Here is a 144,179-nt window from a genome sequence, read left to right on the forward strand (position 1 = left end):
CAGCTCTTCAGCACTCAGTAACTAATTCTCATTAGAAAAAAAAATGTTAGCTGGTCACAATTTTATTCTCTAATGGAGTTGTGCTGCATCTCAATACATTCTTGGATAAACAAAGAAAACGAGATAAAAAAGATGAGTAGAAATAGACACCCTATAAAAACTACTTGTAAAGTATTTTAAGTCTGGAAAATATCTGTGGCATTACACAGGCTACTGCTGATGCGAAGAAAAAACTGCTATTTAACCACTTCATGAATATGAACAATGCACTTGTTCCCAGCCATTTAGAATGATTTGACATTCCAAATGTTTGTAAAAATTGGGTAATAAAAGAATTAAGTCAATACCCTTAAGTACAATAAATAATGGTGTTTATTATGGTCGGGGCTGACCACGAGCGTTTGTTCCATATCTGCTTGGGACATTTGCAAAACCAGTTCTGAATCCTTGAGCTGCTCCCATTCCTGGTATTCCAAGTCCTTGATTGAGTACACTGCTGTAGGGTGCAGATCCATGATTAAAGCCCAATCCATAGGGCTTTGTCTGAGTGTTTAAAAGGATGACTGGACTCACATTTTTGCCTGGTGTGTTAAAAGAAAATTCTGGTGGTGGGCTGCTGGGCTTAGCTGGAGTGGATGTAACAGGGTTCAAATTATCAGCAGCTTTCAAAGATGGCATTGGAATAATGTGATGATCCGAAAGGTTCAGAATATTGTTTGCAATAGGCACAGATGATAAGGTAGGTCTGATCCAGTCATCTTTGAAAATCTGAACAGTCAAGGTAGAGACCAATGTGTATAATCTGTTAGTGACATGGGCAAGTACCATTTGTTCATTCGCATCTCTCCGAATTCGGACATGGACTGATCCGGCCTAGGAAGTGATAAAAACAAGTTGGCTGTTAATTGTTACTCCAGTCAAGATTCCCCACATGCATTTAAGAAGAGGTAAGTTATTCTGCAGAGAATTATCCAACGACCTTTTGCAGTGGAGACTACTGACTAAATTAAGAACATTATTACAGGACACATTTTGATCTTTCCTAATGTGTTGCTCTCTTATGAACATATCAAGATCATCATTCAGGAAAAGTGAGTCTTAGAACCAAACTATGCAATACAACATGTGATGGGAGGAAAGGCAACAGCTGGGGGGGAAAATGGCTCAAAAGAAGAACAAGGCGCAGACAGACCTCATACGCCAAATTTAGGCATAAGTGGCAGAAGAGTAAACTGAAAGCTATTTTTACATCAGAAAATGAGAACTACTGCCTTCTTCGTTGTTTCAGGAAGGGTAGCATACTGGAAGAAATCAGTAAAGAAATATTCTAAGAGTCTTCGTTTTCCAGCTGTCACAACATACCTACATCAACGTAGGAGTAACCAAGTTCTGGGTGACCATCCTGTATCACAAAAAACACCCCTTCATTTCTTTCAGCTTACAGAATTATTGGTACATAACTTTAGATATTTTGTTCTACCTTCTCCCCTAGCAATGCTGAAAACATATGATTCTACTGTCTACTGTAGACCTTTGGTGCATTAAGGGTTACAGTTTTCTTCTCTCTTCCTAGACAATTTTCACTAACACACCATTTTGAAAAACATCTTTTCTATTGTTTTTGATTCCCTTCATTGCCAAAACACAAGAGAAATCCTACAGTTGCAAAAATGCATTCTTTAAGCCAGAACTGCAGTATACATTAGTAACATTAACCAGTAACAAAGCTTTAAAAATTTAAAGGACAGGGGAAGAGAAGTTTTGCAATAAAGCACAAGAACTGAGTACTGACTCCATCAAAATTTTTTATAATTAATATTTCAGAAGAAATATCTTATTTAAATTTTAAAAATTAAAATAGTATCTGACAACTTTTTTTTAAAGGTTAGAAAAATAAAGACATAACTTACCAAAGTGCCAAAACCTAATGTCCAGAAATGTTCATTTCGAACTTCCAACACTCCATCCAAAGTTGAAACCTAATTTTACATAAACATTTCACACAAGTATGAAAATAAATCAGAAGTTTCAAATCTCTTTAGAAATGTACTTTTATACATAACTGAATAACAAATAATTTTCAGTAGTGAAATAAAAGCTCCATACACAGAACAGATGGTATGTGTTAATGTCACTAATGCTTATCTACTGCACTTTTGCTACCCTTAAACATCCAAATCCATCAAAAAAGGTTTAAGGAACTTATTTCAAGTAACTCTTGCAGCCAAATTGGAGTATGTTCTCAACTTGATATGCTGTAATTCAACAGCTGCGTGTACTCCTTTTCCTCCTTCAACTCACATTTTTAAACCACTTCAATGGTAGCTCAAATTTAAATAAAAACAACCTGCACTACTTAAACAGATTTGTTCCAGATACCTAAATGATGCTATTCATCTTGGAAAGCAAGATTCCTATTTTCTACATGCAGATAAAAAAAAAAAAAAATTAAAAATAATTTAAACGAACTTCTTCGACTACTCAGAAAATTCTTCACATTCCTAAATGCTTATTAGCTGTGCACACTGTATGCTATGTATTATACATTGACTTACCTCCCTAAGAAGTTTATCTAACTGGCCAATCACATGAGGTGGGGTTGTCTTCAAAAAGAAGAGGAAAAGAAAAGACAAAAGATATAATAAAGATTAACTGGCCCTGTTTAAGTAAGAGAGCCTTTAAGTCTGGTCTACCCACACAGGAGACCAATGGCACTTTCATTAAATTCTTACGACTTTGTGATGCATATTTGCACTACCCTTAACATTCTTCTAGCACATCACAAATTCCCATTGGAACACTTCCTATTTGCAAGCTTAAAACAGATCTTAAGGGATTCTTTTTTTAATGAGGACTTTTAACAAAACCGAAAACACAAAATCTGTTGATTTGTGACGCTGCCTTACCTGGAGTAGTACTTTCCCACTGTAGACACTCATGGGATACATGGTACCAAATGTCATCAAAGCAATTGCTATAGCAGAGGCTGTGTCCACAGCAAAATAATTGCTAGGGAGAAAGAGCAATTTTAAAGAAACACTGGTTATTTACATATTTGAAAGGCAGAAGAACTTTTGATTCTTTTTTCATTCTTTTAAATTATATACACTTACAGAATTTTACACAAACTAATCTCATTTGAACTCATTCATCTTGGAGAACAGACCGATGCATTTGTAGAGTTGCAAAGCTATTCATACAACATGAAGCTCTAGATGAGATCATTCCTTTCATGTAAAAAATGTATTTTGAGATAGACTGGATACAAAAAGAGTTACTGTTTTAAAACAACAACTATACATACTTGATTTCGATGAGCATATATGTAATGCAAAGAGCCAGAGCTCCAGCAATATCAATCAAGACAAAAGGGTTCATCCGTGGCAGAAAGATGCTACTCAATCCTGGGATGATTCCACAAATACTGCAACAAAACAGAAAAAACAGCTGTCAGCCAGCTCTTCATCATTACTTCGAAACACCAAAACTACAACCACAATTACCATTTGACTTCTAACATATGCTGCTGCCATAGCATAGGATGAGTACTGTAAAGGCCCCACTAATTCTGCTCAAAGGCTGCTGTCAGCAAAAATTACTCAAGTATTTTTTTCAGGTAACACAGGTCTACAATACAGCTGTATCAGCTGTATGCAACACAAGTACTTTATGGGTTCAATGTTGGTATTACATAGATATATGTAGTGAGGGATTTGCATATCACCAGTCTTCAATCCATCTGCCACCTTGGTGTGCAAAAGTGTCCCAAAGCCAAAGCTAATTAATTCATGAAGTCTGAAAGGAGGAAGAAGACCAGCTACATAAGAGGAGACCAAAAAAATGCATGAGGGAATGCTGGGAAAATTATTTATTTATAGCTATCTCCTGTCAAGAGAAGTTTGTGTGTTTCCCAGTGAACACAAGTGCATGTCATGTCCTGGAAAATTGAAAGGCAAAGACAACACGAAATGTTTTGTTGCTATGGTTAAAGCCAACCTATGTTTAGACATCATGTGCTGGCCTGCTCCTGTAAGAATTTTAATCAACATAATTATATACAGGTGCAGGTATTTTTTAATCAGCACTGCTTCACATAACACATCTGAAATAGCTGTATCCATACTAATTCTTTTTTTTTTTTTTTTTGTATTATATACACTGTATACAGATTATCTCAAAACCCAGTAGAAATTATATTACTCTTGATTTGGGACCTCCTCAAGTTATCCATCAGTGTCCTTGCCCATAACACTGTGTTTCCACACTGACAAAAGGAAAACTGTGCTACTGTCTGTGATTGGTATGCACCTTTTTTTTTTTCTTTACACTAAAACTTGGGCAACCTAATTATTAGTCTTCCAAAAATATTTTGCAGATTTTGGTTCTGATGATGTAACATCTTATACCCACACAAAATCAATTCTTCTATTATCAAGTCAGCATTCTCTGCTTTCCTTAGCTGTAAAAAGATCACAAGACGCAGAAACAGATGGGCTTTGAAGCATACTTAACATGTTTTACAACTTGGTTTAAGAAGAAGAACTTGGTTCTTCTTTCGATATTGACAGATACTTGGAAGAACATGTATGGATTAAAATAAACTTTCCTGACATCTGACAAAACTATTTGCAAACAGTGTTATCTTGTATTCAGATATCCAATACAAGCAAGACAGTTAGCAGACAAGATGAACGAGCAACACTGCTCATAGCCCTGAAAGACACAGACTTTCCAGTTTCCTGCTGGACAGGTGAGGAATTTCCATAGCTATGGTTCAGTGAGTAACCTGTTTCATATATGACATTTAAACTCAACCATCTGAAACATTTGTCCAGCCCACAGATAAACATATGTAATAAACATAAATTATTACAAAATATATCACTCAGTAATGCATGTTGCAAAATGCAGTTCAAGTATGTACAGGATAATGCTAGTTTTCCTGTTCTCATCCAAAGAGAATTACACATAATCCATTTAACACATACACTCAAAAGAAAAGATACCCAGGAAGACGTATTTCTGTTAGATTGTTGTATCTGGGAACTATGGGAGACAGTGTTTGCTCCGGAGTTCATACAGGAGACCTACAGTAGGTACAGCTATTCTAAAAGTTCTAATACAAGTTTATGCCTCAATACCCCTCCAAATTGTTATTATACACACAAAACCAACATTGCCTTCCAGAAGCTAATGATTCTGAAAAACAATTTAAAGCTTTACCTTCTACTAAGATCTGCAACATGCTCCTGAAGCCAACTTGTGCTGGCAGCTGCAAAAAAAAGAAGGTAATAAAGTTACCACAATTTTAAGTACCATTTTAAAGTTACTACATTTTAAAGTCAACATAAGTTTTATTTTAAGGGAAGAATCCAATAAATACACTGTGAGTAAATATATCTCAACAGATACCCTGGCACTTGAAAAAAGCCCAAAGTCTGTCTTTTCCAGGCAGCAAGTACAACATCCACTCTCATAATAATCTGATTAAAGACAAATATAATTGGAGGTTATAACCATTATCTTTTATATAATGGATAATATATAACTATGGACAATTTACAGGACAATTATAACAGGACAATTTACTATTGCGGGAATGACTGCAAACCTACTTCACAATGAAAAAGGCAAAAGAGCTTTTAAAAAGAACTATTGCATTAACTTATTTTTAATCCATTAATACATCCATAAAATGTCTTGAAAGTTCTGCTATCTGTCACATGATCTTCACTGGTTGAATTCAAAAGATTGAAAATAAAAGATACTGCAGCATTAAAATGGTACTTGATTTATCATATTAATGACTACATACTACTCAGAGCCTTATAAGCAAACTGGAGTTGAAAATCAGATGGCAATTCTACTGCACAAAGTTACATTAACAGAGGTAACAGTAATATATACCCACTATTGTTATTGTTACCCACTCTTATTAAGAAAATTACCAGACAAGTTATACGTTGATAAAAATAGGAACGTTAACATCTTTTTCTCAATTCTTGTTATAGTCTAATTTATCACATACCTTCAGAGACATAAGCAAAAGGCTTATTCTTAATGGAAAGCATTGTAAATAAGTTGAAAAAGAGAGCCACGAAAGTACCAACCAGCAGTCGTCCCCTAGGGAGGGGAAAAAAGGTGTCTTAATTTCCTATCATCACAGAACATGTAATCAAGTAACTGTAACTACCAATAACAGTATCAAAATACTTTGCTTGGTTTCATTCACTGAGGCTGAAAACAAGCAGGATAAACTTGTGTAATACTTAATAACCAACAGTGTATTATCATTGTAAGGGTTATACAAGATCACTTAACTTCGTACATTATTGTTATCACATAATGCTCATAATGTTGAGTAACAGCTCTTAACTGACTGCACATATGCACACACATATGTACCTGCCCTTTGAAAATATAAATACATTGTCCCTTCAGCAGCACAGCTAAGAAGCTTAGCTTTCTATGGAATTATGCCATACACTCCCAGCCTTCTTCTACAACTACTTCCACATACATTCCAGGTCCCGTTCTTCTGCCCCATAAAACCTTCTCTTCCCTTCCCCATGTTCTTTATAGTCTTCACCATCTCTGCAACACTTTCAGTTTGCTTATGACCACAGCATCCTTCCCCCCCACACACCAGGCCTTCCTAGAGGCCGCAAGAAACAAAAGGAACTGATCTAGGAAAAGCAGCAATATATAGTTAAATCACTATTTGAGAGAGCATGAGCATTAAATTTCAATTGTACCTTGAAAAGAACTGTTTGCAGTATAGCTTGCACATCATTTGAAACAAATGCCAAGGCACCAAAAGCAATTTGGTACTGGAAGTACTTGCATAACTAATATATGTTAGATTAAGAACTAGAAACACAAAAGGACAAGAACACATTTTACATGCCAAAATCATTTCTTACGTGTGTATCTCAGGCTGTTCCAGAAACCGCTCCGCACTACAAAAATAATTGAACATTTGAGTTATATTCATACAGTAAAGCCTTGATACCTGAAGATTATTTTTACAGTTCTGTAGAATTAGCTGCCATTCATAAACAAAAACTGATAGATACAGTGCTGCAAAAAAATGGATTGCTTAAGAAAACAACAACTTTTATAAGCAATGAAAGCATTTAACACTGAATCGAAGGAGATGTAATTTAGATATCCCAAATATTTCCAAACTGTGCCACATATGCGCTAGCTACCATGAATACTGCCTACATGATAAAAATATGCTTGTAAATGAACATGAAAAAAGATACTGCTTCTGGCACCACCACCAGTGTTGGCAAACACAACAAACTAAGTCTGAAATTCCTGACTTACAGCCTCACACTAAGCAAGGTCAAATAAAGTAGACATTGGATACTGTGGTGGAGATATAGATCTTTTTTCACCCACCAGTGAGTTAACAAATGAGCTTCAGCTGTAACAGAAAAACCTGCTAAGTTTGTGGAATTTCCTAAGACTGATGTTGGAAAACTTGGAGGTTTTGACAGAGGTTCATTCATTCCAGTGTACTGTCAGTTCAATACACTGACCTTATAGTATGAAGTTGCTAAGTTGTTAACATAGCCCTTTATACAGAAAATAGAGCCATTGAATAGAAAGAGGGAAGATACACTGCCCCAGTTTTAAATTCCAGATGTTAGTTAACAAAAGCCTCTTCATCTTTAAAAACTAAAATAATGTTTTAGGCTAACCTCTCAAAATACAAATGCTTCATGCATAGATGGTATGGCAAATTAATACTTGAGCAAATTTTGAGGGAGTGAAGAAGTTGATGCTTTAAACATTCAGATCCTTGATATATTATGGAGCTGCTTTGACTTCCAAAAATAAGAGAAGAAAAAAAAAAATCAAGATGCATAAGGAAATGCATTAATTACCCAACTTTTTGGAAAAAATATTCTTCAAACCATTAAATCTTTTCCTAGAGAGCTTTTTAAGTACGTTTATCAATTCCCATCTTTACATCTAAAGCCAACATGTAGTGTAATAAATGCAAGCAAGCAGTAAGGTTTAGCAATACTTTTTTTTTTAAATCTTAAGTTTTTTCTAAAGTATCTCTCTACATACAGCACTTGTAGAATGCATGTGCTTTTGGTTGATCTAGATGATATCCTCATATGTTAAAAAATTAAAGAAAACCGTATATAACCCTACCTTTCTTTCAGTATAAAAAGAGCACCAAGCTGTGCCAGAACTGTAGATGCAAATACAGCTAGAACTTCAAACCTTTCAAACCTGAAATTTGAGAATTAAGTTTAGAAACACTGAACATTGAACAACGCATCAAAAAGAATCTTTTCTGTGCAAGAACCAGCAGAATACACCTACTCTTTCCAGTTCCTTCAACAGCAGACAGATGGGAAGAAACTGGAAGTTTTATGGAATAGGCATTATTTTCAGTTTCTTTTAACATTCCATTCATCAGAGACACCTTAAAATTAAGCATTTCTTAGTTCTTCTTCCTGTCCACCCCCTCCTCTGTAACTGTTCTTTACAATATGTCTTGGCCCTCCTCATTTTTAGGCTCTTTCACATAGAGATTATTACTGATGGCTGTTCAGGGATCCAGGCAATGAAATATTGTATTATCAAACACTATATCTTGTTATTAGTACTTACCCAAATGAATAGACTGGGCTGGGTTTCTTCATCATTACCCAGTAGCTTATTAGACATGTTACCAAACTGAAAAGAGAGGGAGAATTAGACTATGATAAATAACTGCACCCTTTACCAACTGCATGATCTACAAATACACACTTGAGCCACCAGAACTCAAACAAACGAATACAACCACATCTTATGCTGAACTCAAACTCCATCACTGTCACAGTGATGTTCTAAATACTCCTCATGTGCTTTTTGAACTTGCCTAGAAATGCTGTAACCTGAGAAAGGCCATTTAAATGAGAAGGAAGCTGATAAGTAAGACAGAAGAGTGAAAGAAAAAGCAAAGAAATCTCTCCATTAAAGTGTTCCTTTAGAGATATACCATGAACTAGATTTAGGATTCTAGAATAAGTCTCAGGCCCAAGTATTGCCTTTCTTTCACACAGTGTAATTTCTCTACATATATGGCCAAAACAGATTTACTTTCTTTGGCTGTGTTCACCTACACAGGCTCTTATCTAGCTGGCCATTCACTGACAGCCACAGGTCTCTCTTGCTATCTTCTGTCCAAATTTTTCTCTCATATTGAACATCTAGAATTCCAAGTATTTTGGAATCTCCATGGTAGTAGTCAGAATGTTTCAAGGATGAGTATAGTTTTCTTTGCCTATTTTTCCTCTATTGAACCCTTTGAACAATTTTTTCAATTGGAATCCACATGGATTCAGTGCCATCTGTGCTTTCATGCACTCCTTTTGTAATTAACAATGTTAAATCACACTGGATCAAGAAATCATCCCTACAACTGATGAACAATCACATCCTCACAACTGGATTGTCAGCTGTGTAGAATAAAAGTAAAAGCAAAGGAAGTAATACTGTTCATATACAAAACAGTAAATTCATATACTCAGTAAGACTATTATATACCACCTGGAAAATGACAAAAAGAAAGGAAGCAGAAACTGATTTTTGCAGCAGAATTACTGAGCATTGTTCTCCCTTATAGCAAATCAAAACTCTTGAAAGAGATTGCTGTGAGTTAGAATAATCTTCTAGTCTAACCCCTAATTAACCTACAATATGAGTGCCAGGGGTGTTCTACCTTCTCCTAAAACTGAAAAAGAAAAAAAAAATCTATACAAATAGGAAATACCACATCAACACTTTCCTCAATTTCCCCAAGGTGAAAAAGGTATTTTGAGTCAAGACAACAAAAACTCAGTAGATACAAAATTCTAAGAGAAATATGAGATTCATTAAAGTCAAATCACAATTCTAATAGTCACAGATCAATTCTTTTTTGTGCCTATACCAACAAGTCATTTTTGTTTCTGCATGTTTGCTGATGTTATTTATAAATGTTTTACAGTAAGTCAGGTAAGTTATGGTACGTAGTGGACATATTATAACTCAGAAAGCTGATCCATACCTTTTATAAGATAGTGAGATAGCAAGGAAAATAATGTAGGCTAATATTTTTTAAATATATGCATTTTACCTCCCAACCAGTGCAACCATTCTGTATCTGAGATAAGAACTGAATATATTTCATGTCTGTATTATCAATATTACCAAAAGCATTCAGAACTATCATACTAAAAGTTGTTTTAATATAATTTTGTTAGGAAACAAGAAAAATACTGAAAATATCTAATGAGCTTATGTGCAGAGTGCTTGGTATCCAGCTTACGAAATAGAATTACATGCTTCTGGTTTCCTGATATTAAAACTGAGGGTTACTTCACAATCAGTGACTATGGCATTAGGAAAATGTTCTGAGAGAGCAACCAGACAACAGTTTTATGCTATATTGTTTTATGTTGTCACGCATCTGCACAGAGAAATCCATGACTGAACTGATCAGTTACTAGTCATTCTCAATATAGCTATGGTGGGTTTTACCATCTATTTATTGTGTGCAATTTTATACTCATTTAAACTATATTTAAACCAGTTACTGTTTCTATCCTGATGATTTAAGTTACAGGTCTTTGAACCTGTAAGTAAATTTTAAATGCATAGAAATATACCGACAAAATAAACAGCAAGACAAAATGGGAAAAAAACTCACCTGAAAAGATCAAAGATTGTCAAATATGTGTAAGCAGTTAAAGCTGTAAAGAAAAGTAAATATTAAAACTTAATATTTAATTTTTTAATGCAAAACTCACTTGTATTCTAAGCCCCTTTTGTGCAGCTCTTTTCAATCTTCTACCTACACAAACTGCCTCTGCTGATAGAACAAGTCTCTGTGAATATTCTAAAGACACCAATGTATTTAACATCATAAGCAGGTTGATTAAGGCAATCCTAGTTCAACTAAAGCATGTAATAAAGCCCAGATACAAAAAGTATCACATTTGTGACTAAGCTGTGACTAGGAATTTAAGTACTTAAAAGTCAGGAGATCTTTCAGAGACACATCACTTCCCAAAGCTAGAGATCTCTCATGTGCATTATTGCAGTGAAAAGTAGGTTGAACAGAATTTTTTTTGCATCTCTAACCTATCCTGAAACTGCAAGAAAACCTGCATAAAAAATTAAAAACTAAAAAAGCATTCTATTCTCAGTACAGATGATGGGAAGCACATCAAAGCCCCTATCCAAAAGCAGAAGGCATACAAAACTGCATTGGGTCTGGCTGATCTGTAGTTCATTTCCCCACAGCAGCCCTCACAGTGCTGTGCTTTGCCGTGGCAACTACACAGGTGTTGTACCACTCCAGGGTTTTGGCTACTGCTGAGTATTCCTTGGAATCAAAGAAGTCTTAAGCCTTTTGCCACGCTACAAACATCCTCATTCAACTCCAAGTGAGGGTCTCTGTATCAGTCACTGGTTCCACTTATACAAGGAACAGGTTTGAGGACTAGTAACTCAAAAGTCTACTGGTTTTCAGTCTTAAAGATGAAGAAGCTACTGCAGAAAGCAAATGACCAGCAGGACTGAAAAACTGTGCAAACTTTGAAGGACTTTCACCCATCCAAACTTGTCTGTGAAAAATGCTTCTAAGCTGACTGTGGCAAAGCAAAAGGAAGCACTTTCTGAACCTAACCTCTAGCTCCATTAAGTGCTGGACTTGGCTTTTTCAGTCAGCTGGAACTTCACAAGCTAAGAAACACACGGTAGTTTGTTGTAGTTTCAGTACATGAGAGCCACCTACCTATGCTGTTTGTAGAGCTGCACCACATGAGCAGGAGGCCAATACATATTAAATTTATAGCACCAAACAGTAAAATCTTCCAGGACTGTTGATGAGAATAAATATGTTCTTTACACCTCCCAAAATTTACAAGACAAAAATATATCAATCTGGTCTTAAAAAACAATATTGCAGTATTTGGTCATGCAAACAGATCTTGCTTCTCCTCCCTCCCAAAAATTCACCACTCATTTCAGAACAACAAGCCCTTATTCTATTTTAAACTTTACAGATTATTTTAGAACTCATTTATGAATGCCACCATGCTTAAAATACCTTTTTGGTCTAAAAAAAAACCCACCCATCTATAATATTTGCATTTTATTACAGCACACAGCACCTGACTTCTGAAGACCAACTTGTGCAATCTTGTATTAGTGGGTTCCTTTTTTGTGCTGAAACTTTGGTCCCAAAAACATCTGCAAATACTCAGTTTACAGTTCTACTGAACCCATCATTTACAAGTATAATTCTGGAGAACACTAATTGACAGGAACAATGCACAGGAAGGAATATAGCTGCAGAGATAGATTTTTATTTTAAGCACAGCTAGAAAAATCCAAAGAAAAATTTTCACAATATACTTAATACTGTATTTTAACTTATCCCAGTTAATGTATTTTTATTATGATGATGATTTTTTTTTAAGCAATACTTACCCTTCTGTCTGCTGCAACCAACCTAAATTCATGTGTTAACTTTCCAACCAGTGATCTCTGTGATTTGCGGAACAGGTGTATTGTCCCCTTAAAAAAAAAAATAGTTTCATTAAAAACTTTACTTAAACCATAATTTAAATTAGCATAAAGGAAATCTTCATCTATGAACTATTTTCATAATTATATCAAAGACTCAGGTGAATTTTTTGTTAATTAGAAATACCACATAAACTTTAAACTCAGTATTTTGGTAACCATTTCACATGGTTATTATATTAGAAAATGACAAATTACTTAGAATCAAGCTTCATTTAAACATAATCCAGAACTCAGGTTTACTGGAAAAGATACTAAAGTATCATTTAAAGAATGGGTTTTAACTTTTATTTAGATGAAACTACTCCAGACAGTTTGAAAACACAAATATATTTGTTTATCAAAGCACACTTCCCACCCAAAGGCAATGGATTCCTTAAACAGGAAAACATTGTTCACAGATTATAAAGGAGAGCCCACCACAGAAGTAAAAACAATGCTGGTGATGTGGTGGCCACAGGGCCAGTAACAAAACGAGACATACCAACAATGTTGGCTCTGACTTAACCTAAATGCACCCAGTAGCTGTGGTCAGTGCAGGTGCTCCCTCCCCTACCTTACAGAGACCTGCAGATGAGCTCTGTCCTGGTGTGGAGATGGGAGAGAGGGGCATGGTGCTCCTGGAAGAGTGACAGGGAGCAGACTACCAGAGAAATTCATCCACCATGCCACCTGGCTCCCCTTCCCCAGAGGGTCCAAGCTTCTAGCTGGTCGTCCTCCCTCCTGCTCTTCCCACAAAGAAGTAAACTTTCCACATGAAAAGCCCTTCTGATTTGCAACAGTAACTTGTGAACTTGTAATGATGGTCTGTCATCTGCAGCATTTGGGGGCTGGATTAAGTAAGGCTTGATTTTAAGCTATCACACCTTAGCTGCCAGCAGAAGGCAAAAAGACGTACTAATGGGCTCTTCACCAAAATAAATTCAATTAACTTTCAGACATTTTGTCAACACAGCTGCATTTCATATTATCTGAGAAATACAAGTGTGCCATGAATTAAAATTTAAGCACTACTACAGATCCCAAGTTTCACTCTTCTGGGACAAAACATTGGCATTTACTCTCTTCTTTACTAGCTAATCATTATATGATTGTTTTAATCTTTAACAGACACATGCAGGATGCCAGAACACCTTGGAAAGCTTTTCTAACAGGCAGTGGACTGCCAGCTTATGAAAGCTGCTGTTACAGAATCACAAAGAAATATAGACTGTCCTGAGTTGGAAAGGACCCACAAAGACCATAGAAGTCCAACTCCCAGCCCTGCACAGGACAGCCCAAGAGTCACACCATGTACCTGAGAACATTGTCCAAGTGCTCCTTGAGCTCTGTCAGGCTGGTGCTGTGACTCTTTCCCTGGGGAGCCTGTTCCAGTGCCCAACCACCCTCTGGGTGAAGAACCTGCTCCTAATATCCGCCCTAAACCTCCCCTGGCACAACTTCAGGCCATTCTCTCTGGCCCTGTCACTGGTAACCAGAGAGCAGAGATCAGTGCCTGCCCCTCTTCTTCCCCTCACAAGGAAGTTGTGACTGCAATGAGGTCTGCCCTCAGTCTCCTCTCCTCCAGGCTGAACAGACCAGGTGCCCTCAGCCGCTTCTCATACGTCTTCTCCTCCAGACTCTTCGTATCTTCGTAGCCCTCCGTGTCGCCTGTACACCCACCGCTTTCCCACACTGCTGGCACGGTGTCCATCGCCCAGCCGCACCGTGCCACACCTCCTTGTTTACAAAGGATGCCGTGCATCAGAGCTGTGTATTCCGTGCCACAGGGGACCTCGTGCAAACTCACGCAGGCCACAGCCCACCCCTGGAAGCAAGCTCCAACTCAGCACGTGTTGCACCTTGCCATTAAAGCGTCCCTAGATCCTACAGTTCTGCCGAGAGCTCAGTGCTGGGCACGGCGGCTGCCCCACACCTCAGCCCCTGAGGGTCCCCGTGTGGAGGAGCTAAAAGCGCTGTACAAGACGCGTTTCTGCAGCGAGCGGCGCTGTCTGCGCCAACAGGTGACAGCACCTGTTATCGATACCGATGTCACTTTAGCGGGGCTCAGCCTGAAAAGGGAACATTTCGCCGCCCAGATGAACACGCACACACGGCGGTCGCTCCCAAAAGATCTTTGGGAAGCGAGCCTCAGAGTGACAGCCCCGACACCGGGGAGCAAGGGCACTATAACCTGTTTGTCCTGAGGCGAGTCCCAGCTCCCTGATGTGCCGCTGAAGGAGAACTTCGAGGCTCAGACGGCAGCCCGACGACCTCGTTCGAGACGCACCTCCAGCACAGGAGCCCCCCACGGCCCCGGCTCCCACCCGGGCCCTGCCCGCGGTGCCGGCCGCCCGCGGCCCCGACAGCCCCCGGTGACCGCGCTCGAGGGGAGGGCGGAAAGCTCCGAGGAGGAAACAGCGCACGGGCAGCGGCGCCCCGCGCTCCCCCGGGCCCGCTAAGGGCCGCACCAGCCCGGATGCCCCGCGGCGCCGCTGCCCCGGCCGGGGAACGGGCACTTCCAGCAGCCTCCTCACCCCGTATTCCACGTACGACTTCCCTTCCTCCTTCCCTGCTTGCCCCCAGCAAGGGCCACTCACCATATTACTCCCCGCAGCGGAAGAGACGGCGCCATGCGAGGCCGGAAGGGGCGGGAGAGGTTCCTGTCGCCGAGGCAACGAGCGGGCCCGGCGGGACACGTGGCGGAAGCGGCGCCCGCCGGGAGCTGGCTGCGGCTCTGTGCCGCTCCCGCGGGATGTGCGGCACAGCCCGCCCGCCCTTCGTTCCCCCCCAGCCGGTGGCACGCTGAGCTGGCGGCCCGCTTTAGGACGGGAGGGTCTTGTCTGCCGCCCCACCGCGCCGTTTGTCTGCTCGCTGCCTGCGAGAATCCAAGGAAAGGGCTCCGACGGGTGGTCACCATCACAGTATCAGAATCCAACCTATGACCAAACACCACCATGTCAACTAGAACATAGCACTGAGTGCCACGTCCAGTCTTTCCTTAAAAACCTCCAGGGATGGTGACTCCACCACCCCCCCGGGCAGCCCATTCCAATGTCTAACTACCCCTTCTGTGAAGAAATTCTTCCTACTATTCAACCTAAACCTCCCATGGCACAGCTTAGGACTGTCGTAGTCCTAGGCCTGTCATAGTCTGTCACGATGCTCCACTACAGCAATTCTACAAGGATGGGTTTGCTTCCAGTACGAGCATTCCTCCGTACAGGAATGCACCGGAGTTCGCGTTGCCGTCCCCACCGCCAGCCCTCGCCCTGCCGCGGTGCTCGGCATAAAGGGCACTCAGGACACAGCCTTCAAAAGGCATTTCTTTTCTCTAGCAAAACCCTCAAAGGACAGCAGCTCTCCAAACTACAGGGTTTATGTTGAAAATTAATCACTTTGTTGTGTGCTGAGATTCTTAGAGCTGCTCCCGTTGCTCCGAATATGATAAGCATTGGAAGCATTACAGTCCAGAGGAGGGATCTGCACGCAATCTAACCTCATCCCAGAGTCTGCTGCTATCCAAAGCAGACTTGGAGAGAGGATTCTGCTAGAGATTACTGCTACTGAGGCTCTGGAACACCGGGACACGAGGGCTGCGGGGTGACAGCAATCCCCTGGTGTGGGTGGCCAGCAGATCGCTTCACTGTGCCCAGAAGTTCCTGTCAGAAGGAATGTGTACGGCAGGACCACCTGCGTGGAAAGTACAACGAAGTACAGAACAGAAGTCATCTTGGAAGCTCGGACAGCTCTCTCTTAAGAAAAATTGTGTTGCAAAGCACCTGCATGGGATTTAATGTACCAAAAGATTTAGTCACAAGACAGCTTATTTATTACTTATTATTATTTGCAAAGTAAGTGGAAAAGAGGAATCAAAATTGAAGTGAGATATGTTATTAAGACAGATTATTGTGCATAGAAAGATACTTGAAGCAACCTTCTGTAACACTGTCTTATCTTTGTTCTTTTATGAGTCTATTCAGTTCTCCAGTACCCATAGTTAAACTGGTTAAAAATGTTATTTGCATCTCGCCTGTTCTGTAAAACATACCAAAACACTTACCTGACTGTGAGAGAGAGGCCTGTACATCAAATTAAACCAGGAACAAGCCAGTCTTTAATCTGCTTCCCAGTTAAGTGTGCTTCACAGACAAGTTTTAAGTGTGTATTGTCTCCTGTTCCTGTACATTTGCAGAGCATGTGATTTTATTATTGATAAAAAAAGATAAAACAATTTTTATTTTCCAGATTTTTTGTGTATTTTTGTCCTTAGAGGACACAGTATCATTAATTAAGAATATCTAGCAGACTGATCAGGTAATTTTATTCCATAGATATATTTAATGTCTCAGGCCTCATTCTAAGCTCTTGGCTGTAATCAGTAAATTTTTTTCCAGTGTATGGAAGAAGTTTTGGAAACTATTTGCAGAAAATAGATCTGCACTTTATAGAATCTGGATGACAGGCAAGAGAATTCAAACTGCAGCTGCTGCCTCCATTCAAATTTAACTAGGAAATCAGACCTCGGGTGAATCACTGTATAATTTGCTCCACAAAGTTGTTTGGTTACTTCATTATTGACATAGTATCAGGCTTTTTGATTATTTGATGTCACAGGGTATTTCTTCCCAGAAGAGGCCAATAGTTAGTTATTAGTAACTGCACTTGTAAAAGTGTCTTCACAGAAGACAAGTTCTACAATAGCACAGCTGGTACTAGCATTCTGCACATAACAAAACTAACAGTCTTCAAGGATGTCTTACAACTGAGGCAAATTTGAGGCCTTTTAGAAATTGCTAAAATGAGATTTGAAAGTAACAGAAGTTACAGACTTCGACAGAACATATTGTTCTTACAGCATATACTTGCCAAGAAAGTGGAATTTTCAAAACTATGTGGTAAAAACAACACACTTTGTTCAATAGGTTGTTTGTAGGATGATATTCTGAAAAAAAAGGTGGTTTTTTTTAATATAGCTACAACACAGCACCTGGAATAATCCCATAAGTGTTGAGAGATGGATTTTAGTTAAACTATATTTTTTTGCCTTCACTACTACACGTATTTTCTGTTTTATCATGACACACTGAATAAAAAATTACTTAGAGAAAGTTGCGTAACTGTCTTTTCCAGAGCCATTTGAACCCTTGTAGGAAACACGCTGGATTTCACAAGTTCACGACATATTTGGAAATTTGCAGAAAGATGGCAGGATTGGAAACAAACAAAAAAACCCAACAAAAATCCAAACAAAATTCCCCACAAACAAACAAACAAACCAACTTTACTTTTTTCTCACTTTTCTCTGGCTATATTAGAGCACTAAAATACAGAAATAAATAGATTTCCATCTGAGATATGCCTGCATATAACACTAGGCATGCAGTCTTGTCTCCCCCCTTGGCTGGAATGGGAAGAATTTAATGAGTCCAAGACACTTCAGGATATGCTGCCAAAACCAAAATAGCTGTAGATTTCAAAATAGCGAATGGTGGGATATTTTTTTCATGCTCTTCCTTCTTCACTAATTTTAATTTATTTGATTATCCCCCTCTGCAAGAATAAAATATTTGAATGTCTGTAACCTATACACAAAATTACCAACAGAAATTATTTTAGTGGTTCAAAATCTACCTCCAAGCAGTAGTATTTCAGCCAAAGAGAGACACCTTGGCAGACAACAATGATGTATTTCTATCCTAAGGAATCACTCCTTGACAGAAGCAGGAATAGCTCATATGCTTCAGTCCAAAATCTTGGGGTTTTCTCCTCATTGCTGTATTGATTTTTATCTGGTTGGTTTTAGCAGTGATTGATATGATGATGTGTGGAAGGCAGTGGTCATGGCTCCTTTTTGAGAGACCCCTAGTGCTGCCAGATATGTAATATTAAAATGATCCTTTAAAAAAAAAGTTTGATTAATCTTATCTTCAGGATGCAACTGTAGGAACAGAACACCCCAGTAGTTGTAAGCAGTACAGATGCAGCCTCAAGACAAAGAAATTACAAATGGTAAGGAGATGGAGATAAGTAAAGAACTTAGATTGTTAACTCAGAATTAACAGCAGCACTCTCCCCCAAGCAAAAGAAAAGGTGCCATTTTGAAGCCAAGGAAATTGGCTCCAAATTTTTCAGGACTTCACCATGACCACCAGAACTAGTTAAGTGAAACCTCCTGGTTTTCACCATGATCTAGCAAGACTAGGATAAGCACACACTTTCAGTTTAAGCACATTTATTTAGGAAGTAGCACTTCTGTTTACATTAGTTTTAAGAACTTGAGTTATGTTCTTTAGAAACTGATTTATTTACATATTTATTGTTCCATCATCTGGTATACAACACCTGATGTTTTTAAATTTTTTTTAAACCAGCAGCAATTTAATAGGCTTCAAGTTTAATGAAAAGGCTTTTCGTTTTGGACATTTTATCTGATAAACAGACAAGAAAACAGTAAGAACAGGACAAACAAAACATTTTATTGTGAGCTAAAGCTATGTGACTGCTTGTCATGCTTTTTTACATTGCTTATTAGTAAAATGGTGTTTAACATTTCAGAAAACATTATTAAAAGAACAATGAAACAAAAGTGCTTCAAAACAACAAAATACAAAAATTAATCCCATCCCAGACTGGAGTTGCCCAATATATTTTATGGGGGTGGGGTATGGTGTTTTGTCTCCACCTTTGGTTTTCATTACTTTAATAGATTTCTGAAAAATACTGACTAGCCCTTCACATGACTAAAAATTTGAATCATGTGGCAAAAACAGTTTCTGTACTTCCAGTCCCTTTGACAGGTGTGCGACTATTAGATAAAAGTACTTTTCTTCCCCACTTCTAATGGGAGAAAACCCTGCGGAACTGAGAGGCCACACCCCCACATCTTTGACAAATAGGCCTGTGTTAACCAACTACAAAGAACGCTGACCTTTTATCCTCAAAGCCACTTCTCTGAAGAAAGGATTTTAAGAAGTTTATCTTATGAAGGCAAGGAAAGTCTTACAGCAAAACAAGGTTCATCACCATAGTTTCCAGAAGTAATGTCAAGCATTTTCACATCAAAACATCAGACTCTGAAGAATCTGCAGTGTTGAGCCAGTATATTGAATCCACTGAAGGAGCGTGTACCTTGCCAATTATTGCTGAACTCAGGAGGTAGTTATTGACAAGGTAAGAAGTTTCCACTCTAAGACAGTTAACAATTTACACAAGAAGCAGGAAAAACAGAATACACATTTCCCCATATTTTACAAGATGATTTTGTATTTGCAGGAAGTGACAGCTTAACTTCCTCATCCTGTGGCATTATAATTACCCTAACTAAAAGAAAAAATACTGAAAATTATAATTCAATAAAAAAATTCTAAAAGAAAATAGCTCATCAATTGGTCATCTCTTAGGATGTCTGCAGATCATCCTAAGCATGAAAATTCACACAGGTCAGTAAAATATTCAACACTAAATAGCAGCTCAAGAGAAACTAATGTAAAACTGCCTCTAATTAGCACAAGGGCTGAAATAACTAGTTGCATTCACTACCTGCTTGCTACTCTTCATTTCGATTTCTGGTAGAAACCCCAACAACTTAAAGCATCACAAAAGCTTGAGGCTGCCAGAGAGAAGGAATGAAAATCTCGTCAGATACAGTAGCACTGGCCACCTCCCAAAGCTGCCACATGCAGAAGCATCACGAAAGCGCTGGAAAAGCTAGAGAAGCACGTCCTAGGCACAACTATGCATTATCCATGTCTTGGCTAGGAAAGCACTATGAAAATCTAGGGCACGAAGTCTCACCATAGGTGATTAAGGAAACCCTAAGGAGAACACTGCTTTCCAGTTGCAGAACAGATGTCTCAGTTCAATTTGCCAGCATATCTCACTTCAGTATTCCCAGTACAAAGTACTTAAATTTCACAAGAGGGACTTCACAGCACTGCCAAGCAGTGCTAAAACCCAGTTGTTTAGAATAGAAAAAAATACTATTTATTCTACACCAGAAGGTAAGGTTAATTGAGTAATATGTATAAAAACTGTCATTTTAAAAACATTTGAGAGAATGTAACAGTAAAACCAGCAATAGCCTCTAATTAGTGCAGTGACAACATTCCTTCTCAGTTTAGAGATCCCATTCTTACTAATTTTAAAGTGTTATTATCACATTTGTTATCTACATAAAGTTGCAGGGCCATATTCAACAGAACTGTATTAGCGACTGGCTTTGAGTCAGTAAGACATCTCAGGGGCACAATGCCTATTTCTAATACACTAAACTCTGTAAAGTCTAAGAAATTAACAGGACAGAGAAACTTACTTGTGCATAAATACCCTAGTTTAAGGCTTATCTTTTATATTCTGTGTTGGTGTTGTCTTAGCATATGCAGAGAACCTGCACAGGTTTGCTGTAGTCTACAGAAAAGTCAACATTAGTAAAGGGAACATCATAACACGTAACAAATTCTCATTTTAAGGAGAAAGAGCAATCTACCTCCTGTTATACCACCCTCCTGTTATACCACCAAAAGTAAGAGCCTGCTGCCTGCAAAGACATTGTTCATCCAGTATGTTGAAAGACAAAAAGTGTGGCTCCTGCTTAAAAAAAAGGAGGAACCTGCTTAATAAAAACAGAAAGATATATGAAAAAGGTTGTTAGAAAAACACAAGGGGTTTGGGTTGGTTTTATTTTCTCCCTCCAGTAACTTCTACACTTGAAAACCAGCAAAACACACTTGCAGAGAGCCAGACAAGCTGCTTACTAATCATGTCAAAAAAGTGGGTCAAGTCACCCATTCACTAGTGGTGAGCAGATTCACATAAAAAAGGGGGGAGGGGGGGAAGAAAAGAAAAAAGAAAAGAAAAAGAAAGGAAAAAACCAGTTCAGAGAGCTAATGAAATGGCAGTCTTTGCAAAGGTTAAAAGCACTGTCCTGTTTATCTTGATTCAAAACATTGTATTAGAACATAACTTGATTTTATGGAAAATATAGTTGTAAAGTTCTATATAAGTACTATAGACTTGGGAAATACAGGTAATTTGAGGTTGTTGGGAGTTTTTTGAGCAGGGGGAGGGGAGGGTTTGGTAGTTTTTTTCCACTGTTGTGGTTGTTTTTCCCCAGATCTGCTCTTGTACACAGTTAATCCAGCACAGAGATGGAATCACTGGGACTGGGACTTAGTACATGTAAAATGAGAAGATGCAAGAGAATGCCTTAAAGGGAACAGAATTATTCATAAAAGACACTATTCAGAAAATAGCATAAGACATTTAAAGGAGATCTATGAACTGAACAGCACCTGGCCATGGGCTAATAATCCAGCAGCTGTGGGGCAAAATTATGTTGCAGAACAAAATTTTCTTCTTTTTACTGTGTTCCAGCACTAATTTATAAGGCTGTCGTTCATCCATTAAGCAGAAAACAATCAGGCATAACAGAAGACCAAAAGACAGCTGTACCAATCACAGACTCTCTTGACCTGAACTGGTTGTACAAACAAGGGAAAGGGCTGGTCCCTTTTCTTTCTGTGTAGCAGCTGGTGATTCTGACTCTCTGTGATGCATACGGGGGCTACTGTAGCAGATGGGGACTTCTATCTCAACATTTCAGGTACCTATCTCCATGCCAATGACTATGTATTTGAAATAAGTAACTAGTATATTCCTTAAAATTAAGTGGACAAAACCAAAGAGTTTTATAACAATCATTTAGGAACACTCAAAACCAGAAGCATTATCGTCAAAGTTCTCATTTGCCAAGGATCTCGAGGAAAGTTTACCAAAGCTTTATGAATAAAACCAAGACCCTTTCTTAGCTGTAGCTACTTGGCAGATGCTAATACAACAGTAATAGTCATGCTTAGCACTATGAAGAATATTACAAATATGGATCAAGTCAGCCAGGAATCTCCAACAAGAGAGATGGTCTACTGAAGGCAGAACTAAGGCAAAGCAAGACATGAGATTTAAGAATCTGAAATCCTTTAGCATTTCTCCAGAAAAGTGAATCAGGGGAACCAAAGTCACATGTTTCATTTACATAAGACATACATTTGAGAGAGTCCTACCCTTAGAAGGCTACAAGTGGTTTGGTTAGACTATTTCAAAAGGCATACTAGTGGAACACAATCTTCTCTTATTTGATTGCTTTTAATCTTAAGATCAGTTAAAAGCATCTCTAGTTGAAAAAAAAAAAAAAAAAAAAGAAGAATCCCAAACATATTGCATATGTGCATCTCAAAGGTTTGACAGAGTTTCTGCTATTTAGTACTCAACACCACACAGTGAGCACAGTCCTCTCAGAGTACTATACCTACAGCTCCATCTATCAGCTAGGGTTGGTTTTTTTCATATATACACATAATATATTATTTATAGTCAACTTTCAGTTAAGTAGTTCCAAAAAATAAGTTAAATGAAAAACTAAAAACAAATTCTCTGTTAAGACCAAAAGCAAGCAACACTTACAACTCATTTTCATTAAAACAACAGTAAACAATATACATTTTTGCAGTATCACTAAGTTGGGAGAGTTGTAAAAAAAAAATCCAAACCAACCAAAAAAAAAAACCCAACAACCCACAAACCTGCTTTAACAAGGAACTAGTGTTCTGCCTTGCAAACATCTGTGTTTAATCCATATAGAATTTGTAAACAAGATGTTGGGCCTTTAGAAGTAAAGGCAAAAATGCTGTCCTTTATTATGGTATTTAAAGGCTATCATTTAAGATTTTGGTTTTTTTAATAGCTTGTCATTTATATAATAAAAACAAGTATTTGTACAAAGATGCAGTTTCTTCTTAAAAAAGCAGATCAGTTGAGTGTTTCATACTTTAATATATAAACCAAAACATATGAAAGCTATAAAAACATTAATGTGTGGCATGTATTAAACATGTAGCCTCGTATTTGAATGCTTACATGTGAAGATTAAAAAAATTATCACAATGGAAATCGTACTTTCAATTATCATAAACAGACCAAGATACAGAGTAGAAACACGTCATTTCTGAAACTTGACAATTAGCATCACTTACTCTCTCAAACATCATCTGAGCTCAAGTTGTACACTGTAAGCATAAGCTAACATTCTACCAATGGAAGCGTTACAAAATGCATTAAGAGAAAATACTGCCAGTAAATGAATATCTCAGTCTATTCTTTTATTTAGTAATTTTTCTTTTAAAAGGCAGTTTGGATTGGTTTTATAAAGTTGGGGTTTTTTGCTGTTCTGCTATCAAAGGTCTTCTTTAAACCTGTCCTGTGAACATTTCAGTCACATTACAACAAAACAAAAAGACAAATAATAACAGACCAGCTGCTTTTAGCATTTTAATAATCATAATTCCCCAATGCTGTTCTTCCATTCTGCACAGGGAAATTGTTTTATTTGGCACATTAAGGATAAAAAAGTCAAAAAAATGAACCGAAGTTTACAAACCTCCAATTGAACATCATTGTTCCAAGTTCATTGTTCATCAATGTCATGGCAAAATTAAAAACAAAAAAACACACACACAACATAGGGAAAGGTCTTCCAATGATCAAATATCATCAGAGCCTTGTAGCTGAAACAATACACATATATTAATGTTCAAACCAGAATCAGATTGCTAGGAATCTTATGTCAAGTCCTATTGTGCTCTTACTTACAGTGTATAAATCCTCACTAAATGGCAAGGAGGCTTTGATGAACACATTTCACATTGTATAATTTTCTCTTAATCTCAAGTTTTAATGCAGATACTTAAATATCTGTAAAGTCCTGTAAACTCTGGCTGCTTCCCAGTCGTCTGCACCAACTGCTGCCCAGGCAGCACTGTTTCACTTCCAGTAGTGTCTCACACTGTGGTGTCTCCAAAGTCCTTGTTCCAGCGAATGTACGCTTCCAGGGTCTGAGGGCTCAAACTGCGCTTTATCTTCTTCAAAGATTCTGTGAAATCTGATAGTTTGATATTTCTCATCTAAACAGAAAACAAAAGACATCAGGGTCACAAGTGGTTTATGTACTTTGATTTATTCAAGAAGTACTTGAGTATTCACTTTTAACAAAACGCATTCTAGGAGTGCATCTTGATGTAAGGATGAAATTATTTTACAGTGAGCACAGTCATTCACTGCAACAACCCCCTCAAGGATGGGGTAGTCTCCATTGCTGAAGGTTTTGAAGATATGACTGGGCAGGGTGCTAAATAATCTCATCTAAGTTCTCTTTCCCACAAAAGGATGGACCAGGTGATCTTTCAAGGTCCCTTCCAAACTGGGGTGTATGATGCAAGAGTCTTGTAATTTAAGACCACCAGTATTTACCATTTTTAATATACTAACACTTGCTAATAGTAATGTCTGCCTTGTTATTTAATAGCTCGTGAGACCGTGTCATTACTTCCTGTTTCAGTAGGTGGTGCATATGAGGACATCACAACAAATGACCACAGATGCTGTTATCCTTCTGCAAAAAATCCTTCCAGCTTATCATAGCCGTAGCCACGACCTCAGGCTAAACACAAAAAGCAACTGACAAATTAAGTCAAATTAAGTTTTGCTTCATCTTCCCCTGTGTAACCCTGGTTTGCACACACACCTGAACAGAAACTTTTGTACACAGGACCAATCACTTCCTTTTCTTTTTGATGTTTACAGCTGCAGTTTGTGGTGAGGAGCTTAATTTTTTTCTTTATGATGGTCCACATGAATGAATGTAAGTATTATACATACACATGCACAAATCTGTTTTAGGTAAAGATGGGGTGGAGGGGGTAGAAGTAATTTCACGTAATACTCCTGGGAATGTTCTTGGGAAGTAACACCGTGAGAAAATAAAAGCCAGGCCTCTGACATCCTCAGATAGGTAACAAATATTGCAGTTCAGTGTGAAGGAAAAGATAGGACAGTCAGCTGAAACGAAGAACAACAGACTGACTAACAGAAAATGAAGTACTCTGAAGCCTGAAAGCCAACTTTCAAACCACCCACAAACCTCAGACATCTGAGGACAGATCTTTTCAATCTCTATTTCTAAAGAATTTTCCTTAATGAAGCAGTGATTAAAAAGGATAATACCCCCCAAAATTATCCTATTTTGTATGATACTACACATAAAAAAGGGACCTTAAAAAGTTTCTAGTGAGCATGCATTCTATTCAAAGGGGAAAATACAGCTGCTAGAACAGCTTACCTCACTGGCAGACATGTTCTTCACTTGTTCTGGTTTTAATTCTGTAAAAGTAAAGATAGATCAGTGAGTTTCCTAAGAAAATTTTCATCACTTCTGACAACTAAAACATGTTAAAAGTACTTCTATTCTGGAAGAAAAAAACCCCTGCAGCTAAAAATTATACCTTTCTGCCTCAACACAGTCTCCTGTATAGAAAGGTACACGATGTTTTTGCCTCCTTCTTCCCCATTTATCAGCTCCTCAACCAGGCTGCTTCCACACTCAGTTACTGCACACACAGTACAAAGTGGTAGCAGAATTACTCCTTCTTCCCAAAGTATGGAAAACAGCACACAAGCCAACAGAGCTACCTTCCCCCATATTACTTCCGGTATCCACAACCTCCCTACTGAATTTCAGGAAACAGAAAGTACAGTCAGCCAAGAACACAGAAATAAAATCAGACAGGGTGTATCAAAGTGCTTCTTGTCCTATGCCACAGTCATGGGATCTAAACATTCTTGTATCATTCACCTTTTTTTTTTCTTTTTTTTTACTTGCTCTTATGGTATCAACATGTAACAGTAAACATTTTGCTACGAGAGTACAAGAAAAAGAAGCAAAGAAACTAGGTAGGGTTGGCAAGGATGATATACAACTTTTTTTTCAAAAATATATTGTTTTATATGGAATACAGCAGGAGCAAGTGAAAGAAATATGTTGCACAATGTTACACGGTCTCTTCTTGAGATGGACTTGCGTGTGAAGTGAGTTGTCAGCAAAGTAAAGCCTGCATACCTAAATGCATACACTACTAATTCCACCACTCTAAATAAATATATTCAAATTCTTAGGAGACATGATGTCTCTTATGAGAGCCATTTAACGCAGTTCTGTTTCCCAGTTATTACACAGGATTGTGAAAGACGTGCTTTACAAATTCAACAAGTATGTCTACAAAGAGAAAACTAATACCAAGTCCTCACAATCTTTTCTACACAAAAATCCCAGTACTAATCTCCACTAAACAAGACCAGTTCCTTCAGATGTGGCTACTGGACACATAACTAGCTAGTTAAACAGAACAAAGAGAGGAGGTATTGGAAAAAAATATTCACATTACAACAGTGGTTTTTTCCAAGTTGAAAATGTCAGAGAGAGAACAAATATAAGTAAAACTCTATTTCATTCACAGTTCTCATCTGAATCACAATTCAACATTAGGAGTTAAAAATATAAAAAGCCATACCATTCAAACTGTATCTAGAAAAACCCCACAAAATTGCTTCTTTTTCAGTTTTCCTTCCTTTAGACTTGAAAAAGATTTGACCACTTTATAAAGACAAGTAATGCAATCAGCAATTGCTATTCAAGTAATAATTTAGCTACAACAGAACTGACACCAGCCTCAGAAAGATACACTAGTTAAAAACCCCACAAATCACTGAGAAACACTTCACACTGCTTTTCTCCTACAACACAAAAATTTTCTGTTTCACATGGTGAGATACTGAAGGGTTTTGTGTAAGTAAATCTTACAAAGATGCTATTATGAAGAACAGACTAAAATCCAATGTAAAAAGTTTCATTTCAGAGGTTTGAGGATTAGAAAGATGTAAGAAAATATATCTCTAATGTCAAAACCTGAATAAAAATCTCTGCAGCTTACCTCGAATGGGGCCTAGGGCTGCATCCTTTGCTAATGCAGTTAGGTCACTTCCAGAGTATCCATCTGTCATTCTTTGTCAAAGGAAAAAGTGGGGTCAAGGAGGAAGGGAAAAAACCAAAAACCTGCTTCAAACCACACCAATTTAATTGCAGATAATCAAAATGTTACTTAATCAGAAGTATTACTTCAATGTTATTTTGCAAGTTTAATAAATCACTCTACGTGATCTGTATTTCACTGCAAGTGATTTTTCACAGATTAAATTTAAAGTACATATATTCAAGTCCTAAATAACATTCTAGAAAAAAAAAAAAGGTAGCAACCAGAATTTGTAGATGAAAACTGATCTCAAGCACATTTACTGTTACGAGAATTCTGTACCAGCAGTTGATGGGCATTTATCAGATTACTGTAACACCAAAACCTCAACTGTCCTGTACTCATTCAATCTGATCAGTACAATGAGAGAACCCAGTACCATCGGTTTAATATGATACAAAGGGAACTGAAAGGAAGGTAAATTCTGCTATCCACTAGGGTTTGTTTGTTATTTTAACAAACCTGGCAGATCATCCAAATCCTCAGAACTACAAGAGAGGGAGTAAAAAGAAAAAAAAAAAATCAAACCAAGAAGCCAGTCTCTGTGGGAGCTTTTCCAGAATTAGACTTAATATCCAAGTGAACCAATTAAATACTTTGAAGAATAAAGGCCTCCACTGAACCAGGAAGCCACCAATACAAAATGCCAACATAAGAAAAAATAAGTAGTACAGTAGGAAAATTTAAAAACAAAAACCCCACCCTTGCAGAGCAGTGGCTAGCTGCAGTAACAAGAGCTTAGTCTTCTGGAGATCATGAAGTCTGTTATATTTTACAGAAAAAGTTGCAGAGGAGCAAAGGAACACAAAATCATAATGGAGGTTAAATACTTCTCTCTTTCAAAACAAAGAAAAACGGAAAACAAAGCAGGCAGGATGCTCAACTTTTACATTTTCTCTAAACCCTTTAAAATAGGTGTACTCAAGTTGCATATGTAATTTGGTTCTTATATTTGCAGTCTAGAATACAAGACACTGACTGTGTTTTTCCTCCAGTTAGTTATTACTGCAGCCTAAAAGTGGCCTGAGCTAACAGCCTTCAAGTACAGAGAGAATATATTCAGCTGGATTACACATCAGCTTCTGCAATATTACTAAGAGGCTGACATATGCTACATCCAAGACTCTACTAACATCTGGTGTACTACCACAAAGAGAAACAGACTGAAGTACATCTACCTGCATATCTTTGTTATCTCATGCTCTGTTTTCACTCCTTCCTGCCCTACCTGCTTTTTAGTCTAACTTCCTTCACACCCATTATTAGATTTAGGTGACTAACAGCAGTACTGTCTCAATCTTAATGATGAAAAACATAAAACAACTCCGTTTCATAACAGGAGGGAAAAATTAACCCACATTTTCCCAATCAAATATGAAAGTGAAAAGAATCTAAAATTATCCAGTGCTTGTCTGCTATGTTGGTAATACATTCAACAAGCCTAGTGAGGCACCAGCAAAGAGAACTTGCTTTTTATTTGAAATGAACACCAAGTGCAAAACTGGTGCTACCTTTTTGGATCAGGGAGGAGAGCTGGACTGCTTGAGGGATGGGTGGAAAGAAGCCTCCCCCCCCCTCTGTCCTCCTCAAAGGAAAGAGCTGATGAGCATGTTTCAACAGAAACCTGACTGGGTGTATCCTACATATATATATATATATATATATATGCACATATAAAAACACTTTCATACAGCCTGACAGGAAACCATCTTCCCCAAATGCATGCAATTCATGTTGTCACTGTCGGATGATTTACGTTAGTTACATTTTGAATGAATTAAACAGGCTGAATGAATGCAGTAGAGGAATATATTTATTTAGTATAGCTACAAAATACTTACCTAGCTAGTTGAGCCAACTCTTTTTGGGTTAATGGACTTCCTTGCTTGCTTAGAAGATTTTTTAGCAAAATCAACCTTGTCTGAAAAAGATAAAATTATCAGATGTAAAACTCATTTTCATGGAACACTTAAAACTGTGTTGCAAGAACAGAACTACGCTTTTGTCAGTTTGGCTTTTGTGCTTCACCAGTTTAAACTTGCCTATAGTGCTTGTGCAAATAGACTGTACAATATCATCTCTTCAGAAGCAGAGATAGGAATTGGATAACAACAAGACCAAGGGCCTAATTACTAGTATCAAGAAGAAGCCATTAGAATCCTCATGAAAAATCCTGATCTCCTGTTGAACTGGAAAACATTAAGAAAATTACTTTTATCTTTTGCAATAAAACACTGTCCTTCAGCTAAACAAACATGCTCCTGCAAGTCCTACTTCAGACTTGCCCATGTCTGCTAGTATGTAAGCGACACCTCACTAGTCAAGACATATTGAGTAGCTACCATCAGATTTGCTACTAGCATGAGTGAAAAAAAAGGCAAAAACTTAAAATACTTCCCAGAACTAATGCACAGCGTATATGGTCAAGCTGGGCCAGAAGTTAGTTCACAGAACTGTAATCACCCACGAGGGCAAGTTAAGAATGTAAGTGTCTTAAAAATATGAGTGGAAAACAGCACTTACTTCCTCGTTTGGTAAAGACACATATACCCGTTTGGTGAATCGTCTGGAAAAAACCCAAACATACATACATTGTTCACACTGTTCTATAACTATTTAGCACATACAAATCTAACATTTGGTATGGTTAAGTGACAAAATTTCACTTCCATCATCAAATTCTAGGAAGCAGAACCAGAGATTTTGAAAAAAACACCAACAACCAACAAAACAATATGTACAATCCACTGGTGTCACCTTACTCTCATCTCAAGTTACAAGACTTGTCCCAGAGGGGAAACACTCTAAAGGTAGAAACACCACTGACTACCAGCAACAAAATGAGGCATCTCTTAATTTTTACACAAAACAGTCTTTGGAGTAATTTCTTCAGGCAGTGCTGACATATCTATTTTCCTCAATCAAGAATGAAATGAGAATAAAGTATGAGTACTTCTAGCAAAAAAGTCCTAAGGCAAATCTACAGCAAGATCTGCAGTTGCATAGGACGTCAAAAGTCCAATATTCACAGCGAAGAAATACTGGATTTTTGGTCAATCTGGAATACTGTTTAAATTTTCTCCTTTATTCTGCCATTAAGATCCAAATAACAAAAAAGCAACAGATGCAAGAAATTTAAAAAACACCGACTTGATCTCAACAGTTACTGCTGTTTCAGACAATTCCAAGACCATCGTGGTTGTGCAGACACATCCCAAAAGAGAAGAGTAAAGCCCCTCTTAGGGAGGTTAAATAATTTAACCTTGCTGAACAGCTTTTATTTATTACAAAGCTTCACCAAGATACTAAGCAAAACCTGTTCTTAGTGAATATCATCTTACTATATATTCAGAAAAAGAGACATTTTGATACCTGAGAACAGCATCATCAAGCTCCTGAGGCCTATTTGTTGCCCCCATCACAAGTATTCTGTCCTCTCCAGAAGACTGCACCTATATAATGTAGGAAGGCAAGACAGCTTTCAGTTTACACAGTCTACATTAAGTAGAAACACAACAAAACCAGTTAGAGACTTGCCATGTATTCAGCCCACTGATGGGATCTCACTATAAATGCTTTTTTCCTCCTCATTAAGGTAGATTCAAAATATTCCTCAGATAAATGTAAAGTTAAAGTAGGAAAAGGTTAAGAAAAAAAAAAGTCTTGCTGGAGAAAACTGAGACTATAAAACTATAAAAGGCACTCGTAAGTTTAGTCATCAGGAGATAATTATATTGAAAAAGCCAGAGACTTTTTGGGGTTTTAACACCAAACATTGTTTTGAAGCCTACAGGGTGAGAAACAAAACTTTAAACTAAAATATAACCAGAACCACAAAATCAGATCAGAGATCCATCTAACACAGGCCTCACAGGAATCCAGTAATCAAAATATGCTACAAAATAATCATAATAGCAGAAAGACACAGCAATTTCCTTCCCAATTCACTCAGTTGATTTTATACCCAAGAATATGGAGACTTAGACCTTCCAAACTTCAGAGAAAACACTGGGCTATCAGAGACGTTATTATTCACTTATTGTCCAATTCTTCACAGATTTAAGTTCACTGCTACCTTACCATGTTCAAAAGGTTCCCCAAAAATATTGTATGACATAGTTACACCTTAAATATTAAGTCAGCAAACCTTGCATTATGCTTATTTTTCCCTTTTATTTTAAGGGAAAACTCTGCATGTGTGTGTAACAATTTCTGCATATCACTGTCACATTGCATTATTTGTCCTAATTCATCCATTTTGGAGTTTCTCCCAACCTTGCTGTCTCTCCATATTGTTGTCTGCTCCTCCTGTACCTCACTACTGTTGCTTCACCACTGTAGCAATATTCCACTGTACTAATGGAACATAAACTAAAATTATTCAATACAAGAACAGTGCTGTGACAGAAAAATATCCTGATATACATTTGTGCGCGTGCTCCACTATGAAACCCAGTTCCTCTTCCCAGGTATTGCATTCATGCCATTAAATACTTCTTACTGTATTCTGCCTTCTCTAGCTTATGATGCCAAGAAAAAAGTTATAGTTCAATGGAAGTTGTACTAACACAGAAATTAATCTTTCTGATGTGTCAGAGCTGTGTATACATGAGATATGTGTGTACATATATATATCATCTGAACTAGTCTGTTTGAAATCCTCATCCCTCAAGTCTCACCCCCTGACAGTGCATGCTTGTGACATATTCCTTTGAAACCAAAAACTACTTAAAAGCCATTTAATCTTGTTTTACTTTGCTAGAATAAAGAGAAGCGATTCATCAAATCATGCAATTGCAAACATGGATTCAACTCTCCCTGACCCTCAAATGTCCCTCTTGCCCTGTAAGAACATTTGTCCTCACAGCTCCTTTACTATTGCCATCTGTTATCCTTTCTTCTCTGTCCATAATCTTCTAACACATTATTACAGCTCATCTCCAGATTGCTACCTTTCAGTCCAGACTGCATTTTCCAGAATATTACAGTAAGCAGGTAGAAAATTCAGAACAACCAAAAAAAGCTGTTTGCTGATGACAGTGAGGTGGGAGGGAGGCTGAGCTAAGCCCCAGCAGCCAAATCCTTTGTAATTCACCTATAGGTTGTACTGGTACCCACTATATTAGCCAATTTAGCTAAATTAAGCAATACCAAGACTAATACTTACACCATCAAATTCTATTAAAAATTCTGTTTTTAGACGCCTGCTAGCGTCATGTTCACCTTCTCGTCTTTCACATAAAAGGCTATCAACTTCATCTAAAAAACAAAGAAATACATCTTAATTAAGCATACCACATCATAGTCTTTGTATTTGCCCAAGTTCCTTTGCTAATAGAGGGCTCCATTTAGAAAGACCAGATCTTTATTCCTTAGGAGCCAGACAGATCTTAGGAAAGTTTAAAAACTTGTGTTATGTGTTGGCCTTTGAATAGGTAATGCCAAGCACAGATGAGAGGGGGAAAAAAAAAAAATATATATAAATCTTTCTGATGAAAACTGCTACTCAGGACAAGCAAACCCATTTGCATATTTGATGTTTAATGGACTTACTCTGTAAAGGCAGTATAGTATTTTTCTTTTTGAGAGCACCTCTTCCCACTATTACCACCAATTAAATAACGTAACAGTAATTTAACATGCTTTATATGAACTACTGATTGGCCAGCAGGTCATATCTGCAGAATTACCCAAAAGAAGTTTACCCAACTATTCCAATAGTTAATTACTTACTAATCTCTAGTAAGCAAGATTATTTAAGAAAATAAATAAAAGTTAACATTTACAGTCTTACCAATAAAAATTATAGAAGGCTGAAGTTCTCTGGCTACTGCAAATAGAGCACGCACCAGTTTCTCCCCTTCACCCACCTAAAATAACAATAAACTGGTTTTGGAGTGGGCTAAAAATTTTTACAAGACAACTAACAGAAGGACCTACAGAAAACCTAGCTGGTAATCAACCACATTCAGTCCATTTATACATATTCAGATTATCACTGGTTCAGTACATACAATGCTATTGTTTACATCTTAAAAGAAACATTACAACTTCTATTATAATCACAACTGAGTTAATTGTCAAGAGATTTTGGTGCCTAAATTACCACAGTGAAAGAGAGCTGGGACCCAACTCATTCACTTTTTAAAGATGAAAAACCCCACAACCACTCATCTGCATTACTGTCAGTGTCATCGCTGAGCTGCAAAAACCTTTGACATTGATTGATCACAAGCACAAAACAAAATTTCTTTACTTCACAAGTCACTTTTTAAAAACTATGTTCACTATAGGCTAACAGTTCGCCAACGACTCATCAGAAGTCTCTGGCTTTCTTAAGCCCCAATTACAGCATAGGTGTTTTCAAATCAATACAATTTACAGCCATTACTTACATATTTTGAAGTCAGGCTCGCTGCGCTGATGTTAAAGAAAGTAGCATTTGATTCTGCAGCAACTGCTTTGGCCTAATAGAGGGGGAAAAGCAAAAGTACTTTTTAAAACATTATATTGAAGATAGTTCTCTGCATCTGTAGTGAACACTCATGTCCTGATTGCTGATTTTGAAAAGCCCTATTTGTTCAAAGGGAGCACCTTGTAAATGGTACAGAAAACTTCTGTCCAGGCCATTTACAAATGAGAATGGATATGCAGTCAAACCAAAAGAGAAATTTTCAGACTCCCATAGACTTCTCTACTCCCATTAGCTCCATAGCCAACCACAACTTGCCTTCTGAAGAATAAAGGTCTCCATTTCCTTTCAATTCATCCTGAATAGACATCTAAGCCAGTTTTAACTAATTTAGGGTGGTAATTTAAGGTATCAGTTGGAATTATGGTGGTTTTTCCCTTCCTTTATCTATGCAAAAGCTGTTTTCAGAGGAAAGCTAGGAAAACTAATCAGTTGGAATGCTCATTCAGACTACCCCTCTTCTTTAACAGTTTCACCATACTCAAGAAATGGTGATTCCCTGGTTATAGAGTCTAATTTTAGTGATTAGGAATTATGTTCCAGTATGTCAAACATAACAGATGAGCCTACATGAGCTGCTCAACATTCACACTCCTGCACTTCAGAGCTGATCCAGCTCCAGTGTTAGCAGAGAGTGTGCAGCTGCAGCCACACCATGTGATGCAGGACGATGTGCCTGGCTCAGCTGCACCAGGACACTCGATCCCTGGCTGATGGGCAGTCGTGTTGCTCCAGCTCCCTGGACCTAGCACAGGCTGAGAAAACAACCTGCAGCCAAGCAGTTCCACAGCCCTTACGCTCTTTGCACAGCCGTGTGCAAGTGAGACAATCCCCTTTTTTGCTACTGTGCTAGCTCCCCCTTTCCAAAATGTACTTCTAGTATGTTTCAGTGGAGAGCAGATAATTTCTGATTAATCACTGCTGTACAAAACAATTAACCCACTTCCTTTTGGTCTCTCTGAAAATGAAACCTGGACTTGCTGGTTTAACTTTTGAAACATTACTTGTCATAGTGAAAATAACTAAAGAGAGAACAGTTTAGCAATACCCTCCATAAAACCCAGGGTTAAGAGCAATTTTGCATTTTTATATATAAAATGACACCATAATACATATTCTGTAAGAATGTACAGTTTACTACTCCAAGCCCCAAACTGAAAGCCACCCCTTGTGGTTACATTTTAAGCCCATCAACTCAAGCATGAAGTAATTTTCTCACCAACATTGTCTTCCCATTTCCTGGCGGGCCGAACAGCAGTAAACCACGAGCAGGAGCTCTCAGACCTGTAAATAACTGAAAAGGCCATCATCATAAGTTATCTTCAAAGACTTGAATAAAATGCTGCTTCACCTCTGCAGGAGAATGGTTTAAGACTGAGGAAGGGCTGACTGGCTAGCACTTACAGTAGCAGTACCACAACAGTACAGGCTTTGAGAGAACTACACTCCCTTACTAACTTGACCTAATGCACACCACTATTGTTTCCCACACAGCAGCTAAATTATGTTGTAACTGTTCTGCACATGGATGCACTGTGAAAGCAGTTTAAAACACTTTCCACAAGACAGACTAGCCTATCGAGTTTAAAGCATCAATTCCAGTTAAAAAGGGAGTAATGCAGGTGTATAGTAGGAGAGCTAAGTAGTGTTCCTACTAACTCCATATGGAAGAACTCCTTCATCTTTCCTTATTAAATGAAACCTGAGAAGACAAGCTTCCAACGAAATGATTTAAAATATTACTTAACAACCACCTACTCTATGCTACTGATAGTCATCTCCTCTCTCTCACTTTGCACTAGATTCATCTTTCCTTCTCTATAAAATTGCCCCCACCATATGTAGCATCACATCAAGTCTACAAATTCTCACAGAACGCATAACTTTTAGTTATTACTCTTGCCTGTTTTCTCTAGCACTTTCCCTCAAAAGTTTCAGAGTTTCTCTTTTGGTCTCACACTCACCCCTCCCTTCCAGCTTCCAGTAATTCCAATAAACAAGCAAAAGCAATAGGAGGGTATCTCATATACGTCCCATGTGTAAACAGCACTGTCAGCAGGCATTTCTTTCCACAATATCCATGACAACAAATAGATCCATTATCAGTGTTCTATTTCTGTCATGACCGACCAACACATGTTTACTCTATTATTTCATCATCCACAACATTTTGTTTGTCTTGACTCTAATCACTAGAAGTAGTTACCCGGCTATTCATTAAGTGAACACTCCAGTGTTTCTGCTTTCCATGCTGCATACCACCATGTGCATTTTTTTTGTCTGACTTCTTTTGTCCGAAATAATTCTTGGGGAGTTCCACCATTTTCACACAGCCCAGATCAAATCTATAACTCTTCCTCACCTTGATCATCACCTACAGTTCAGCTGCAACTGCCATTTATCACTAAGACACACTAAGCTTTTCAAGTTTTTGTTAACAGACTAATTATACTAAACATGGTCTGAACTAACTGCTACCATTTCATTAGCATCTGACCACTGAAATAGTTGCAGTGTTTCCTGTTTAGGTACATCAACTTTTGCTCTCCTACAAAAATACCACTAATTGGCTTGTTAAATATGAATTTGAGTTCAAAACTCATTAAGATTAAAACTGAACTAGTGTTAATTTACTAAGTATCCCCCTATAGTTGCCACATCTAGTGTGTTCATTTACAAGGAAGAAAACCAACCCTCTCTACTTCCAAGGAAAGGTTAAAAATTCATGGGATTCTCTGTCCTTATTACATCTCAACCCACACCAAGGTCAGGCCCATTGCTAGCTACAGTAACATGAGACAACCTTACTGAAGATACCACGTTACCAGAAAAGAGTCACAGCTACTCCAAGCTCCAACCCAGCTCATTGTGTTAGTATCACAAACAACACTCCTGACATACTACTGCACTGTAGTAACAGAGATGCTATAATGACATCTTCCTTCTGCCTAACAACATCTGAGCACACACATTTGTTGCTACAGCTTTGTTTTCCTTACACCTCATATTTCTGTGATGCTATGCCAGGTTTAGGGTTTCTTCCCTACACTGCTTCAAAACCAGTAGCTGCATTAAGAGGAAAACCACAGAGCAACTCCAGTCACCTGTCCATGTGACAAATGAGACCCACAAGCAAACAAAGTTCAAACAGTAATTTTTCTTCAGTAATCACAGAATTATAGATTGGGCTGGGTTGGAATGGACTTTGAAGATCATCTACTTCCAACTTCCCTGCCACTGGCAGGGGCATTTTCCACTACTGCTCAAAGCAGCTTCCAATCTGGCTTTGGACAACTCCAGGATGGGGCATCTACAACTTCTCCGGGCAACCTGTTCTAGTGCCTCACCATCCTCACAGTGAATAACTTCTTCCTAATATCCAAATCTAAACCTACTCTCAGTTTGAAGCTATTTTCCCTTGTCCTGTCACTACTTGCCCATGTAAACAGTTCCTCACCAGTTTTCCTGTAGGTCTCCTTCAGGTACTGAAATAATGTAATACGGTCAAGCCTGGAGCCCTCTCTTCCCCCTCCAAGCTTAACAACCCTGATTCTCTTAGCTTTTCCTTATAGGAGAGGTGCTCCAGCCTTCTCATCATCTAGGTGTTCCTCCTCTGGACTTGCTCCAGCAAGTCCACGCCCTTCCTGTGCTGGAGACCCCAGAACTGGACACAGTACTCCAGGTGGGAATCTCATGAGTGCACTGCAGGAAATCATTGCATGCTATTTCCTCAAAAGCACTGCAACTTTTAGTAGGTTCAGCTTTAGAAAATGACCAATTTAACTTTTTCTTACAAGTAGCTCAGAAAATTCCAGTAGTATACAGACTAGGCCTGAATCTAGGCAGTCACAGTAGCTGAGGTACCATCTTTGATAAATAAAAGCCTTAACGATCAATTTCCATACAGTCAAGTAAAGAGGAAATCTGCCCTCAAATGTTGTATACCTCAGTGTATTTGCTTGTTCACCCCACTTCTTTGCGTCCTCTCCATCTGTGAATAAACTATTCAGAGTGTTTAACCAACATCCTCACAGAGAGGATGACCAAAATAACAGTAACATTTTTCCAATCAGATAGTGTCACAACCTAATTTACCTATACAAAGCTCTTCCATTTCACTCTTCCAGTTCTGGGCTTTGTCCTTTACATGGCCATATAGGGCTGGACACACAGCTATAGCTATCTGGAATAGTCAGCCTGACAAACAGTGAGAAATTTTGTTTGTTTGCTTTTGCTGTTTGTTTTTTTTTATGGGATTGTGGGGCTGTTGTGGTTTTGGTTTTGTTTGGTTTTTTTAGGGGTTTGTGGTTTGCTGATTTGGTTTGAGGACTGGGGTTTCTGGGGGGTTTCTTTTTTTTTTAAAGCTCTTGCTCCAGTCACTTTCTTCAACATTGATTAACCAGAAGACAAGAATTTCACGGTAGTATTTTAACACATAAATCCTGTATTCTCCTTTTCCAAGTGGCTATCACCACACAGCTACACTTAGCAATCATAATCAGTAAAAACAGGATTCAAGAATCATCACTTCATGTGTGAGGCACAGTACATTTCTTTGATCCTGTCACAGATTGATGACAATACCCAGTTGCTTACCTCAGGTCTAAGAGAGGGAAGGATAACAATTTCTTGCAAAGCTTGTTTAGCCAGTTCCTGCCCTGCGATATCATCAAATTTGACAGCTGGCCCACTAACAAAGAAATGGAATACTAATTAGTCTAACAATGAGATACTCTTTTTCAGCTGCAGCTGACTAATTTCATGCATTTGACTATTTATACAGAACCCTTTTGAGAAAAGCTACAACTTATGTTGTTAAGTATTTTAAAACACAAGCATTTCTGATTTGAATTTTCATCCTTTTGCCAAAGTAACAATAAAAAACCCCCATCCAAAACGATCCTCAAAAAAACCCACAACAAAGTAGAAGCACTAATTTCATTCCAAGTGGACCAAGATTGTACTGAATGAAAAACTGATTTACTGGACTGAAAAGCCTACTTTTCTTCATACTTACCTATCAACAACTTCATTTAAGATAAGATTAGCAAGATTACTGTCCACATTTCTAAATATCTTTGTGTCTTTCTTTTTTCGAGGAGCAGTGGTAGGAGTAGAAGGTTTATTTGTTCTGCTATTTTTAGGAGCAGCCTGGAGAGGGGGGAAGCAAAAAAAAAACCAAAAACCCCAGATTAATACTTTATAAGTATAGTGTTGAACAAAATAAAATCTACATTTCATCTGCTCAGTAAAACAGCATGTTCATACCCAATATTCTAATGCTGTATTTTGCCACAAATCATACTATCATTAGTCAGCCACAAGTAGAATATCTTAGGCTCCAGTGGTGAAGGGTCTTTGGTTTGGGGTTTTTTTGTTTGATAATTAATTTATTTAACTATAATATTTTCCCCCAGCATATTCTGGAAATAAGCATCACAAACCATCTCAGGTTCTGAACACCTATAAGCAAGAATTCCTACTGCTGTCATACTTTGTAACAGGCCACTTAAAAGCCTTCATATTATATCAGCTACAATGTTGCTGATATAATTCATGAATTCATGTTCACTCCATTCTGCTCTTCATTCTACTTTACTGTGAATAAGGATGGGAGGGGAAAAGATGGGTCAACAAAAATGCTGTATTTTTCTGTATTCATGGTATAGGACTGACTTCTGTGTTTCAGTCACAGCCTAACCATAATTTGCTTTTCAATGTGGTTGCAATACAACCTGTGCGTGCATTCATGCTTTGAAGTGAAGAACATGTGGGGGAAAAAAATCTTCTAGTTCTGGAGTAAGAGTTTTTTTCCCCTCCATCTTTTACATACTGGAAGTAACATTTATTTTTCATCTAGATAACTTTCACTCCGTTTCCCAGGCAATTTTAAAAACAAGTACTATTTATTACTGTGATTATACTAAAAATTCATTTGCCCATGCACCCACCTGATGCCCTCCAATTTCTAAAATCCACTCTGCAGCCTAGCTCAAGAGATTTGGCCCAAAACTTGGGAGTTTCAGTTTTTTCAAAAAACTTTCTGCTGCTACACCACTGCAATTAAGGCATTAAATCCAAAGCTTGTTCTGGAATTTACACTGACTTTTCAAGTGTATACTTCCACATTTATCCTCACCATACCTTGTGAGTTGAAGGTGTAGGATTAGATGCTGGTCTAGACACAGAAGATGATGATATCCCACTGTAGCTGGGCGTTCTGTGGTGACCTGAAAGGCCTGTGGATCCGGTTTTTGCAACAGTCTTTGAACGAGGAAGGGAATTACTTGTGTGTGTTAAGGGGTCCTTCTTTTTTGGAACTGCTCCACTTTCTATAAAGAAAACCAGTGGCATAAGAACAGTGGCAGCAGTCATACTTTTACCATCAACTGTAACTACAAGATAGAATTGTTGAAACATATAATACAGTATTAGAGCAGAATAACGTACATTTCTAAAGAGGTTTAGTGTTTTTAAGGGGATACTGACTGCTGCTTCCACCTACAGTTAAAATTCTAATTTTTAGGAGCTCTCAAAATGAACCCTAGTAAGCCATCTTAGAAAAGCCAGACATAACAGTCCTGTTATCAAGGGAAGAACACTATCTATTCCTTATGATGCAAAGTCTTCTGGCTTGTGTTCTGCTGCCTTCTTTCCCAAGAACTCTTGAAAACAATCATCATAATAACCCCCAAATTTCAAGCCTTTAGATTCAGTGTTCATTCTCTAAGTGACATTAGCAGGCTAGTCAATTGGATGCTAGCTAACATTATCTAGCACCTTCCACACAGAAGCTTCACCAAGGCATTTTAATCTGGAAAAATTACAATAGTTATACCTGCAAGTGACTGTCAGGTGCTTTTTCTTTCAACTTGCTTTCACTTTAGGAATCTCAAGAGGTAAGTAAATTCTGAATGGACAGCTCTGAAGCAGTTTACCTTCCTACATTAAAAATTAAGTCTTAAAATACATTGAAACATCACCAGACATTCCACTCACACTACTTATTCACCTCTATGATGAAGCAGGAAAGTCTCAAATTAGGTGACACACAAACTTGAAATATTTGCCACAGGTCATCAAACTACAAAAAGCCATTTTGATCCAGAGTAAACAAAATAGCACTTGATGTCTACGCTCTCTGTATGACATACATGATAAAATAAACTTCCTTGGCACAGAAATGGCCAAGTGTAAAACATCCAATCAGAGATTAAGAGATAAGAATGTGATACAGCAAGCAAGCAGGTTGATCAGGCTGGTTAATGATTAGAGCATAGCTTTAGATCACAGTATTTTTTGTGGTGGGAATACACTACTGGAAACTGTCTAGTACAGTACCGTCATCTGTGACAGAAACTGTAAATACTGTCTTATTCTATATCTTTTCAAAAGGATTAAGGTGGTTTTTTATTAGGTAAAAGAAATAAGGGCATCAGAGGTAAGGAAACTCAAGATAGATTTCAGCTACAAGTGTCTTCACTAGGATTGTAGAAACTTGCTACTCAATTTGACCTGCTAATCTTAAGGAACAGGCCAAAGAGCTCTGATTTTTAAGGAAATTAGTGACTCTATGAAGAATTTTTAACTTAGAACATTGCAGTTCAATGAAAAATACTTTTAGTAAAAAGCCTTGTAATTCTAAATGTTGTGTTTAAAAAATTCAAAGAATACTTGAGTCAAACAGTATCATGGAAGGATTAATTAATAGTTACTACGTTCTCAGCCTCTTTAAACATTCTAACAGGAGCAAATCTCTACACAGCCTGCAGGTATCCTTAACAACCCAGTGAAAAAGTTTCTAAAGCCTTTCTTCAGCCACAAATCCAGCCCTTTTTAGAGTTACAGAAACTCTGCAGTGGTCACAATAAACAATGCTGATGTATCAATATGCAAGAAACAAGGCAATTTGAAGAATATCATTAAGTACATTTACCTGTAATGTTTCTTGTTAAAAACAAACGAACAAACGAAAAAACAAAACAAGAAAAACCACCAAAACTGGCTATTGACTAAATCACACACAGTTCCAGAGCTGGATACAGTTACTTAGTCATTCCTGCACAGGAATTTAGACATCAAAAACTCTTTAAAATTAGGCAGAGTTAGTAACTTTCAAGTTCAAAAAGCAGTATATGAATCTATTAAAACATCTAGCTACTCAGCACTTTGACTGGTCCAATTTAATCAAAAGGTGGCACTCAGTTTGGGTGGGGTTTTTTTAGCCCACCTCAACCTCATTTGCACAGCTGGCTTGAAGTCAACATGGGAAGGCTTCAAAAACCTAAATTAGTTTTTCTCCATGTCCTTCACCCTAACATGCTGCTCAATTATCTCACTCTACCAGAACTACCCCCACACATTGAGAACAATACACAGATATTGCAATTTTGAGGGTCATAAAATTGCACAGGTAAGGAGTATTTCAGGAAGCTGGAAACAGAAGCAGGGAAAGAAGGGAAAAGAAACAAGGTTTTAATACAAACTACGATTTACTCTAACGGCGCCTCCAGGATTCAAGACCAGTAAGTTTACACATTTTGTTGTCAGCCCTGATGGGCAGCACATAAAGAAGCACTGATGAACAGCTCCTGAACATAGCTGTTTGTTGAGTGTTAATTCCAGAGGGAAATTTCACTTTATATACAAATTTTCATTGAAGTAACAAATAAAAATGTTAACAAACTGTTCAGAATTACAGTTTATCTGAAGTTAACCTATTTCTAAAGCACAAGGTGTTTAAGTGAACATCACTTGTCAGACAGCTCCATTATGCAAGATACGTATTTTGCTGTAACAAATGCAAAACCCCCCAAACACATTTTTTACCCATTTTTACTTGTCATCTACTGAAAGACTGGAAATACATAGCAAGTGACCTCAAAACCCTCACAATATCTCCAGCAGCCTTTTGCCAAATGTTTCACTGTTCTGTTTAAAGCAATAAGGAAGTGCCTAAAATATGCTCTAATCACAAAGAGACACTACGGAATTTTTTCAAGTGTATTTGAAACACTGAACAAGTTCAATTGTCTGCTTCAAATATACTTATAGGATAGTAATAGATGCTTAATCAGTTTGATTTTACTCTCTAATTTTGGACAAAATAATTTACTTTATAGCTCCAGGCTAACACCACTGGATTACACAGACATAATAGCTGTCTGGTCCTGAAAGCATCCCTGCAATTTCAATCTGCCACCCAAACACACACACAACACAAATTACAAACAAGCAAGTAGTAAAATTTTGTTTGGGGTTTTCTGTTGGTTAAATTGTGATACGTTTCAGACAGAGGCACTCAATTTCAGACTCCCTTAAAGAGAGAAATGTCACAAGTTATTATATAATATATACACTTACTATATTAAACTGGTTTTAAAGATAAAGTACAAATATGTTTGAACAAATCTAAGAGAAGCTTGATTATACTAAATACCTGGAAATGCAAAAACAATCTTAAAAATATGCAGCTGTAGCTCATTTATTTAATATAACAACATCCTTTATATTTCTAAGAAGCAAACCCATTATATTTTCTTTTCTGCATTTAAACCAGATTAAAACACATGTAAATAAACAAGCTTCTACTAGCCTCTAACTTCTTAAGCATCCAAAAGAACATTTTAATTCAAAGTAATAGCAGCGATTCCAGTATTTCAGAACAATTTCCAGCCTTTAGTTGTGACATCTTAAAAATCATGAGTGAATATTCCTCAGAAATTCCCTACATATGCCTACTGATAAATAATATAAAGGGACTAAAACAAGTTATTGTATGTGATCTGTGGACACCAAGTTGGAAAAAAAAAAATCCACCTGTCTAGAATTATCTGTAACTTTATGTATGTAGTTGCATTTAAAAAAAAACAACAAAACCAAAAAACTTTAAATTGCTGCTTAAAACTTGCAGCAATTGCAAGACTGATCATTATTTGGGATCAGCATTCATAATAGCCCCCAAAATTGCAATTCTTCAAAAATTCAATTCAGATTTTTTAAATAAGTAGATTCAAGTAATAGAAGCTTACTTTACAGAAAGCTCCAGCAACTAAGAAGGACCCGCTGCATGTTTTAAATGGTAGCACAGTTACACAGGCCAGGAATTACAGCTGTTCTCCTTTCTGAACTGACAGAGACACATCAGTCAAAGATCTGCTTTTGTCAAATTATGCTGTTAAAAACAATCTTACTGCTACTTGTTCTTCTACTAGGGGAACTCCTTGGAAAACATCAGTATTAACAGTAGAACTTTTGCAGCATGACAAACATTGCCAATATATGTCTACTATTAAAGACAGGCCAGCAACTCCCTGCATGTGAAAACTGAGAGAAAATACTAGCTAACTGCCCAGTATTCATGTCAAGGTAATTAAGAGAAATTTAATGCTTTCTCTGGCCATCCATCATGCTGAGATTTACACATAAAATGGTACACCAGAATTACTGTAATACTCCAAATATTGTATGACTAGTAAATGAGTTCATAAAATTCAAACTCTGCCTTTGGCAAGACTGGCATAATCTCCTTCCCTAGCTTGTTTAAAAACAAAAAACAACAATCCACAGTGCAAAGGAAAGCAAGTACATCTGAGGGGAAAAACTACAGGTAAATTGGTTTACATCTAATTTAAGACTGCTATGAGAAGAATAATGATGAATATTAAATTAACATTATTTCAAAATAAAGGTTTGGGTCAAGGCTACTTGTTATTACTCTTTAGACAAGTTACTGCACAGCCCCCTGCAACTGAAGGGCAGGTGATACCACTACAACGAGGTCTTGAAAAACCTCAGCATAAATCTGGAAGATAAACTTTCAAGAAAAATCTCTAGCTATTCATGTAAGTTTGGAAACCACAAATGTTGAAGACAGGGATAGGTAGTAATTTGTGTTAGAATCAAATAAATTGGTCAGGAAGGCTGACACAAATAGCATTTTGAGAGAACGAAGAATCTCAAATCAGTAACACTTTGGAAATATAAAAAATGCGCAATATAGCTGTGAGAACAGAATCTTACACAAAATTATGAAGCAAAAACATCTGTAAAGACTCTGGCCTTTAAAGCAAATCAAAGAAAACAATGTAATTTTATACCAAATGATGGGCAAAAATACACTTTGTTCCTATTAAAAGTAAGAATGACTATGACTCATACTTCATAAAATCCTGAACTTTTAAAAAGCCCAACCTGATCAGGCAACAGTGCAGGTAATACTTTCCACATATAGAAAACCAAGCTTATGCCAGAGCCCTGTGGCTCAATACCTCTGAAGTACCTCTCCCTTCTCAGTAACAGCAGTTCTCTTATCTGAAGTAGCCTGCAAACTGATTTTGTAGTTTTCTACGATTTTGGTCATCTACTTTGTATTTTTAAATTATTAGAGCTGTCCATATGAAAATACTATTTTACATGTATAAAAGAAGAACAACAGCAAGATGATCAGCAGATTGAAGCAAAACCACCTTTTTACACTGCTTTTAAGAAAAAGTGTATTACTAGTATGTTCTTACAAAAAATATGCCCTTGCCCCACACCCCAAATAGAGAGACAGAGAAAGCAAGCACAAGAGCATAGGCACCAGCCATTTAAGAAATCCAGATGCTTGTTAATAGCCTTTCATTGTACTGTATCAGGGATCCCACAGCTGCAATCATTCAGTATTTTGGGTAATCCTCTGACTTCCACAAACTATAAATCTCAAGTTTACCTTTGGCAGATGGAAATGCAAGTAGAAATGGAACAAGCCTCTTGAAGTCTTGTTCAAAGTAATCAGTAGACACCTGGTACCTGATTTTTTTAGTGACATGCTCTTCAGTCCTTCTGTCTCTCCTCAGATTCCACTGAGTCTGGTAAATGAACATTCTTTCTTATCCCACACTCCTTTTCAGAAAGCGGGAACACTCTCAGAAAAATGCATTCCCAGAAGAGCACAGCCCTTTGCAGCTGTTTCCTCCACAGTCCGGCTGAAGTGGATCATCTTCTCTAAATCACCCGAGTATGACTCCAAACGCGTAAATGGGCTAATACCATGTTGCACAAGTTTACCAATAGCAACCACCTTCTGCTACAACAACTTCTGTGAATACAAACACCTGCCACAAAACTGGCAAAACATTTCTCCCTTTCCAGTAGATGCCAGTGGATCTTCTATGCTTTGTTAGTAAGAGATTTAAGTATATTACAATTTTTAAGACTGAAAGTTCAGTCTAACCTTCTGCAGTATTCTATTCTGAGATACATCGAGACAAAGTACAAGCAAATATTTAGAAAAGAGTGTAAAGAAAAAGCTGTTCATATTAAATAGAACATGTTGTCAACTTTTGTGTGTATATGTATGTATTTGTTCACAGTGTGTCTAGCCAGTCTGATAAAAAACCAGGAGTTGTACTGACTCATTTAAGACAGAGTGTTCTCAAGGTCAATCTACATAACTACACTTTTTTGACAAACACAGTTAAAACAAAAATCAGTAATGTAAAGGTGCCTAACATGAAACAGTTCCACTACTTCAACTTGTTATACTTCAGAAAGAATAAAACCAAACAGTAAGATGACTTCAAAACTAGAAATGGATCTTAAAAAACCCCAAAAAACAAACAGAAGAAAAGCATGTGGTTTACACTGTTTCAGTTTACTTAATTTAAAAACTGAATACTGTTCTTACCCAGTAGACAAGCTCTATGAATTCCAGTGCTTGTTAGCTCTGTGTTTTATTTAACTTCATTGTAGTCTACTGTACAAATTATCATTTGAGATCACTCTTGTGACAACAGCTTACTGCTGGCTTAAAACATTCCCCAAAGACAATTCACAAACCTCGCCGTAACTTTACACCTTGTGTATGGACAAAAAAGTTTACTTCTGCTATTTTAGTAAGTTTGGTTCAGTCTTCTGGGAAAGGATTAAAACAATGTTCTTTGACAAAATGCAAGAGCTGCTGTCATTCCCCCATCATTTCAATTGCATATGACTTTCTTGATGTAAAAACCCCCTGAAATTTAAAGTTGCTTAATGCAAATGCACATTCACAATATCATAAAGGAAGAGCTAATTAATATAGGCACAACATATAACCTATATATCTGACATTGACTTTGACACTTTCTAAAACAGCTTTAATGTAATTCCTTGAAGACTATAACATGAGAAATATTTTCTAAAATGTTGCCTTAATAAATAGACTTGAATTGCAGGTCATCATAAGAGAAAACTGAATACTACAAAATAAAACAGTGTTGTCAGAGCCATGGAAAGGATGGAATGAATTTTACACAAAGTCTTTAAAAACAGAAATATAAATAATTCTATTTTAAAGCTGGTGGGGCCAGAATATAACATTGCATTATTTTGCCTTGTAATACACCAGAAAGTGAGAGACATCCCTTCAATAGGCGCTGGTAAAACCAAACCCACCTGACTGGAGATGTCCATTGCGGCATGCCAGGTTAGTACTGTCATTATAGACCTCCATTTGCGGCTTGGACATTTGCAAAACTGCCTGCAGCTTCTCTACATAGTAGACAGAGGGGGAGGGAGGAAAAAGGACAAAATAAACAAACAAAAACCAAAAATGAACCAAGAAAATTTATGTATGTTGAACACAGAAATGTCAAGTTTGACTTTGTTATAGTTAAAAGGAATATTTCTATCTATTTTACACATTCAACAAATGTGTAAGAAAATTCTGTTAGTATGAGCATGAGTGAAAACAGTTTTAAAACTCACCATCTATGGCTGAGTTTATTACAACAATCTTTCCAGTCTAGTGATTGCAGTTATTTCTCAAAAACAATGTTCAGGATTAACTCAATTTAATTTACTAAATATTTATGTTGATAACCCATTTCTGAAAGTCCTCCTCAAGGTGTTACTTTTGACCAGCTGCAAGGAGTCCTCACTTCTCTGCATGAATGTTTCACTTAAGTAGGAACAGCCAGTTAACACTTTACAGAAACCTTCAAGCTTAAAGCAGAACACCATATATATCTATTACAATGATGTCTTTTAAGATCTCTATATAGATATTTAATTGCCTTGAAATTAAGTCAATAAAGTTGTCATGCAAACTGTGTTCTTTAGGAAGATTAACTTCAGAAACATCTGAATACCATATTTATAAACCTAAAGATTAAGGAGAAAGAAATTAACTCTGAGAAGTAATGAAAACAGACAAACCATAAGTCAAAGAGGTGTAAGGCTGCAAACACAAAAAAAGAATTAAGAGCTACTTGTTCTCTGCAGCCCAGATACCACTCCTGCTTTAACACTGCAGTTAAAAACCTCTAGGCTGTACTTCTGGGGCCCTTTATTGCCTCTCCCACCTTTATTTCACACACACCCCTCTTGTTTTAAAAACAAACCACAGTCTATAAGGATGCAAGGCATACAGTGCCAAGTTCTCTCATTCCCTCCCCGATTTTTTTTTCTTCTGCTTGCCCCGCAAGAGATAACAGTACCAAGAAGCAGCAGGAAAAGAGATGCCAAGTAGAGAAGAGATGTCCTCTGGTAATATGAAAGCACGTATTTCAAAAGCAGACGAATTCTACTGAAAATGTACACAATTAAGATCATAAATACCCTGACTGGAGGAAGAACTGCCATTCAGAGCCTGCAGATGGTACAACCAACATGCACGAGCACTGCCTTCCTTAGGCTTCTTTACCTGTTACAGATCTTTCTCTAGTCTTTCTGCTTCGTTCCTTTCTTCTTGTTCCTGCTCCTGATCACTCATGGCTTAGCTTTCCTGAATAGTATCCTTACACCTCATAGTTAAAGTGATGGCTTAATAACATTTAGGTTGAACAAGATGTGGTTTAGAATGAAAACTTGGTAGTTACAGGCAAATATGAAAAGCTAAAGTTCAAGATTAGTATGTGTACACAAGGTTTACTTCATTCTAAACTGAAAGCTTTGAAAAGTCAGGTAGAGTAAAACAAAAAAAATGTCACACAAGAACAGCCTACAAACAACCACAAGCTCTACAGCTTCCAAGAAGTTACCCTCATAAGCTTTCCTCTCTAGAACGGTAAGGAAAGTCCTTTCAGCACGACTGACTGCAGAGAGTGCACTACTTCAGTGGACGCAGCCTTACCAAAGGAGGCAGCAGAACGGTCTACTCCCTGCCCATGCATGCAACCCAAATGGAAAGAACACACAGAAGCTTAGGAAACAAAATGAATATTAATAGACTTTTACGATATTAGACAATCAGCTGAGTTTTGGAGAACATTTCTGAGCTTAACAAAAAAGACTTTCTAGTGAGTGACCATAACAACATGAATTGGTTTGTGTAGGAATTCAGGAAAAGCCCTTTGCTTCAACGCTACAATTTGACACTGGGGTTCTACTACAATTATCAATGCTTAGCTAGTTCCACATATTCAGGAACTACAGAACTCCAACCAAAGAAAAAAGAAAAAATGTAATCCAATTGTTGTCCAGTTTCAATTCACAGAGTCCTCTCATCACATTACCTATGAACATGTCATATTAGTATTGCACATAAAATTTCCAGAAGCAAACATATCACTTCTTTAGAGACAGTATAGCTGTAGGATCCTCTGGAATATCAAAAAGAAATTGAACTTTTAAATATTATTCCAGGGAATTATAGGATACCATCACCTCTCATTGAAATGCTTTCTCCCTATTTTTCCAGACACTGACAAAAAGTTTACAGATTCTCATTCATTATTTCACCTTGGTGATACAACGCTGACGTAAACCTATAAAACAAACAGCACTGCAACCACTGTCTTATTGAAGCAACAGGAAAGCTTGAGTTCTCCAATTTCTACTAAAAACATGTTACCCTGTAACATAAGCCTGAAGCAAAAAGTACCATCTCCTCCAAGAAAGTGAAATATTCCAAAAGGTGTCCATTGAAAACCGTATCTATACGGGCAGAATAGAGGAATATTAATACCCTCCAAAGAGGAGAGTGATGAAAGATACCTGAATTATGTGCCACATACACCCTTCAATCAAAATACTGGAGCTACACATAATACACAGGAAGACACTTGTCATGAAAGAAATCTGTCCCCCTACAGAAAGGCTCACTGAAATGAGAGAACACAGATAGGTAAAACACATAAATAGCATTAGAACTGAAGAGTGTTGCACTAGCCATTGCAGCCATCTATCTTTAGGAACAACAAGCTGCCAAGTTCTGTGTATAGACTGCAGAAAACAAATACCCTCCTGTCATTCTAAATACATCAAATTTAATGACTCTAACATGGGTGCTCAGTCATCCAGGAGAGACCAGGTCTGTGAAGACCATCAAAGCAAGGTTTAACCATACAACTAACACACCCTAAACCATGTCAAAAATGGGGGGCTGCCATCAAATCAAATGGAAGAACTTTCAAGTCCCCTGACAGCCAGCACAACCCAGTATTGTCAACGGACTGCCAAAGTGATCAAGTCCCCTTGTGGTGACCTGAAACACACCAGCAATCACTTCAGCTTCCAGACTGTGTCACAGTACAGCTTTAAGCATAATTTACACGCAAGAGGAAAACAGGGCTCAAAACAGAAAACCCATCATTGAAGGTGGGTAGCTCCATCCTGTTCCAACATTAAAAGGCATCAGTGGTGTGATGACACAGTGGTAACACATGGGTGTGATCAGACATCACACTCTCATCAGTGGTGTCAAACACCCCCATCGGTGGGGTCATGAAACAAACTTACACTGATGTACCAACACTTCAAAAAAAAAAAAAGAAAAAACAACAACAAAATACTGAGCACTTTCAAAGGACAGTTGTAATCAGACTGATTTAATTTACGTTTTCTATGTACTACCAATGTAACCTGCTTGACTGGATGGCATTTGAGTTAGGCAGCCTGCAATCACATCTCTGTCTAGCAAGCAAGATGAAATACTTGGTATTATTGTCTAGTTTAAATTTGTTTTATCCTTTCAGTTAATGCAATAAAGCACTTGCCTATTCTGCCTTAAGAAATGGAGAAGTTCCACAGAGCTAGCAGACAACACTCTTATGAGTTCAATTCATAGGAAACACCACTTCATTAAACTGTAATAGCTTCAAGAGCCTCATGCTTAATTCAACTACAAAAGGATCTTTACATCCCTTAAAAACTTCCAAATATCTGTTACTATAAGTAACAGGCTAAAAGTGTGTTTAGAATGGCACATGGAATTCAACTCTAGATTACCTTAAATTTCTACAAAAGCCAGGTAAAATTACAGAAAATAAAAAAAATGCTGTCAATACTTCAAAGTTGGTTAGATGGCATCAAAATACTACTCAAATAGAACCCTAATGATCAAACTTGCAGTGATTTAAAGCCATTGAAATATCTCTCCAAAACACATCTTTTGTCTTCCTAAAGGGCACGACTTCATTTGCTCCTTTTTATCCAAATTTCACTTTTAGGTACATTGTATAAAGCACACCTTCAGTAAAAACTAACAAGAACCTAGGCAAAACAAAGTACGAAACTGGTAATTTAAAAATAAAATATTATTTTACATCTTACATAATAAACACTATTCTATCTGTTTATGTTTCAATCTGCACTCTGAAGCAAACAAAGTGATCACACATTCTGGTAGTAGAGATAAGGATAAGTATACTTCAACTTTAGGGTTTTTTGTGAAATTTTCCCTTTGTTTCTTTTCAATCACATCACAGCAAATAAGCAACTTATCAACATTGCAAGTGCTACTACAGTAATACAAGCAAGGATGAAGCACTACCCACAAAATACAAACACTGTTACTTCAAGCTTTGAGGTAACAGCAAATTTTTTCTAGAAAGAAATTCTAGTTACTTGCAACTAGGATGTCTGCAACAAGCCATACCTTCTCAAAAATTGTTAGCATGTAATCACTTCCACTCTATTGCTCCCTAGTTTGTATTAGCTCTAGAAGTCAGCCTTTAACCCTAGTGAATGGAAAATACCTTTTCTCCATATACTAAAGCTGTACCGAGAAACACCCATAACAAAGCATAGAAGACAGATGCCTCTTTCACTTCCTGCCCCCTTCAATTTTTTTCAAAAAGTACTACAGACATTAGGAACGCAAGGGAAACAAAAGGAGCTCACTTTCTTGTGGTTGTCACAACTTCCCTGTCAATCACCAGTTAGGACCACAGAACCACAAAGTGTAAGAGGAGAAAAGAGCCCAAGTTTTCCTGTCTTCTCTATATGCTCCTAGAAGAATGAGTTAGTAAAACTCCACACAAGAGAGCGTTAGATTAAAGCTGGGATATGCAAGTTAAAATCAAGTACATTTGTTAGTTTACCCTTAAAGAGCAATTAAAGAATATATATTTATTTTAATTTTACTGACTGAACTGAAAGCATTTTCAAAGTTTTAAATTTAGAGGATGCACTACACAGAGCCGTGGGTCTGTTTTTTGATGGGAGGATCTTTACGCTGTTAAGAGCCTATATACAACACTTAATTTTAATAATGCTAAAGCTATACAACACTATGCTTCTGAAAAAAAGTGACCTTAATAGAACACTACTAGAAAAAAAAAAAAAAAGCAAGAAAATTAGAATTTCACAACCTTATGGTCTACATGATGCTAAAGAATTATTATCATCATCATTATTATTTACCAATACTAAGAAAAATTGTTAATGTACGTGACAGCAAAATCAATGGAACATGAAGTAGTCACAGCCAGCACACTTGGCACTCATGAGCAGCAGTATATCATCATTTCACTACAGTTCTAACAGAAAAATGCTGAACAAACTCCATCAGGAGTTAATCAAGACCTCCTCACTTTATGAGTCAAGTGTGCTATGATATAAAGACTTCTCAGTTACTTTATACCTGAAAGTGGGTCATGAAATTCCATTTTCAAAATCCATCAACAGCACTTACTCTCAACTAAAAATCAAACTAAAGAGACCCTACAAAGATAATGACTCCTTCCCCTTAAAAATCAAAGTAATATTTTAAAAGAATGCATTAAATGAAGTCGTGCAAATAATTACAAACTTTCCAAAGTCATGAATTGTAACTGGTACCTAAAAGCTGCAACCGATCCTTGGCCATTGCCAAATTTGTCATCATTTTAGATTGGAGACGTCGAGCCCGTTCACACTGATCACCTTACAAAGAAAAATCCATGTTAAAACATAATTCCGTAAATTAACTTTAAGTGCTAAAATACTGATACCCAGCCTTCCCTCCTCCTCCTCCTCCCACTCCTTATTTATCCCCTCCCCTATGGAACTTCATTACGAAACTAGCAAGAAAAAAACTAAAGCTTCCTATTTAATCAAGAATTTAAAGTTAGTTGACACTATCTGCTTTACAATAGTGCTTATAGAGTGATGGGAACCCAAACACTGCTTTGCATATTGTCTAACATTTCATGCTGACCTAATATGCCCCTTGTCTCTGCATTTTTCTGAACAGAAGTCAAATAAAAAAAGGTTTTTAAAAAGCTTGAAAAGTGACTGAGAGGCAAGTACAATTTGAAAGAATTCACTTTGGCAAAATTAACATATCTAAATTCAGTTGACCGTGTCCCTTTACATTTTAAGACACACAGAATTAGAAATTAACACCACCACTTCCTAAGAAATATTATCTGTTCAAGTCAAGGTTTTTTTTTTTTAATTGTGCAAGGTTCTATCAAATGCTACTGGTATTGCCCCCTAAGTAAGATCACCATATACTTCTAAACACACCTGAGGAACAAAATACAAGTCTGCAAAAGCACTTACAGATCTGGGGTTGGGGCAGGTGATTTAGGTTGTTATTATTACAACTACAATATTATTTTGAGGACAGAAATTCTCAGCAAGTCCTTCACTACACCTGTATTTCTATAGTACATACCTGCTTCTACACTACAGGTTAAAATGTTTCCACATAGAGAGATGGCTTTCTTCCTTTGTTGGAAATGCTCAGTTATTTTGGCCTAAGTTATTCAGAAACACAACGTCAGGCCATTCCAAATTGGGGTGGTTTTTTCATGTTATACTGAAGGGAATATAAAATTCTGCATAAGTGAGAACATGAACTGTCAACTTCAGCAAATCAAATCAGAACTCAGTATTTTGGCATTCCCATTATATAAGAAATCACATGTTTGACTTAACAGTGTTCATGAACTCCTTATGATTTTGCAGAGTCTGAAAATATTTAGAGCAATATTTGCATGTGATATAGACCAGAATATTAAGGTGGAAAAGAGAAATGGACCAGTGTTCACCTACAGCTAAAACAGGAGTAAGAAAGACCCTTATGAATTAACTCATACACCAGACTGCTCCTAGCCCCTACCATACTTAGTAATACTGATTTCTCACTTCAAAGAAGCCATAAACCAAAATCAGTTCCACAAAACTCAAAACTGGCTTACCTTGACCAATTACTAAGACAGCTATTCCTTTTTCCAGTTCTTCAATTCCTTTCTTATACCATTCAACAGCTTGTTCCTTTTGTCCTGCTTAAAAAGGAAGTGAGCCCATTATTTTCTTGAACAAATTAAAGTTTAGGAATGGTTCTATATAATGCTGCATAAAACAAGTAAGAGGGAGGAAGAGATATTTGAACAAAATCCTGTGATTTAAAGAAAGTCTTAAAGGGACACTGTCAACTTTATATCTACTTAAGTATCAAATAAGCTTTTCTCTTAAAAAGAGGTACTACACCAGCCTCAAATCACTTTTGCCTGTTTTGAGAATAATTCTACATCTGCCTTAAAGAAATAAATCATCCCCACCCAAAAAAAAAAAAAAAAAAAAAAAAAAAAAAAAAAAAAAGAAAAAGAGATAGAAAAGCTCACCTACACATATTCACTCACAACAGAAGTGATGACATTAACAGTTTTTACTTCTGGAACATGAACTAGAAATGTGCCTCTTAATCCTCCAGTGATAGCCAATACCAAAATAACACTGGAAGCAGAAACTCAAGAAGTCTAAGACTTTACACTAGAGAGATGAGAGACACTTCTCTGGTTAACTTTTGTACAGTGCAGCTCCTCTGTCATGGGGGTATTTCTTTGTTTGTGCTATTATGAAACTGCTGTATTGCAGGTGTGTGTCAACTTCCACATGAAGCACAATGCAAGTAGAGTTAGAGCACACCTCTGTACCAACCACGTCCCGAATGGATATTACAGCAAACAGCCATGAACATGCTTGACCTAAGGTATGTGCCACTATAACTGCAAGTAAACCACTGAAGACCTATAAACATCTACTTCATATTGCTCCCTTTCTATAAATACTCTGCATTAAAAATATATTTGCCTGCATATGGAAAAATACTTTTGCAACCTAGTTATATTACACTAAGCATGCATTTCCACAGAGGAATACAACAGATTAGGTATTAGAACTTAAAACCTGGTCAGCATTAACAAGCAGCTAGTGGCAGAAAAAACCAAAAAATGCCTACAATGAAACTTCAGATATCATTACCTTAGTTTCAGATGACATAATGTTTCACAAAACTATTCCGAAGTGCCAGTTACAAGTGACTGTGTGCTTCTACACTCAAATCTTTTGAGAACTTCAGTCCCAAACCTATTTTTTAGCAAATTTCAGTGTCAGTAAAAATATTTCAAAACATTTCTACAATCCTCTTCAGACTTTTCTCTTGCTCCTCTTCAGATTAAAAAATCTCTTAATAATAACATTTGTCAAGCTCCCCTGCGCAGGTAATTTCATGCTTTGCTCTTCTTACCAACACAAACCACAGTGCACCTGCCTATAGTCATGAACACCACACACCTTGGGAGTCATTTTATTACTGCCCTTTCTTCACCAGCCTCATATACCCTGACTGTTAAGGACAAAGCCAGATAAATTAAATCATCCAAGGTGAGTGACTTCAATCCTCTCTTTAAGACTTTTTAAGCTTCTTCTCCCCACCACCCACAGAAACAGTTTCAACTGCAGTGTCAATAGTAAATCTAATACTGATTACAACTAAATAAAAATCTGGTTTGAGATCATCCCAGCCACCTCAGCTATTGCCTGAATTGCTTTGTTATTCTTAGGGGCAGCTGCAAACACACCAAGGTCATCATTAAAATTTCACTTCCAGCTTTTAACTGGAGAATGTTTTAAAAGCACTATATGACACCTGTTTGCAACGGTTGTGCTCCAACTCCACACAGAATGGTTGATTAGTTCTCAGTGATTATGACATTAAAAATACAATAAACGTCACATTCCTTGGAAGTTGCTGATCTGCTATATTGGCTCTGGCAGAATGGAGCTCATTTTCTTCAAACAGCCCCAAGGGCACTGTGTTTTGGATTTGTGACTAAAACAGTTGATAACACAGAAATGTTTTGGGTATTGCTGAACAGTACAACCTCAAGGTTTCCTTTTTCCCATCTAGATCCCCAGTGAGTAGGCTGAGGGTGCACAGTATGTTGGGAGAGGACACTAGTAGGACAACTGACCCAAACTGGCCAATGCAATATTTTGCATCATACAATACAATGCTCATCAATATAAACCTGGGTAGATGAATAACTGGATGGGGGCTATCTTCCAAGGCAATCATTGCTTGGAAAGATTTCCCACTTTATTTTTTTCCTCACTTTTGCTCCTCCTATGCTCTCCCTTGTCCCACTGAGAGGAATAAACAAGCAGCTGTGTAGATGCTTAACTGCTTGCAGGGGTCAACACACTACATGTGCCTTCTTAGTTCTAGGAAAAGATATTAAGCTTAATTGTGAAAGTACCAAAACAAGAGTAATTGCTCTGATAATTTAGAAGCATAAAAAGCTACCAGAAGTGCTATCAAAATTACTGAAGTATGGATAGCTTCCACAACAGCAAAAATGCCACATAACTAATAGGCTATTAGACAATTCAGAAATTCCACCCATTTCACACACTATGTCTAACATACAGTTTTCTCTTTGAAGCTGTAAGAAGCCTGTTTACAGACCAGAAAATTTTCAAAGAGAAGTATTTTGTTAAAGTCAGATAAGCAAATAACAAATCTATGTATTAAAGGAAAGGGAGTTCTTTCTCAGTGGAATGTACATTGCAGATACAGGGCTGTAACAGTTGTGCAACTGCTCATACTAGCAGCAAAGATCACCTTACTAAATGTCTGACCTGCGCAGCTAATTCACATATAATCACCCTAAAGGCATCTACACAGCAAGCCCATGATTAAAATCGGTATTTAAGGGCTCACCCTCCAAACCACCAAGAGTTAAAGGTCACAACAGTGGAACAGGTGCCTGATAAAGTAAGACTGCTACTCCTCACAGAGCAATCATCAGCAATACCAAAGCTGTCAGCTACCTCACCTTCTTTCATGCTTTGCTCCTATGACCCTCAGTGCTCTCTCGCTGTACATCTGTGCTGAACTAACCTTGCTGCACATGGTGCAGGTTTTTTTCTCTCCTAGAGCTTACCACTGCCACTCCCAAATTGTCAACGCAAAGGAGGACACATCCCACGCTTTTATGGTGCTCTCAGCAAGCAGCTTCTATTGATGGCCTACTCTTATATTTTTAATCTCCTCCTCTAGGATAGAAGTTTCATTAAGGCTCAACTGAAAGGTTAGAATACAGCATTCTGACTTTTCCAGAGAATTTTAAAAACCAGCACAGCATGCCACCAAGGCCTACCTTTAGCATGTTGACAGAATCATGCTGCTGCATTTAGAACAAATGATTAAATTAAATGCAGTATCAAGTGTTTTGGTTGGTTGGGTTTTTTTAATGCTCTACAAAAAAAAAAAAAAAAAAAAAAAAAAAAAAAAAAAAATCCTTCTTCCTGTATTTTATTTAACTGAACCCTAAACATCCTCCTTAATGTCTCCTCATCACACAGTGGTCGGTTTTCAGGGTTTTTAAGAAAATGTATGTCAAACAGTTTAAGAAAAACATTTTTCAAGAAACTGCCAAAATACAAGTAAGTATTTATTTCCTTAAAAGTCAGACCACTCCAAATGGGCATTCTGAGGACCAAGTAACCTGAAGTCTGGCTTCAGCACTCATTTGTCAGGCAGTGTATTAAAGGATGCACCCTTATTATTGTCCTTGGTGCTTTTGTTGTCCGGCTGGCTTGGTAAAGCCTAGTTACAGCCACACAACCGCCCGCAATTTTTAATCGCCTCACCCAGACTTCCGCAGCAAAAGCTCTTAAGTTATTGGGGAGAAATACAAGCACTTGTACTGCGTGGGGAACGAGCCCGAGCTGCAGCTTTGTGATCCAACGCGCACCTGCGGGCTGCGGCAGGGCCGGACCCGGCTGGGGACCAAAGCACCGCCACCGCATGCGGGCACAGCACGGCTCGCCCCCCCGCACATACCCACCACAGCCCGCATTTCTCTCATGAGCGGGTTTTGCTTGTTCTTAGCTGAAAGCGGTTCCACGGCACAGAGCGGGAAGGCCCTGCCCGCCCTCCCCCCGCACCCCGGGACGGCCGCGGGCGCTCCCTCCCTACCTGTCTCGTCCTCGTCGATGCGCAGCGCCATGGAGATGCACTCGAAGGCCCGCTTGTGGCACGCCCGCACCGTCTCGGGCGCCCCGCCGGGCTCGGGCGCGTCGCCGGCCCCGGCCCTGCTGCCCTTGGCGGCCATGAGGGCGCCGCGGGAGAGGCGCTCGCAGAGCCAGGCGAAGAGCAGCCCGAGCTGGAACGCGACGAAGCGGAGCAGGGCGAAGGCGGCGAAGAGCGGGTACGAGAAGTAGTACAGGTTCCGCTTGTGCGGGGACGCCGCCGCCGCCCCCGCCCCCGCCGGCGGCACGGGGGGCGCCGGCCCGGGCGGCGAGGAGGGAGAGGCGCCGGCGGTCGGAGGCGCAAAACTGGAGCCGGCTGAGCCCTTCTTCTTCCCTCGGCCACCCGGAGAATTCATTCACCGCCGTCGCCATAACCCGCTGCCAGGCACTGACAACAACCGGCCATGGCGATGGCGGCGGCGGCGACGCCCCTTTCGGCCGGCCCAGGGGGAGGGACGGAGGGCGGGATGCGGGCGGCCCCGGCCGGAGGCGGGGAGAGATGGCACCGCCCCTGCCACCATGGGAGGCGACTGTATGGCGCCTACAGCACCCGGCCTGCCCCGCTCCCACGGCCTGAGAGGCGGGCCCTCGGCGACGCTCAGCGCTGGGCCTAGAAAGCACAGAATCACAGAATCAATTTGGTTGGAAAAGAGCTCTGAGATCATCGAGTCCAACCTTTGACCGATGTAAAACTAGACCATAGCACTAAGTACGACATCCAGATGGTTTTTGAACATCTTCACGGACGGTGACTCTACCACCTCCTCGGGCAGTTCATTCCAATGTTAAACAACCCTTTCTGGGAAGAAATTCCTGCTGGTATCCAACCTGGACCACCCCTCGCACAGCCTGAGGCAGTGTCCACTTGTCCTTTCGCTGGTTGCCAGAGAGAAGAGGCCGCCTCCCACCTGGCTACAGCCTCCTTTCGGGAGCGGTAGAGAGCGCAACTGGAGAGTGAAAGCAGCAGCCCGCTCCAGCCCTGGCCGAGCCCGTTCAGCGTCGGCCCATGGAAACGCACCGAGGGGACGGGCGATGAATAATTTAATAGGACTAATTATTCTGGCTGGGGCTGTGAGCCGCCCCGCAGGCACAATGCAGCGCAGGCTCCTGGCGCCGCTCCCGCCTGGAGTCATTGCTAGTGGCACACGGGCAGAGCCCGGGGAATTCCCTGGCACGGAGAGGCGGGAAGCAGCCAGTCACCGCCGGTGTCCCTGCTCCCGCCGCTGTGGAGCTGCCGCCGGGAGAGCGTGCTCCGGTGCTTTGTCTGCTCCGCGTCTCTGTAATGGGAATGACAGGCTGCCTCCTCACATGCAGGGAGCTAATGGAATTCAGTATACATTATAGATACATTGCTCTGGAAAAAAACCCAAACCCTTAACTGTATTTCCACTCTCCTTAAACAGCCAGTTGTCCAAGCCCTTGCCAATTATTTGCCCAGCCATAGTATTAATTTATTTGTGTCTCAACTAAATGAGATAGACCCTCCAGCTCCCTCCTCCTTTGGTAATTTCAAATCTTAAAAATGCTTTGGTACCTCTGGTCTAGCAAACTAGGGGAGGCATCCCTACACCAGCACTTCTGTGCCTACCGCTATATTCACCACTTCAGCAAACACCTTTCTTTGTGCTTCAATCTTCCCACCTTTGTGACTGCTTCGTCTGTTGGCTGATCTTTTTTGCCGTTGTTTTGCTTTGTCACACACTCTCTGTTCTACAAATAAAATGCTGAGGTACTGATGTTAGACTATGACAGATCACCTCTCTGCCGCACCCTTGAACTGCACCCAGTAGCTGAGACAGTCCCAAAACTGCAGACAGATAATTCAGTGCACAAGCAAGTTTCCCCCAGCTTATAGCAAGAAATGGCAGTTGGTGGGGCACCTTAATTAACAGGATATGTCAAACTAAAATCACTACTGTCTGCAATATTTTATTCCTTTTTTCCAAAATTGCTATAAAACTACTGGGGTTTCCTTTCTTGTTTGTTTATGCCTCATATTGTTACTTCTAGTTGCCCCTGGTAATGTGTATTTATTTTCTTAAATGACAGAGTGGAGTGGTTTTCTTTTAATGACAGAGCAGTACACAGTATACCGTTTTCCTACTGTATAAAATCCAGAATTTTATCAACACATAAAATGACATACAAACATATAACAAAATAACTATTCATGACCTAGGCCATTATTAGACAGAGACAGTGAACCTATCAGTGCTGAAAAAAATGCAGCGATGTACATCAAGTATTTTTCTTCTGTTTTGTAAGAAGGATTATGTACCTCTATTATGAAAATATCAAGTATTTTCCAGCCTGCTCATGAGTGAACAAAATTTTTTAAGTATATTTAACTGCCCTTTAAATAAATCTCTTGTTTATTGATACAAAGGTTTAACAGATTCTCTAATACCAAAGAAATTCCAGAAGCTGCAAGTAGCATTCAAAAATGTGAAGTGAAATAAGTGCATAACAACAGATGATTGATCTATTGTTTTTATTATCCCACTACTATCTAAATTATCATCCCATTCCTGAGCAAAATAGAAAAGCTGGCGAAGGAATAAGTTTATTAATAAGGACAGATTGAATGACAATAGAAGACAATTTATCTCAATTAATCCTGACTTCAATTTGTTCAGTTATTTTTACTTTTTAAAAAATTTGACATTAGAATTACACCTTTGTAAATCATGTGACTGTATCATGACAATAAAAGAGTGCACTTACTAGGAGAGTAACAACATGTTAAGTCAAATCACAGCTTCAAAAGCAGACATAGTCAGAAATTGTGAGAAAGTGTTAATGCTAATTTGAAAACCTACAGAACCAGTTCACTATTGTGGCTATTCAACATTTTAGTGCTCTGCAAGTTGAATTTCCCTACCCTTCTATATTAAGTTGGCTCTAGCAATCATTGGACTTGTCAGTGAACCATTCTAACTAGCAATCTGGCATAAGATTAATGCTAGTTTGAACAAAAAAAAAGCACAAACCCTTAAAACACATCAGAGCAGTGGGGGGCTTTCTGCTGTCTTAGTGAGATATCCTGGCTCAGAAAGAGTTCTGATGAACACCAGCAAGGGGTGGAAAAAGTGAAGCTTCCTTCTCTGGAGCGGGCAATTGTTTGTTTTGCTCTGAAGATTGAGGACTTGTGAAATACAGGAGGTACAATCTGGTGTCTCAGCAAAAGGTCTGGTAATCTGAGCAGACCACCATTACAGTCATAGAAATTAGAAAGGTGCAAGTACCCTGACACCACGATTTACCATTGCACAAAAAGGTAAGTTGGAAAACCTTTTTTTGTTCTCAACATGATCTCTCTGCAAAACCTGCACATAAAAGAGACTATATAAATGGGGAAACGGGGCTAGGCGTTTTTCAGGTATTCTAAATGCAATTCTCTAAAATGGCATTACTAGAACATGATAAAAAATTCAGACAGAAGCTCAAAACGGACTGAAAAGCTTATACCTCTTCACATTAAGAAGTTGTTTGTATTCCTGTTCTAAGTTTTAGTACCAAAATCTCAGTGTTTTCACCTTGCCTCCTTAGCATCAGGTAAGTTTGCCAGCATGAGGTACTAAAATAGACAAAAAGACAGGATACAATTCTGCTCCAATTCCAAGTCCATCAGTTGAGTATCAAATCTGTGACTGACCACACTAGCTTTTGAGCCTGCTTATCACACTGGTAACATTGTCAGTTCTGCAAACATTATTTCAAATTCATTTATGTACACACACTTCATTATTACCACTACTAGATGACTACATCAGAGCAGAATCTATTGAAAACATGGAATTTTCTGTTATTTCTCCATTTCACTAATCTTTTAGGAGCATCAGCTAGATCATTCATATACATTGTCATCACTGCATCAAGAAGACAGAAAAAGAAGCAGACCTATTTTTGTAGATAACAAAAGAAAGTTTATTTTCTAAAAAAAAAAAAAAAAAACCAAAAAAACCCAAAAACCCCAAACATACAAAAATGAAACTACCTTGTCAAGTCAAACCCAAAATATATTCTTAAGGCCTTTTAATTCACTAGCACAAACCACATTACCAGACAAAGAAGTCACAGAATCATTACGGTTGGAAGGGACCTCTGGAGATCATCCAGTCCAGCCCCCTGGCCACGGCAGGGTTATCAAAAGCAGGTGACACAGGAATGCATCCATACTCGAGAGATAGACTTCATGACATCCCTGTGCAGCCTGTTCCAAGTGCTCTGCCACCTTCAATGTAAAGAAGTCCTTCCTCAAATTTGATTTCTAATGAAAACAAACCAATCAGGCACAGATGTTCGAACACTGGTACAGCTTGTAACAGCACAACAGCTACAGAAGCAGCAGACTCTTCCATTCCCTGACAGCGCCAAGTCAGGACAGGATGACTGAAGCTGATCCCTGGAGAAAGCTGAGCAGTTGCGATTTTGTGAACAGAGAGAAAATTAACGGCCAGCAGTCACCGTTGTGCAAACCAAACGCTACGCAGCTCTGGAAGGTTATTTCACTAACAAAATCCCACTTTCGGACCCATATTAACTTCAGCAATGTTATTTTTCGTGACCACCACAGTGACCTCCTCAGACACCAAACCGCACTGGTTACGAGCACACTTCTGTACCCCAAAACCCAAGAGCCAGCGTCTTTCAAAGGCTGATTTGGAGGCGAACACACCCCGCGAGTTTCACGCCCAACAGGCCGCCCGGAGACGAGTCCCGCTCCCGGCCTCCCGCTCCGCCCCGCCCTCCCCGCCGCCCGCGCTCGGGGCTGGGCGGGGCCCCCCGGCCCGCGCAGGCGCAGTGCGCCGGGGGCGGTCGCGCGACCGCTTCACTGACGTCAAAACAATTCGCGACAGCGGCCCCGTTGCTGCGGAGCCGCTCCCGGTGTCCCGCCGATCCCGGTGTCCCGCCCATCCCGGACCGACCGGCGGTGAGAGCCCTGCGGCGGGGCCGCCTCTCCCCCGCGGGGCGCCTGGGGCACGGCCGGGGCCCGCGCCCGCACGTGGCCCGCGGTTGCGGCGCGGCCCCAGCCCGGCCCTGCCCGCGGGGGCTCTCGGGGCGCTGTGGCGTGGCGGGCACGGGAGGGACGGACGGAGGGAAAGGGATGTCTCCGGCTTCCCGGGGGGATGAATGCTGTATTTTCTAATCCCGGTAGTGCCCTCTTCAGCGGAGGTAACGTGAAACTTAAAGGCACTTCTCGGTTCTGCGTGCGGGAGAAACCAGTTCAAGTTTGGCGCGGGGGGGAGCACGGAGCAACTCCCTGTGCTTTCTAGTAATTGTGCCTTAGTAACCATTAGTAACCAACTGATGCAATATCGCTTAACTCACACTGGTCGTCATCTCAGCCTGCTGACCAGTTTTTTTATTGCTTTCCAAGATTTTCCTGTACGTCCAGCAAATTTCACTTTTCGAATCATGGAGGGAGAACAGATTATGGAGGGACAGCCACAGGTATTGCAAGAAATGTTTTATGTTTATTATGTTATACATGTAAAAGGAGCATTTTAGCTTTGCTAACCATGTCTTATTTTACAGGTTCCAGAAAATCCTCATTCTGAATACGGCCTCACTGAAAATGTAGAGGTAACAAAGATTTTGTTGCAGTGAAAGTCACATTTGTGATTAGGGGAAAAAAGTTGAATCTTGAGTCTAACTTCAGCAAATGTAATATTCCCAATGGAGCCAAGCGATACCTGTCCCTTGCATAAATGGCTGTAAATATATTTTCTGTTGTTTAGTACAATATTTCCATTGAGCTAAATGGTACTGAAGTAAATAATGAGCCTTTTAATAAGTTGGGTTTTTTTGAAGTGTCTTATGATTATTATCTATTCAATTGCTATCTGTGAGAGAGATAGATATATATTATGGCACAAAAAAAGCCGTCCACATGAGGCTCAACTGGAGCAGAGTAGACCAGGACAATCACTTCCTAACTCTATGGCATTTATTTACTTTTCCTTATTAAAGAAAAACCTTCAGTCTCCCTTTGTTATAAGTTCCTGCTCTGTGCTAAGCTTTTGCAGGGACTATTCCTAAACATCTCCTGTGACTCACCTCCCTGATAACTGCTTGTCTCTATGCCTCAGCTTCCACTACAGAATTGTAACTCATTGCTCCTGTGTCAGTAGATTCATGTACATTGCATTGAATACATTTGGTTTACTGGGAGTGGTAGAGTATCACTTTTTAACTACAGTTAATAGTGCAAGATGATTCAGCACTTTTTGACCAAAAAGTACCTGGAAGCATTTTGTATATGTTTTCTTTGAAGTGTCCATCTATACTTGAGTAGAGAGTACAGTCTCAAAGTATTTGACTTTAGCAGAGTCCCCTTTGTCAGACTTCCTGAATTCCTTCACCTGAAATCCTTGTGCTTTTAGCATTTTGTGTTAGAAGCACATGTGTACAGGAACCATGTAACTGAGACTCTCGTTAGTAGTCAATTCTGTCCTAGTGGTGTAGAGTTCAAATCAGTGAATGCAAAAGTAAAAATAAAAATTACTGAGATTGGATGTCTTCTCTTGTAGAAAACTTACGACTTCCAAACGTTGTTTCCCCAAACATAAGAATTTAGCAGAAAGTTCCTCTGGATTAAGTTTTTGTGCAAGGAAAATTATGCTCTTAAATCTTCTTAAAAGATGTAAAGAAATTATTGCCATTCAGTTGCAGAGGTGGGTACTTTGCACACACGCTTCAAAGTAGATGTGGCTGCTATTATCAATGTTCATTCACTTTTTTTTTTACTTCAGAGGATAGTAGAAAACGAGAAACTAAATGCCGAGAAAACATCAAAGCAGAAGGTGGACCTTCAGTCATTACCCACACGTGCCTACTTGGATCAGACAGTTGTACCTATCTTGCTACAGGGACTCGCTGTTCTTGCAAAAGAGAGGTAAGATGCTTCAGTGTTCCTTCTGTTCCTGAGATAACGTAGATCTCAAACTTGGGCAATGCAGCACCTTTCAGGCCTCGCACACCACCCATGGTTTTGCTCTTTGTAAGATCGTCATTACAATGGGTTTATGAGCCTATGAATTACTGTGCTCGACCATGCAGGGTGTGTTCCTCACTTAGGTGCGTATGGCATGATAAGAGTTAGTTATTGGATTCATGATCTTCCAATGAGGTATGCTACTGCAAAAGTTTTGATGGGAAAAATGGGAGGGGTTTTGTTATTATCACGTAATTCACCTTAGAGAAGCAAGGCAAGAGGATGTTCTAGTTCTGAAGATTTTTGTAGTGTGGAATTATAAGGAGTTCTGCTTGACATTTAAAAGAAGACAAATCAGGCACGACATGCATCTTTGTCAGAGATTAAAATACTTTCTAAAGGGTGAGGCTGACCCTGCACTGTCAACACAGTGAGAAGCAGACTGATCGTTTATCCTCTGAGTAAATATTTTGCTGTTGAGGTGCCCCAGCTCTCTTTATCAGTCAGTGCAGAAAGGTATCCTTCAATAACAGCAAACAGATGTTCATCTTAACCAACCTAATTTCTAGCCTTTTGGTGTATCCTCACTCGTGGCAAATTGCACTGCTTGTAACCTTCTCTCAAATTGAAATAATACAATCAAAAGCTGGTATAGATAACCATAATTGCATCATGGCACCAACACTCAGAACAACCATCAACAGTGTATGAACTTCAAAAGGAGTTGGGAATTTAAACTGCAGTGTACAAACAGCTAATTGGGCAAAATTAGTCACCTGGGAAGGTCCACCCTTATGTGCACACCTGAGGGACGTGCACATCTTCAGCTGACATCTGTGGGAGTTCTGCTGCAGACTCAGTGTAAAATACAGCCAAAGGTAAATACCACACTCTTACACTCTGGATACTTATGTGACAGGCAAACTCCTTTCCCTTTCTGTTTGCATTTCCCTTTTCTTCTCCCTTTCCCATTCCTTTCCATTTTCTTTATGGAAGGAGCTGTTCTTTATGGGGACTCGTCACAGGAGAGAAATTGGATCACTGATAGGAGGGGTTGTGGAACATACAGGTAGAAATCTGAACTGTATGAACCTGCCAGGTAAAATTGGCTGTTCAGCTGAGCATAATAAACCCTCAGGAGTGAGAAAGCTGAACTGTTGGCTCTGCTGTATAATCTACTGCTTAAAATTGAACAGGAAAGTAACTAGTGGATGCTAAGTTATTTTTCAAAGGAATATAGAAATGTTCAGGGAACAGCCCAGTACATCTGATGATCATGCCTGGAATTCAGTAGAAATTACCATCCAGGATAGTGAGCATATGGATAAATGACATATTTGGGAGGAGGTCAATACAATTTTTGTCAGGTCTTTTAAATGTCTTGGAGTTTATTGAAGGAGTCAGCAAGCATACCTAAAGAGGAGTGCAGATGATGCAGTCTTTCTGTTTAAATTTCTGAAAAATTTTTTGCATAGTTGTTCACTAAGAGTTTTTAAAGAGAGTTAGTTGCTGTTGGGATTAAAGGAAACGCCTTTGAATGGATGAAGAACTGATGGGAAGATACGAGATAAAGGGTTGAGGTAAATGTTGAGTTTTCATGGTGAAATGAGCTCAACATTAGAATCATGGAAAAGATCACTTACAACAATTTGAAGAAGTGGCTGACAAAAATTGTTTATGAGACTGAGTTACAGAATAGATTAGGGAGTTTTGTGTTTCAGTTTCTGTTTGTTTTTTTTAAGTTGATCCATTGTAAATAATTGCACAGGGATTTCATAAAACTGGGAAGACTGCCATGAAAAATTTAAACTGACAGAAAGTGACACTGAATCCAAATAAACATAAAATTGTGGACCTCAGAGGGCAGTGACAAACACTAGTGACAAAATGTTAGATTCTGAGCTGAAAATTACCCTTGTGGAAAAATGTTTTTAAACTGTTAACATGTATATGTCAATGCACTGCTTTAATCAAAACTAAATTCTGAATGGTAGGACTTAGAAATTGAAGGGGTAAAACCAACTTAAAATTAAAGGGGTAAAAAACAAGTGTAATGTCACTATTTAAATTTGTAATGTTCTTGTATTTTTAATATTACGTGTAATGCCAATTCCCCTGAATTCTGGTAGAATGCGAAAAAGTGAGATTGACAAGGTGGTCAGAAGTATGGAGTGCTGTCTGTATACAGAGTGACTGAATAGATGATATCTAGAAAAGAGGCTTCTGTGGAAGAACATATTAGGAACCTATTAAATCACAACAGCACAGAGATGATGGATTGGGATGGACTGTTTATTATCTCTTCCGATACAGTAATCAAATTAAGCAAAGCAGGTAGCAAATTTATAATGAACAAAAGGAGCTGATCCTTCACAGGTCACATAATTAAGCTATTTTTTGTGCTTTCAGTTGAGGACATGAACATTTTATTTGTGCTCAAGAGGCAGCTGGTCAAAGCTATAGAGGAATCCGCCCAGGACTATTAAGGGTGCTAGCTCAGAAACTGGTACATGCTTGGAAGCCAAAAGGATGGTCCAGAGAAGTATCTCTGTGTATTTTTTTCCAGTTTTTTTTGCTCTTTTTAGGCATATTTACTCACTGCCAGACCTTTGGTTTGACCTAGTGTGGAATAAGTAAGTTTGTCATTTATTCTGTGGACAGAATCCAGATTAGCAAGATTCATGTGGTGCAGCTGGAGGAGTTTTTTTAAAATAACCTACAGAATATGGCCAGTGATCAAAAGTGTTTATTATTGACTACTTGCAAGTTACAGCCCTTCTCAGACTCATGTTGTGTTCGTTTCAGTTGCCAGAAACCATGAAAACAACTCTCAGTACACAAAGCTACACAATAACCACTTGAAAAAAATGAAACAAAAAAGCAGAGATTCACTTCTACATTATATAGCATGAGTTAAAGAAATAGGCAAATGCATGTCATATCCAATGATACACGTACAGTATTTATGCTTACAGACTATGCCCTGGTTTTAGGTATGTAACTGTTCTAGCAATTTAGTAACATTGAGCCAACAGTGACTAAGACCCTTTTAAAACCTTTCTCATCAGACATAAACTGGAAATTTACAGTCACTCTAGGTAGCTGGTCATCCCTAAAGCAATGCTTATGTTGCTTTTAAGGGAAGATGATTGGTTTTTCAGCTACCCAATTTCATATGACAAAAAATAATTGCTTTCGATTTACTCTTTTTCTTTGCAGACCACCAAATCCCATTGAATTTCTAGCAGCATATCTTTTAAAAAACAAGTCACAATTTGAGGACCGAAATTAACTCCATAAAAATGAGGACAGTTTGGCTGCTAGACTGAAATGCTCATTTGCCGCAACTTGTTTTCTGCTGTAAAAATCCTTTGGCCACGTTGTTGTCTTTCTTAACTGCACAATTTGCTTTATCTTTTGAGTTTATTTAATAAAGAACACTTTACATTTAATTGTTCTCTTGTTTTAAACTAGCTATTAAGAGACTTTGAAAATAAAGTACTGAAATGGCACTACTGGATGAAAGTCTGAATAATTCCATGGGGCTACATCCTCTGAATGCATGAAATAAAGGGGAACAAATTATTACGGGAATCACATGCCGATAATTTATATAACTTAATTCGGTTTTATATAGCACCCTCCAGTGCAACATGCCTAAGCACAAAGCAAGCAAATGCAGAACAATTAGAGTTTATTTATTAAGTAGAGAAGAGAGAACTTGCTTCAGAACACCAGGAAATGGGTTTATTTAAAACAAACAATTAGATCCAGCAGCCAAACAGATCACCTACAGACAGTGTCCAGTGTTTCACACAGGTACATTGATGAGGTGTGCTGCTCAGCATTTGTCATTCATCTCCTATGACTGGTGTACTGGATTCAGCTGAAACACGGAATAAATTCAGAAGGGATGTATAAGGGTTCTGTCATTCGGTGCTCTGTACTGCTACCCTTAGTTGGAATGTTCTTCTCTATCAGAGATCGAATCAGGTTGGAGTGAATCCATAAGGATTATCAGGTCCAACTCCCTGCTCCTCACAGGACTACCTGAATCTAAGCCATATGACCAAGAGCAGCATCCAGATGCTCCTTCCTGGAATTCTCACAGGCTTGGTACCGTGACCATTTCCCTGGGAAGCTTGTTCAGTGACCAGCCACCCTTTTGGTGAAAAGTTTTTTCTGATGTCCAAGATAACCCTAATCTCCACGGTAAAATACCAAGTACTCTGATTTTTTTTCCCCATAGGGTTTACTAGCATGTCTTCTGTCTTGTTATTCCCATGCTTAACATCTTTTTTTGACCCCTTGTTTATTTCTCCTGTAATCTCAGTAGAGGTAAAGGCCACAAACCTCTGGGTGCAATGTAAGAAGTTGCAACAGAAGATGAGATCAGAAGAAAAATAATTAAGATGGAAAACAACATATTGTGAAAAGATAGTACAAAAGCTCTGAAACTATGAATATTGGGGACTCACTACGTATTGGCAATAGGTGCAGGGATTAGACATAGCACTCAGAATTCCCATTTTTGTTTTCTGATACTTGTAATAAGGAGCATAATCAATGTTCACTTGATACTTGAATCCAGATTATGCATGGCCCCATTTCTCACAGACTGGGAGAATAACCAGAATTTGTGTGACAGTCACAGAAATGGTAAAATTGGCCTCCAAGAGTTGCTAAATTAATCAAAATCCTAAATTCTTATTTTAAAACCCCACTTTAATACTGCCATCTTACCATTCCCATCTCCATTCTGTGTTTCTTAGCTAATTGCTTTAACATAGCAAGCAATTCAAACCTTTAAATTAAATTATCCGCTGAAAGGATTGGGGTTTTTTCTGTGTGATATGAAAAGACTGCATAGTTTTTGGTAATTATGCATAAATTCACAAAGAGACTTGGATCTGTCATTTGATTTGTTCTTTAATAACTTAAGGATACACACTGTATTTGCTGTATATTAAGTGTCCCACTGCACAAATAGTATTTTCCCTTGGTTTGCTGACATTTAGTTTACTTTCCTATGGTAATCTGAAGATTTTTTTTTTAACAGTAATAGCTTACATGGGTGTAAGAGTAGTCAGAAGACAGATCCTTCAGAGGAAAAAAAATTAACTTTCCAATTTTCTACAAACTTGCAGGGACTGAGGTCTTGCTGTTACTCTTGGTAGGAAGGTTCTCACTATTTTACATATATCTTAGTATCTTAAAACAGAAACATTGAATTAATACAGTCTAAGAGCAGTAAGAGTGGGGAACAAAAATTGAAAGAAACCTGCAAACCCAAAATCAAGCCTAAAAGCTGCCTTTTGGAAAATGTACCAAAATTTGGAAGGAGATTACTGATTCTATTGCATTGTGGTGAACAGAGTCTCCATCAAACATTGACACTAAAAAGATACTGAAAGGATTTTAACAACAGTGTTTTGACTTTCTGGAATGAGTAATAACATTTAGATGAAGAGAAGGAGACACCATAAATCTTGGTACTGCTATTTTTGTTGCTAAAATGGCATTCCAAAGTTTCACAAGTAACAACTTCGCAAGACTGTAAGAACTGCTAAATGCAAGGAGAATCTATGCTGCTCCCCAGCTTCTATGTTGAGAATTTGTGCAAGACCATATAAAAATAAGGAGTTCATTATTAATCTTCCCCAGACAGAGCAATTTTCTTAGATTGTTGTACCTGAATTCAGAATACAATCAGATTTCTTACACAGTAACACCTGTCAAGCAGCTGCATAAAACTTGAAACACTCTGGCTTTCTGCACAGCTCTTGCATCAACCTGGAATCTCAAAACATCAGTCCCAGTCCTAATGGAAGCTGTCTCTGCCAGCAGCGTGCCATCTGTTCAGCTGCTGGTGTCACTGGTATGTGGTGTCATCTGCTGCTGTTTTCCCATCTAGGCTAGAGATTTAATTCAAGAGAATGAAGAAGCCATGTTCACACAGTGCTGATGTTAGAAGATTTACTACAGCAGCTTTTCTGGGCAGTCTCTTTTGAGAAATAAATTGAAATGTGACTAGCAGCAGTGAACTCACTAGCTCTAAGAATTAGATCTTAGTGATTCCTGCAAAGGTATGACAAGTCAACAGGACAAGCACAACCATTTTCATTTACTTGCTAAATTGGCTTCAGCAGTTGAGATCTTCTGCATAGAAGATACTCTGTAACAGGAATAAGGAGCAAGTTACTATTGAATTATCTAGTCTGCTATCTACTACTACTGAATTATCTAGTTCTCAGTTACAAAAGTAATGATAAAGACCAAATTTTCAAAGCATTTACTTGTTTTAAACTCTCTCCACTACAAAACAATGAAAATTCTGTGAAGCAACTTGACAGATGCTTGCTATCCCAATTTAATCTAGAAAGAAAGTGGTACTGTTTTTCCACAGGAAGTAACAGTTCTGAAAGCTTCAATTGAAGTACAAATACATTTAGAGTAAAAGCTTGAAGAAATACTTGAAAATGGCAACTTTAGATGAATGACAAGCCACTGCTAAGTAGCTGAAAGCCATTATCTCTTGGTTTTTAAAAAATATTTTTTTAGTGTTCACTACCCCAGGTAACTGAGTCAGTATATGCTCCAAATGGCAGTAAAATTGCGTAGAAAATAAAATGGAATACCTAGTTTAGTTGACAACATGCTTTTCAAGATGACTATTTTAGATCTCCAATATCCAGAAGTTACCATTCAGTAACTGTGAAAGAATTATATATGAGTCATATGGAGTATTTTGAAGTGTGCCTTTTTCATTGCTTCCATTGATTATCTTTTACCTGGAAGGGAACAATGACAGATGAACGGGTTTCCCACTGAAAGTGGTTCTGATCAAAGGACTCTACGTCCTTGCGTCCTTGTATTCTGAGGCCTGTTACCAGCTAAAATTACAGTTTCACTTGCCAAATCCCTTTTTTTTTTTCTTTTTCTCCTCTGATTTATCAAGGACTTTCTCCAAAATCAGTACATGTCTTTGAGCAATCTATTTTATTTTTTGAAGCTCTGTCACCATTGTAAATGTGGTCTGATCAAAAGAACTTCTCTCTCCCCATCAGACTTTCTAGAAATAAAACAGCTGCTTTCAAACAAATGAAAAATCTGAAAAATTCTAAAAGATACAAGCAGTTGAAATCCGTAGGTTGGAAAGGAAACATGAGAAGAATTCCTATGCCTACCACGCTTCATAGAGTGGAGGTTTTGATACATTCTTACCATTGTACTAATTACATAACAAATTATTCTTAGCCAAGCCTTAGCTTGTGTTCCCTATTCCATTTCATAGGATTCATTTTAAGAGTGACTACATAGCTTAGATCACAGAAGTACAGAATGCCAGCTATTACAGAAAGAGGCATTTTACCATGATGAAAAGTCTTATCAGCACCGTTTCTGCCAATGTTCCCATTCAAATACAGTTTTAAGCAAGGACTTCAAATGTAAATGTGCCATGAATAATTATGGAGCAGTTTACATCAGTGCTAGTGCAACACTGGCTAGGAATGTGTCATATTCCTATTCCAAATGTGCTTTTAGCTCTCTTCTCGAAGTTTGCTTTGCAATTGTGTGTAACAGATCCATTTTCCAAGAGGAGCCTACATTGATAAAAGACTGCTAGGTGGTTGAGAAGTATTTAGAAGATGGATAATTATCCACTGATACTATCTCAGATGCTCTTAGGTTACACAGGAAGTGGAGATACTTCCCTTGTAAGGACTGTGAAGCTGAGGGTGAGGCGGGGGTGTCTGCTTTTAACAGTAGAAGGAAGGACTGGTGGGAACAGCAGGTTCCTCAGATGCAGAAAAGCAGTTTGTAAATAGAAACACCTAAAGTAACAGTGAATCGCTTCCTGAGAAGGGAGGGGACAGGAAGCAGGCATTGTGAAAAACACCATAGGAAAAAACCACGTGCCAGAGGACAATGAGAACAAAAACCAAGAAAGCAACAGACCTTTAAAGCTGGGCCAGCTGAAAATGTCCCATCCCAGCTGGTCACAGGGTGTTACTCAAGGGAAACCCTGCATGCTAAGGACACTTTTGCCAGTGCCTTCATGCTTTTCTTCCAGGTAAGGGATAAACTGTCAACAGACACACAGGTGCAGCAGAAGTCGGTGCTTTAAGGGTATGCAGACTTGGGGATTATCCATGTATTGTGTCAGCTCTCTCCTGCATATCAGAGAAGCTCTGAACTGTTAAGTGCTCCCGTTACTGCTCCCCATACAAACAGCGCTTGAAAGAATTGTAGACAAAGCAGGAGCATCTCCCAACCTAACCCAAGCTTCACAGCATTCCACTGAAAGATCAGCCTAGTTTCTCAGTCTGTGGCTAGAACATTTCCATACTCAGTGTCCTGAGCACAAGGAAGCCCAGCACTGCCATCGGTGGGATCCTGCCCTGCGGGAAGAGACCCACAAGGATCATCAAGTCCAACTCCTGGCCCTGCACAGGACACCCCAAGATTCACACCGTGTGCCTTAGAGCATTTTCCAAACACTTCTTGAAGAGCTGGCTGCTTTTTTGTTTCTGCCTCTTCCATTTACACGTGGTACTGAGGGAGCACATCACCAGCCCTTACACCAACAGTTCATGATCAGGAGAGGATAGTTAAAAGTTTAAGAACAGGAACCCACAAATCACTAAACACTGCTCAATGGTATTATGTCCACCTGTGATAGGATACAAATTAAAATCCTACTGTCACCCTTACCAGTGAAAATGGCAGAAATGCCTTTTGTAGTGTTACAGCTGACAAGCTTTGTCAGGAGCAAGCAAAAACTGGGGAGGACATTCTCCAGCTTCCACGGGCTCTGAATTGACAATGCTAATTGATAGCAGAGAAGGGCAGAGATTCACCTGGCTGTCATAGTGTTTGTGGCATATACCACAATTTAAGGATTAGCAAAAAGAAAGCCTGTGCTTTCTGTGACCTGCTAACACTGAGCTGTAGTGTTCCTTTGCATCTACATGGATGCTGGGTTCATGTTACACCCAGTAAAAACTTCATGCTAATCTGCACCTAGTCTAGGAGAGATAAAACTACAGACATGGAAAGGAAGGTTAATGAGGAAGGCAAGGGAGAAGGAAGCTTCAAAAAAAGAAGCACAAGGAGAAAAGGAATCCAGCCTGTTATACAGCAACAAAGAAGAAAATATATTTAAGAAATTTTAAAAGGCAAGATGAAGAGGCAAAAAACACTACTAAAGAAAGGTAGTACACCCAGAAGAAAATACTTATAAAATGTTTTTACTTACTAAACCATCTGGATTACCACTCAGAAGTTCTTATATTTTAATTTAATTGAAAGATAAGTGCTTAGAGAAAATGAAAGCTGTTCTTCTAAATGATAGAAAATAATACCAGATAATTAAAAATTATTTTAATTTCCATTTCCTCTAAAATGTTGCTCCTAGCAGCTTCCTCTAACTGTTGGTGATGGACTGTGGGACAATGGTGTATCAATAACTTGAATATACCCTGATGTGACCCATTTTTAAAGTATATAAACACAACATTTATTTTTCTCCATGCAGTAAAATTTATCCTCTGCTGCATTTAGTTAACTTTATTGAAGGATTAGTTTATTGAAGGATCACTTCAGGAACTATTCTTACTACTGAAGTTTATGTATATTTGAGAGGTGTAAATGGGTATCACAACTACCAATATAGTTTTATCTTAAAGCAGTCAGGTAGGGTAGTTCTTCCAGTCTAGGCAGCAGTTATAATCTGCATTAACCTTTTTCAAGACACTGTAAAAGAATACTGTAAGGATATGTAGAGCAGTGAAGGCTTCATAAAACATTAGACATTTGCTGGGACAGTCGGGCCCCGTTTCCTCATGACCACCTATTGGAAATAATAATTGAAGACCCCAGTCCATACTGCCCCTCAGCTGCATTGGAAGGCCAGTGTCACGAGTGCAGAGGAGGGTCCTCACTGGTAAGAAGGAGAACAGCCATGTCCGCAGCATGAGCCTTTTTGATCTCCAAGACATACTGCAAATAATGCCTTTGTCCCCCGCTTCCTTTGTTTTACTGTAAAAAACATCAAATCCAAAACAAAACCAAGCAAACAAAAACAAAACAAGCCCCCAAACCTCTGTATTTTGCACGCATTTATAACGGCCTGGAGGACTTTTCGAATAAGATGACAAAGAGAGAGGAGGAGAATGTGTTTCCTGACCTGGCCACACGTGCTCCACCTCACAAAGCCCCAGCCTGCCTGTAAGACCTTAATGGCTGCATCCCCTTATCTCTCCTGTTGTGGTTTCCTCTCCGCTGCTTGCATCTCTCACGTCATGGGCTGAAATTGCTTTTTCCCTTCCCCCTTTTGTACCGGCCATACTCCCCTTTCCAGTTCTGCCTCGTTAGCTATTTTGAGCCACGCTTGATGTCTCCATGGCAGCAGTCCATTCACCCAGATAATAAAAAAATTAAATAAAAATTAAAGGGGTGGGGAAGTAGAAAGCTGAGAAGAACCGGAGACTTTCATACAGCTGTACACCCACGGCCCTCGCTCCGTGCCACGGTGCCATGGGCGTCACGGCACGGGCAGGGAGGCGTAGGGAAGGATCCTAGTTCGGAAACACGAAGCCCCAGCGCAGCAAAAATCCCTGTTCCCAAAGATGCCTTTGGGAAACAGTGCTCCGTCCCTGAGTCCTCAGTATCCCAGCTGCTCGCACGGCCCGTGCCGAGCGCGGGGAAGCCGCAGAGGCAGCGGATAGCGGGGCTCTCCCGGCGGGTCACCCCCGGGGGTCTCCCCCGCCCCCCCGCCCCGTTCCCCTCGGCTGACCCACGCCCGGAATCTGCCCCGCCACCACGGAGACACGGCCCGGCCAATCAGCGCGCACGGCACCCATCGCCACGGCAACGCGCTGGCCAATCCGCGGCGGGCTCCCCCGCCTGGCCCCGCCCCCTACTCGCCTCCCCCGCGGGGCGGTGCCGCAATTGTCAAAGCGGTGGGCGGGGCCGGCGGAGGGCGAGCGGCCAATCAAGGCGAGGCTTTTGCTTTGGTGCCCAATGGGGGCGCGGCGCCCGCGCGGCCCTTAGTCCACGGGAGCCGAGCGGGGCCAAACCCAGTTGCGGCCGCGGCCTCCTTCTCTCCGTGCCCCCCCCCCCCACCCGCCGGCGCGGAGTTGGCGGCGGCGGCTTCAGGCTCTGTCCCCGCGTCCCCCCTCCGCGACCCCGCCCGGCCCCGCGCCCCCGGCCCCCGCCGCCCCGGCAGCGCCACCTCTGCCCGCGGGGCCCGGGCCGTGCCGGGGGAGGAGGGGGAGCAGCGCCGCCGCCGCCGCCGCCGCCGCGGGCGGGCCCGTCCCCCACCGCCCCCCCCGAACACCATAGGCGGCTCCGGCTCCAAGATGTCCAACCGGGTGCTCTGCCGGGAGGCCAGCCACGCCGGCAGCTGGTACACGGCCTCAGGTACTGCTGCCGGGAGCGGGGAGCGGGCGGCGGGGCTGAATCAGCACTTTGGGGCCGCCGGGGCCGGTACCGGGCGCGGGGAGGGGCTGCCGGCTCCGCCCCCGCCGGCACATGGCGGGCGGGGGGTCTGGGGGCTGCCGGGCCCGGCCGCCGGCGGGGAGCGGGCAGAGCCGGGGAGGGGGCACCGCGGAGCCCCCCGAACACGCCCGCCGGCCGCCGCTGTCCTCCTCTGGCCCGGGTACATGCAGCGGGGCAGCGGCGCCTCTCGGCGGAAAGCGGCGTTTGCTCATGCCTGGCGATGGATCGGGCCCTCCTCTGCGCCTCGTGTGCCTGCCCTGCCCGGCAGACGCTCCTCGCCGCAGCTCCGGCAATGGGGCTATAGAGCCAAGCCGTGGCTGCGCTTCGCACCGAGTGTTGCGCTTCGTCAGAGCACGCGAACGGATTTCAGTATTTTCAGCTGCTCCTGGGCGTTTTTTGTTTTGTTAATTCCATGAGAAAATACCGCCTGTCTGGGGTTAGAAGGCAGGTGAAAAGAGGGATGTTTCTTTTATTTCTTGTCGAGGTGTGAAAAGAGGGAGATTTATTTCTCTTTTTGTAGTCTAAGAAGACCTTCTATTTTTCCTTCCCAAGCGCTTTCTTTAGTGGGCGTGAAAAGTTACTAAGCAGTAGCGCAGACTGGTTCTGTCCATAGAAAGATGTGGTACTTGCAGAAGAATAGAAGAAAAACGTGGTGCACTGAAGGGAGATCTACTGCTCCCCTTGCCCACGCCAAAAAGAAGGCAGAAACCTGTAATAATGGCTTGGTAGCACACATGCTTGGAAATAAGTTTTGTTCGGTTTTGGGGCAGAACAGCTTTTATGAAAAGGATGCACATTTGTATTTTCAGAGCTGTTAATGCGATTTGTAAGGGATGTGCTTTTACTGGCCTCAGGAGTAAAGATGATTACAAAACTGCAGGTGAACGAGCTTAGATGAACAAGTGGCTGTTGTAATGAGCAGTTCAGAGGAATAGAGGGATGCAGTTGAAAAAAACCCAAACATTAAAGTGTTGCATTCAGGATCCTAAATTAACGTCTAAGAAGAATGAGATGTGAAAAGTCATACACTTCTCTCCTCCATAAATTGATGAACGAGGTATGAGGCAAAAAATGAAAGGGAAGAAAAGAAATACAGGGGGGAGGGTAACACAGGAAGAGGTGGATAGTGTGATAAGTAGCTGGGCTTCAAATGGTGGGTAGGCAGTTTCGAGACAACAATAGAGGACAATTGTTTTCCTTCTGAGTTTAATATTCTAAACATAATCTTGTATCCATTACAAAACTGGCCTCAAATCTTCATGCAGCTTGCAATTACATTTATTTCCAGTGATCTAGAAAGGTAGGTAGTTCTCTGTTTACAGAAAATATACAAAATCATGTCAAAGGTATCTATTTAAACATGTGCAAAGACATCAAAATACTGAAGCTTTGTGGTAACCACGTTGGTTGTTCTATTTATATTTTCATTTATGAGTAAGGCAGAAAACTGATCTGTGATATGGAATGGCTACATGACCTTACACACAAATTTTGTACTTTGCTTGGTATTGGACTTAATATCAAATTATTACTGGATACTTGCAAATAAGAATTTTAATTTTTTAAAAATAATTCAAGAGGCATGGATACTGTCTTTGACTGTTTTCTTTTCTAGAAAAATTCAGTGCATAATTTAGACTACAGCTTGGTAAGTGTGTGTGACTAGTTTGGCCAGTACTAGCTGTTTGTAGTAGGACATCCAAAACCATGTTATTGCCATTGCTTTTGGGCAGCCGTCTGGCAACTGCTTATTGAGGAGATGTGGGATGGTTGCCCAGACACAATGCATGAAAAAAAAAACCCAAAACTGAATCATGTTGTAATAATGAATTATGACAGCTGTACTTGTGACAAGTTAAATTGTTACAGTGTTATGGTGGGGGTAAGTGGTTGATGTTGCATAAGCTGGGGATTTTGGAAATATGTCTTTCCTTAAATAAACAAAGAGTATTATGTGTCTTGCTATAGAACTCTCTTCTGCTGTTTACACTGGGTATGTGAGAGCAGGAATTGAGCCTGTTCAGCAAGGACAATTTGTAGCTTGAAAGCTAATTTTTGTGTCCCATTTAGGAAGGTCCATCAAAACTCGAGAGAAAACAAACAAGGACCACGAGGCTATGTGTTTGTCATAGACTGAACTTAAAATCTTCCTGTATTTCAGGCCAGACTCACATGTCAGCTGCTACATCAAACTTGTAACACAGGCTCCTCAATTGTACTGCTTGAAGAAAGTGGGTTTTACCATGTGTTTTCAGCCTACATAGCTCCAAGGCTGGAACTGAGGCAGGGATTAGTTTGAATTGTGATAGTTCTTTGGTGTGTTCCCATGGTTCTCCGGGGATTGTCTTTTCAAGTCCTCCTACCTCCTCTGTTCTTGGCGCTCCTGTCTCAGCCCAGAAGCGATTTGCTGTGTTATATATAAACTGGTTAGCATTTAAGCTTCCCATTTCCTCCCAACTGCTCTCTTTCTACAGAGCTGAGTTTGATTACAGAGGGTGAGTGGATGCCCTGGCTACCCTCATCCTGCTCTGTAGTTAGATGACCCTCTGAAAGGGTAATGAGGAATGTGATTTTTGACAGATACGTTCAAAATCATTACATCTGAAAACATTTTTGAAGGGGCTGAGTGAGGATAAGGTTTTTAAGTGGCAACTTATCCTGAGGTGCCTGGTACATAGGGCTAAAACATCAACACACCATCCAGGATGATGCATGGCATCCTGGATTTGGGAGGGTGTGACCTGCAAATGTGAAGCACCCGTTGCTATTTTTTAAAAAAAAAGTCTCTGAAATCTGGCTGTGGAAGTCAGCTCTGGGAAAGAAGGACCAAAGCCAGCTGAGGGGGAAGAAGACAAAGGGTGGATCTGTAATGCTGTCTAGCTTTTGTGGTCAGAGGATATTCTTAAACTGGGTTAGCAGTCTCCTCTGCACTCTGGGAGTGGAAGTAATATCAGAGGTGAAGCCACAACCAAGAGGGAGGTGCTATTCTTCACGGATGGTCAATGCAACACATATAAGAGGGTTTAGAAGAAATACGACTTTTTGTCTTTAGAGGCTGCTCATTCCTATGGGACAGCAATTGCTTCAGCTGAAAGTAGACCATTGCTCCATTATTTTCTCCAGCCATTGGATACACACTCCTTAGGTTCTGCCCTGGAAAATGTAAATGTGCGCTACATTCTAGTATGAATATGCCACCTACTTGCATGATGCTAATGAATGCTGTAGAGCAGGTGAGACTGGCTGTTCAATTATGCACATCTAGGCACCTTCACATGTTAGAATGTTGCATCTAAGTAAGCAACTTGGTATTAGAGGGTAAGTTAGGTCCCAGGGAGAAAGCTCACTGCTTCCCACTCAGTAGAGGTGAAAAGGGGGCAAGAAGTGGAAGATGGACTTCACCATGATGTTGGCATTTAACTTCCCATGTGTTCTTCATTGTGCGCTGTTGTAACAAAAAAAAATATCTAAAAATTAAGTTTTTCAAGAAGTTTTGGCAGGTGAGTTCAGTATGAAAATTTTAACCAAAGCAGTTGTCATCTCTTTTTTCTCTAGAATTCTTGGTGTGGGGAAGTTAATGTTCCTTCCACACCAGTCAATGCAGCACCTTAATGACCTTCAGATGTGTACCTCTGGAACGTTTGATTGGCAGCAAATAGAATAGTGAAGTCTGGTCAGTTGTTCCTCCTCCTACTTAGCAGCACCACTGAGTATGGGAAGCTTTACAACCAAGCTTCCAAACTGAAATGGTGCTATGCCCATTGCTGATAGTAGGCCACTGTTCTAAAAAACCTCATTCTTTATTTGTAGACCTTGATCTACATGTCTGCTTTTTAAAAAAAGTTAATGGTATATGACATGCCATTGCTTTTGTGGACTAGCAGCCTGGTGCATGCTGGCCACTGAAAACACTTGCAACATTTGGATAAGAGCATACAACATAAATAAAAATATTGCCCTGTTGCACTGCTGTCATATAGATTGTTAAAAAAAAAAAAGAAAATATCACTGTTGTGTGGTGAAAAATAGTACACTCATATTTATTTTTGGAAGAAAGTCCCAGTCCTGCTGTATTAATTCAACCATCTAGTATCCAGACCTCTTGAGAAATTGATTTTTAACCAGCAGGGGGAAGAGGAAGATTAAGGACAACTTGAAACAAAAATGGCATAATTTTGAGTGTCTTTGAATGCAGGCAGATGCATTCCTAGATACAAAAGGAGCAGATGAAATAGAGTGGAAATGACATGCTATCCTGAGCATGGACTGTATGCAGGATAGCATGTTTATTCTTTGATGAGAGTAGATTCGGTAAGTGCTGGGCAGTTAGTGCTGTGGGAAATCAATCCATATGCTCCTGAAATGGAAATAAGCATTAGATTTGTGCATCTTTTTTCCCTCTGTAGCATGCCATGACAAGTGGGATGTCACACATTAGGGTGCTGAACATGGCTTATTGGCTGGCAGCTGGCCTCCCTCATCTGGCCCCTGGAAGTGCTAACTGAATACTGTGCTGCTCTTTATTGAAGTGTGTGATAAGAGTTCTTGTTTCAGCTCTTCCCCAGTTAGTGGCATGGTGATGCAGGTAAAGAACGAAGGTTTTTAGTAGGCTCTTCCAGGTCACAGGAGTAAAATCAAATTGAGAATGTGTGAGAATAACAATACTACATGTGAAACTTGCCCTGCAAAACAAGTTTGTTGTTCTATTAGTTAGGGTTTATTTCTATGCTTTCTCTGACCAAACCATAGTGGGCAGAGGCGTGCTATTAGCCTGTGCCAGCTTGTTTGAACTAGGAGAACTTTCATTTCCATAAGCTTATTAATGCAAATGTGAGTTGGCAGAGTAATTGCTGTGTCGACTTGAAACATCATTGCACTTACTGTCTTCAAAGCTCTTTTTTTTAATGATGAGGCAAGTAAATGGCCAGTAAATATCTGAAGAGGCTTTAAACCTAATGGTGCACTTGCGTTCAGAGTTTTCTGCTGCCATAGCTGCCATACCCCAAAGGAGGTAGGCACTGACATCTTGTTGCTACCATTTGTAAGGATTGCACTTCTAACTTGTTTGGACAAGAAATGCCAGAGCTGTCGAATAACTGGCTGTCTTACGGCCAGGGATGCTTCAGCCTTATGTTTTGGGGGGAAGTCTTCATGATGGTGTGTAGATCAGCTGGAAAGTATAATATTTTGAAGAACTTGAGCAGATCAGAAAATAAATGAAAAGGCAACTGTGTGCCGTGAATGATCAGTTTAGAAGTTGCACTTCCCTCAAAGTTGGCCACTGTTTTCACACGTTTGCAGCCTCTTCTATTCCTTTGTAATCCCCAGTAAGATCGGCATGAATGCTTTTTTACTGCCTTTGTACCAAATACTGTTTTTTCTGATGCCAAAACCCACTAACTCTGTTAGTAGCTCTGCGAGGTAGGCAGCTTCAAGATGCAATAGCAGTGTGATTCTGAGATAGAACTGCTCTCATTTGTGCCTTCTGGGGCTTGGGGGCCCTGAAGAGTGATGTGAGAATGACTGTTCGTTTTAATGAATAGTGCTGTAATCCCAGCATTTATATGCTTGTTGGCATGAGCTGGAACTTCTCATCAGCATTAGCAAAAGAGTGTACATCAGTTACAGCTGTTTCTGCTTTTCTGTGATGTTGCTGAATACGTGTAATTCATTCACCAGGCCTACTGCCCACAGTTTCTGAGTGCTGCTATGTTCACTGACCTGCATGGCTGTATCCCACCTTAACTTAGGGCAGAAACTCTTCTCTGTAGTGTGTTGGATATGGGTGTCTGCAGCAGCTGAAGAGGTCAGAAGGGAATCACATGTGACTCTGTGTGTGGTTTAGACTAGGAATGCAGACGAGGGGTTGAGGAAGATGTTCTCTGTGTCATAAGTCTATGAAAGTGGTTTACTGTGGTGTGCCAGGAATCCTGGCATACTCCCGAAAATTGGAATAACTCATCACAGCTCGTTCATAAATGTAATGGAAAAGTAATGAATCATCGTGTTGTTTGTAGATGGTTATAGACAAATAGATCCAGGAAAACATGGAAAAAGCATTTGGGGGCTCACTGAAATGAGACATGGTTTAGTGGTAGACTTGGCAGTGTTAGGCTTATGGTTGGACTCTATGATCTTAAAGGTCTTTTCCTGTTTGATTAATTCTAAGATCTCTTGTAGTGAAGAGAGCTTTCTGCAATAGCAGGATAATTAATGTACTGATCATGAAATCTTAATGTTGTGACATTAGCTGAAGCATTACAAATACAGCTGTTAAGTTCTTACCTTGCAATCTGTGAACAACTAATCATAGTGTCTTACAAATTCATCAAGTATTTGCTTTGCAGTGTTAAATACCAAATGTAATATCTCTCTGCCTTTGGTAGTTTATCTTTTTTTAGGCTTTTTATGGAGAAACTGGATGTGTCATTACTGACTCTTTTATGAATTAAACATGGAAAACAACAATAATATGCAGACTATTATTTAGCATTGTATGCTGAAAAAGTGTACTGGAATAATTTGGAATAAAATTTCTAGGCTATTATTTCTAGCTGAATCACTTAAATATAGTCAAAATCAAAATACTTCAAGAAAAGAATGTAGATTCAACTTCCACTGTACAATGGGAATTGAAAAAGAGCTTTACATTTGGTGCAGTTCTGGTATCATTAAAATAGGTCTGCAAGTATCATTTAGTGAATACTTTCACAAATTTAATTTACATTTAGTGTCTATTAGAGCCAAAATCATTCTCAGAGGTATGGAGCAGAAGGTAATTTGTTTGGATCTCTAAATGACCTGAGTACTAAGGTTTTTTTATGAAGCTAGGTAGCTACATGTTGGTTGATATTCTTAATGAGTAATGTTATAATTTGATTTTTTTTTTTTTTTTTTAAATTCCTGCCAACTTTCAGTAAAGGAAAATCAAGAACTAGTGGAATACTGGAGAACTGGGGCATGCAAGTAAGAACTGCCACCTAAGCAGATTTCGATATCTGTTTTAATGTTTCTGTTGTGACTTCAGTTTTATTTTCCCCCATTCAAGCATTACTTGCAGTTTTACTTCCATCTTACAATGTGTATAAATAGGAATTTATGTGGCATTGGTGTAATCTCTATTTGTGTCTTAATTTTTCCCCTGGTTCTTGTTTGCATAGGTAAATTTCTGCATTGCTTGTAGTCTGATTTCACCATTTAACCAATATTGGAGGAGAGTATATGCTAGCAGTGGAGAATGTGCCCATCAACATGAGTTGTTGGAAATCACCTTTTATTCCTGACAAATCCTAGTCTTTACATAGCTAAAACTTATTTATTCAAGGATTTGGCTTTTGTTGCATTGAGAAACAGATTTTTTTTTTAAAGTGGTGTTTGTGTTTTTTGAAAAATCCTTACACTTTCTGCAATTCTAACTGTTAGTTAGTCCTCTGTCACGTTTCAGATTGAGTTTGCCTAACAATTTGTTTCAGAGTCACTTTCAAAATTGTGGAGAAAGGAGTTCCCTTAGTTGCAGTTACTAAACTAATTGTATGCCAGCCCCCAGGGTTTCACTATTACTTTGATTTTTCTAACACTCTACAAGACTTATTTGCTTCTTACCACACATGTTGTAATATTTTAGAAGCATTTTTGAGGTGTAGACCTTTTTCATCAATGGGAAAAGGTAGTTAAAAGGAGGAAGACTCAAAGGCTCCTCTAGGCAGGAGACATGCTTGGATGAGTAAAAGCTGTCAAGTAGAGCTGTGAATGCTGGGGACTGCAGTGTTGCTGTTGTGCTCCAGCATTACTTACCTTGCTGCAGGTGCTGTACACAACTGGCCAAGGGAGACCAGAGCAGTTTTCCCTGGTGCTGCTCTAAATTTTGGTTGAGGTTTATGCTCTTCCAGTAAAAAAAGCATTCACTGAGACTGAGGATTCACAGCAAACACTGAGCCTTCCCTACCAACCTGAAAAAGTACATTTTGTATGTGTAATGGTGGCTGCAGGAAAAGGAGCAAAATGCCATTACATTGTGTAGACACTTGACATATAAGCACTTCAGCCTCACCAACAAGGTGAGGTTGGCTGTGGAAAGAATGTGCTGGTTTGGCTTAACCCACAAAGTCTGGACCATGACAGCTGTAAACCGGGGTGATGATCTTAGCTGAGTCACTACCAGATGTCGTTCTGTTATTACTCCCTGGGTAACAATGACATGCAAGTAACTTGGAAGGATTCTTTCTTACTGTATTCTAGAGCTTTCTGATGGGGATAATGTTGATTGTTAAAATAAGCTATCCTTTTAGGCAACATGATTGAATAAATGCTGCCTGTATTTGTATCCATAAATTTGCCTGGTGGAGACTTGGTCTGTGCTTACAATCGTTTTAAACTTTGGCATAACTTCTACTGGATTTCAAAACAAAACAGGATGTGAAATATCCACAGATAATGTCAGAAATCTTTAGTTACACACCTATATTTGTACTTGACTTCATAGGATTGAAATGCAGATCTTAATGTTACGTACTTCAGTGAAGCTCATATTTTGCTGCTTAACCTTCTTTTGGTCAATAAAAGGTCTTATCTTACAGTAGTAATGCTAAAGTATATTGATTGTTGCATCCAGAAATTGTATCCATAAGGTTTTCTGCCCTTCTGTCTGGGTTAGCCTTAAAACCTGTCTTGCTCTCATCCTGCCATCTTTCTCAAGATGAGCTTTGCACCTGAGGCTCAAGGAGCTGGGACCTGTTGTACTTCCCACCACAACAGCAAGAGGATACATGGGTGGCAGTGCTGTTCACTGCCCATGCTGGTCATGTAAGGAGATGCATATTTATTGCAGCTGTCTTGATGACTGTTTTTCCAGTTAAGCTTCATTTAAATATGAACAAAACGTACTTATAGAACACTTTATGAAGAAGTTACTCATCTACTATAATACAATTCCATATGGCAGAGCATAGCTACTGTGATAGTGTGGGTTTATTTGTATTTTGTATAACCAAGTCAAATATTTTGACTTTAGCCTTAAGCATTCTCATGTTTGAGAAATTGGGAGAAAAACTTCTCTGATCACTTCAAGAAAAAGTTGGTGCTAATTTGGTAACAAGAAAATTACAGTTCTAGAGTATCCCCCTTGAAGTATTTGTAAGCATAGGAAGCTGCAGGTAGGCTCTACTTATCTCAATTCATGTGGGCACTGTGTGATTTTTTTTTTTTTTTTTTTCCCCTTTTAGTAAAAGGCCATGGATATGTTGTACTCTCCATTCTCTCTCTCTCTCTGTTAGTCCTCTGGAGAGAGAAATTTGATTGCATGTTTTATTAAAATAGTGCAGTTAAGTATAAGTTGAAATGAAAGTTTACATTAGGTCAAAATTAATTATTTGAATGGGCACCTCATACTTGGCATTAAAGGGAAAAAATCTGAGAGCAGATGTGTTACTTGGTCCTTAAGTAAACTCTGACAGAAGTTTTATCCCTTGGGTTGTACAGATCTGTTATTTTACTGCCTCTAGGAAGAAAATGTTACTTTGTTAGTGTGTGTCTGTAATAGCAGACTAAGCAAACCTGGCCATCTTACCCTGCTACTACACTGTAAGATCAGGAAGTTCTGGTCAGATTTGACCACTCACGAAATTTTAGGATCTTACCAGGTGTTCTGACCTTTTTTAAACTGTTCAGCAGGTTACCTGATTTATCTCAACCAAAGATAAATCGCCTTAACCACCTCCTTAGTGAAAAATCCTTGCTAAAGAAGGGGTGGAGGAAGGCTAAGCACAGTGCTTTGCTGGGGAAGAGTTTCCCTTTGCTTAACAAATTTTGGCCCTTTTGCAATTGTGCTGCTTATTGATCCTCTTCTTTGAGGAGAAGGGGTCAGGTGGGGAAAAGTAATGTTTAAATCTGGGTAGTCAGTGTTGGAGGGAAAAAAAGTGTCTTTCTAAAGAGCTTCATTCAGAAAGTATTTTATCTTTCTACATATTTTGGGAGAATTAGGGAGTAGAAATTTTTTTAGGTGATTTGTTTCTTCACTCAAGTATATAACAAATAAAAGTGGTAATATTGTAAAAGAGTACTGGTTTGTTAGTCTTCTAGCAGCTTAGAAGGAGGATGGAAATAGAGACCCATTTATTTTTACTTAGCTTCCCCAACAGCCTCCATTTTCTAAGATGTCATTATCCTTATCTCTACTGCTGCTATGTTGGCTGCTTGTAATTTCCCCAAGCAACAGAAGCAGCAGAACAAAATTGGTATGTGGTGGTATTTTTATAACAATTTCATCATTTCACAAAGTCACTGTATTACATGAGTGACAGCAGTTAATCTGTGTCACTCTTTCACCTTGTTAGAGTTGTAGACAGTAACTAAGGCTTTCAAGGTGTAATTGAAGGCTTAGGAAAATGGTGCTGCTTATGAAAATGGTATACTTTCTTCATGTAAGAAGGTAGGGTTCTTCACAACTACAGAAGTTGTCCTTTTTCAAGAAACACATGGATTTAATTTTGTATAAAAACCAGTGGCTTCAACACCTCCCCTTCACCCCTGGGTTTCCTAGGGAAAGCTTTTTGACTATCCCTGGATTAGGGATAGTCAAAAAGGGATTGATTGGATTCTGAAAAAGTTGACATCTTTTCTTTTGTTCTCTGTGGTTCTTGTCAGCCTTTTGGAGAGCTGTCAGCCCTTGTCTGACAGGGCTGTTTGGAATCTATCTGTGAAATGGCTTCAGATACTTAATTTGGTTTTGACTTACACTGGCAGTTGGTAGTTCAGCACCTGCAGGGGGAAGATACAAAAATCTACAGTGTGCATGGAAGAGGAAAAGCAGCTTGCTGCACCATACTTTACAGATAAACTCTGCTGCCGTAGAGTTCTGCCAAAAGCATAGTATCAGCTGAAAATAGTGCATCTATTTTCTTTGTTATTGGTATGTTACTTGTAACAATAGCAGCTGGATGAGTTTTACTTGAAAGCTTGTTTAGTGTTCATTAATATGAAAGGATGTTGTGCTGTATTTGCCAGACTTGAGACATCAGAAAGTTTTCTTGTGATGGGAAATAATCTAAGTATGGTTTGTTTGGTTTTGGTTTTTTTAATGTTGTATTTCTAAAAGGCTTTTTTATCATCTGTCAGGTGATTGAATTAAGAATATTTGCTACTTGTTGAGGTACAGACCTTAGTTTAAAAAAAAATTAAATTCTGGATTGGCCAGTTATCAAGGTTGACAAAGTGTTCATGTACTTGTAGTATATGTTGATTGATCAGAAGTTGTTAAGGTGTTAGGATAAGCATAATGTCTTCTTACTTTTAGCTTTTTCCTGTGGATTTACAGATTTTCCAGGTTACAGTGTGTTTTGTATTATGCTCTTGTACTTGCTTAATAAAGGATTTATTACCATAACCATTGGCTATCATGCAAATCTCAGGCCTTTGTCTTATGTCATCTTGTCATTCTGGTCTCTCTTGATAAAGATCGTAACTTTTTACTTCTGAATTCTGCAAATATGGTTACAAGAGGAAACAATCATCTGTTAGTGATTCTTTTGAAATCAGCAGCCATCGTTTCTAATGGTGAAGTGGTGTGTTCGTTAGTCCCCACAGAGAAAGAAACAATAACTGTGTTTAGATGTGCAGTAAATGCGCTTCCTGGACCAGGTTGAAACTTCCCTGCTGTAGCCTTCAACATTACATGGTTGGGGTTTCTTTTTGTTGTTGCATGGGGTTCTTTGGGGGGGGGCATATTTTCTTCTGTTTGTTTTTAGATTTAAACCCAGCCTTTAATGTTTAAGATGACTTTTAAATCTGCTGGACTTTTGAACTTTATTTGTAAGTTCTTGAGGTGTGTTAGGTTCTTTCATGGCTTCAGTATTTCTGTGTCTCTTCACAGGACCCCAGCTGAATGCGCAGCTAGAAGGTTGGCTTTCTCAAGTACAGTCCACAAAAAGACCTGCAAGAGCCATTATTGCACCGTAAGTCTGAAATAGAAGTTCAGTATATCTAATATTTGATTGGTTACATGCTCGTTTTCTTTTTTGAGTGATTTTGATAACCGGTAAAAGCTAGTATTTAGTTCAAAGAAGTGTTGTGTGGTTTCTAAATAAGTGTTTTGGATATAGCATAGAATGGCAGAAATCTATGCACATTTGGATGTGTGATTAGCTTCCTTTTGGTGATGGACTGCACACATAATATTTGTTTGTGACCCAGTCAGATGGGTAGAAGTTCTATTAATGAAGAAAACAACAAAACCCCTCCAATAACAGGGAAAAAACCCAACCGCAAAACAAAGTAAGCAACTCTCCTGCATCTCTCCCACCTCCTAAATAAAATTTAGCAAAGCTTAAAAACAACAAGTAATTAAACACTATTCAACTATCCAAAATGGTTTACTTTTGTTATATTAGTTTGGTTTTATTTGAGCTATTTGTCCACAGCTGAAATAGGGATCGTCTGAATTTAGGGAGAATTCAATTTCTGGAAGATACTTGAGACATGTAATGACAAAAATATGTTGGTCATTCCAAGTAATTATGATTTGGAAGGAAACACTAGGAAAACCACCTTAAATATATTGTTTTTCCTGTGCTAACATAGCATTGTCATAATGTTTGAAGTATTGCATAATAGTATTGCGTGTGCAGAAGAAATTGTCCCACATCTGCCTTAGTCTTTCTTGCAGGAATGTCAGGAAAGAGACCTTTCAGCTGCAGATTATGTAGTCTAGTTCTTTTTCCAGGATTGTTGGAGGTCTTCCTGTGGTCTCACCACATTTTTTCGTTAATTGTACCCTTTTTTTGCCACCGGTGAAGTGAGATATGTCTAATATTTTTGTGGATGATGGAAGAAGCCTGTAGCAGTGGGAACATTTCAGCAGGCTCTTTTGACATTGTCTAATAACATACCTTGCCCGTTTGTGAGGTCTCGGTCTGCTGTTTCTCCCCTTAGTATGTATGTTAGTACCTTTCTGAGCTCTTCAGAATGAGTGGGGTAAATGATGTTGAAGTAAAATCCCAGGGTCATTTTGAAGATAACTTGCTCCAGGTATCAGTCTGTGGATGAATACAGATGTGCGTGAGCATACATAAATATAAGTACATATAAAATCCTTCAGTGCTGTCAGTGGAAACTTCTATCTTCAAACATCCTGTAAATCTCAAGGCTTGCAGCATGCATCATTCTCAGTGTCATTGTGTAAAGCTGTGGTGTGGACATACTGCTAAGTGACCAGGAGCCATTTTCTACCTCTTGACCTGGGACTCTGGGAGCAAATGATCTCTGGAATTAATGCTTTTAGTGGTGTAAAGTGAATTTTCACCCATTTTAATGGTCTTGAAGAGAATGGGCCTTCAGATTTGAAGGCAGTATTTGAAACAACTAGTCAAAATGATTATAAATTGTGTTGGAGCACACACAGCAACAGAGGTTGAGCAAGGACCAGGCCAGAGTGATAGGAAAGGAAGGTGAAGCATGTAGCTCATTCTCTGCAGTAAAAGCTAGCATGATGCTGCCTTCTCCTTTCCATGTGCACATTCATTCTGTCACTGAGATATTCTTAAACAACAGAGCATTTTTATTCTCTCTTTATCTGCTGTGACATGTAGTTGTCTCTTTGCCAAGGCCCCTCTACTGTCATTATATCCAGTTACTGGAGTGTGGTTAGAAGAGCTTTCTCCAGTAGTTTGCCACTCCCTTGTTCCCTGGCTGCTCTGTTGGCATTATCGCGAGCTTCTCATAACAGGTGGCTGTGCAGTCTGCATGCATGCATCCTTTACAAATAAGGGAAGGTCCTTTGATCTGGAGCTTTCCTGACTCTTCAGTGGTCATTGATAGTTTTTTAATCAGTCAGTAAATGGTTACTGCCAGTTCTTCAACAAGTATGTGTCTTGTGTGATCAGTACTGCAGCAGTGCTTTCCTGCTCTTTCAGGAGTTGATTTTTGGATCACTCTTACAATTTCTAGCTCACTGGGGACAAATAATAAATTTAAGAGATTAACATTTAATATCAACATATTTAAGATGTTAAGTAGTATTTAACATCTTAACATTTTGTACACTTTGATTTGCAGCCATGCAGGATATACCTATTGTGGATCTTGTGCAGCCCATGCTTACAAACAAGTGGATCCCAATATCACGTGAGTGTTACAGCTTTCTTTACAAAGCTTAGGGCCCTTGCAATTAGCTGATAGTGGAATGTTCTTGTTACATTTTTACAGCTTGAAGTACTCAAATTTTAACTTTGTATTCTTTTTGGCCTTCTATGCATTGCTTCTGTTTGAACATGTAAATGTTCAAATTGGATGTTACAAAAGGGGGGAAAACAGTAATATTGTTAAAATTATTGGTAACTAATTTTTTACAAGGGAGGGATTAAAGATGTTCTTTTTACAGTTTATTACTGGTGTTCCACTGCTTTTGTAAAAGCCCAAGCTGTTTTTGTTGGGGTTTTTTTGGATTTTGTTTGGGTTTTTCTTTGTTATTGTTGTGAGGTTTTGTTTGGTTTTTTTAAGTCTATTGAAATACTTCACCATGATTCTGCATTGGTTTTTCAGTGTAGGATTATGGGCTGAATACTGCCAGGATTCTCTTCTGCTGTGGAGAAAGTGACCAGTGTGTTTATATAATATGTGAAGTCAGTGAAAGTTAATCATTCCAATAATTTTAAATGAACTTTTGTTTCTAACAAGTTTAAAAAAAGAAAAATTAAAAAAAAACCCCAACATGCTGTTGTAGTCTGTGCCTTCCCCTAAAAATATGAATCTAGTTATTTTTGAGTAAAGGAATATAATTCTTGTTATATTCTGCTGACACCAATGTTGTTTTTTTTAAATGACAAAAATTCAAAACCTCTCCAGTATATACTCAAAGTATGTATTTTGCAATCCTAAATAAAAACTGGCTAGGCTTATCAATTGTTCATAGGATAACATGCTGTAATACTTTTCAAAGGCAATGGTTTTAGTTCTTTCTAAACTATTGCAAATGATGTGAAAATAGCTCATGGTATGACAGACACCTAGTTTCTCTAAAATTTCCTGAACAAGCTGCATTCCCTAGGTTCTCTGATATGGAGTTGGTTGAACTTGCTGGATCATTTGCTATTTTACTGCATGGGATGTTTAGAATTCAGCTTTGAGCTAAACTGTTGCATGTTTGGATATTTGTTTTTATTAGCTTTGCAGAAAGTTTGTGTTTTAGTATACCTTGTTATAGCATTCCCTGTGTAAGGGGTTAAAAAAAAAACCCTCACAACTTTACGTGTCTCTCCCACTCCTTTAATTCAGTGCCAGAAACAAGATGATATGATCCTGAATCTGAAAAGCTGAATTGCCTATATTTTTTTTTTCTTTTTTCTTGTAAGTCCTGTGGCAGGAGACCCTTAACATCTAATCAAGAGCCAGGAACTGAGGACTTGATGAAATAACATCATGATGATGTGTAAAAGGTTGCAGTATCAGCTAAAGCTGTGAATGTGCAGGTCCAAGTCCCTGTTGTTGATGCAACAACAAAAAAACCTTAACATATAACAACATAAACCCAGCATTTGAGAAGGATCTAAATTTTAATTTAGTGAAACCTAAGTAAGGCTAATCAAGTAAATAAGTGGAAAAACTCTGAATAGATGATAAACCCATAATCATTATTTGATCATGTATTTATTGAAGGTGCATAGCCAAAGGTTGTGTTGATTCAAGGAGAGAATTCGAAAATCTGTTCTAAGCGGCTGTAACACATCATTTGGCCTCCAAATGAGTGCAAATTTCTAGCTGATGAGTACCCTCTGATAAATAACCTGCTTAAGAGATTTAAGGCTAGAGGAAGTGTTATTGAACTGAACTCATGATAATTTCTGGGATACCGAGCAAGGCTGGGCCGCAGATTGATCTGTGATCTTACTGACAGCAGAGTAAAACTATTGTAGCCATGAGAAAGTATCACTTTGTACATTTTTATTAAACTTGTTGCTCTAAGCCAAGTTGCTGTACAGTTGCAGTTGTCTAAATTGTGGCCTTCTGTGTTAATTGTTGTAGCCGAAAAATTTTCATTCTTGGGCCTTCCCATCATGTGCCCCTCTCCCGATGTGCACTTTCCAGTGTGGACATTTACAGAACACCTCTGTATGATCTTCGAATTGACCAAAAGAGTAAGTGTGTGATAAAGCTTGGACTTAACTGAGGCTTGACTATTGACTGTGGTACTACAGTGATGAGGATTTTCTTCTTGTTGGGCACTTCCTTGCTGTAAGTGGCATACAAGTGCAAATCTGGTTTTAGTGCAGCAAAAACTAACTTCTGAAAGATCCTGATTGTTTCAGACATGGTCACATTATAACCGTAATGTCTCTCTTCCTTCTGGCAAGTAAAGAATTCTACATTTTTGCTTATCTTTTCCATTTTGAGTGTGTGCCTCAGGGTTTTATAACTAAAAAAGTGTTACATCAAATAATAGCTCATTAAACACCACCTCCATTTTCCTGTGAAGTATTCTTGCTGGAAAGAAAGGTTCCTTAGTTGGTTTGAATTTGATTTCTGATCGAGGAATAACAGAGAAACAAAATACTGCTTTTATTTGGATGCATTATTGCATGTGACTTTTTAACTTGTAGACTTAAATACTGTTAGTCCATGAAATACCAGTCTTTTGAACTAAGTGCAGTGAAGATAAATTTGATATTTTGAGGTATACCTAAGTGATACAGCATCTTTTTCAGAAGTGCTAATTAGCACAGATGTGTTGTTTCACTGTAACTGTGATTAAGCAAGCAAATTCAGGCTTTCTACATAGAGCCTGCAGAAATTTCCATAGGTAAGAAATGTTTTGCTTTCTGTAGAATTCCTTTATGGAGCTGAGAAGGGGGCACAGTGGAGAATTCATCCAGTGGAGAATTTTCAAAATGTAGAGATGACTCTGCATGTTCTCAAGTACACTTGAGAGTAGAAAAGATAACTGACAAATGTTGATTACTTAATCAGTTGTGGCTGTCTCTAGATTTCATGATTCAGTCAATAATAAATTCTATTAAATAGTAACGCATCCAGCAATGGCTCAGCTGATGAATTTTTATTAAAAAAAAAAGGTCAGTTTATGAAGATAAAAATTCATTGACTGGGCAAATGGTTGTATATTTTAAAATGTATTTTATTTGTGTAATTAAATTTTGTATCATAACTGAAAATCTTATTCAATATACTGATAAGGTCACTGATTTAATACACTTATTTTGTAAACAGAATAAATTATGGTTATATTTTAATGACTTCAACATAATTTTAATCCTGAATTTATTTAGAAACAAATGATTTATGATGATAGCTCTTGGAGTCCTTGGCAAGTAATTTTTTATAATGGTTATGTTCTGATAAAGGTAGACTGTAGCTTGCTTTTTGCACCTGTAGTGGTTTTCAAAAATAAGCAAAAAAAAAAAAAAGTAGTAAAAACTGATCTTTCATTCATTTCAGTTTATGGAGAATTGTGGAAGACTGGAATGTTTGAGCGTATGTCCCTACAAACAGACGAAGATGAACACAGTATTGAAATGCATTTGCCTTATACTGCTAAAGCCATGGAAAGGTACTAGGGCTAATAACTTCTACAAGAATAATCATTATGTGCATAAATGTTTGAGCTACTGTGAAGTCCAGTAGGAAATAATAATACATTTTATGGCATAGAAGGCCTGATAGTTTATATAATGCTCATACTCCTCCATCCCCCAATAAAAATTTTGGTAAGGAGCGGGTCAGAGACTAGGATAAGCTGCTGTAATTGGAACTGTGAGCAGAGCAAACATCTGAATGATGAAGTTATAACACCTCTTATAACAGGTTGCCTTAATAGAGTTAATATTAGACATGTCTTCATGAACTTTTCTCAACAACTGATTTTTTTCCCCACTTTTGTAAGGCAGCTCTGAAAGAAGTTCAGATAGTTTTCTGTGGGATTTTAAGTTTCTTCGGAGCCTTAATACTAATTTTGAAATTAAGGGTGTGTTTATAGCTACTGTTTCAGACGTTAGCTTTAAATAAAAATTGTCATCTTTAAGGAAAAAATGTCAATCTGTGTTGGGGTTTCTTCCCTAACACATGCGCCATCCCCCCCCCTTTTTTTTCTTACTTCCATTGTGGTTTGAATTTTCCCTAGAGTATCGGTATATACTTGGGCACTATGTTGAGCATTTTCATATACGTTTTATATACTTTGGCGAATTACCCAACACACAGCATCTGTACAGGGAGAATTTATTTCTTACTTCATTCCTGATTTCACTGTGTCTTTTCTTTTTGTTTGCCTGGTGTTTTCACTTTGCAGCAGGGAGAAATACTGATTTTGGGGGTGTGTGTTTTCTGAAGTTGAAGTACTTTGTGGTTCTAAAACCACATCCTACTATGACCTTACCAAATTACTATCGTCAAATAAACATTTTTAACTTTTAAACATTCTGCTGTTTCAATTAGCAAGCCCTAAAAAGATCTTCAGATGTTACTTGAATTACAACCTTTTTTCTCTTGCTTATAAGCCATAAGGATGAGTTTACTATTATTCCTGTGTTGGTCGGAGCACTGAGTGAGTCAAAAGAGCAGGAATTTGGAAAACTCTTCAGTAAATACCTAGCTGATCCTAGTAACCTCTTTGTGGTATCTTCTGACTTTTGCCATTGGGGTAAGTTTCATGTCTCATTATATATTGAATATTTTGTAGCTATTTCAAAATAATGTGTTTTATTAAACATTGAACATTTAAACTTCTGGTAAATGTATTTTTGCAACTTAAATGCCTTTGTAAAGTTAAAAAAGACTTTAAAATCTGGAATAATAGGTGAAAAATATTGATGTGGTAATGTGTTTTCAGTATAGTGGAGGAAATAAATGGTGAAGGTGTGTGGGTTTATATACATCTCTTTACTGTTGCAATGAAATAATTGTCTGAAGTTGCTTGCTCTTTTTACTCTTCTTTTAAGCACCTCAAAACAACTTTCAAAACAAATTAGCTAAAAATTCACAGGGCTTGGCCACATTCCTCTGCTAGAAATAAGTTTTGTATATTTTACTGCTGGGTAAGATAGCAGATGGATTATTTATGCCAATTCACCCCAGTTCATCTTGGTGGCAGAGCTATAAAGACTCCAGAAGCCTTGACTTCTGTCCTGCTTCATAATTTTATTTTTCTTTTAAATGTGATAGTAGCTGGAAAAGGGACTGCTTCAGAAAGATACGTTACACAACAGACCTTCTTCCTTTTTTTCCATTGTCATCTTTGGTCAACTTAATTAAGTGCAAGTTTTACTTGTCTTTGAATTGTGGAGTAGGTGGAAGTATATATAAGAATGACCTGGTCCTGTTGTGGCTAATGATCCATCTAGAACTGCTCATTGAATAATCATGAATTTTTTCTTTTAACCTTCATTTACTGTGGGTATTGTTGTGCAAGCAGAAGTAGCCTGACTCCATGGTTGACTTTGTCAAGAGGGATAGCAAAATGAAATGTTGCTTTATTTCTTAACTGGTAGAATTGGATTCCAAGGCAATAACAGGCAATTAGTGAGTGATACTTCAGTGTCAGTTCTACATAGTAGATTTCTCTTTAGGAATATAGCCACCCATCGTGTATTTTTTTTACTTTGCTTCTGGGCTGCTACTTCATGATTGCCCTAGAATTTCCTCAATGGAGCTAAAAAGTATAAAATTAATGAAGATTACTACTTTGCAAGTATTATACTTTCAAATATTTAGTAAGTATTAGGGAGTGTTTTAGCTACAATTTTTCCCTTTTTTATTTTATACGTGATTTTTGTTTCAAGGTCAGAGGTTCCGTTACAGTTACTATGATGAATCCCAAGGAGAAATTTATAGATCCATTGAGCACCTAGATAAAATGGTAAGTTTTCAGATTTGGTGGAACTAACTAACAAATTTCTCCTGTACATTCCATTTCTTTGAACACTTCAGAAATTTCTCTAACAAGATATTATAGATCAGCTATTTTATTGAATGTATAATTTTCCTTTGTTTACCACAATAAGAATTTAGCTGTTGGTTTTAGCTAGCATCCTCCCTTCTACTGACTGCGCACAATTATATTGCGGGTATAAACTAGTAAGCATAATTAATGAGAAGAAATGCATGTTCACCTACCTAAAAAGCTCTAATGCAACGTAATTTCTGTCCACGTACCCTCTTGTGTATTTGGAAAGCAGTAAAAATTATGCATGGAGAATTGTGGTAGTTCCAGCTTGCTAGCTGTGATACCTGCATATAGAAACAGCATTGTGATTATGCAAAGGGTTTCAGCAACATCCATTTGGAGGAAGAAAGGCTGTAGGGCATTGCACTGGTCAGGAAAATGAAAGCCACTGTTTCCTTGGCAGTAGCCTTCCCCATGCCCCTTGCTGTGTAGTAGATGGTGGGGAAAAAGCAGTAGACCATACTTCATTTTGGGTTTGGCCAAAGGCTGAAAGGATGCTACATACAGAAAGGTCCTATGCCAATTATGTTGCATTTTCTTTGCAGTCACAGGAGCCAAGGATTTCTTTTTAAATTAAAAAGAACCCCAATAACTTAATGGTCAAGACTATACTTAAGGCACAGAATAGCAGTAATTTTTCTGGAAATATGTAACCTGAAAATTTGTTTTACAGCTGTTTGCATCATTTGTGTAAATTCTGTAGAATCTGTTAGAAGAGAGAACTGTTCTTATTCATGGCATGTTAATTTTTTCCTTGTCTTGAAGGAATAAATCCTATCTGTTGGAGAGATCTCTAGACTTTTTTGCTTTGGGTATCCATATTAACCTCTTTGTTTTTCTTCTATTCATCACAGGAATAGTATGAGTGAATAATTTGCCTTCGTTCTGTTTATCCCACCTTTAATAATGCTTTTAGTCAGTTGAGAGGCTTCTCTGTCAAGACAAGTGTTTTTCTACAGAATCAGCAGCTTTGAGTATTTTTGCAGGAGAGCAGATTATGGTGCATTAGCAAACATTAGTTTCCCCTTGTTAACTTCTGTGGTGAAAGCTTGAAGAAAGACTGGACTTTGGCATTTAATTACTTTTAGGGAATGTGTTGCTGCACCAACTCTTTCTTTTGGTAGTTATTCAGCCAAGTGGAGGTGACATTTTTTGTAACATGGAAAATCATATCTACTGTTCAATAACTATAAAAATACTGTTTTGATCTTCAGTTTAACTGGAAAACTAAACATGCTGTATAGCAGTGTACTGTGGTTATTTTTTGCTTGTTTATATCATGCCATATCTAAACACATGACTCCATGTTGCAGCGGGGATTACTGCAACAAGCATATTTCAAACCAGGAGTCTCGTGGAAAGCGAAGTATATATGGACAGATTCTTGGTAGATGTTTCAGAGGTGTTTATTTCTCCAGCCGCATGGCCGGGGCTCAGCTCAGGAACCCCGGAGTCACAGGACGCAAGGGTCCTTGGCCACACCGGGGAACACAAACCAACCAATGGGAAATGAGACTGACCAGGGGCAGGGAAACCCCGTGTCTGTCCCCTCAGGGCCCCTCTCCCAGGGCTCCATGGCAGGGGAGGGACCCCAACATCTCACCTGTTTTATTTTAATAAAAGGAGAATGAAAACAACTGGATAAACATAACAAGAACAGTTTCAAGACAAAACAAGCCACCCTCCTGAGTCTTTAAATGTCCAATCAGATTCCGTGGAACATCTTAGGGGTGACAGAAGGGAGACAGAACTCTCCGGGCATGCTTTGTGGGGAAACTGAGGCAGGAGAGGGTTTAACTTCTTCCCTTCCCCTTTTCATCCCCCCCTCGGCATCAGAGAGGAATTGTAGGGAAATGGAATTGTATAGGGAAGCCATGGGGTGAAAAACGGATTAGGAATAAACTGGGGATAGGGTAAACTTAGGAAGGGGTTCATATTGGGTATAGGGTAGAAAGGGGAAGTAGGCTGTGGATAGGGAAATTGCTGGGATGGATATTGTTTATAATTTTGTGCATAACAGTTGCCTTTGACTGGAATACCTCCAGGCCCAGTAACATTTGCTGCTTGTAAACCCTTCTTTCCTTGCACTATATCAAACTGTACAACTTCCCCATCTCCTACACTTTGCAGGTAATTTTTAGGGTTATTCCTTTTAATGGCAGTTCTATGGATGAATAGATCTTCACCTGTATCATCTCGTGTTATAAATCCATAGTTGTTTTTTACATTGTACCATTTCACAGTTCCTGTGACTTTCGTGGCTACAACTGCTCCTATCCCGTGCTTGCGTGTTCGTCGTGGCTGCTGGTCCCGCGTGGCCGCCGCCTCACCGACTCTGACGTCTCGGCCGGGCCCCTGCGTTGCAGCTGCTCCTTGCCCTCCAAGCGGCGCTGCTCCGGCGCGTGTCTGGGCCCTGCACGGCCCCGCGTTGCCATCGCTGCTGGCTCCGCACCCTGTGAGCGGTTCCGCTCCGCAAACTCCACGCTGCTTTGAGAGCGGCCCCGTTCCGGCTCGGCGCTGCGCGGCTTCTCGTGTCGCTGTGGAAACCGCCGCTTCTCCCTCCGCAGGGCTCTCCGAGCCGTGTGCTCAGAGCGGCCTGCCACGCCGATGCCCGGTTCCTGGTTGCTCGTGACCCATGGCACCCGCGGTGCCTGCGGCATCGCTCCCTCACTCGCGGCCGCGTGGCCGGGGACCCCGAGACAGGGATGGGGTCCGCGATAAGGCACGCGCTCCCGAGGGGGCCGGGTGCATCCAGCGCAGGTACCTCCGCCGGCGTGTGCCACAGGGATGGCGGCCGTGCGGCCTCGGCCGCGGGACTATGGCCATCCTTTGCTTTAATAGGACCATATAAATGCTCTTGAATAGCTCCACTGACTACCATGGATCCACGCAAGGGTTCAATCACTAATACATGTTCTGTTTGATCTTTCATCTCCCACAAGATCTCGTCCCAAAAACACCCCTGACAAGATTCAGGAGGTTCAATATCAAAAAGTAAGTCTCGAGAAATATAGGAGAAATTTTTGAAAAGCCAGTTAAAAAAAAGTTCTAGGTCTCCCGGTTCCATTACTTTTTGTTTTGTTGTTCAAGGATTCCTTTAACTTCTAGGTACATTTCTTTCTGTGGCTCAGAGAGCCCCATTTCCCACGATTCTTCCATAGTCCAGAGAGAATATCCAAACCAAGATGAGAAGAGAGAGGTCTAGAGTGGTTATTTTACTCACGAATCTTCCTCAGGGATCAGTGTCCTGCCCGCATTCCTCCACCAGTTTGTTGCAGCGGGGATTACTGCAACAAGCGTATTTCAAACCAGGAGTCCCGTGGAAACGAAGTATATATGGACAGATTCGTGGTAGATGTTTCAGAGATGTTTATTTCTCCCGCCGCATGGCCGGGGCTGTGCTCAGGAACCCCAGAGTCACAGGACCCGAGGGTCCTTGGTGTTATCAGGGAACCCAAACCAACCAACGGGGAATGAAGCTGACCAGGGGCAGGGAAACCCCATGTCTCCCCCCCAGGGCTCCTCTCCCAGGACTCCATGGCAGGGGGAGGGACCCCAACAACTCCAGACACTGTATGGAGGAGGTTTTGCTTTGGGTGATTTTTTTTTTTTTGGGTGAAACAAGATGTCTTGTTAGCAATATCACAAAGATCTCTCTGTCACATTTTTCCAGTTTTTGGAAGTTTGTTCAATTTTACGTCCCACTTGGGTAGTTCTTGTTTCCTTAGATAATTATTGAATTTTTTCATATGATTTGATGTGCTAAACAAACTTGTACTGTTGTAACCAGTAGGCCTCTACACAGACAAAATAGCATTCAGATAGAGACAAAACTGTACTAAAACTGGCTTAATTTTATTGAACCTAACAAGGAAAGCAGTCAGCTGAGCACATTGTGAGCAGGAAGGTATTCTGGGGTAAGATAAAATCAGATTTCCTTAGAAATGCCTTTGGGGGGGATGATGGCCTCTTCCTTAATTGGACTGGACTTTACATATAGATGCATGATGATTTTCTCACCTAGTGAATAAAAACTGCTGAACACTTTGGGCATTGAAGTTTTACTTGCTGTGGTTCTAAGTTAGAGCCATTAGACTCCAGCATAAAACAAATAGAGTAGTAAATATTGCTGGGCAGGCATCAGTTTCTCCATGGTAGTTGTTGATCTGACCACTGTCACCACAGTGCACTTTGTGATGTAATGGCAAAAGGAGGAAATAGGCTCATGGTAAGAAGGGGTATCTTAGGGGAGAATCCTCAAATGAAGAGTTATAACTGAGCAGCTGATGTGCAATAGTTTGTGTATCATGACCTGAAACACACTATCTTTTTAAGTAAAAGTGGGGGAAGTATTTTCTAAGACATTGTTGAAGTGTAATTATTTTTGATTGACTAGCCTGAAAATGCAGGCTGTCCACTTCAATCTTCATTGCCAGATTGCTCATTTTATATGAGCATATATTTGGTATGGGATACTTTCCGCCTCACTTGAGTCAGTGGGAGGATTGTGTTACCCTGAATGCTGATGAGGAAAAATGCAGGCACTGAGGAGTGCTGTGCAGGAACAGCCAGTAGTTGTTGTCCAGGAAAAATGCTCAGCATTGATGGCTTCTCGGGTTCTTCTAATGACCTGCTGAATTCTGGTGGCTTTTGCAGTGCTGCTGCACTGTTGCAGGACCTTCCGCAGTGCTCCAGCCTGGGAAAGCTTCTTAGGCTGGGCATAATGTAAGACCATGGCTCTCTGCCTGGGTACCCAGGTCCCTGTTCTCTTCTCTGTGCCCAGACAGTAATTTTCCTGGTGGTTACTTGTCATCTAGTCTGAGTGACTCACACATGCAAAGATAGTTGGGCTGGATAGTAATAAGACCAAATTTGTTTCCACTTCTATTAGAGTGCTATTAGTTTAGATCTTTAAGTGTGAAGAAATAGCTGGAATAACTGATAAAAAACTTTAACTTGACCAGCCAAAGCATTCTTGGCATATAGTATAATATGAGCCTATAGGTTGTTGGAGGGGATGTTTGTTTGTTTGGGGTATATGTGTATAGGGTTATTATTTTATAAAGTTTTTTTGCAGGCTTGTACATGATTCTATTAAGGGATGGTATTTAAAAATGTAAGGTTTTTAATCATACTGAGTGCACTGTGCTAGGATACTGTAGATGCCATTAGCAGTATCTGGCTAACTGGGATGCAATTTTTATGTGATGCCATAATAACCATGTGATAAACCATGGAACTGCGGTTACACTTTTATCATGTGGGTTTTGTTACATGTTTTAACTCTGTTCTAAGCCATGCCTGGCTGAGTTGTTTTGAATACTGAAAATTATTAGCTTCATACTTCTGCTTTTTAGAAAAATAAAACACAACCTGGCAAGAATGTTTCCTTTGTTCCTCAACACTGTTTTAGACTGAGAAACAAACTTGGTAGTCTTTGCTCCTCTGCCACAATGATTTCTGAATCCAAAAGATTGAGAAGTTCAGTATAACGTAATGCTTATAGGATATCTGTTCATACCAATTCCGTATGGATTTTCTCCAGTCTGTGATGTATGGAACTCTGTTAGTGTTTTCTGGGATGAACTGCATAGCTGTAAGTGTTTTGCAGTGCTGAACTGTGCATTGAAATAAGCTTACTAGGCATTCTCATAAATCCATGTCCATTCATTTGAGACAAATGCTCAAATGCCTCTGCCCAGTATGTTCCAGTGACTTAAAACTGTAAAACGAGTCTCTCAGTTGAGCAGCCATTTTCATTTTTTAAAAGGTCATGAAAGGGTTCTACAAACAGATAAAATGTGTTCTCGTGAACTGTTCAGTATCTGAGTATCTTTATGTATCTTCAGTTTCACTTGAGTATGTAGTCAAATTTAGTTCTGCTTTCTTTAGCTGTGTATTGACATGTACAATCTACAAGTAAATGGATGGTTCAAAGATACGCTTTGGAAACTTTGGAAATGGTTTCTATGTAATCACTGCTAGTTAGAGAATAGCTACGATTTTTTTTTTTTTTTTTTTTTGGCACTCATTTAGGCTCTGTAGATCTGGAGTGATTAACAGCTGTAATTACTGGCCAGGGGTCCAAACACCCTCTCCATGACTCCAAAAGAGCTGAGCTCTTATCAGCAATTAGCTAGCTTAGCTTGGTTTTGTTTTTCCATAAAATGTATTTCTTTATGAATTCATCTTATGTCTGTTTCTATTTAAAAGTACACAAGGGTAGTGATTATCATTGCTGTTTTATAATCCTCCCAGCTCTCCTGGGAATCTTCTGCTCCTCCATTGTAAGCTGTGATCCAGTCTGAATAATTAGCTGATATCTGCCAGATCAGCCAACACCCTTGCAGAGTGTTCTGGAGATTTCACTCTTGAGACTTCAGACTGACTGCTTCCTGCATTGTGGCTTTTCCTTTTATCACCCAAAAGCAGGGGAAAGAGCTGAGACAAATGCAGAAATCTTAGAAGAAATTATCTTCTTTCCTGGTATCAACCTCCAGTTGTTTCCATGCGAAGTTTTTTTTCTCGTCTCTAAGGAAGAACTTACTGTTTCACCAATAGAAGCAGCATAACTATGTATTTTATTGAGTTAGTGAGTGTCTGGAGCTCATTTCCCTGGTGAAAAGAATTAATAATTTTCATAGGAAGGAAAAAAAGAGAATGGAGTCTAATACAGGCGAAAGAGCAAAGCCATGATGAAACTAAGACAATAATTGATTTAGACTTGTTTTTAAACTACTTTCATGCTGTTTGATCTGCTCTATGGGATGGGGTAAGAGTAGGCTATATCTGGAGTTGTAGGAATTTTTTTGCCTTTAAGAATGCAAACGTTTGTATACGTGGAAGGTTTTGTTTTCCACACATGTACTGTATTCTTGGCATGACTCCATGGGCCCATGGGTCCTGCTCTGACTGGAGGAAAGGATGCATACATGTGACTGTCTCATGTAAAGTGGAAGCACCATTTCTTGGTTCTTACATTTTTGTTGTGCACCAACTTTATAGTGCTTTAGACATTTTCTGGGTCTGCTTTTTATGCTCAGAGCAAATGACCGGCCCATGCCCAGATCAACTGCCTTGCATGCCTGATGTATCCAGGATACATCATGCTTGTTACACATGTGAATTGCATATGTGTAGTGATGATTTTATCTAGGCTTTTTGGACATCCAGAAGTCCCAGAAAAGTGCTTGGCCCTGAACTCTGTTACCACAGAGAGCAGGTGGAGGCACAACTTCTTCCTGCTTTGCCCTTTTAGTAAATTTGTGTGGTTATAGCTGTACCAAATCTTACAGAAGTAGGGCACTCTTGGATGGTGGGGATCAACTAGTCTGCTGGAGGAGCTTTTTTAACATGAGCTTCACTGGTGTTTGCAAAGATAACTTCACAGATCTGTAGGTTATTGACAGCTTTGGAAGAGCTCCTGCACTTTTAGTTTGGCAAGGAATGGAAACAAGATGACTACAAGGTAGAGCTCACATGCTGAGATTCCCTTGATACCCTTGGTACAAAGTAGAGGGTTTTTCCTCCTGCTCTGTGGTAACATATAGGTGATGTATAAACACCTGCTTGTGAATATGTAATGTAATTATTGCTATTGATTATTTTTCAGGGTATGAGCATTATAGAGCAGCTAGATCCTGTATCTTTTAGTAATTACTTGAAGAAATACCATAATACAATATGTGGAAGACACCCGATTGGAGTGCTATTAAATGTAAGTTTTGATTTGTTGAAGAATGTAACTTTTAGAAAAATATTTGCATTTATTAAAACACAATATTGCTGCAGTATTGCTTGGTTCTGAAATATTAAGCCTTGAATGAACACTTATTTCTAAGTGTTCTCAATTTGGTCTCTGATTTTTGTGTCTTGCATATAGACAAATGTAAGCTCTTAAAAGGGCTGAGGGTTTTCAGTTCCCTAAGGGAGATGAGGGACCACATTCCGTTTGAATTTCAGTGAAATGCAATCATTCACTTTCTCTTGGCCCTAAATAAACAAACAAATCTATCTCCCTGAAGAAGTATGTAGTTACTCTTTTGAATCAGTACTTACGAACATGTATATATTTTCTCTATGTTGCTATTAGCTAGCTATTCTGAGTGCTTTGTGATGTCTGGCAGTGTTTTTGAGTTTTGTAAATATGAGAAAGGGCCTCTGTAAGTATTAGAGCAGTCCACCATTAACTCATAAATTAACAGCAATTAGAATTCAGATTACTTTCTGGTTAATATATTCTGCTTTGGTGATGCAGTGCGGACATAAACCTGGCTTAACTTAGTTGTCTAAATTTGGTCACAGCTGCTTTACAGCACTGCTGGAGTGCTGCAGATTTGTCATATTGCTTGAGTGAATCTCACTGTATTTTTATTGTAATTCAAATCTGAAACAGGAGGCATGTTAACTTTTTTAAAAGGGAAAACTAAATTCGCTGGGAATGTAGTCTGAATGGAGAACATACAGAGAAACCTTTTAAAGTGGAGTCTCTAAAAGTTTGTATGAGCAATATCAATACTGGAGACGCATGTAGCAAAGGTCAGTACTATGACAACTCTGCAAGTCTACCCAGCTCTTACTGTCAGATAGTTAGTTTTGCAGTGAATCACAGCTAAATTTTGTTCATTTGTTTTTGCCAGTTGTCACACTTTAATAAACTATCCTTGTACCTTCCTTTTCCTTAATGGAAGAAATAGAATATGAAAAGTGTTAATAGTGTAGGGTTTTTTCCTGCTGTATCTGTGTTTCTGTATAAATTCCCCATGGAACTGGAAGCATTGTTTCTAAAAGATTGTCATGAAAGGCTTAGTGTTGCTTTAGAGAAGTGCATGGATAGTGCATCAGTGAATGAAACAGCACAGGAGTGGCCTGGGTCCACTCAAAACTGGGAGGTGCTTATATAATGAGCTTGTGAGAGATGGTGCAAGGACCTTTCAGAACTAGGAAATGCAATTTCACTGATACCTTATTTTGAACAGCTCTTTTTCTCTCTTCAGGCTATCAACGAGCTCCAGAAGAATGGAATGAATATGAGCTTTTCATTTTTGAATTACGCTCAGTCAAGCCAGTGTCGAAACTGGCAAGACAGCTCAGTGAGTTATGCAGCTGGAGCACTTATGGTCCACTGAACTGCTGAATGCTCAGGGATGGCACCTGCACACACTCTGTATACGGGGTCCCAGCCTAGCCCTTACAAAGATACAGTCCCTGGTCTTTGGGTATACTGAAACCTCAAACTAATAGAACTCTGTTCTTTTCTAGTAGGTGTAGTCCTTCCTTAGTTTCAACTCATTTAAAAATGCTTTCTTGTTTGGGACAATGGAAGGAAGGCTGGTATCAGAATTTTTGTGAGATTTTTTTTTTTCTTTGGAAAAGATAATGGCTATGAAGGCATGGTGGTAGACTGTCCTTAAAAATACAACATGTAAAGCATTTACCATATCCTAAATTTGCACTCTTTGCAGACCTGTGCACATATACTCAGCTTTCAGAATAGTTTTGCAAGTTGTAAACGGAAAAAGGGGGGAAAAAGGGGGTGGAAGCTTTTTAATAAAAGAAAAAAAAAGGAAAACAACGCATTTATAAATGATTCTGTATTAGAATATAATAAAACTCCAGTATAGTCAGTTACTACCCGTGATGTACAACAGATATCTTCTATTTTAGTTGCTAATAAAGGGCTACACAAACCAAAATAGTCTGATTTAAACTTATTGCTTTGTGTTCTGTATGTGGCTGCTTGTCATTAACATCCTTTATCCTCAGTTCTTATGCTTGATAATTCAGCCATTCTGTAAAATACTTTAGAATGTATTTTGTATTCAACATTTGTTGACTATTTCGTTTACAGATTTTTTTATCTTAAACCTGCACTATGAGTTCAGCTGTGCAAAAGAATTCGAAAAACTTTTTGTATAATCTTTTTTGTTTCACAGTTAATCTATGAAGTAGTATCTTTTAGTATGTGATACAAATTTGTATCAGCAATACACTTTGAATGATTTTTAAGCTCAGTTTGATTATTCAAGAGAAATAGATGAAGTATTTTTGTTTCAAATGACTAAAATTTGAAAACAAGCAGTAGCTTGACAATGATAATTCTTAGAGTATCTGGCATTCATAGGCCACAGAAGCCATACAATCTCAAGCAATTATTCCTCAAAGATTATTTGGGAGGGGAAGGTAAGGCTTCTCTCTTTTTTCATTTTTATTTTTTTATTCTTTGACCGTGGGTAGAATTGTCATGTTTTTTAAACATCCCATGTTAAGAGTTCTTGAACTTTCTTCCAGCCAAAATAATGATGTAATTATTTCAGTTGTCATTCCTGAAGACTTCCTTTTGTTCTAATAAATGCAAAGTAGGATGCAGTATTGGCTCATTATCTAAATGGAGATCTTATTCCTTGATACTTCACCTGCTTTCAGGAAACCTCCTGGTACATTCAGCTTTTCTAAGTGGCAGAGGGGAATTTGAGAATTCAATTTAGATTATCTCTGAAAGTTGTGGGAATTGCTGCATGCAAAGTCTTAGCTGAAAGCATACCAGACATCTTGTTTATTCCTATTAAAATACCCTCTGCTTGCATCACTTCTATTTTCCTTATCACAGTTGGCCACCATTTAAATAATAGCAGGTGAATGCTCCATTTATAAAATGAACTACTTTGCAGATGTTCAGAATCCATCCCAAATGCCAAACTCCTGTGCATGCCTGTTCTTTTAGTTGCCTTACTGCTCTGCCTTGTTCTTGGAATGTCTCAGCAGCAGACAGGGAAAACAACTTTCAGATTACTGTTGACAGACTAGCAAGAAGGCTGTGCAGGTAAAACTGAATTGGTAGCCAGTCTTTGTAAATACATGTCTGACTGTGCCTTATTAACAAAGTAGTTTGATCGTGAAGTTTTTTACAAAAATCTTTGGTGAATACAAGTTTAATTAGGACTTGGGTTTCTTTCAGTCTTATGCCAAATGTTTAACATCATTATTGAAACATGCAGTTAATTGGAACAGTTAAGTATCTACTTTATCCCTAAGGTAAACATAGTAATTAGCTCCTGAATACAAATGCCTAAGTTGCATCTTAGCTCTGTAAGCTAGCTTTAATGAAAAAAAGCCCATAACTGGAAGAGCTTCGAGGAAATTGGTCAGCCATTTTGCTCAGCATAATGTTATTAAATATCTTACATTGAAAGCACTTCACATGTAAACTGTATAATGTATTTCAAAATAAAGTTTCTAATTAAAATGGGAGTTTCTGTGCCTACTAGTAATAACCAGCAATGACAGTTCAGAAACCCACTCAGAAATTTAAAGCTTTGTGAAACCTGTTCTAACTTTAAAAGCCCTTGTAAAAGCCACACACCCCCCCCCCCCCCTTTTCTTTTTTAGCAGAAAAGACCGGATTTCAAAGAACTCAGATTTTTTTTTTTTTTTTTTTTTTTTTTTTTTCCTTTGGTGGGCTTGGAAGGAGTTGACTTCAGTGCTCTGTTTTGTGGTGTGTTTGTTTAAGATGCATCAGGAGGAAAAGCAGAATCTCCTGAAAAATCTTCGCTCGAGGCTATTAATTCATTATTTTAGCTTTACCACACATTTTATTCTTGTTTAAATATACGTTTGATTATAGCATATTGGGACAAAGTGTCTGGTTTAGACAATACTGAATATTCAGTCCTGTTCACTTTTCTGGAGGCTTCTTCTATGCATAGAATGACTGAGCTTTGACTGCTCTTTTGGTACAGGAAATCCAGCCAGGGACATGATTCCCATTTTAAAGTTTTGGCATTTTAGAGAAATACTCAGTGTGTGAAAATGTTGATTAAAGTATTCCTCTGTTTTTCTGTTCTCATGTTGTTCACAAAGGAGCTTTATGTATTTTGTTTCCCTTAAATACTGCCTAAAAAGTTCTTTCCAAGTATTATCTACTGAGTTCTTAGTTCTTCAGTTTAAGGATTTTGACATTGAAATGGCACAATAGGTCTTTCACTGCTTTGTGTTTAGATCAGCAGAAGGAAGCAGAGGCAGAAAGAGCATCGCTCTGTGGGGCAGTGAATGCCTCTGGACATTGGGAGCCACCTTCTGCTTTGAAACCCTCGTGGCATGGAGCAAGTTGGGTGTAGCTGCTCCAGCTCTCAGCCTTTGTCAAGAGATAATGACAGTTTGGCTGTATTTGTTTATTTTAAAGATCACTACTTGAGTGGCTTTGATCCAGTGTTATTATTTAAGCTGGACTTCTACTTCAGTGCAGTTCTCCTTTCTCAGTGCCTTCAGAAATGTTGAGTTTGCCCTTGCTTTTTTAGACAGCTCTTGCTCTCACTGGTTCCCAGTCAGGGGCTTGTTGCTGTGTCTGAGGAGTCTTGCATATTGCTTTAGGCTTTACTTGGGAATTTTGGATTGATATGTCAAGTAGTGAAATGGGGGGAGAGGAAGGAGGGTGTCTGTTTGATGCCTGCACACAGTCTGACAACTTCAGCATGTTGTTTCTGTAGTTGTAGGGTTTTTCCATTTCCTGTTTGTAGTGTTCCCTTAATTCCCTCAGAAGAAAACATGCTCTTCTCTGCATCAAAAGAAGCTTGGCTCTGAAATGGTATCAGTCACCATGATTTGCAGTTGCTATTTCCTCAGGCTGAGTTGTGCTAACTAACATCTGATCCACTCGCAACAAATTGCCAGAACTATTGTGTTTCTGGAGAAATGTTTAAAGTCCCTTTGCCTTCCTACATCAGTGGCAAAACTTCCTTTAGTGTGATAAAATAATGAATTTTGGGGTCCAGTGTAGTGCACATCAAAGCTGTGAGATGTTTTGGGTTGGGACCCACTGCAGCCAGATGGCCTTTTCAATAGATGGTTGCAAAACATGACTTGGAATTAGTCTGTAGGGGTGAAATTACTTTATTCTCTCAGTAATGCACAATCTATTGTCTCCAAAGCTTTACTTTTTTTTATATTTTTTTTTTTCTTATTTGATTTTGCCTAATTCTGAAAACAGTTTGTCCCTACAGACAGCTACCTGATGTCATTTGGGGGTTATCTTATGCCAGGATTAGCTGAAAACTCAACGTTTGTTTCTTCATGTCTTTTCTGGTGCCTGTTTAGTATGTGCATTCCCTACTGCTGGGATCTGAGGCGTCTCTCCCATTGCTTATGCCCCAGGAATGAAAATGCCGTGGTACTGATATATCCGAATTAAGAAAGCAATTATGTCAGTTTGTTTGTTTTCTTGCAGGTTGCAGGAGGGTGTGTTGGTAAAGGCTTGGATCTTTTTGGAAAGGGCAGAGAAATGAGGAGAATAATCATAGATGGGAAAGAAAATGGTTGCTTTTCAAGTTTGATGTCAGCAACTGTTCTGCTCTCCTGTTTAGGAGCTGACATGCTGCCAAGTACTGCCCAGTGCAGCTGCCAGCCAGGTGCAGTGGTGGGCAGCCTGTTACTGCTACTTCAAAGAGAAGAAATACTGGAGGTATCTTGTCAAGAGGAGCTCAGTTTGTTGAAATTCAGGGGTGAGAATCCTATGCTGAAATCTTTAAGTTGTAAAGGGAAATAAAGGTGTCTTGGCCTTTCCGCAAAGGTGACAGATGGACCTCCATACCCCCCAGTTTTCTAAGGTGATGTGTTTGGTTCTTGGTGGAGTTAAGAGAAGATAATTTAAATAATTTTCTCAACCCTGTCATCTCAATTGATATAAAAATGTAGTCCCTATAAACACTTCTAGGTATCTTTTTCAAAGCTTGTGGAGCCCAAGTTACTAATTTCAAACAAAAATATATTCTAATTCTAGTAGTTGTGTTTAAATCTCTTTAAGAGAATTAGCCGGGGCCTCAAATTCCGCAGTGAGTGAAGCCAGTAATGAAACTTTAGACTTCAGTGATCTAATACCTGCTCTGTATATGGCAAAGACCTAAATGACAAAAAGAATAAAACATTGTGTTAGCATCAAACCAGAAACTATGAACCTAAACTTCACTGATTTCTTTTTTTCTCTAGTGAGTTTTAAAAAAGTGAGAAATTACTTTCCTGAGCCTGTTGACTGTAGCTTCACAAGACTGAAAAGAGCAGTGCTCTTGGATGATGTCCCTTTTTTGGTAAAAGATGTTTATTTTCTGCTGAACTCTTGCAGCAGGAAGTGAAGTGTTGGTATGTTAGTGCCTGGGCTGCATAGGCTTGTCTGAGCTGCTGATCTGTGTGGGCAGGTAGAGAAAACCATCCCCTGGGATTTGTCGGCTGAGACTTAAATTACTTTTCATTTATCTCCAGAATTGTTATAAAGATTTTGAAGAGTGAGCCTTTAAGCTCAGCTGTGATGAGTAAGTGTTGAACTCCTGCATACTTTTTACTGATAAAAATTTATTTTTCTTTATAATCCCAGTCCAAAGAGCTGGTGTTACAAATAATCTGTCAGTAAAATACCTGCTGTGAATGGGTGGTCTGGAAGTGCGGACTGGCCTCACAACTGCTTTCAGAGAGTAAAGCACATTTCTGCATTGTAAGGAATGGTTTTCTGGTCGCAGAGCTGCGATGTAACCAGATGCTGCTTTCAAGCTGTCCTGAGATAAACTGACTTGATTGTTGTATGTAAGCTCATAGCTCTGGTATGGGCTCAGCCTTGCATCCATCAGATGGGCGGCAGGGCAGCGGGATGCATTGCTGATGAGTAATGCCCCACGCATCTCCAAGCCGACTTCAAAGCACTGGGCTGATGGGGAAAATAATTCCAGTTAAGTGGAAAACAGGTGTGTTGTGGCAGGTGTAAATCTCTACTTTATAAAGACTACGCGAGTAGTGTCATGTTCATTTAAAGAAAAAAAAAACAAACCAAACCACAGCCCCGGAAACGAAACAACTTCCCGAGACTTAAGAACAGGAGAAGCCCGTGCCCCAAGCGTGTGTCAGTGCGAGGGGCGCGGCGCAGCGGGCCGGGCAGGGCTGGCCGGCGCTAGGTGTCAGTGTCGGAGCGCGGCCGCTCGGCTCCCGCCGCAGCCGCACGCCTGGAGCACGGGCGGCTGCCGTGATGGGTGATACTTCACCCACAGCCTTGCCTTTTCTGCTTTGTCCTGAGCTTCTGGGCCATATCCAAAAGCTCCTTTCCCAACAGCCTCTGTGTTTTAAATGTGAATCCTTGTTTATAAGTTAGTTTGGAGACCATCACCTGCTGAGTTACCTCTGTCACAAACTACAGGAAAAATGGTAACAGCATCTATTATGTACAACTATTTTCGCTGACAAAGCTCATAACCAAACACGCCAAGAGAAGCGATGGCACAGCTCCCACTGTGCCTCTGGGCCCAGACCTTCCTGCGCTGCTGTAACCAGTCCGTGTTTTTTGAGTCCTGCACAAATTACTGCATTTGATCTGTGCGGCGTTTCAGGAAGGGTGTTCTGCAGTCCAGGACAGGGTGGCAGCCTGGGTTACTGTGTGAGGGAAGGGTTTCTCCCAAGCTTTGCTGCAAGTGGCACTGCAGTTGGAAAGTTTTCAACACATGCTCCTGCTGCTGTAAAAGGTGGTGGTGAAGGTCCCGTGGGTTTCGGCAGCATGGGCTCACAGGGGCAGCTGGAGCTGTTGCCCTGCCCGAGCTGGGGACAGCAGGAGGGGTGCGAGTACCCTCTGTGGCATCTCCCACCCTTACACCCCAAGGCCTTGGTCCCTGCATTTGGTGTAGCCTGGCAAGTGGGGGGTTCCCACCTGTGGAGAGGGGGGGCACCCATTGAGCTGCATTTCTTTGAGCATCCTACCTCTGCACAGATATTTATTTTTTCAAAGCTTGAAAAAATATGTCTGCGTCTGACCGAGCTCTCACTGAAGTCAGTGGGAGACATAGCAAACCTCACATTCCTAAGGAGATTTGGAACTGCTTGAGAAAGTGATGAGGGAGCCAGGCCTCAGCTGTCGTAACCTGGGGAGGGGCTGTGGGAGGAGGGATCTGGCAGCTCATGCAGTGGAACAAAAGCAGAGATGAAGAAGATGCCCTCAAATTGTACCTGGAGATAAATGTCCATGCTTTCTAGCCCTAAGCAGAAGTTTTGTTTATCTGATCTTCTGTTAATTTTACAGGATTATTCTGTTCATTATAAAAGGAATAGGAGTCAAGCTGCTGGGTTTTAAAATTTTTTTAAAACACTGCTAGCTTTTCTTGACATATGAGCTTTTCCATGACTGGAGTTTCTTTTAACTAACCTCAGCTTTATCTGAGACAGAAATCTCAGGCCAGATCCAGCTTAATTTATACTTAAGCAGCATTCCAGAATGAAGTCAGAAGGTGAGGGCCTAAAAAGTCATGCTGCAGAAGACAAAAATAGGAAAGAAAAAAGAGAACATCAATTTCTTTTTCCCCCAACTGTCTCTAGCTGGAACAGGGTTGGGCCAGTGAAGAAATTTTTAAATTCATATTTTTCCCTTTCCATGCTGTGTTGCTTTTATCACTGGAGAGCATCTGGGCCCTGGCACCTCCTGATGTGCTGGAGTGTGCCATCACTAGTTCTTACCAAGAAATGCCAGTGAAGGCCTAGCACTGGTGTTGCTCTCCATCCAGGAGCAGGAAGCTGTGTGCTGAAATGGGCACTGTAGCTACTGTGTCTGTGTTTATATATTTTTTTGCATGGGTGTAGCTGATAGGATGCTAAAGATGCCCTTGTCCTGCTGGCTGTTGCTAGTGCAGAGCTGTACCCTCGTAAGAGGGCAGGTAAAACAGAGGTAAGAGACAGTGTCTCTTGGACTCTTCAGCACCTTGCTGTACTGAGAGAAACAAAAACTGAGGGGGAAAGCCCAGCTTGACCAGGACCAGAAAGGGTGGCTGGCCCTGCAGATGCTGGAAGCAGGGCCTTAAGTGATCCGGGGCATTGCCAAAGCCCTGCGTGTTTCATCTAGGGAAATTTCACCACACTTCCTGGCAGCCTGTCCTAGCCTTTAGTTGGTCTCACTGGAGAAGGTTTTTTGTGTCTGGAGACAAAATTTGCCCTGAAGTGGCTTAACTGTCCATCACAGTGAATCCTCATGAAGAGAGTGCCTTCATCATCTCTCAATATCTAACACTGGAAGGCAGGAATGGAATCCCCCTGAGCCCTCACTTCACTAGGCTGAATGAACCCAATCCCTTCAGCCTTTCTTCATGTGCCAAGGTCTCCATTCCTATAACCATCTTGGGGCATTTCACCCCCCCATCCCCACCCCCAAAACTGCTGCATGGTCCCCAGTTTTTTAATGTCCTTCTTGACCATGGGGGCAATACTGGGCACAGTGCCCAGATATAATGTGGGATAGCTGTAACCCTGGACCTGCTGGGTTCAGTCTCACTGATACAGCACAGTTAGGTACTGGTACAGTCACTGTCATGGGCTATTTTTCATCAGGAGCTTTCAAAATGCTTTGTAAGGATGTTTTAGGAGTAGCTCTCAGTTTTGGTCCTCCTGAGATTTTTCAGAGTATGTCAAAACTGCTTCAGCCCTCCCATCTACAGATCAGAAGAATGAAGTCTTATTTTAGCTGCCCTCTTCCTTTTGGCATAGCAGACAAATACTCACCTTCTGCAATGTGTAACTCTAGGATGAAATTTACTGGGGGAAAAAGACCCCCTTAAAGAGTAAGAGGGGTACATCAATTTTACACGTAAATGAAAGGCAATTAAATCTTCCAAGTTTCTCTTACATATGCATCTCATGAAAGGGATTAAACTTTTTCTAAACTGTTCTATAAAAAACCACCATGTTTTTCTTAAATATTTCCCTGAGTAACATAACATTGACATAAAAATAAACCTTGATTCTAATACTGATCATTTTATCCAGAGGTATATTCCAGCTGGGCAATTGCTCCACCAGATCCCTGGTGCTGGGGTTGCATGCTCTGGGTGAGACCTCATTGGCCTTCTTGCCCAGTTCTGTCCTTGACCAAATGTTGAACTTTCATCCAAGCGAGGATATATGCCTGAGGTTCCTCATCTTTATAGCAGAAACTTCCTTTTGATGGCAGCAGGACATTAGTGACCTCCACTGTATCTGTCAGGGTCTTTCCACAGAATCACAGAATTAACCAGGTTGGAAAAGACCTTTGAGATCATCAAGTCCAACCTATGACCTAACACCACCTTGCCAACTAAACCATGGCACTGAGTGCCATGTCCAGTCTTTTTTTAAACACCTCCAGGGACAGGGACTCCACTACCTCCCTGAGCAGCCCATTCCAGTGACCAATCACTCTTTCAGTGAAGAATTTTTTCCTAATGTCCAGCCTAAACTTCCCCCGGTGCAGCTTAAGATGTGTTGTCTTGTGCTGTCGCTGGTTGCCCGTGAGAAGAGACTGAGCCCCACCTGACTACAGCCTCTTCTCAGGCAGGTGTAGAGAGTGATTAGGTCTCCCCTGAGCCTCCTTTTTTCCAGGCTAAACAACCTCAGCTCCCTCAGCTGTTCTTCACAGGGCTTGTGTTCCAGACCCTTCACCAGCCTTGTTGCCCTTGCAGGCATTTGGAGAGATAGCAGTGTTGCATGATGTGACATTTGGGAGGTTGACCACCCATCTTTCATTCAGGATACCCAAGCTTAAATTGCCTGTGGCAGATGTTTCTCCACTGTGTTTGTGGAAAACCATTGGTGTGGTGATCCCCAGGCCCCCCAGCATGGTCCTGCCAGGGCTTTGCTGCTGTTCCTGGGAGGCAGAGTTTTGCTCTCTTCTCTGCAATTTAATCCCATTTGCTTTCCTCTCCCAGCAGACTTGTTAAACTCTTCCATCTTATTTGCAGATGCTGGTTTTGATTGTGAAAACCTTATTGTATCTCTTCTCATTTCTCTCTTCCCTGTCAGGAATAGCCTTAATTCTCTCCATTCTTTTGTACACCATGACTAGTTGCTCTTGGTGCTTTCCTCCGGGCCGCTGGTCAACACTTCCTCAAACTGGAGCATCCAAAATGACTCATTTATGCTGAGACCAGAGCGGTGCCAAATGTGGGGGAGTATAACTTCATGTTTTCACATATGGCACCACTGCATGATGTGACCCAGGATGATGCTCCCCCTTCCTTAGCAGCAAGTCACTGTGACACACGCTAACACCTAAATTGAGCAGAACAACTGTATAGCCAAGTGTTGCCTTGTTAAAATGTCTGCTCTTCTGGAAACCCAGGTCAGGTTTGCACTTGTCCTTATCAAACCATGTGTTTTTCAGATACTTTCTCCTGTTTGGCTAGATCATTTTGAATTCCTAGGCTGTCTCCTGTATACCAGAAGTCCTACCCCAGCCATCATCTTCAAATTTATCAGTAGTATTTCAGGAACTCGGTACCCATTAATGAAGATACAGTGTAGCACCATAGACTGGCTTCAGTGAAATCCATACTTAATGCACCCTTCCAGTTTGACAAGAAGTTTACTGACAATGACTCTTAGAAGCAAGTTTTCTAACCAACTCTGAACTGTCCTTGTAATGGTGTCACGTTGACTCAAGTCACCTCCCCCTATAGCACACCATGTAAGAAAATGCTAAAGCTTTACTGTAGTCAAAGCACATCTGTTGCTTATGTAGAATGACAGTTTCCATTTTTATCCTCTCACAGAAGGAACCTGAAAAGGTTTGAAGTGTTAGTTCCTCATTAAACTATTTGCCATCACTCATCTGCTTGGCACCTTTCATGTATTTGCAAGTAGCCTGGTTTGTTCTTACAGTGTTTTTCTGGGTACTAAAGGTCAGCCAACTGGTCTGCAGTTGTCTCAGTTTTCTTGCTCCTCCATCCATGCTTTATTAAGCTCATCACTCCACTTGCCCTTGATTAGTTTTGTGGGACCTTGGTCACCCACCCCAGATTCTCAGGAAACCCCAGCCAGCTCTCAGATAGTTTCTGCCAGAGGTGGACATACCTATGGGGAATTTCATGAGATGCAACCAGTTTGAAAATGTTTAATTTATTGAAATTGTCATTTTAAATAAGTTTACTAGTTTTTTAGTACCCTGAAGTCTCAGTCTTTTGATGACAGTTCTGTCAGCTGTCCAGTCACAGCTTGCCCCTTCCAGTGGAAACAGAAAAAAATTTAGACACAATTGACATTGATAGATTTAAGTGACAGAAATGTGGGAAGGAAAGGACAACCTGCTTCAGTAAGTCTCGTCTCCAGTGCTCATAAAATGTAACAGCATGCAGAGACTACACAAATCTCTGCACCTAACAAGCCAAAGCTGCTTTAGCATGTTCCTGCCAGGAAGCCCTTACCCTGGGCTGCTAACACTGCAAAAGCAGGCTGAGCCTGCCAGGGGTAAACCCAGGGCTTTACCTCTTGCCTTTCCCCTTTACAGAGGATAGTGTTCATACTCCTGGCTGCAGCACCAGCATGCCCGTGCTGCCTTGCTGGGTGGGCAGTTTCTGCAAGCAAGACTCCAGGCACCACTGCTGAGGTGGCAAAATCGGCTGAGGCTGGAAAGGGAGGCCTGGGGGAACAGTCCCCAAGGCAGGAGGGGGCTGCAGTGGCCCAAGGAGTGTGGCCCCAGAGTGGGCTGTGACAGCCAAAGGGCCTCTCCCTCAGCCCTTGGTGCCAAGGGGGAGAGATGCAAGGCTTGGACTTGTGATCCCTTGGTGCAAAGCTTTGGCTGGTGGTGGAACAGCAAGGAGAAAAACCACAAACAACAGCTCCAGGAGAGAGCCTGGGAATGGCAATGCTCATCATTTAAACAATATTTTTGCTAACTTTTATACAGGTTCTTCTTCTCATTTCAAAGGGAAAAACACTTTATTCAAGGCTTCACTCTTTCCTGCAGCAATCCACGACTTGCTTATGACTTGCCTATGGCTTTCTGCTGGCTGTACAGTTTCCAGTTCTCCAATTTTTTATGCATCATCATCCCAGACCAGATACCCTCAGAAATGTCCCCAAGCTGTAAAAATGGGTTAATCGTCCAACAGCCTCTTGTTTAAAATTCAGTAAAGTATTATACAAGCATTCATAAATGATGATCTTTGAAAATAAGAGCAGCTTTACATGCAATTGTTTGTTCAGGCAATGTACAAAGCAAAGATTTTTTGGAATGCTACATTATTGTTATTTTTTTTAAATACTAGTGGTCCTTTAGTGAGTGTTAATCTCTGACAGATGGCTATGTCCATCTGGCACTACTGAAGAGTGTAAGAGTCTAATTTATGTGGAAAATTTATTTAATTGTGTATTAATTAGAAACAACTAAAACAACTGATCTTTTCATCCTGGGAGAGCATGATGGTGCCAAAGCACCACTAATGAATTCCACTGCCAAGAAGTGGGAGAGAGTTTGCAGACAGAACTCATGGCATGAATACTTTTTCTCCTTTCTTAGATGTGAAATATTTCTAAGGACAAAAAATCCTGTGAACAAAGTGCAATGTCTCTCACAGACAAATTCACACAGGCCCTGGCTCGTGCCGAAGGAAGGCGTGATATCAGCCTGTTCCTCATTCTCCGGTATGAGGGAGGGCATCCATGGGGAAAAGGCAGACTTGGATATTCTAGATCTGGATGTGCCTGGCTCAGTACAACACCTGAAGGGATGCTGATTAACCACTATTGCTGCTTCTAGCACCAGACAACAATTTTATCCTCATCCTACTTGCTGAAAAGCCTGCAGCTCTTGCTGGCTGCCCCAGCAGTTTGGGGTGCTGAGGATGTTGCCAGGAGAAGGCAGTGGGGGAAAGCTGAGCACAATGTCTGCAGTGTGGGAGAAGAGGAAGGAGGACGAGATGAGGGTCCTCTAGAAAGTCTGCAGCATGGCTCAAGTAGGGAGGTGGAGCCACATGAAACCAGGCTTTATCAGTCCAGCTGATCATGGAGCAGTGTTACCTGTGCAGGCATCAGCTTCAGAGAAGTTAAAAAGGCAGGAGAGGCCCTGCAACTACCAGTTGCACAAAAACTTATAATAAAATATAGATTTTACTGTCTTCACAGCATGATCCCACTACCATGGTGAACTGTCTGCTGAATACACTTGAACTGTTTTGGACCTTGACTGGCTTGCTGCATTGCTCAGGGAATCTGAAAAGTTATTTTGATGTGATGTCATACTCAGAAAATAAAACGCACTTTGACCATGACAAGATAAATGTTTATCTGTTATATTTTCTTCTTTTAGCATCATCAAGTACTCAGGTTGAAGAGAAACACCATTCTTAAATTTGTCCTGAAATGAAAAAAACATTCTTCTAATGTTGGTTCAGAAAAGTTCTTTCTGTCTGCAATTGTCAAGATGATTGTCTTACCTTGGACCGTGAAAGGGTTGAGTATTGTTTCATGCTGAAGTAAAAATATTATTTCATCCTGAAAATCAGAACAGATTACTCAGTATTCTTCCAGCAAGCAGATTTATATTTAGAATGACAATACATAAGGTTGTCTTAGCAATGATAATTTTTTTCCCTACAAAAACAGTGTTCTGAAAGTAAATCCTTACACAAGACTGCTTTGCGTTAAAAACATGTTTTGTCTTTCGTGACTGCCAGGTCAGGTTAGCCTCTTCAATCTGTGTGGAAAATTCTTAGGTGATTTATTAAAAAGGAAACAAATCAGAATTTTGCTATGCAATAGCAATCTACTAAAATGCATAATTTCAGTAAACATATATTTTTCTGGTGGTGTTACAATCGTGAAGTATCTACACCAGAAGCATCGTTTCTATCAAATTTCAGTTGCATAGTTTTGAAGGCTCTAAACCACTGCTTATTTCCTTTTAAATGCTCTATTATTGTTTCCTAGCAGCAGGAGGTAATACCTCCAAAGTTCAAAGCCAAGCTTCAGTCTGCTTTGGGTGCTGGGGGAAAGCCTTCAGGGTGCTGGTCTGTGAACCTGAGGAGATGAAAGTGGATCCATGGTCCACCACACTTTTCCTGCACAGCTGTCTCTCAACTCCTGAGTGTGTCATGGGACTGCAGGGCTGCAGCAGTCCATCAGGGCCACTGACATGGAAACCAGAACCTGAAGCTCATACTTGTGATACAGGAGACAGAGGAAGTTTGGAACCCTTTAAAGAGGATTAGAAACCAGGCGATTAGGGTGCCTCTACAGTCTGCCATCAAGAGACACATTGAGAAAGGTCAAGATCCAGTCCCTTCCTCCAGACTGTGGTCACCCAAACCTGGGTTCTCTTTTGAGGGTTAGTGCTAACAGGTTGCCTTTCAGAACCAAACAAGTTCTTTGCATCTTCAAAAGCAGGAAAAAAAAAAAAGGCATTGGTGGTAATGCTTAAATTTTATATTAGTGGTTTGAACACATGCTCAGGAAATGCGACACATGCTTTTTAAACTTTTCTCAGCTGGAGGATGTTCAAACCCAGATCAGAGAAAATCAGCAAGAAAGAGCCTGTAGCTGAGACAGGAGGGAGTGCCCTTGGGGCAGAGGGCAGGTCTGCTTACACATTGCACTCTAGTCTTTGGACAAAAAACAAGAATAATTCTGGGAACACAGACTGGAGCTTTGCTGGTCTTGTGAGTTGTAATTCCTCTATCCTGGTCTCTTCTTCTGTGCTCTGGAGAGCTGCACTTGTACTGCCTCTGTCCAAGGGCCCTGGCTCTGTGACAGATACTTAAAATTATTACCTTGGAATAAAACTGTCCTGATAGAAACCTCACAGGGGCAGGGCACGGGTGCTTTGTAACTGAGTGCTGGTTTTTGAGGTGATCCCATGCTTACAGCCTACATATTACCTTTATCATCTTTATGATAAAAATTACCAGCACTTCACCTCCAGCGAAACACAGGTCCTGAGCTCAGTGTCTCGATTGAAAAACACAAGTGGTAGTCACAGCATCGGCAGGCTTTCATTCCCCACACACTGAATTCAAGGCTGACTTGCAGTTCTTCTCTCTAGAAATACCAGCTCGAAAGGGTTGCAAAGTACCCAGATACTTTAAAAGAGAGTGGCCCTGTTGGAAAAGGTCCTGTGTGAAAGCTGCACTGTCAGCTTTCTACACCTTCCCAAGTGCAAAGACAACAGAAATGTAGTGGGTACAAAGCCCTCCCAGGGTTTCCCATGGCCCTTGCTGGTCAGGCTGAAAGCCAGACTATCTGTGCTGGTGGGAGAGGCCTGAGCACATCCCTGGAGAGGCACACATTGCCTGAATGTAAATAACTGAAGCAGAAGAGAATTAAATCCAAAAGCTATTTAGAATGAAATTCACAAACAGATCTGCCCTTCCAGTGCCAAGGGTGTGCTCTGTGGAACAGAGGCATTTTATTGTAATTATCATGCTACCAGAGGGTCTCTTAGAGCCCCAACTCCACAGCCCAGGGAACACAGGACAATCCCAGAATTGATTTAAAGTAGTAATTCAGATTCTAGCTGTCATGAGCTAGAGAGAAGCTTGAAATTGTTACTTGTTTTTTATTAAAGGGTTCAAAGAAGCAAAAAGTCATGGGTATTTTTTTCTAATGTAATCATTTTAAAACTAACCCCTTTATACAAAGAAAGAGCCTGATGTGCGATTTTTGGACATGTGTAGCTGGCAATTTGGTGAGTGGAACCACCGTGGATTTGCTAGGTCACTTCGCATGTGCTCTGCCATATGCACATATTAGAAATTAGGACCCTGAGGTTCATCTGCCAGCTACCTGGCTGTTTGTGTCTGTTCTGGAGGTGCTACCCAACATTACTTAGTATTTGCACTGCAGCATCTGATGCTCTCCGTGGTGCCCCAATAGCAAGAAACACTTTTCCAGAGGTAGCATTCACAGTCAGGTTTGTCACCCAGGGGCTTGACACCCACAGCACCACAAGGTAGTTTTCTGTTCTTTCCTGTAGATGAAGCCTTTTGGAATCTGTGGAAGAACTGCCCAGAATAAAGTACAGGTAAAGAAGGGCTGCCCAAGAAACAGCTGAACTTCTGCTTTAATTGTTCTGCCATGACAGGAACTATTTCAGATTAAGATAAGTAGCAGGTAAGTGGCACTGCATGGAAATAATGCTTCTCCCACAACAGCAGGATTTTTGTGCTAGCTTTGCAAGACTTGACATGCAGACATGGGAAAGCAGTGGGAAAGTTCACAGAGCAAGCAGAGCTCCATATATAACACACTTGTTCCTCTTACCCCTAATCATAAAAAGAGGAGGCAAGATTTGTTTTCTTCTTCCTGCCCTTTTCTTCCTTTTTGCAGAGAAAGCAAGTTGACTAAGCCAGTCTGATCAGGGAGCAGTTGGAAAAAAAAAAAAAAAGAAAACAAAAATAGGAAAGTTTATAAAAACTGAAAACAGGCTTCTTTCCCAGAAGAAAAGAAATGGATTTTGAGAAGATAACCAGTTCTTGACACGGGAAGCTCATTCCCCAAAGCCAGTACTCAAGCCAAGAGGTCAGGTCTTGTACCTTGCTGTTTGCTATTATGTTTGCATGTTACTAAGCTGGAAGGTTTGTGGTTTATGCTGTGACTATGAGGGAGTGCAAGCTTTCAGCCACACAAACAAATCCTGAGGCTTTAACACAAGCTCAGCTTGTCAGTACAAAGTAACTTTAATTAACCTAGAAACTGTTACCCAGGAGTTTGTCTGAGCAACAAATGATCAAAGAAGATGTCTCTCCCACGTTTCCTTGGTCTGGTTTGACTCCCTACAAAGGGGTGTTTTGCACTCTGAGCGTGGAGGGGGGATGTTCTTCTTTGAAGTTGTTTTCAAGTGCTTTTGGCAAAGGTGGTAAGAAGCGTGATGTTTTCAATCTCCTCTTTGCAAAAAAATTACCATCTGCAGAGGCCAAAACCTTTCCCCTAGAACAGAAGAAGAGTGCAAAAGGCTGCTCCTCCAACAGGTGGTGAACTTCTTCCTGATAAACCTCCTGTACTTTCATACTGGCTTTTTTAGAAGCCAAGTAAAGGCCCTCTTGCTCAAGCATGGCAAGTGACGGATCAAAGGACATGTTGCCTGATGGGTCTGCAGTAAGCTGAGACAAAAAACTGGATGAGAGCTGAGCCTAAGACAAATTGTTGAAGTTTTGCTCTTGGCAGAGCTTTCAGCCCCAGCCAAACCTGAAAGGAGGCTGAGCTGGAGCTTTATGTAGCTCAACCCCCTGCTTAACGCGCTGTTCCCAAAGTGAAAGGCAGCAGGCTTCAAACGGATCTTTTAAGTGTCACATAGTTTTATTGAATTCTATTTCCTGATCCAGAGAGGAAGGAGCAGCAGCAGGGAGAAAAGGGGAGACCATCCTCTTCAGTGGTGTCACAAACTAATTAAAGTGATTAAAGTCATGCTGTATCCATGACCTTAGAGGACCTGCAGCAAAGACACAGCAGGACATGTGGCTCAGTGGGTAACTATTTACATAGAGCCCCGTACAAGGGCTCATAATGTATTAAATCCAGCCTTCTGTCAGGAACAAAAAAGGCAAACACAGACCCCACAAAATTGACTTATTTTGTATTTTTAGAAGAGATTGATGAAGAAAATGAAGATGCTGTTTGATAAGGAATTAAAAAGGAACTGAGGACAATATGCTTATTGGAATCCCAGAGGTTCTTTAAGGACACCCTTTTAGAAATTGAGAATAAATGCATCTCTCAAATGAATAAAAACTCTGAAAGATCCCTGACAAGGCAAAGAAGTCAGTGTGGTTAACCAGCAGAAGCTAACAGAAGTTTTCAAAAAAAAAAAAGAAAAAGGTTGTTTCAAGTAAGGAATAAAGATGATGTCTGTCAAGTTAAATGTGAAAACATAAAAAGGTTGGACCAGATAAAAGATTTTCTAGAGCAAGTCACCAGAGGCAGAAGCTAATATTAAATGTTTTTAAACACATCAGAAGCAGGATGTGTTTGTAAACACATCAGAAGCAGGAAATTGTTAGGTTATGTAATGAAAGCTCATTTGCACACCCAGAGAGGAGCACAGAGTGTGGGGGGCATGTAACACCCAGATGGGTCCTCCCAGACCCATCACAGGGACCATCAGACCACCAAAGGTCCATCTCCAGAAGCCAGAGGAGCACAGAGGCCCAAGGGCAAGTGGGAATCCAAATCAAGGATCCTCGAAGAATGAAGGAGGAACTTCTCCAGGCTCCTCCCAGGGCTGTCCCTAGAGGACTTCATCCCCAGTGTCCAGACTTGAAAGCCATCGTGAGGTGTCATCGGGAGTAGCTCTCCAGATCGCCTTTTGATCTGTGGGGGTCACTGTCTTGAGCTCTAAGACTCATTATGGGAAAAGCGGTTTGGAATTATTCGTGCCTTATGGCAAGATGCTTAGAGGAGGAACCAATGGAGGGTAGAGGCAGGGATTTCAGTGACCTGGAGTGCTTTGTGTGCCTGGACCTACTGGGAATGCACTTCCAGTCTCACTACTGGCTTGACCTGGGGTATGGAGCTGTGGCAGACTCGCCTCTCTTGAGCTGTCAGATCCAGCATGACGTATTTTACCCTAACAGAAACCAGCCAAAAATCTGTGGGAGTAATATGATATTGAGGTGTAAAATGAGCAAGCAAGACAGTTAATGGGCCCAGGCAAAAATGTTAGCAGGAAAGTTTTGGTGCTCATTGTGTTGGACTTTAGCCTTCCTTTATGGAAAAAAAACTTCCTAAAACTAAAGAATGAGTAAATGAGACTTCAGAGGTGCTGATATGAATAATGTCTAGTTAGCGGGGCCAGAAGCTATTCAGACCACGTTTCTCAATATAGCTGTAACTCAGATATTGAGTCATGAAGCTGCTGTTGGATATATAATCCATCTAGGCATAGTACCTCAGCTGTGGTGCCCCAGGAAGGGAAGATGATAGATGTGACACTAATTTTTAATCCAGGAAACAGATGAGCAATCCTGACTTCCACTCAGGGTCATGGCACAGACTAAGACTAGTAGTCACAGAGATAAATGTGATAAGTTGGGAAATGTTTCATACTGTGCAGGGAAAAGTCACAATGTGTGTTGGATTCCTTTGAAGCTTTTCAAAAAGAATTAAATTGCCAGGGGGCTAGAAGGAAGATAATTTGTGTATCAATAACTGGTTGAGTAATAGAAAACAAGTTTTCCCAGTGGAGAAAGGGATTCAGTGGAATCCCTAAGGAATCAGTGGTGGAGTCTGTGCTCGTCAACATGTACATAAAAAAATCAGACGTGTGTGAACAGTGAGGCAACAAAGTTTGTTGACTAAAAAATCTGCTCAGATGTATTATGCCTATTTGAGTTCAGCCAAGGTTTTCAAGTCACATAATAATTTACAAGCAGATCAGTAGCAGTAAACATGGACAAAGCCACAAAAAGTCTAAGACATGACTGAAATTTAACCCAGGTGTAAATGTTTTACATTTAGTAGTGGGCCACCAGAGGCTACTCTGTAGCCGTATGTGCAACCAGTTTTGTACTGGGCCTGTGGTAGTTTTGTGTAAACCAGTGATTGGGAAAGCATTGTCTTTAGTCTTTGTGATGTGCTGCCTTTAAGGGGTTTCTGAAATGTAGCAAAGAGAAGTAGGTGTATTTTCAGTAATCAGAATTTACTGTGGAGCACTGTGAGCTTCCTCATGGTTCTACACTAGAAAAGACAGAAAACCAACCATCCAAACTGTGCTTCCCTAAACTGTAATATCAAATGAAATAGTGCTAGGGAAGGCCTGGCTAGAATCATGGGATGTGGAAACTCTTGCTTTTACCCTGTCCACAAGATGTATTATCCCTGTTGCAGAAGAAAAGCAAACCACTTTAGCATTATTTATACTTGACAAATCTATCTTAGCCAATACTCATCTTCTTTGTCTTCCATATACAGTTTGTTCATTTTTTTCCATCAATATTTTTTCAATGGAAATTTCCTTTCATCAGCTGGTAATTTCCATCTCCATTCTACACCTTTTAAAGTTATCCCCTGTGATTTGGTTTTGTCATCTTCAGGCCACCTTGTTTGCCCTCTGTGGGTTTGCTGAGGTTGCATCACTCTGAGGTTACTTCCACCCAGCCTTCAGGATGTCAGGCTGAAGTTTATTTGTTGTAGTCCCCTTGAAAACTTCTAAATTATCTGAATGATTTCCATGTCAGGCTTTGCATATTTTCAAGTGAAAACTTTCATTTGCATCTGATTCCAATTTTTTCAGATACCTGCTTCAAATATTTTTGCTCACTCAGATGCAGCCAAGAACAAGCAAAATGGAAAGGCCAGAAAGACAATTTCACAATATTCTTAACTAAGCCTTAGTTAAAAAGAGACTCAGGGAGGGCCAAGCCCTGTCTCATTTTCTAGGCATTTTACAATAACTGAACACAGGAGACAAATGCAGATGTTACTCCAAAAGCACCTGGAATACAGACAGAGAACCCTTAATCCTCATATTCAAAAGACATCCACTATCAACAGAAATCAAACTGGTGGAAGAACCTCATGTATTTTAGGCAAAAGTTGAATGCTCCAGAGACAAAACCCCACTGAGAACAAAAGAGGAATGATGAGGGTTCACAGCCAAAACACAGAGTTTGCAGTCTATTTGTCAGATTCTTGGCCTAAAGTTGACAGCCAAAGAAGGGACAAAACCCTGCACTGCCTCATTCCCTAGAGGTTTGCCCATCTGTCCTCAAGCCTCAGGGTAAAGGCCTGGTGATAACTAAGTAGCAAAAGTTTTCCCCAAGTGTCTTTCACATGGCCTGAAAAAAGAGACTGACAGAGCTTGTGAATCTCAAGTGGCAAACCTTTAGCACTGGTTGCCATCCCCAGGAACACAGGTGCTCGAGTCAAGGGTCACTGTGGAGAGAATCAGCTCCTGACAACTATGCAGATCCAAAGCTGAGATACTGTCAGGATCTTGATGAGATCTGATGAGTCACCACTGAACACTTGTTCTGCAAGATGTAATTGTTGGGAGGATAGGGTTAAAACTGGAAGATTTGGTGAGGAGGAAATGGGTTTTGCTCAGTGACCTTGCAGATGGGAATGCTAAGAAAGTCAGTGTGGGGAAACTCCATGTATTATGCCTAATGTTGTTCATCCTCTGCCTGCTTCAAGAAGTAGAATTCCTGTGTAGAGATGACACTCTAACAGACATGCTTCAGCTTCCTGCTGGGAGAGAGTGAGATCATAAAACCACAGCCTGTGATAAACTGTGTGTGCACGAAGCCTTTTAGGGTGAACTGAGCCTGACAGAGCCTGACAGAGCCTGTGTCCCTGTGTGCCTCTGGTCTCTAGGATGAACTGAGCCTAACAGAGCCTGTGTCCCTGTGTGCCTCTGGTCTCTAGGATGAACTGAGCCTAATGGAGCCTGTGTCTCAGCTGCCTGGCACTGTTAACAAGGTAATGCAGTAAATCTCTGCATTTCAGCCATGTTTTGGTGATTGCCCTGGTTTCCTATATGTGTTGATTCACATGATAGGTCAAAGAAGATCCCCCCAGGCTCTTGACACTGCCACTTGCTTTCTGTGTCCCATACCCCAGCCCAAAGGAAAGCAGAAGGGAGCTGGTGCAAAAATTTGGGAGTTTAGGAGCCAAGTCCAGATCACTTACCCCAAACTTGGTCATACCACACCTCCTATAAGACTGGTTTTTGCTATTTACTCTTGGTAGTGCCTAAGGCTCATCAAAAGACTGATTTTGACAGTTCTGTGGATCCCAGGACTTCCATGTGCTGCTTACAGAAAGTCAATATTCACTTTCCTACTTCCCAATACTGCTCAAATGGAGAAGAAGCCATGCCTCAAATCCATCTCTTTAGGAGAAATTCCAACTGTACCACAATTACATGCTTTATATAGGGTGAGTCATAGAAAGTCATGGGAGGAAAAAGTTTGAAATAAAACATGTGCTGTGAAGCATCTGTTCAAATTCTTATCTACAGCTTTGTTAGAGACAATAAAGATGGAAAATAAATTACCTACCATAGTAGTAAAACCTGTCAAATGGGCCACAAAGAGCATGGCACCAAAATGCTGTGAGTTATACTCTCTTCCCTTGAAATGGAAATGTTACCAAACATCAGCCAAGGCTAAATTACTGATCAGAAAGGATGCAGTTCCAAATGTTTTCCATGTAGCATCTAGCTAAGAGTGCTTCAAATGACTCCCCCAGAGTAAAAGGTCAGCCATTAAACAAATTGCCAAAAGAACAGATAATGTCTGTGGAAGAAACATAATCATTAATTAAAGAAGGGATTATATTGATCAAAAGAGGCACTCGAAACACCAATAAACAACCTGGAATAACTTTCTAAACAGAAATAAAATCAAAACAGAGCTGCAAGCTCTACAACACAACCCAGGAAAACTTCTCTTTCCTACTTAGTAAAACAGTCAGTGTAACTGTGTGTGCCCAAGAGCACCTCTGGCACAAAACATAAACCTATCAGCTCTTGGAACACGCACTGTATAAAGAAGAGACCCACACTTTAAATAGTTCACAAAACACTTCACAGAAACTGAAAAGGAGCCAATTGCTGTGCCTCAGACAAACTACTGAAACTAAAATGGTTAATAGTCACTGATCCCCAGCACCATCACTGGTCCAACATGCACAGCAGTTTTCATTCTCTTTAGCCTGTATCATTTCTAGTTGCCAGGCTTTAGGTATAGAGACATGCACCTCAATACATTGATCAGGCATGCAAAACAAGGCAAAATCCAGAAAAAAGATCACCCCTATCCCATCTTCAGATCCATCTGTAAAACCAACTGAGCATATCCTTCTCAGGGTGTGGTGAGAGCAAAACCATCCCTGATTCCCTGCTCCCAAGCTCGCAACTGTAACCCTCTGCCAAGATGGTTGTCACTCAGACCAAAAACCCACAACTCATACACAAACTAGATACTGAGTAGACACATGTGAAGAACACGTCATTAACATAAATCACAAGAGAAGTTAAAGCAGCATCCTTAGGCCTTGCCATTAAAATCAGACTTCTCACAGCTCGTGTCAAGAGAAGCCCTATGTAGGTGGCAAGAGTGCCTATAGCAGGGTCTCTGATGCACCCAGAACCAGATGCTGTTGAGGGACTCTGGACATTCTTTTATGTAGCAATTCCTTCACTCCTAAATAATGTGCTGGAAATTTGCCTTGGAGATCAAGGTAAGACATGGCACCAGCTTTTGCCTAAAACATAATGCTGGCACCTCGGTACAAGAATGTGTTTGAGCAAATTAATTTTAAATCTCATCATTTCAGCATCAAGTAGATGTATGGCTCTTAAACCCATGCTTAATGCAACTGTTTTTCTGAAATAGGCTTGAGAATAACCCACATACATTGTGGTGGGCAATCAGAAACACTGAGGTGAGTTGGAGAGAGAGAAATGCAAGTGGTGTCACCAAATGCCATGCTTTGTTTCAGCAATGACCTCTGTTTGTCTTTTGGATGATGACCCTTGGCAGACAAGCCATGAAGTGGAAAGGTTTGGTCACACACAGGCAAGGCAGGGAGAATATTGATGAGCACCTGAGCTGGTGCACGAGGAGGCCATTTTCACTGATGGGGAATTCGTGCTGTGAAAGTGTGACAGATGGCATGTGGCTGGAATTTGGTGCAGAAGGATTAAAGCCACGTGGGATAGACAGGCACATTAGAGGGGGAGAGGCATACAAAATCCAGTGTGTAAAATGGCAGCAGACACCTGTGTTCAGGGACTTGCCTCCTGCCCTTCCTGTACTTCCTTGGTTCCTCTAACTGCAATGGTATCCTGACTTGAAGAGAAGGCAAAGGGCTATGAAATGTTGACACTCATGTTACTCCACCTCTGGGCATGGGCGGCCCTCCAAACAACCCAGTGTCACTGTGGCTGCAGGCTGTGGCAGCCCCTACTGTATTCTCATTAGTATTTATGGCAGCTGCTGTATCTAAGGCTGCAGCTGTCAGGACAGCTAACAAGGTACGTCTCACAGTGTTGCTTTCATGAGACTTTACAAGGTGTTGTTAAGAGTTGTTGGCTCTCACAAAGCACAGCGTTTGAACAAGATGTAAACTCTTCTGTGGAAACCCAGCACAAACTATTGAGATACTGAGATGCCAGTAAAAGAAGATTTGCAGGACACAATCAGACCCTGAGGTTCTAAGCAGGCACTGCAGAAGTGTGTTTATTTTCCAGTGAGCTTGTGCATATCCAGAGGGCATATCAGTGGGGATTACAGTGTAGCAAGGTCTCCATCACAGCTCTTGCTCTGTCTGCTGTCTCAGACTCACAGACAGGGATGAGACTGGCTGTGTGCACATCACAGCTCAGGATACTTTTGTGTATAATTTACTAGGAAATTGAAGTGGCCTTGCATTCTTTTTTACTCTTTTACCCTGGAGGAAGTAGGTGGACCTCCAAGAAGTGAGACTGGCCAAGAAGGGCACTGGGTGACCTGTGCCACTAGTTTCAGTACCTGGAAGAGCTTGAATATGGGGGTTTGCATCCTAATGAAAGGCTGGCAGAAGGCGCCCTAGAGCTGAAATCCCTGAGGAGCTACAGCTGCACTTCATCTGCCTAGAGGCATGTGAGCCCCCAGTAAAATTGGGTACTTGCCCAGGTTCAGACAGCCTGGGATGAAGATAGTGCATCTGTCTGCAGATGGAGATAAACTGTGGTCAGTTCCTTGGGAACTGATGTGAGACACAAGAACTGTTACTGAAATGATTCAGCTGTGATCAAATTCTGAGCTGGTGAAAAGCATAAATTAAATCCCAAGGCAAATTCTTACATTTTGAATCTTATAGACATAGAAACAGCAACACAGACATAGACAGGCATAGACAGCAACATTTCTGACATTAAAAATTGCAATGTAACAGTGAAAGGGAAATGGGAAGGCTGAAAATAAACTGAAGGAGTTGGATTGCAATCTCCCATTTTCATTTTGAGTCATTCAAATATTATTATTTTGAAATTTTGTTTTAGAATTGATACAAATGAATGAAATTTCAGGGAAATTGATTTTCCATCTGTTTTTAAAATAGTGGAGGAAATCAACCTTTAGTTGGTAATAAGTGATAATACAGAGTTCTTACTAATTTTCAAACTTGCATTAAAAATATTGCATGGATGAAACAAACTCTTTGGAAGGAATGGATTTTCATTGAGTAAATTCCTGCTCATGCCAGCTGAAGCCATAATTTGGGTCAGATGTCTCAGCAATTCACAGCTTGTAATAGATGAAGAATTGTCGTGATTTGCTTTGAAACACATGATGGGGTGAATTTCAATTGTCAAAATTCTTGTAAAATTGAAGCAGGGTAGGTTCCTGCTGACCAGAGATATTAATGAAAAATAGCTAGCAGCAAAAGAATGGAAAAAACGAGTGGCAAAATGCAAACCAGGGAAAATAGCAAAAGCTTGAACAGGAAGCCCAGTCCTTGGGAAACATTTTGACACCCAGAGCGTGAACCTATCTTCAGTGGGATCTGTTGTCCCCATATTTCAGGCCACGGGTGCTTTCAGAGCAGCAAGGGTTTCACAGTGTAACGCACCAGGAATGTGTCGTGGCTCCTTGAAGCAGCAGTGTTCCCAAGTTAAAAAGAGAGACAGTCTGGAGCCTGCAAATGAGAGACATACAGCTTTTGCTGGAACGTGGAATGACAGCTGGAAGTTGCTTGGTTTCATAAGCGTCTGGGATTTTCCAAGGCACCTCAGGTGCTTAGGTACCCACTTCTCACTGGCATCCATGGAGACTACAGCGTGTGGCTTTCCTGCATTCCTTACGTCTTTAGCAGTGACGGCTGGAAAGAGGCCATTCATTTTTGGGGGTAACCTGCTTGCTGCTGGCATGGAAAGGAAGATCAATGTAAAAATATTCTCACCAAAGGAGGACAAAGCTATATGGGCCTGGGAGAGCTCAGCTGTCAGGAAGCCCCAGATCCATGAGTACCCAGTGTCCATTAGTCATCATGAGGGGCTGTGGCTTTATCCCACGTTTCTCCCTGTACCTCAGGTCTGAGCATCCCCTTGGCAAGGCCATCCACTGAGTTGCTCGCAGGGAGGGAGGGAGCCAGCAGGGTTTCCACAGGAGCCAGCATGTTGTAGGTACATGTATTTCATGAGTCACTGCTCCAGGCAGCAGGAATACAAAGCTGGAGTACACCAAGGCCTCCTCCCACACAGGTATCCCTGCTGGACACAGGTCAGAGTTTCTTAGACTTCTCTAAGAATCCAAAAGAAAATACTTTTAAAAGCATTGCAATTTCAGAAACAGACTAAAGATGCAAAGTCATCCTATGCTTAACATCTGCTAGAACTAGGAAATCTTCTCCAGCCTTACCTCAGCATGCTACCATACACACCAATTAGAAAAATTAAGCTTCTCTGTGGCAGTGAAGTTTGCTTAACATTTGACTTGTAACAGTGACTGCTAGATGCCAGTCTCTCAAGAAATGACAATTTCTTTGACACATTTCAACTGAGTGAAGAGCATGGAAAAATACAAAAGGAAACCCTATTCAGTCCAAACGGACAGTGCTACGGTAAGGAAAAAGCCTTCACAAACCCAAAGAAAACTCGAGTTGATGTCCCCAAAGTAAAACTCACTATTACTAGCCACTGTTGCATAAAGCAAAGAAACTCTGCCTTGAAATTGCAGTTAAATTTAAAACACATTTTAAATTTAAAATAAAACCAAGTTAGATTACTTTTTTGGTACAATGATAGTCTTGGTTTTCATCCAGCTCTTATCGTGTGAACATTTCTGCTGCAACATTCCTTCACTGCCAAATCTGCTTTACTTTCTTCCACAAAGACAAAATGCAAGAATGTGGTGATGTTTCAATTGACTGTACAGACAGAAGTGGAAATTCAGTGACACCATGGCTGAACATCTATACAGCTTGGCCTTTAGGAAATGAGGACAAGCCTTTGAATGTAACTGTGCTAACAAAGAAGTGTTAAGCAAGTGCTTAGGTCTAATACAATTTGTTCTTACTAAGTTTTGCATAGAGAAAGATAAAAAGGTAATTGGCCAACTGATCCACATTTCTAAATTAGTAGATCAGTGGTAATATATTTGTCTCTAATACGTTTAGTGTACTTTTGTCACCTTCAAAAGCTTGTAACATAAAATCAAAAGCCCATGCTGGCTGAAGTTATTCACCACAATAACTTATTATAGAATAGGCTGTTGTGCTTTTAAAACTTGGTTTTGGAATTATAGAATTAATTTTCAATACCAACTTTTATGTTGCTTTTTTACCCCAATTGTTGGTTGGGAACTGTTGTTAAAGAACAGAGCTGAGAATGTGATGTCTGCTGTTCAAGCAAACAAACAAGCACATTTATATGAAATATCTTCTTATCATGTTTCACTGCTAGATTCAGAGTACCTAAAAAAAATTGTGTTCTTTTAACCTAAAAGGAAAGGTGCAGAATGAGATAGAGATAGTAAGATAGAGTGTGAATACAAAAAAGGAATTAAAACTGAAAGAAAGAGAACAAGAAATGCCATACAGCAGCCAGCCTCAGACAGAGATAAACAAATAACTGATTAGTGACTTTTTCAACAAAACAAAAACTAGGTAAGATAGGATATTTTTACAATTTTGAATGATATATTAACTTATGTTTTACAGATCTAAACGGCTGCAGCATTTTTTTTTTACATTTTAAATTAAAGCATCATTTTGAAATGCATTATTGACTTATACTGACTAATTTTTTCTCTTTATTTGCTTCTCTTCTGTTGAAATATTGAACTAAACTTGAAAACACATTTCCATATTTCTGTCCCTGAATTGCTTTAGGTTACATGGTCTACAAAGTACTGGAACAGCTTTTCATGCCAAGATGATTCAAAACCCATTTGGTTGCATATATATTGCATCTCCCTCACTTTCCACAGCCTCACATTGCAGACATTAAATGATCTGCTAGTACTACTGTTATTTTGATTTTATCTGCTCTCAGGGTGATAAGCTTCTCAGTAAGTGGAAATCTGAGAAAGATATCTTCTGAGCTACAGACAATTTTTCAAATAAGAAGCATGAACTCTGGAAGGGGGAAAGGAAAATGGAAACATGTCAGGACACGGCTTGAAGCATTTGAGAAATTTCTGCCTTGTATTACCAATACACATTGTGTTTTAGAATTTTCTAAAGGCAAATGCCTACTTGGTGGGTGGCAGGATAGCAGAAAGTTCCTCTTAGCAGAGCGCAGAGGAGAGAAGGAGAGGTGACTGCTCAGCACCTCCGTCAGCTGGACAAGTGTATGGAGGCACTTCTGTCTTCAAAAGCAGGGTGCAGGGGCCTACTTGGTGTGACCCAGTACTTCTTCATGCCCCGATTCACAAAAAGCCCCCAACCCTTTTGATGAACTTTAATAGCTCGTTATGGCACATTATCAACGTTGAAGCTGCCCTACATGTGTTGTCAGTATGCTATGGTATTTGTAATTGAATACAACCTTCTGTGACATTGAAAATTTGCTTGTTCATCCCAAAAGACATCCACATGTTTTAGGAAGGACAAGTGTGCTTCAATAAACCTTTTAATCAAGAACACATGCTCAATAAACAAAAAAGCTTTTATTGATTTCATAAATAGCAAGACAATGTCAACCCTGTGCCAAGCAAACTATTGCACAGCTTACTAAAGTCTGTGGTACGTGTGTAATGGAGAATGGTAGTTGTGTGCCAGAGGGACCATTAGTGGTCTCCTTGTCTTGGGGTTGGGACCAGTGAGACAACTGTCTCTTCCCTCAGCTCTCCGTGGGATTGCAATGGACTCCCTGCCCACGAGCAGCAGCTTTGGAGGACAACAGGAGCAAAGGGTACTGTGATCATGTTCTGCATCTTTCCTTCATGTCCATTTCCTTGCACAGCCTCGGTATAGTTAATCTCTTGACCGCTTTTTAAAAACCCTCCAGCTCTTTTGGTTTTCATCCTGCAACATGTGTCTTGTATTCCAGTCTTTTAGTCATGTTTGCCCTCTCCTGGGAATGACTCATGAGATCAACACACATTTCTATGTAGGCCATGCTCAAGCAGGGGTTACCAGAACAGAGAAACCACACAGCCACATGGCACAAAAATGTTAGCCAACTGCCAGCAGAACTGCCAGATAAAATGTTTTTTCCCATAATTTTTTTCAGTTTTTGAATTTAATTTCTTTTTGCTCTTGCCATTGTGGGGAGTGCTTGAAAATGGAAAGGCATTTTTCCAGTTAAATCTCCTGGCAAATTTCTGGTACCATTGTTATGTGTCCTAACGTAACACTCCTTTGTCAGATGAGTTCTGCTGGAGATGTTTTGATGATTATGAATAGATGATATTATCCTTTTTTTTTTTTTTTTTGTACAGTCCTAATGCAATTCACTGTTTTTGTCACAATACAAGGTACATTTCAGGAATGGATGTTTTCCCACCACTCTTGATATATTTTAGCATTCTGTGATTGCTGGGAAGAAGCCAGTGGGGAGGCATGGCTCCATGGCAAGACCCCTCAAGGTTGTTAGGATAGAGTTTGATCCTCCATCAGGCTTTCCACAAGCTCTTTGGCATATGTTAATAACTTTCAGAGAGATGTGGAACATTCAGCCCAGGCTGTGATAGGACAATGTATGTACATCAGCAGGACATTTTTACATATTTTGCTTTCAACTCCTGACAGAGCAGCAAAATTCTTTCCAATTATTTTGAGAAAAAAAGAAGTGTTAAATTGAAAAAAAATTACAATATCAGTAGAAGTCTCTTTTTTTCCTATTAAAAATAAATCCTCAGTTACTACTGTGTTCTGTTGTAGCTGCCTCTAACATTTCAACAGCATAAACTTTTTTGTTCAAATGATCATATTATAACATAGATGAAGAAAATTAAATTGCCTAAGTAAAATAAAAAAAGCATAACAAAAAAGGGCATAAATAGACCCTGCCTGGTTTTATTATTCCAGAAGATATTGCAAGCACTGACAATAATCATGCCTCTCCTTAATGTTACTGACACTTGCCTATTTTCTTTCTTGCTGTATTTTCCTGCTTGGGATCTGCCTAAGTCATATTAAAAGAATAGGTGAAATGTTCAGCACTTTTGGTGACATCAACCATATGGGAAAAACAATGCATTTCCCTTCATTTTTAAGAAAACAAACAAATTTTCATTAAAATACAGTAATTTAAAGTAAAGTCATTCAAAAATTCATTCTAAGAAAGATACCAGCCTTTCTGAGGATGAGGTAAAAGGAGAATGAATGTCTTTTCCCTCATAAAAATTTTTAAAAAATTGTTTGTAAATTAGAGGAAAAACCTCCATGCTCTAGAGCTGGCAGTTTTCCCTTGGCTGTGATTTATCCTGGTGCTCCCTGGCAGGCAGAGCAACCTGATACTTGTAAAACTGGTTCCATCAACTCAACTCTCAAAGGCACATTCAGTTACTGACAGACCCTGACTGTGCCCATGGCCTTTGAGGCAGCTCAGTTACTTTCAGAGGAAAATGTTTGTCTTTTTCAGTGCTCAGGTTAGAATGTGATGGTTAAATTAGACTTTTTTTCCCACAGGCTTCCAATCATAGTCTTTTCATTCCAAGAAAAGTAAATGTTTCTGTATGCAGGTCTGTCTCGCAGCAAGGAAAAGGCATGGCTTCATACTGAATCAATACAGCAAGTCAACAGGTCACTCAGCCACTCACTCACTTGATAACAGAAATCAAATAGATAAATTCCATTTGACTGATGGAATTTATATTTAAAGCATCATGTAGAAACACATATTTACAATTTCATTTATGTTGAATTGCCTAGGTATTTGTAAAAACACATGGTACTTTGATATATAATACCTCAATTCAGAATGTTTCCCTAAGAGGCCCCAAAATTTATTTTGAGTTGTTCCTAGGTATGCATTAATTTAAATACTCATTCTAGTTTTAGAAATTTAATTTTAGTTCATTTCAATTCATATTCCACATGTTATCACAATTAGACATTTTTAGAAATTCTATAAAGTTGAAAGTAGACATTTGCTAAGTTTTAAAAGTGTAAGAGTTCTGTCTGCTTGCCAATATGTAGAACTTCTTAAGTTATGGGACTTGGCATACGGCTTAATGCAGGCAAAGTTGTTTCTCTCCTGTCATTGATGCCAAGTGAAAATGTTCACAGTTTGTTCTTTTTCTTTATGTAGGTCAGCATTTAGCAAGACTTGTCCTCTAATTCTGCCAAAACCATGTTGATCTTATTCTAATTCTCTTAATAAAAGCCATAAATTTTAATTTTATCTCTAGATAATGATAACAATACTTCCAACTTGAACAAATGTACGTGGGTCTTCAAGAGACTGGCAAATGCCACAATTCTGAAACAGACCCTAGATTCCAGTACTCCCAAACAGCAAGTCCCTGTCTCCAACCATGCAGGACGCAAAACTTAGAGGAAATGTCAGCATATCCCCACAAAGAGGTTATTCCCCTACTCTTCCTCCAGTCCATGCCAAGTCTCAGTGTGCTGTTGAGCTGTGTTGGCTTCGGACCAGGCCTGTAAGCTCACTGTGAGAGGACAGCGTAGCTGATAGAGAGATGATGGAGGAAAGCCACATATTCTGCCACTGTGTCCCAAGAGGAGACTTAGCAGAAAGGGCCTCTCTGCTCTGCTCAAGTGTTCAAGCTGAGCCAAGCCTCTGGAGAGGGCTGTTGGCAAACCTGCTTTACATGGGAGGACATCTGCTTACAGGTGACAATATGGCTGTAGAGCTACTACTCCAGAGATGCAGTTTTTGGTTCACATGCTTACCCTCTCCTGCTCCCTTCCACTCACTCCATCTTTGCTCCAGGTCCTCAGATGTTCCCAAATGGACAGCAGGATGGATGGTGTCACTGGAGACCCTCATGAGACACAAAAGAAGCACAATAAACAAAACAGAAATCTAAACCAGTCAGTGTAAGCTTCATATGTCTCTTAGTACAGCCAGTCCTTTAGGAAGACATGCTCAGCAGCTCTAGAAAGGAAGCAGTCAAAAGCCTGAAGTACTGAAGATAGAGATTTGACTTCTGGTATGATGGTCAGAGCAGCCTGGCAAAACAGAAATAAAGAGAATTATGGCCCCTCCCTTATCACTACTGGTATACCAGGCTTGCCAGTACACAAAAAGGAAATAGAAGAACAACCAAAGATGCTTGTAACATAAGCAAGAAAAATTACAAACTATTCCTAAAAGAATACTGCCATGAGTAAAATAAAAGAAGCACGTTTCAATAGCAGTCATAAAGCCAGTGTGGCCTATGCTGTTTAAGGTTGTGCCAGGAATGTGTCAGCCTCGCAGGCTGGGAAGTCAGCAGTGCCCCATCACAAGTGCAGCTCGCTTTGTGCTCCAAGCACACTCACGAGCTCTGTGAGGAGCACTGCTGCCAGCAACGAGGTCTTGCAGGGCTCGTGATGCACACTCCCCTCACTTCAGTTCCTTGAGGTCTATTTTAAGCAGGCAGCTCGCAGCACTGAAGTGTTGAAGAAAGTGAGAGTCCTGAACATGCTAGCCTTCTCACCAGCCAGGGAACTGTGACTTAACGCAGTGCTATAATTGCCATTCCACTGAACAGGCACAGAGGGGAAAACTGACTGAAGAGCTTGCTCAAAACTACCTGGGGAGTTTCTGGCAGATCTGAGAAGTGACCATAGATCTCCTGAGTGCTGGGTAAAATATTGGAACATTCTTTCTCCTGTAAACTTCTGTTCTCTCCTCAGGCATTCACTTTAGAGCAGCAAAATCTGAAGAAACAATATAAGAAAATACACATCCCCAGGATCTCCTCTCGCATGATACTGATGAAATCTGACACAAAATGGTAGCCAATTACTAGTAAAATATTCTCTTGAAATCTAAGAAAAGCTCATGTCCAACCTTTCTGAAGTCAAGAGGAGTCTGGTCAAGTAATCTCAATGCATTCACGATGAATTTAGGGGGGCGGGGAGGAGGCATGTAGCAAACAGAAAATAAGTGTATGTTAATCAGATGCTATGCTGGTTAAACTATGAAAACCACAGGTGTGTACATAAAAAAACCACCAAGCCATAGCATTTGGTGTTAGCTTACAGTTCAGAGAACAATCCTTTTTTCTACATCTTGTCACCTGATAACTCTGCACTGAGCACTTCATACTTGAGGTACTTCAAACATTCTGCTTGAATCCACAAACACATTTAATCATGTGTTCAGTACACATGCCCTGCCCCACATCACACACCTGTCCTTCCTCACATTTACCCCTTGCAGATTTAGCAGCCACCACACTCTGCTCAATCCATGACCAACCCTCCTTGTGTCTCCCCTCCAGCTCCTGCTGGCACTTCAGGCGCTGGACTTGAGATCTTTAGCTGTAATGACAAATATAAATGCTGCGTGCCTTTCATTATCCAGATGGCATTAGCCTGATTCTCACTGTAACTGCCAGACACGACTGATTCTCCTTCTGCACAATAGTTTCATAAGGGTGTATCCACAGTTCATTATATTGTTAGAAGTGGAAGTTAGTAGACATTGACAAATAGTGATTCTGCAGCCAGGCTTTCAGAAGTTACAACACAGAGACATGTGGTGTCCTGTTGCCAGATCAGTGCCAAAGAATAACTGAGCCAAAAATTAAAACAAACTGTGAAGATAAAAAAATACACTAAGAAACAATTGGAGATATGATCAAGAATACGAACTTCTAGCAGACCAAGCCTAAGGAGACTGATTTTCCAGCTTCTATGTTGCACAATCTTTACTGTGTGTCATCCCTTCCCTATTTAAGCTAAACACATTGAATGATTTACAAGAAGGTATATAAACATAAGCAACATATGCAACAATCCACCTGACTACTCGATCACATAAAATTTGTTCCTTAATCTAATATCATATTAGTTTTACTGTTGCTGCAAATCTGATTGAACCATTCAATGCAGTACATGAAAAGCTGAACTCTAAAGGCTGAGCTGGTAAGTCTGTGTGTTGGTAGCTGTATTGGTGGCTTTGTGATTCTATTTATTTTCTCTGGCTTCTGTTAGAGAAACTCACCCATGCTCCATATGACAGGTGGAAGTGGCTGGGTTACTGTGTCACACTGCTCTGGAGAGCTCTTTACTGCTAGGCTCTTTGCTGACTTCTTGAATGGTCAAAGAAGTGAAGAATATTTCTGGTATGAGCAGCACAGCTTCATAATCTCGTGCTTATAACCTGAACAGAAGTGGATTTAATAGATCCAGTAATGATTTCTTCTTGCTTCTCATAGACTCGCACATTTCAGGGCCAGAAAGAACCTAATTCATCTTCGCTAAGTACCTAACAGAGGCCACTTCATTTTATCCAGCTACTCATGTATTGCATTCAGTAATTATACTCACCTGAAGTACACCCCCTGGAAATGCAGCCAGTCTTAATTGGAAATCACATTAAGCAACAGAGAACCAACTACTTCTCTTTGAAAGTTTGTTCTGTGATAGTCATCTCCAGCTTTAAAAGTCATGATTTTTTGATTGACATTGTCTCGTTTTTAATTCCAGATATTGGCTTTTGTTACACATTTTTCTGATAAGCTGGACAGTCAGCATCAAGTATTTTACCTCTATGAAGGTACTTTCACATGTATAAAGTCGACTTTCAATCTTCATAAGCAAGTAATCTTAAAACATTGATTAATTGGATTTTTTTCAGTCATGGAGTATTTTATAGTTCATTTCAGAGCTTTTGGAAACATTCTTTATAACAATATTAATGGCAAATCTGGAAACAGAATTCCTCTCTTAACTGGCACCATAACTTGTAAAAACCATATGGATTTAAAAGTACCTGAAGTAACGGCGGAAAGTGGACACAGTTGAGAAGGTGAAAACAACTCTGCTCTGTTTCATGTGAGGTCAGGAAATAAAGGTCGTCATCTTACAAGATATCCCATTAGGACCCACCTAAGTATATTTATTTAAGACAGTTGTTTACATTTTCTTTAGAGAAATAAATGAAGTGCTGATCTCTTGTAGTTTGTGAAGACCAAACTTCCACAAGATGATAAGCAAAAAATCAGCAAGGAGCTGTCCTGCCAGATAGGAGGGAGGATATTCAGGCTCCAGGAGTCAGCTTAACAGATGGGGCTATGCAGATACTGAGACTTAACAGTGGCTATGCAGATACTGAGACTGGAATGACAGACACCCATAATTACTCTTCTTACTCAGATGTATGGCTCAAGGAAAAACTTCTCTTTCACTATTTGCACTCTGCTGATTGCCTTACAAAATTGCCAATTGTCCCGTCTCTTTAAAAACATAACAAAAAAAAGTGTCAAGTTGTGACTATGAAATTTATTTTAGAAGCTGCTAATGGCTTCAGACAGATGTAGAGGAATCTAGTCTTCCATTAAAAATAAATACATTCTGACAAACTTTGGCTGCATCTACTCTGCTGACTTGGATGATGGCATGAATGGCACTAGAGGGCAACTGCTAAATTGCTGGAATGATGCTTGGCACAGTTTTGGCCTAAACCAAATAGCTTTCTGTTGGGATTATAATGCATGTTTTGGCACTTACTGTTGGCAAGGGTCTGTTCTCTGTAAACAGCTTACATGCAAAATAGGTCCATGAGTCTATGGACTGCCTGGAGTATCATCGGGGACCTGTTCCGTTCCCCTCACTGGGACAGGTCGCAGTCCAAGACACGCTTGCAATTCACACGCCAGTTATTCTCAGCTGTGTTGGTCCTGGCTTGGATGAGGCTTATGCACTTGCCCAAACTAAAGTTGTACCCATGATCCAGCATCATCATTTTAGTATTATTGCTACTTTTAGGTCTACTGAATTTTGCCATAAAGCCCTAAACATGAGGATCAAACGATCACATGAAGATGTTAGATCCATTCACTTCTCGTAATTCTGGCAGAGTAAACAATTGGAAATGGAAAACAAAATACTACAAAGGACTAGCAATATTAAATATAGATGTGATTATATATATGTGATAATCACAAAATCTGTGATAAAATGAAAATGCACTGAAAGCACAAACAAACACATCCAGTTACTGAAAGAAATGTGTTACCAGCATTCAAATGGTAAATGGTCCACTCGGTAACTTACCTACCTCAATTTAAAAGAAGCTGCCAAAGAATCTAACAGAATCACAGAATGACTGAGGTCAGATGGAGGTCATCTGGTTCAACACACATGCTCAAGCAGGGTCACCTAGATCAGGCTGCCAAGGATCATGTCCAGACAGCTTTTGGATATCTATCTCCAAGGGTAAATATCTCCACAACCTTTCTGGACAGGCTGTGCCTTTGCTCAGTCAACATAACAGTGAAAAAGTGTTTCCTCATGTTCAGTGGGAGCCTCCTGTGTTTCAGTGTGTGCCAGTTCCCCCTGTTCCTGTCACTGGGCACCACTGGAATGTTCCTGGCTCCATTTTCTGTGCACCCTCCCTTCAGGTGTTTCTGTGCATTGATGAGATCTGCCCTAAGCCTTCTCTTCTCGGGGCTGAACAGTGCCAGCCCTCTTGGCCTTTACCCACATAGGACAGGGGCTCCAGGCTCTTAATCATCTGAGTGACCCTTCGCTGGACTCTCTCCAGTAGTGCCATCTCTCTGTGACAGCTGGAGTGCACAGCCTGCACTTCAGCTGTGGCCTCACCACTGTCTGAGCAGAGGGGCAGGATCACCTCCCTCCTCCTGCTGGCAATGCTCCTCCTAGTGCAGGTATCACAGTTCTGACAGTTCAAGGCAGTATATAACACAGACAGATGATCACATAGAAATATTCATGACAATGGATAGCACTGTGACACTGTTCGTGCCGTAATTATGCCTCTCCTGATGGGAGAGATCTTTAAAGTCCTTGCTAGGAGTTCGAGAGACAAACGGGACTCTCAGCCTTCGCTGCTTCTAGATAGTTGTTTATGAAGTTGTATCAGAGAAAAAGAGTCTGGTGTGATCCAGACACAGCACAAAGCAGAGAATGCAGGAGAAAGACGAATTATCAAGATTACACAGCCTTTTTAAAGATAAATCAACCAATGATTACTAAAAACTTATATTATTTTTACTTTTCTACCAATTATTTAGTAACACAGCCAGGAACTGCGGAATTCTTTGTCCAATCATCCCAAATGACTTTTACTGCGGAATATGGAGTAGTAGAAGAAGAAGAAGAAGAAGGTTTGGAGAACAACAACAATCCTCCATTTTGATGTTTTTTGCTTTTATCTGTTTACTACATTAACAAACCCAAAACCTCTAAATTTTTCACCCTGTGACAATCTTACATAGTAGCCTATCACCTAATTTACACCAGTGTAGTTTCTAGTTCTTCTCTAAGAGTAGGCAATTTTTTCCAAGGACGGAGGTCAAAAGCAGTGTTGTTCAGGGGGGTAAAATTCTTCAAAATAGGCAGAGAAATATTCTCTGCACTCTGGGTTCCCACACACTGAATTATCCCAAATATCCCATTCTGTCTTTTTTTTTTTTAAGTAAGGGCTTGGGCTACCCTGGTTTGTTGCAGGACACCAAGAGTTTTCTAGCATCTGAGGATTGCTGCAGGTCAGCAATCTGTAGGTCTACCACCTGTGGAGTCTCCCTTCAGGAGATAATTTGGGTACTGGAGTGCTCAGAGGAGCCCAAGTGGGACTGGTGCCTCAGGGCAGAGCAAACAAGCAGAACAAAGCAGCACAGCCAGCTAGGAAGGTGCATGCTTGTTGTTGGGAAAACTTTCCATGCCTCCCTGTTACAGAAAACAATTGCTAGAAGTTTAGCAAACCACAGACCTAAAGTATTCATCAAATTTCCTGTTTCTGAACTCACTAACCACCACGAGAGCTCAGAACCAATAGGCTCTCTAATTTACATGGTTGGAAACAGATCCTACACCGGCAAATGAAGTATAAAAATGTGTCTGCAGAACCTGGATACTCAGAAGTTATGACCCAGTCAACTCTATATAAGGACACCAGACCTAACCTGTCCACATCCTGCCCCCTTCCTGGACTCCCCATTTCCATGGAGGAGAAACCCAGTAGCATCAGCTGGAAGCTGTGGCACAGCTCCAGGAGGGTCCCTGATTTTATCTGGAAAGAGCTGAGGTTCTCCAGGGAAGGCATCTGGCCTGCAACCTGGCACAGCCAGAGCTTCCACAGGGTGCCTGCACTGCTGGCTCACTCTACCCGTGCCACCAGTCACAGGCTGGGCAGGCAACAGCAGTGCTACAGTGGCGAACCCTGCTGCTGCAGCTCAGGCAGGGAAATGTGGCAGCATAGGGGCTGCTCTACCTCATTTGCTACTTCCATACATGGCAGGTAAGGGAAAAAATACCAAAAATCATTAAAGATGCCTGGCATTTCCCATAGTTAGGCTCTGTCTTATGTTTATAACTTTTCCAGCTCTAACCATACAGTCTGTCATTTTCCAAGCTTGGTGCCTGCTCAAAGTTTTGGAAAAGGTCAGCCAACAATTCAACTGTTTCTGAAAAGAAAATAACTAATCAAGCTAAAAAAAATAGTGGCATTTTCTTTGAGCTGCTCTAGCACCCCCCAGCTTTGGAGCATTCACATGAAATCTGCCAGGAGGTGGTCTCCCCATCTGGGAC

The 144,179-nt window shown here is 39.9% G+C and overlaps 4 protein-coding genes across 9 annotated transcripts; 2 read left to right on the top strand and 2 right to left on the bottom strand.

The window, feature by feature from the left end:
* Positions 1–354: 354 nt before the first annotated feature.
* SLC30A6 (solute carrier family 30 member 6) lies at positions 355–15,248 on the bottom strand. 2 transcript variants are annotated; one of them, XM_048297690.1, is made up of 14 exons: positions 15,165–15,248; positions 12,490–12,576; positions 11,792–11,907; positions 10,703–10,745; positions 8,638–8,703; positions 8,173–8,253; positions 6,924–6,959; positions 6,029–6,123; positions 5,224–5,272; positions 3,305–3,424; positions 2,907–3,009; positions 2,556–2,603; positions 1,911–1,979; positions 355–873 (listed from the first exon to the last, which is right to left on the bottom strand). In XM_048297690.1, exons 2-14 carry the CDS (start codon positions 12,519–12,521, stop codon positions 376–378), a joined length of 1,356 nt encoding a protein of 451 aa, XP_048153647.1. In that variant the 5' UTR covers positions 12,522–12,576; positions 15,165–15,248; the 3' UTR covers positions 355–375. The 2 variants fall into 2 exon arrangements, with proteins under 2 accessions (XP_048153647.1, XP_048153646.1); XM_048297689.1 differs by having other exon boundaries at positions 11,792–11,876; positions 15,165–15,247.
* Positions 15,249–18,782: 3,534 nt separating this feature from the next.
* Positions 18,783–58,896, bottom strand: SPAST (spastin). Of its 4 annotated transcripts, none has more exons than XM_048297199.1 (17): positions 58,394–58,896; positions 54,327–54,410; positions 52,981–53,064; positions 47,374–47,469; positions 40,099–40,286; positions 38,972–39,105; positions 38,551–38,644; positions 35,174–35,248; positions 33,878–33,949; positions 33,277–33,352; positions 32,650–32,741; positions 30,855–30,934; positions 30,006–30,048; positions 29,324–29,403; positions 27,384–27,454; positions 25,736–25,776; positions 18,783–24,521 (listed from the first exon to the last, which is right to left on the bottom strand). In XM_048297199.1, the coding sequence occupies exons 1-17, from the start codon at positions 58,800–58,802 to the stop codon at positions 24,399–24,401; spliced, it is 1,842 nt and encodes a 613-aa protein (XP_048153156.1). In that variant the 5' UTR covers positions 58,803–58,896; the 3' UTR covers positions 18,783–24,398. The 4 variants fall into 4 exon arrangements, with proteins under 4 accessions (XP_048153156.1, XP_048153155.1, XP_048153159.1 ...); XM_048297198.1 differs by having other exon boundaries at positions 54,327–54,413; XM_048297202.1 differs by lacking the exon at positions 47,374–47,469.
* A 4,349-nt stretch (positions 58,897–63,245) lies between these two features.
* Positions 63,246–68,895, top strand: DPY30 (dpy-30 histone methyltransferase complex regulatory subunit). 2 transcript variants are annotated; one of them, XM_048298784.1, is made up of 5 exons: positions 63,246–63,379; positions 63,827–63,900; positions 63,985–64,032; positions 65,202–65,344; positions 68,603–68,895. In XM_048298784.1, the coding sequence occupies exons 2-5, from the start codon at positions 63,865–63,867 to the stop codon at positions 68,673–68,675; spliced, it is 300 nt and encodes a 99-aa protein (XP_048154741.1). In that variant the 5' UTR covers positions 63,246–63,379; positions 63,827–63,864; the 3' UTR covers positions 68,676–68,895. The 2 variants fall into 2 exon arrangements, with proteins under 2 accessions (XP_048154741.1, XP_048154740.1); XM_048298783.1 differs by lacking the exon at positions 63,246–63,379 and adding an exon at positions 63,523–63,621.
* Positions 68,896–76,655: 7,760 nt separating this feature from the next.
* Positions 76,656–106,522, top strand: MEMO1 (mediator of cell motility 1). The gene is made up of 9 exons (XM_048297805.1): positions 76,656–76,807; positions 88,752–88,833; positions 90,932–91,000; positions 92,897–93,009; positions 94,325–94,436; positions 95,383–95,525; positions 96,664–96,740; positions 104,440–104,544; positions 105,824–106,522. Exons 1-9 carry the CDS (start codon positions 76,747–76,749, stop codon positions 105,953–105,955), a joined length of 894 nt encoding a protein of 297 aa, XP_048153762.1. The 5' UTR covers positions 76,656–76,746; the 3' UTR covers positions 105,956–106,522.
* The last annotated feature ends 37,657 nt before the right edge of the window (positions 106,523–144,179 follow it).

Source organism: Corvus hawaiiensis, chromosome 3, assembly GCF_020740725.1.
Source record: "Corvus hawaiiensis isolate bCorHaw1 chromosome 3, bCorHaw1.pri.cur, whole genome shotgun sequence".
Lineage (NCBI taxonomy): Eukaryota > Metazoa > Chordata > Aves > Passeriformes > Corvidae > Corvus > Corvus hawaiiensis.

Bases quoted from the DNA above. Each gene is read 5' to 3' on its own strand.
- SPAST (XM_048297198.1), bottom strand. From the start codon at position 58,802: ATGAATTCTCCGGGTGGCCGAGGGAAGAAGAAGGGCTCAGCCGGCTCC. The intron at 32,742-33,276 runs GTAAGACTGTAA...TTTGTTTTTTAG, and splicing joins GCCTTCTATAATTTTTATTG to ATGAAGTTGATAGCCTTTTA. The intron at 29,404-30,005 runs GTAAGTGCTGTT...TATCTTTTTCAG, and splicing joins TGTCTTTACCAAACGAGGAA to ACAAGGTTGATTTTGCTAAA.
- SLC30A6 (XM_048297689.1), bottom strand. The intron at 2,604-2,906 runs GTAAGGCAGCGT...TTCTTTTTGAAG, and splicing joins GTGGGAAAGTACTACTCCAG to ACAACCCCACCTCATGTGAT. The intron at 1,980-2,555 runs GTAAGTCAATGT...ATGTAAAATTAG, and splicing joins TAGATAAACTTCTTAGGGAG to GTTTCAACTTTGGATGGAGT.
- MEMO1 (XM_048297805.1), top strand. From the start codon at position 76,747: ATGTCCAACCGGGTGCTCTGCCGGGAGGCCAGCCACGCCGGCAGCTGG. The intron at 94,437-95,382 runs GTACTAGGGCTA...CTTGCTTATAAG, and splicing joins ACTGCTAAAGCCATGGAAAG to CCATAAGGATGAGTTTACTA. The intron at 104,545-105,823 runs GTAAGTTTTGAT...TTCTCTCTTCAG, and splicing joins CGATTGGAGTGCTATTAAAT to GCTATCAACGAGCTCCAGAA.
- DPY30 (XM_048298783.1), top strand. From the start codon at position 63,576: ATGAATGCTGTATTTTCTAATCCCGGTAGTGCCCTCTTCAGCGGAG. The intron at 63,622-63,826 runs GTAACGTGAAAC...TTGCTTTCCAAG, and splicing joins TAGTGCCCTCTTCAGCGGAG to ATTTTCCTGTACGTCCAGCA. The intron at 65,345-68,602 runs GTAAGATGCTTC...TTTTCTTTGCAG, and splicing joins GCTGTTCTTGCAAAAGAGAG to ACCACCAAATCCCATTGAAT.